This window comes from Pan troglodytes, chromosome 3, assembly GCF_028858775.2.
Source record: "Pan troglodytes isolate AG18354 chromosome 3, NHGRI_mPanTro3-v2.0_pri, whole genome shotgun sequence".
NCBI classification, from domain to species: domain Eukaryota; kingdom Metazoa; phylum Chordata; class Mammalia; order Primates; family Hominidae; genus Pan; species Pan troglodytes.
In genome coordinates this window covers 24,995,821-25,139,999 of record NC_072401.2, presented here as the reverse complement: position 1 = coordinate 25,139,999, position 144,179 = coordinate 24,995,821, and the positions used below count along the sequence as shown (strand labels likewise).

Genomic DNA, 144,179 nt, shown 5'->3' with positions numbered 1-144,179 from the left:
CTATTTACTTTTTCAATACACTCTATTTTAGTAAATAGATTTATGTCACATCATTGAAGAACATTCAATGAGTGCCCGCCAGATGCATCGTATAGCACTTGAAAAATCAGCAATTGTTGAGATGTTGACATGTTTAAATTTGGCTCATATTACATGAAGCAAATGGGAGCGCATAACTTAGATTAGGAATTACATTCATGCTACATGGCTGTTGTTTCTTCTCCCTCTTCATCTTTTTCTTCTTATTTCAAGCTGCCAGATGGTGTGGATCAAATTATTCCAGAATGCAGAGAGCCTGGATTTCTGCAGATGAGCCTAACAGTCGGTGCCGACTTGTGCTTCTATCACTGCTGCTCACGGTGGTGTAATCGGCTCCCACCCCAGGAGCCCCCAGCCAGCCGTACAGCGGAGGCATAAGCGTGGTTCCAGCAACAATCCTCAGTACGCTTTGAGAATTCTGAAATAAAACTTGTATCTCTTTCATTTATTTTCTTAAACTCTTAAAATTTCAGTTTTTAAAAATGAACTGGCCAGGGCCGGGCATGGTGGCTCATGCCTGTAATCCCAGCACTTTGGGAGGCCGAGGCAGGTGGATCACCTGAGGTCAGGAGTTCAAGACCAGCCTGGCCAACATGGCGAAACCCCCTCTCTACTAAAAATACAAAAATTAGCCAGGTGTGGTGGTGCACATCTGTAATCCCAGCTACTCAGGAAGCTGAGGCACGAGAATCGCTTGAACCCGGGAGGCAGAGGTTGCAGTGAGCCGAGATTGGGCCACTGTACTCCAGCATGGGTGACAGAGTGAGACACTCTCAAAATAAATAAATAAATAAATAAATAATAAAATAAATTTAAAAAATGAACTGGACTGCTGGGATACTGTAAAATACAGTGAATAAATTCCAGTTTCAAGAGTCATATAGACAATGATTAGATAGCCCATTTTTTCTGAGCATTTTCTATCTATTAACTTATTTCACCTTCATAGCAATGTCTCCATTTTACAGAGGAGAAAATAGAAGCACCAAAGAGAAGAAGGGCATCTTGCCTAAGGTTACCCAACTCATAAGAGAAACAGCCAGGATTTTAACCCTGGCAGTTTGGGTTAGGCTTTCAATAGTTTCCATCTGCTAAGTGGTCAATTAATATATTTATCATCCAGTAACCTCATTAAAAGACAGGAATAAGAACATCATCTTCAATATAGGGTTGCTATGAGATGATAAGAAGATGCAAGGAATGCATTTGGCTCTCAGCCAGGCACACAGTGAGCACTCAGAATGTATTAATATTTGCCCCTACTCAATTGCAAGGGGCCTATCAAGGGAAGTGCATATATCCCTTCAATATCTCACTATTGAATCTGATTTGGAAACTTCATCTTTGAGGTGTTCACCACTTTGTTCCTCCATAATGTTTAACCAACAAGGATTCCAACTATCTGGAGAGCAAGTGGGTTTGCTGTGTGTATGTGTGTCCACGCCTTCAGGAACACCACCGGGTGCCTCCCGGCTGCACTCATTCACCTGGTATTCCACAGCCTGGGAGTTCCATGCTCATGTCCACTTCCAAGGTACAGAAGAGAGGACATGCTTTGAGCAGAGACCACAGCAGGGACAAAGGCAAGCTAAACATTTGGCTTCATGTTTTCAGCACCAAGTTTCAACTCATATGTTGCTGGTGAGAAGCTATAAATTGGTGTAGGCTTTATAAAGAATTGGCAATGTCTATCAAAATTTTAAACATGCATATCTCATGACTCTGGAAGAAATTATATCAAATGTATAAGAGCACTGATAAACTGTTTCAAGGGCACTGTTTCAAGGGCACTGATAAACACAGATGAAAATCTATCTAGATGCCCATAAGTTATGGGATATCTATATAATGAAATAGAATGTTGCAAGAAATAATAAGATATTAGTAGCTCACTATACTGATAAGGAACACCACAAAGATATATAATTAAGTGAAAAAGCAAGATGTAGAACGTTATCACTTGTGTAAAAACTGTATCTATATATACACATATATACTACACATACACATATACACATATGAATATATGTGTTTGTATATATATACATGTATACCTATGTATGTATACATAGGTATGTATATATAGATGGATAGATATAGATCTAGATCTAGATATAGATAGATATAGATAGCCCTTTCTTAGTTTGGGTTCCTCCAGAATCACACTCTGAGATGTTTGCTTGCAATCCCAGGAAATTCCGATAGGAGAGTGGAGAAGTAAGGCAAGGAAGAAAAGGTAGTCAATTGAGGGAAAATATCAAGAATGTTACCACTGAGAGCAACTGGACGGCAATCCTGCAGGGTGAAACAAGCCAACAGTGTAGAACTCCCTTCAGAGTTATCTCACCTAAGATAAGCTGGGGTATTTATCCACCAACTTTCCACCTGTCTTTGGTCGTGGGCTACTTCCAGGAGCATTAACTCTTGGGCAATTTCCAGTTTGCCAAAGGTGCTCCCAGGGCCAGAACAAAAAGCCCCCAGGCAGAAAAATTTGGATAGTCACAAAAAGCAGCCTTTGGTGTGTCGAGGTGAGAGATATTAGGTGGGGCACTAACAGGCAGAGTATGTTTGGAAGGAGATGCACAAGGTAGTAGGGGTGGGGAAGAGGAAGGAGAGCTAGTAATAAGACTGAAAGAGAGGCATTTTCACTGTGACCTCTATTGTTCTTTTGGAATGTTGTGATGTGCATATATCACCCATTCTCAAAGTAAATAAAATAATATAGAGAAATTAAATTGAGCCCCTGCACAGATGCAAGAGGGGTGGGTGGCTAACAAGCATGGCTCCAGGGCACCCGGGCACTACTGACATTGTGGGCCAGATAATTCTGCCTTGTGCATTGTGGCATGTTTGGTGGCATCCCTGGCCTCTGCCCACTAAATGCCAGTGTACTCCCTCCCGAGTTGTGATCATCAAAAATGTTTCCAGACATTGCCAAATGTCCCCTGATATGGGTATGGCAGGGCAAAATCACTTCTTACCCTGTTGAGAATCTCTGCTCTAGGGAACCTGATGAGGTTAGTTATATCCCTCCAGTAAATGGAGGCACGAGGTGGTCTAATGCAGCATATCCAGAGCTCTGCATGAAGCCTGTGTACATGGAGGGACCACCCAGTTTATCCCATAAAAGGAGTGGAGAAGCTGTTGGTGGCTCTCTCCCCTGCCCTTCGCTATGGGCTCCCCCTCCAAGTACATACCACCCCTCACCTCCCATGCACATGATCAACACAACCGACAGGACACTTGGAGGCAGCAGGTCTTGCTCACATAGACACCATGCAGGTATTTCAAGACACTGTGGTATAATCTGCTGCCCAACAGCGTTTGGGGAAGCTTTGTGTCTGACCTTGGACACAGCCGAATCAAATATGGCTCCTGCCTGAAGTAGCTCCCAGCTTCAGGGAGAAGCCAAGCGTGAAAGATGAGCCTTCACAGCAAAGGGCTAGTCAGGCACTAAGAGGCTGGGCCCTTTCTCCTCCACCCTCCTTCCCTTTCTTTGCTCCCCTCTCCATTCTGTCTGCCCTTGGGAGCACTTCTCACTCTCCCAAATTATGCCTTTCATTTTATTTACTTGTTTGTTATTTGCCAGCCTCTACTAGAAGTAGCTCAGATGGAAATTGGGATGGGTTCAGTCCTGTTCTCGCTGTTACCACAGCATCAAGAACAGCAATTGGCACAGAGGAGGTGGTCAATAAATGCCTATTCATTGAATGGATGAATGAATATTCTGGAATATTGGAGAAGGAGGAGTGAAAACATAAATGAGGATGAGGGAAAAGAGAAAGAACAAGGCAGGAACCAGGACAGGAGACACCTGGAAGTCTCCAGGCATAGCTTCTACTGCTGAGAACTGGAATAAGATGAAAGCTACTCCCCAACAAGGAGAGGGGCTACCTTCCCACCATCTCTTCCTCACCTCTTGCCAGTTGCCTTCCAGAAGCTAGAGCTGGACTGCCATTTCCAGGGTGTAACACCATCAGAAGCTGGTGGTATCTCTGAAATGAACTGACTTCAGATGGATTTGCATGGCTTTGTGCCCCACTTACCAGGTCCTTGCACCATCTGCCATTTTTGCAAACAGGCAGTGGGGAAAAAAGGAGTCTTTGTTTCATCGGAATGAAAGCCAGCTTTTCCTGAGGCTGTGTAGAATAGTTGTGATTGTTTGGATCACTGTTGAGCAATGCTCATGCTCCCTCCTTCTGTGGGCCAAGTATATCTCCCTGCTCCACAGATGTTGGGCTCAGCATCATAGCTTCTTTTGACCAATGGAATGCTAGCAGACACAATATGACTAGAGACCTTAAATGCACTCACCGATGAGGGCTTGGTTCTTACATTCTGGTATTCTCCCAAGGGAAGAGCATACCCTGCACAGCTACTGCCCTTTCAGAGTGAAAACACATGGAGTGGACTTGAACCCAACTCCCAGCCTAGACCCTATCCCACAGGAATCACAGCTTGAAGCAGAGGCATGCAACTGAGCCCAACCGGGATCACCCATACCACAGTCATCCTACAGAACCATAAGCATGAGAGTAAATTCTGGTTGTAAGCCACTGAGTTTCGACGTGGATTGTCAAGCAGCATTATGTGGCAATAGAGGATTGACTCCATATTATTCATATTATTAGCAATGCCTGGTCCAAAGTCAGGCATGAGCTGTAATAACGGCTCTTTCTCTATAGCTACACAGCTTTGGGCAAGTTAGCTAAACTTTTGAGCCTCAGTTTCTTAAACTATATATAAAAAAGTAATAATAGCATGACTTTCAGCACCGTTGTCAGGATTAAATGTGATCATCTATATAAAATGCTTAGCATAGCATCTGGCCCAGAGTAAAGATTCTATAAATCAGAGATCACAAATTGGAAGTGTGTCTTCAAAAAATTCAATTAATTGTCTCTATTGGGATCAATTACCAACTGCCAACTGGGAAATTCTGTATTTTAAAAAATCCAGATTTATATCTTCTCTTGAAAAATCAGAAAATCTTGTGACACCGAGCCAGCATTCCTACACAGCAACAATGGATAGAGCTGAGGGTAGCATATCACTGTGTGTAGAGTAGAAAACCTGACCACAGGGGCTTAAATAAGTAAGGGGTTAATTTTCTTCATGCAGCTAGATGTCCAGGGCTGGCAGTGAGGCTGAGCAATGCCAGCAGGGACCTAGGCTCCTCAGCCTTGCTGCTCTGCTATCTTTAAGCATGAAGTGTTTGGTCCTCATGATCTCAAGATGGCTCCTGCACAGCAAGCTATGGCATCTGTGTTTCAGGCAGGAAAAGAAGGAGGGAATGGTAAAGGAGCAAAGGACAAAATCTCTCCTAGCAAGACTTTGCTTTTTTATACAAGAAAGGAAGACTTTCCAGGGACTTCCACTTATGTCTTACAGGTTAGAAGTGAGGCAGCCTGGGCAACATGGTGAAACCCCTTCTCTACAAAAAAATTAAAAAATTAGCCAGGCCTGGTGACATGCACCTGTAATCTCACTCAGGAGGCTGAGGTGGAAGGATCGCTTGAGCTTGGGAGGCAGAGGTTGCAGTGAGCTGAGGTCGCACCACTGCACTCCAGCCTGGGAAACATAGCGAGACCTGGACACACACACACACACACACACACACACACACACACACACACAAAAGAAATAAGGGCGGGAGGAGGGAGAGCATCAGGAAAAATAGCTAATGCATACTGGGCTTAGTACTTAGGTGATGGATGGATAGGTGCAGCAAACCACCATGGCACATGTTTACCTACGCAATAAACCTGCACATCCTTCACATGTGCCCCAGAACGCAATAAAATAATAAAATAAAATAAAATAAAATGAAACAAAATAAAATAAAATAAAATAAAATAAAATAAGGAAAGAAAAAACAGAAGAACAAAAAAGAAAGAAGGAGTTAGAAAGGTGTTGAGTAACTCAAGCTAGAGTCTCTCAGTTCAGCAACTCTCCCCAGCCATTTACCTTCCCTCCATGGCCCCTGAGTTTGCCTGTGTTTGCAGCTCCTGCCATATGTGGTATCTGTTTTGATTACTCTCAGCTGAATCGGGCACAGTTTTGGAGTGCACTCTTCAGTCTCTCCCTTCTGGCTTAGCCCTTCTAAGCTCATGAGAGAACTGAATGTCCAAGGTCCCCCACACCCCAGCTACTTTGCCACATTCTTTGCCTTTAGCCTCTCGTCTAGGGCAGGGGCAATAGACAGTGTGCTCAAAGAAGAAATGGGAAGTTTCTGGACCACCTCTTAAAGATAGCTTTGAGCATACTAGCCATATTCTTGATGCAGCCTTGGCTAAAACTGAGAAAATACTTTTCCCTTCCACTCTCTTTGTCCTATTTTTTTTCCTTTAGATGGACATTGATAGTTTCATGCCATTTTTCAAGGCAGGCGACTGAAGTTCCAGGAGGTGACCTCTATTTACTACAATAAAATTAGTGATTTATAGAAAGTCAGAATTCTGCAATCCCCCAAACTCCCCTTTTATCCCTAACTACTGTGTCAACAAAGCACCCAGCATCCAGCCTGCTTCAAAGGTCTGAACTGTGTAGCAAAATAAATCATTTTAAAAATCCCAATAGTAGTGTATGGTGTGAGCATTCTTAACTTGAATTGAGTAAGGAGGAAGAGAGCAGATGCAGCCAACCTTGGCTGTGGTTTATTACTCAAGTTGATGTGGGGCAGAGAAGATTGGATATTTAATGTCAATGATACCGTGAGAGGGGTTGAAAAATTCCAAGTTCCACTAGAAAATAACAAGGTAAAATTTAGGTCCCATAAGCCCTAGCCTATTTTTTCTTTCCTCCCCCTCCCCGACTGTCACTCTCCCAGTTTTTTTACCTTCTTCCTTTCCTCTCTTCCTCCCTCCCTGCCCGCTGGTCTATTTCTGAGTCCACTGTTGAAGGCCTAGCAAATTTTTTAGTAGGGCCCTAATTTAAGTTCCTCATTGACATTCTAATATATGCAGAATGCCGATCCCAAACTCACTTATTCAAATGCACTGGATGTTGTGCTTTACATCACAATGTTCAAACCTAAATCTCTGGAGTGCACAGAGCTGCCCAGGGTCTGTGTGTGTGTAGGGGGGGGACGGGGGGCGGGGAAGTGGGGTTTGCCTTGTTTTGACAAATTTGCGCATTAAAGGTGGTCACTGCTCCAGGCAGCTCAGGAATCCTGGAGAGGAAAGTCCTGTCCACGAGATAGGGAAGTAAGCTTGACGAGTCTGGCTGTTCAGTTACATCAGCTCACTGCAGTTTAGCAAATTAGTTTTGAGCTCCTATTACATTTAGGCGCAGTGCTTGGTGCTGGGGATACAAAGACTCACAAGGTATCATCCTCCCCTCAAGAACTCACCACCTAGAGGTGGGGATGGACCCCAAATAAATGATATGCCCTTCCAGAGGAGCTCTACATCTCCTAAGACCTGTGCTCCTTGAACTTTAATGTGCACACAAATTCCCTGTGGTTCCAGTGAAATGTCAGTTTAGATTCATTAGGTGAGGGTGGGCTCTGAGATTCTGCAGGTCTGATGAGCTCCTGGGTGATGCCCAGGCTGCTGGCCAGGGGCCACACTTTGCCCATTCTAAGGTTGGGTGTCCGCTGTGAAGAGGCAGCCTAGAGGGCTGCTGAGTAAGAAAAGCCCCAGGGGCCAGGCATGGTGGCTCACACCTGTAATCCCAGCACTTTGGAAGGCCAAGGCTGGCAGATCACTTGAGGTCAGGAGTTCAAGACTAGCCTGACCAACATGGTGGAACCCTGTCTCTACTAAAAATACAAAAATTAGCCGGGCGTGGTGGCGCATGCCTGTAATCTCAGCTACTCAGGAGGCTGAGGCAGGATTCAATCACTCGAACCTGGGAGGCGGAGGCTGCAGTGAGCTGAGATTGCTGTACTCCAGCCTGGGCGGCAGAGCCAGACTCAGTCTCCAGAAAAAGAAAGAAAAAAAAAAAAAGCCCCAAGGAGCAAGCAGGGGCTGTGTCTTCAGAAGCTAGTGCACTTAAGAAATGTGTGCCTCCACTCAGAGTAAGGAGTGCAAACTCCTTTTCCAGGCTTTACCCATCTTAGTAAGGCCACCTGTCTCAGTGTCTGTGGAGTGTGAACCAGAGCAACTCCATCTTGAATAGGAGCTGGGTAAAACGAGGCTAAGGCCTACTGGGCTGCATTCCCAGATGGTTAAGGGATTCTAAGTTACGAGATGAGACAGGAGATACAAGACACAGGTCATAAAGACCTTGGTAATAAAACAAGTTGCAGTAAGAAGCCACTGAAAACCCATCAAAACCAAGATGGTCATGAGAGTGACCGCTGGTCATCCTCACTACTACACTTCCACCAGCGCCATGACAGTTTATGGATGCCATGGCAACGTCAGGAACTTGCCCTATATAGTCTACAAAGGGGAGGCATGAATAATCCACTCATTGTTTAGCATATGATGGAAAAATAACCATAAAAATAGACAACCAGCAGCCGTCTGGGTGTTCTGTCTATAAAGCAGCCATTATTTTATTCCTTTATTTTCTTAATAAACTTGCTTTCACTTTTTTGTATGGACTCACCCTGAATTCTTTCTTGCACAAGATCCAAGAACCCTCTTTTGGGGTCTGGATCGGAACCCCTTTCCCGTAACAATGGCATTGCCATAAACCAAAGGAGCATTTTTCGGCTGTAGCCTGAGTGATTTGACTGTTTCCAGAGGCAAATATTTGAAAATGAAACAGCAAACCAGTGCCTAGGGTTAGGGGAGAGTCAGTGCATTCTAATTATTAGGTCACCCTTCATTTCTCTTTTCTGTCTTCATTGGAAAAAGAAGGCCAGGTGCAGTGGCTCACGCCTATAATCCTACCACTTTGGGAGACCAAGGTCGGAAGATCACTTGAGCCCAGGAATTTGAAACCAACCTGGGCAGTACAGTGAGACCTTGTTTTACTTAAAAGAGAGAGAGAGAGAGAGAGAGAAAGGAAAAAGGAGTTTTTTTAGTGCCCTGCAAATTCTGGAAGTCTCCATGGAGGCTCTTTTCTCCCTTGCTCCTTGTCTCTTAAAGGTTACTGTAGACGCTAGAGCCTGTTTTGTCCTTCTGAATCTCGATTTAGAAAACTTTTCCTTCTCATTTCTTGTAAAGGATCGTGTCAGGGACCCACCATGTGGAAAATCTTTGGAAGATCAATGAGTTCCCAGTCCACAAAGCTCCAAATGTGTGCTATTGTATCAGCTATCTATTGCCATAGCTGAGGCTGTGTAACAAACAAGACCTCATAAGCAGTATACTTATTGCTCATGCATCTGGTGGTGGTCAGCTTGCAAATTCTGCTGGTTTCACTCACATATCTGAAGGTCATCCAGTTGTCAGAAGATCTAGGCTGGTCCTGGCTAGTCAACTGGAGAGACTGGGGCGCTGCTCTGGGTACTGTCTTCCAGCAGGCTCTCCCAGGCATGTTTTCATAGCAATGGTGGAGGCTCAGGAGTGCAAGCAGACACGTAGTGCTTTTTTCCAAGCTTACACTTGCATTATGTCTGCTAAAATCCCATTAGTCAAAGAAAGTCACATGGCTTGGCAGAGTCAGAGTTGGGAGTGTACTGCAAAGTTACATCAGTAAAGGGCATGGATATGGGGAGGAGAGAAAAACTAGAGCCATGAATGCAATCCATCTACCACATCTTTCACATGCAACAGTGTAACTTTACACTTGTAGTTAAGCTGATCCAAGCAATATCTTTGCATACAGCAAACAGCTACCCTTCTCTGCTCCCAGAAAGACAACAGCTGCAGAAAGTCAAGAGCAAACAAAGGCATCTGAGAGGAGGGAGAGCAACAGTATTTACTGACAATGCTCTATTCATAATCCACATTTAATTCAAACTCAAAAGGATGCATTTACAATCTGCCAGGTTTTAATATCCCCACCCTTTAAGTGGCATCTATGCAGCAGTAGAAATAGCAAGCTTTCTGCCTCCTTCAAAAGCAAGGGCCTGAGCTCACAAGGTAAACAAAGGGTAATGAAACAGCAAATGGCAGAGTGTCAAGTTGTTGGAAGGTGTCTAGCGGAATGCCATGGGGACACGGTTTCATTCTGGTCTCATTTAACATCTTCATTAATGATCTGGAAGAGGGAGTAAACAGCACATTAATTATAATCACAAGTGATGCTAAATTAGGATTTCTTGCCTGCATCAAAAGAAGGGACTCTGAAAGGACCAAGTGGGAGATGGAATTCCAGCTTAAGAAAGGGAACTAGCACCAAGGAAAACCTATCACAGCATGGCTGGGCGCAGGAGCTCACACCTGTAATCCCAGCACTTTGGGAGGCCGAAGCAGGTGGATCAATTGAGGTCAGGAGTTTGAGACCAGCCTGGCCAACACAGTGAAAACCTGTCTCTACCAAAAAATACAAAAATTAGCTGGACATAGTGGCGCATGCCTGTAGTCCCAGCTACTTGGGAGGCTGAGGTGGGAGGATCACTTTAGCCTGGGAGGTGGAGATTGCAGTGAACCGAGATTGTGTGCCACTGCACTCCAGCCTGGGCGACAGAATGAGACCCTGAAAAAAAATAAAGAGAGAGAGAGAAAGAAAGAAGGAAAGAAAGAAAGAAAGAAAGAAGGAAAGAAAGAAAGGAAGGAAGGAAAAAGAAAGAAAGAAGGAAAGAGAAAAAGAAAAACGGAGACAGAAAGAGAAAAATATCACAGCACATGCAGCAAAGGAAAAAGTCACTTGTAAGCAATGAGGCCAAAGGGCAAGGAAGCTGCCTGAAATTCTTTCTGGGAAAACCCAGGGTATTTGCAAATAAACCTTTTGGTTTCAACCTTGTTTTCCCTTGGAAAAACCTTGTTTTTAAGGGAAAAGTTTACAGCAAGCAGGTGGTATCAAGAAGTTACAGGTAGACATTCAGCCGGCTGTTTGGGGTGATGAACTTTCCATTCCAGAACCATAGCCCAATTTGTCTGTAACTTTGCAGAAAAGGCCCGGGCACTGGTGAACACTGCTGTGACTTATGCAAAGCCTGGATTGGCCACATTTTGGTACTACGCCAAGGTTGAGCTGGTTCCTCCCACCCCTGTTGAGATTCCCTAGAGCTAGTCAGAGCCTGAAAACAATAGTCAGTAGTGCTCAGACTGGTAGCTTCAAACAGCTCACAGTTAAGGAAGCTGTGCTGAATTGTTTGGTGGTCGCTGAGGTGTGGATGTGGTTTTGTGTCTAGCCAAGTGAGGCATGAATGGTTATAATGTTTAAAGACCAATCTTTTTTTTTTTTTTTTTTTTTTTGACGGAGTCACTCTGTTGCCCAGGCTGGAGTGCAGTGTTGCGATCTTGGCTCATTGCAACCTCTGCCTCCCGGGTTCAAGCGATTATCCTGCCTCAGCCTCCCGAGCAGCTGGGACTACAGGCATGCGTGACCACGCCCAGCCAATTTTTGTATTTTCAGTGGAGACTAGGTTTCACCATACTGGCCAGGCTGATCTTGAACTCCTGACCTCGTGATCCACCCACCTCAGCCTCTCAAAGTGCTGGGATTACAGGTGTGAGCCACCACACCTGGCTGAAAACCAGTCTTTAACATCTGATTATATGTGATTTATTATTTGAGCGTTCTTTGACCATGTGTGATCAGACAGCTATCTGAATAAAATAAGATTTGTCCAAAAAAAAAAAAAAAAAGTATAAAGGGCCAGGCGCCGTGGCTCACGCCTATAATCCCAGCACTTTGGGAGGCCTAGGCGGACAGATCATGAGGTCAGGAGATCGAGACCATCCTGGCTAACACAGTGAAACCCTGTCTTTACTAAAAATATAAAAAAATTGGCCGGGCGTGGTGGCGGGTGCCTGTAGTCCCAGCTACTCGGGAGGCTGAGGCAGGAGGATGGCGTGAACCTGGGAGGCAGAGTTTGCATTGAGTGGAGATCGCACCACTGTGCTCCAATCTGGGTGACAGAGCAAGACTCCATCTCAAAAAAAAAAAAAAAAAAAAAAAGTAATAAGTAAGCGTAAGCTGCAGCAGGAGAAGGGGAGAAATACAATGTAATTTGAAGTATAAGCCGGGGAGCAGGAGACGCTTGACATTTTTTCCTTCATATTTCCCTTCTCCCATGGGGACATAAGACCACGAGGGCGGAGATTTGTGTCGATTTGTTTTCTGCTACATCTGAAGCACCTTGAATTATGCCTGGCCCATAGGAGTTACTTAATAAATATTTGTTGAATGAGTGATAATGGAGTGTGACTTCTGAAGAAGGAATCAAAAGCAGCTTTCTAGCCAGGTATAGAGGTGTGAGCCTGTGGTCCCAGCTACTCAGGAGGCTGAGGTGGGAAGATGGCCTCGAGCCCAGGAGTTCGAGTCCAGCCTGGTCCACATAGTGATACCCTGTCTCAAAACAAAACAAACAAAAACAAGATATTTCTCTTCATAAGGTGCAAACCAGTCAGAAGGTTGACTAAAAACCAAAGAAACAAAACAAAAACTGGGGGTGAGGAAAAAACACAGAAAATGAAAACCAGGCTGGGCGTGGTGGCTCACCCCCATAATCCCAGCACTTTGGGAGGCCGAGGGGGGTGGATCACCTGAGGCCAGGAGTTCCAGACCAGTCTGGCCAACATTGTGAAACTCCATCCCTACTAAAAATACAAAAATTAGCTGGGCGTGGTGGTGCATGTCTGTAGTCCCAGCTACTCGGGAGGCTGATGAAGGAGGATTGCTTGAACCTAGGAGACGGAGGTTGCAGTGAGATGAGAACTCTGCACTCCAGCCTGGACAACAGAGCTAGACTCCATCTCAAAAAAAAAAAGAAAGAAAAAAAGAAAACCAATAAAATAAAACTCCCCAGAGAGCAGAGGCCCTATTGGTTTTATTACAGTGCAAACAGTTGTAGCAGTCATGGTGCTTAAAGATGCCTGGTACTGTTCTAAATACGTTGCTTGTATTATTCTACTTTATCATCACAATAAAACTATGAGGTATGTTCTATCATTCCCTCATTTTATATTTGAGGTACAGAAAGGTTAAGTCAGTTTTTCCAAGATTCTATAGTGAGAGTGATGGAATTTAGAGAATTGAGAGGAAATCAACAAGCACAGTCAAAACAGCACAGGCAACTCCTCCCAGCCTTCCCTTCAGTGAGACACGCCCCAGTGAGAACATGACACTGAAGAATTAACACTGCCCTTCGCCCTGACTGTGGCTAGGAGAAACCATCTGCAGTCTTCCTTTTTATTCTTTCATCCACCCCTCTCCTTTTTTTTTTTTTTGGAGACAGAGTCTTGCTCTGTCGCTCAAGCTGGAGTGCAGTGGCGTGATCTTGGCTCACTGCAACCTCTGCCTCATGGGTTCAAGAGATTCTCCTGCCTCAGCCCCCTGAATACTTGGGATTACAGGCACGTGCCACCACACCCAGCTAATTTCTATATTTTTTTTTAGAGACAGGGTTTCACCATGTTGACCAGTCTGGTCTCAAACTCCTGGCCTCAGGTGACCCACCCGCCTTGGCCTCCCAAAGTGCTGGGATTACAGGCGAGAGCCATTGTGCCCAGCCTCATCTCTTTTTCACGTAAGTAAAAATCTGGAAATGTATGTTTTGCATGTGCATCCTTCATTATGTTCTGTATATTACCGCATACCTCTGTCATTTGAATGTATTCAGAGTTGAATACATCAAACCACATATATTGTACTTCACAAGTGATTTAAGGAACTTTCAAGGAAAACGTTTTATAAGAATCATTTTTTTGTCCCATAGTTTGACTTTAGAACAAAAATTTCATTGTCCTGTTTCCTCCTCCCATGAAACCACTCTCTGTTGCTTGGTGGGAAGGACTGAAGCTAAAGCGGAGAAAAGCTGTGGTTGGAGAGAAAATCCTGGAAGCATCAGGGAACTGTGGTTCCTGAAGCTGGTCCTCTGATTCTAAGTTTCTTGCACAAATTACTAGCTTTTTTTTTTTTGGCCTGTTAAGGTTTAGCTTCTGTCTTTTAACAACCAAAAACAAACAAACAAACAAAAAACAACTTTAATAATGTAATCAGCTTAGGGTCTGTTTAATTTTAAACAATCTATGCTTTGGTTTTGGGATTCTAATGCTGATATTAATGGGGGATCAATTTAGAAGTATTCCGGGGACAATAGGAAACCATTGTTTCACCAACATGGTGAAACCCCGTCTCTACTAAAAATACAAAAAATGAGCCAGGTGTGGTGGCATGTGCCTGTAATCCCAGCTACTCAGGAGGCTGAGGCAGGAGAATCACTTGAACCCGAGAGATGGACCAGGTTGCAGTGAGCCGAGATGGCGCCACTGCGCTGCAGCCTGGGCGACAGAGCGAGACTCCATCTCGAGAAAAAAAAAAAAAAAAAAAAAAAAAAGTTGCTCTCCAGAAATCCAGGTACCAACAGAAAAGCATTTTCCAAAGTTTGCTCCTGTTACAATAAGGTGACCATCAAATTTATCCTCCAAACTGATATACTTTGGGGAACAAAGGAGAATGCCTTTAGCAATTATGCAAGGACAAAGGACAAAACAGGACTGGTAGTCCTATGTAAAATGCGCCTCAGCAAAGGGGCTCCTAGGCCCAATAAGTTGGGAAGTCTACACATTATTCTTCCTTCGTTGAGAGTCGGAACACCCATTCTATTAAGGGCCCTGAGTCCTATAGTAAAAAACTGTACTAAATGTCATCTAAACCAGCATTTCCCTAATGGATTTTATTATGAAATCTTTATTTTCAGTAACAATTACTAGCATCCAGAGACTCCCTGTTTCGAAGAATATACTTCAGAAAATGTTGGCCTTGAAATGGACACTGGGGAATACTAGATGGGGGAGGAAGGGACGGAGGGGAAGGGGTAAGAACTGAAAACCTAAGTGTTGCCTTTAACTATGTAACAAACCTGAACATCCTGCACATGTACCCTGGAACTTAAAATAATTTTTTTTTAAAAAAAGGCAAAACAGCCGGGAGCGGTGGCTCACGCCTGTAATCTCAGCACTTTGGGAGGCTGAGGTGGGCAGATCACGAGGTCAGGAGATGGAGACCATCCTGACTAACACAGTGAAATCCCGTCTCTACTAAAAATACAAAAAAATTAGCCGGGTGCGGTGGCGGGCACCTGTAGTCCCAGCTACTCAGGAGGCTGAGGCAGGAGAATGGCGTGAACCCGGGAGGCGGAGCTTGCAGTGAGCCGAGATGGCGCCACTGCACTCCAACTTGGGCGACAAAGCGAGACTCCGTCTCAAAAAAAAAAAAAAAAAAAAAAAAAGGCAAAACAAACAAACAGAAAGAAAACCTAATTGTTGGGTATTATGCTCAGTACTTGGGTGATGAGATTATTTGTACCCTAAACCTTAGCAACACACAATATACCCAGTTAATAAACCTGCACATGTACCCCGTGAATCCAACATAAGAGTTGAAAAAAAAAACAAAAAACAAATGTGAACCTTGAACCTGTCTTATTCAGACACAGCGTAACTTGCTACCTGCATTAATGACTTGAATGGAAGGCCGCCACAACAAAAAAATTTTCGCAGCAAGCTCCTACTTGATTGGAAGTTCTACTACTATTTCCTCCTTTAGAGACCTTTGAAAGAATATGCACATTATAACGGGGTTAGGCATTATGTCATCTGGAAGGAATAACTCATTAGCTAGCTAACATTAGCAGTAATTAGTTTATCTAAATAGCCATTTACCACCCAAGGATTCTGAGTGGAGAACAGGTCCCCCAGGAATTGCCTTCATAAGAAGAGTGGGGGCTGGGCACGATGGCTCGTGCCTGTAATAGCAGCACTTTGGGAGGTCAGGAGTTCGAGACCAGCCTGATCCAACATGGTGACACCCTGTCTCTACTAAAAATACAAAAATTAGCCGGGTGTAGTTGTGGGTGCCTGTAATCCCAGATACTTGGGAGGCTGAGGCAGGAGAATCGCTTGAACCTGGGAGACAGAGATTGCAGTGAGCCAAGATTGCGCCACTGCCCTCCAGCCTGGGCAAGAGAGAGAGACTCTGTCTCAAAAAAACTAACTAACTAAATAAATAAAAATAAGAGTGGGGAATAAAGAGTATGGAGTATGGGACATTGGCCTGGCCTGTGCAGTATCTTAGTGGTGAGTTCTCGATTAATATGGTTCCCAGACTTTACTCCTTTGAGGTTCACTTCTCTTTGCCTGCTGCCTCATATCTCTACTTCTAAAAGATGTTGCCTCCCAGATAAACTAAAATTACTCACTAGGAGCTTTCATGGCCTGACTGTCATCTATTCTCTGGCCTGCCCTTTACCCTTCTCATTCTGAGAATATTTCTTCCCAACTCCAAACATGAGGCCCTGGCAAGGGGTTCCATGACCTTCTAACATTCAACTTTTGAACGTAGTGATTAGTCTAGGGATGCGTCGCTGGATGAAGTTGGACCAATCGGAGACATTCCCTGACATTTTTGACATTTGGATCAGGGTGAGTGAATCTCAGTCTCCCTTAGGTCACCAAAGCCATTAGATATGGGTATGAGAGCTGCCAGCAGCTATGTTTCCAGGAGAAAGCTGGCTGCTAAAGTTTGTATGTATCCCCCAAAGTTCATGTGTTGGAACTTGGTCCCCAGTGTGGTGGTACTGAGAGGTAGGACCTCTAACAGGTGATTAGGTAGAGCCCTCATGAATGATTAATGCTGTTGTAGAAGGAATGGGTTCTGCATAATAGTACAAATTTGGCTCCCTTTTTTCTCCCTTTCTGGCCCTCTCTTGCCCTTCTACTGTGTGATGCCTTCTAGCATGAGAAAATGCAACAAGAAGGCCCTCACCAGATGCAGCCCCTCGATCTTGGACTTCCCAGCCTCCAGAACTATGAGCCAAATACATTTCTTTTTCTTTTCCTTTCTTTCTTTTCTGAGACTGAGTCTTGCTCTGTCACCCAGGCTGGAGTGCAGCGGCACAATATCAGCTCACTGCAACCTCCACCTCCTGGGTTCAAGTGATTCCTCTGCCTCAGCCTCCCGAGTACCTGGGACTATGGGCACCCGCCACCACTCCAGGCTAATTTTTGTATTTTTGGTAGAGAGGGGATTTCACCATGCTGGTCAGGCTGGTCTCGAAATCCTGACCTCAGGTGATCTGCCTGCCTCGGCCTCCCAAAGTGCTAGGATTAGAGGCGGAGCCACTGCGCCCAGCCATATGAGCCAAATAAATTAATGTTCATTATAAATTACCCAGTTTGTGGTATTCTGTTGTAGCAGCAAAGAACAAACTGAAACACTAGTCTTAGAGCAGGCTTTCTCAACTACTATTGACATTTTTAGTGAGATAATTCTTTGTTTTGGGAGGCTGTTCTATACATTGTGGGATAATTAGCAGCAGTTTTGGCCTCTACCCACTGAATGTCAGTAAGCACCTTTCCCCAAGTTGTGACAATCAAAAATGTCCCCCAAATATTGCCAAATGTCCCATGGGAGGTAAAATAGCTCTCCCTCTCTGGTTGAGAACCACTGGCCTGCAGCATGGAGCCCACACTCGGAGAAGAGCACAGGTGAGAAATGGGGAATAAGAGAATGCCCTGGTGACATTTAGGGCCCTGGCTTCAGCTGTCCCTGAGACTCAGCACACCCCACTTATTTCTGTGGATTGATTTCATGAGCCAATTAACTCCAATTTTTCCCCTAAGCTAGCTCAAGTTGAATTTCTCTAGTTGCACACAAGAGTGTTAATCTATATTTTCTATTAGGATTTTTGACAAACTGAAAATAGCTCACTTCCTTGTTCTCCTCCTGTGCCCACCCCCTCCAAGTCCATGATTATATTCAAAGACCTTATGAGTCAGAGCTCTCTACTCCTGTACTAGACAGAGAAGTTGGAGGTATGAATGAGGGCAGAGGGAGTAAAAATGAGCCCACCATCCCCACCTCCTCCAATGCATACAATAAAAACAGTTCCTCTCCTCTCCCCAGGAAGTAGCAGAAATTTGTTCACCAAAAGATAAGCTGTTTTGGGGTTGTTTTTTGTGCGTGTGGTTGCGGGGAGACATGGAGACAGTAGAAACAGGGGAAGGTATTTTTTTCTTCAATAGTGGTAATAGGCTAAGCAAAAAAAAAACAAAAACAGAATAGAAAGTTTGTGTCTCAATGTCAGAAGAAGGCTTTTCCCAGAGAAACACATCTATATTAGGGAATTTCCTGGGTGTCAAAGCCAGTAACTACACCTCTGTATCTGAGGAGAGGCTGTAACCTGTCCTGACAGCCCAGCTCAGAGCTACACAGACATTGCCTTCTTGGGCCACCAGGCCTTGGACCATTCTCTACAACCTCCATGCCTGCCCCAGGATTGAGCTCAGTGACCTTCCCCCATCAAAGTATCCAGGCCCCATGCAAAGGGAGCTTCCCTAGGCCCAGCTTCAGCACACAATTGGAGATTAGAACTAGGTGCCTGGAACTGGGTAGGGCTGGCACTCAGGCAAGAAAGCACCAGGAATGTTGGAATACTTTTACACTGCTGAGTGAGCAGATGCTATCCTGAGCCCACTGGGTGTGCCTTTGCAAACTCAGCCCCTCCCTTGGAACCCCCGGAATTAAAGGGTTAATGCTGCACAATGGGCAGCCCCAGAGCCCCATGGATTGATTTCATGGGCAAGCCCTGTTCTTTTCCGGTTAGTTAGTACTGGTGCCTTCCTGGTTGTTAAATATTTTGAATTACACACCTGCAAAGGGAAAACAGACCTGGGGAAAAGGGATGAGAGGGTGGCAAAGACTGCACTTATTTTTACAACACTGCTTTGGAATGATCCTGCATTGCCATTTATTCCTTATGGATGCATTTTTTTCGGAAAGCATTTTGGACTTGCCCCCAGTGACGGAGTAGCCTTGGCTCCCGTCAAAGACGAGGGCACTCGCAGTCCAGCAGGGGAGAGAAGACATATGTGTGAGAGCTACGGGTGACGGAGAAGGTGCTCTGGCTGGAAGGCTGGGACTCAGCTGACAGATACCTTCATTTCCCGTGGAGGTCACGCTGCATCTCTGCAGTTTTCCAGAGAGTTCGGATAAATTGGCAGTGTGCATCCATGCTCTGTTTTGGTCCCTCCTGAGGGGCACACAATTGCTAAGTCTGCTGGTATGTATTCCACTTTTTCCTACCACAGACAAAATGCACCCGCCACCCTGGCCACATCCAGGCTTTGCTGTGACCCACTGAGCCACCAAAAGACACGTGTGTACCACGACACTGATGTGATTAAATGGGAGATAAATTTAGAGCAGAGAAGGGTTCTGTAGCAATTTCCTTAGATTACTTATAGTCTTTCTAATTTAGGCAAAGCAGAGATGCTCCAGCATTCCTCCTTAATTCAACTTATACTCAGGTCAAAGGGTATTTAAAACCAACCCTTTAAAAATGACTGCTGTTGAGAAAGCAAAGGAAACAGCTGTGGATAATGGTGAGCAAAGTTCATTCTGGTCAAAATACAAGAAAGATCCCAAAATGACCCCTTTAATAAATACCCGCTCTCTTTCTTCCTGAATTTATTTGTCCTTCCATGGTACGGTCCCATCCCTCTGCCATCCTGTGCCCCATTACAGCAGGATCTTAATGCTCCTGCAACAGTCAGCTATTAGCTGATAAGGCTTAACAACTCCCAGTAGGGATTTGCATTTTAATAGAGAATTATTGAAGACCAAAAAGCTTTCAGGGTCCGAAAGAACAAAGCACAGAATTAGAGGCTGCGAGGTGGATATTCTAGGGGGCAGAAAATTGTCCAGATTATTCTCAAGTTGTACCACATTTACTTTGTCCCCTCCGCAAGGGCCACTAAGTCTCTGAATCCTCTTCTGATGTTCTCCCCTCCCTTCCCTTCCCACCCCATCTCCACAACCACATTAGCTGGCAGTGGCTTGTTTTGTGGGGGTCCCTGAGGGAGAGAACAGCCGTTTGTTTAGTGAAAATTCTAATGAGTCATTCTGGTCATGGAAAATGAGCCTACAGGTGTGGAAAGCCTGTCTGGATGGAAGGCAATAGAAAAGTGAATTGCTTGGCTTAGGAAAATATTATGAAGGGAGGGTGGTTGGATTGAGAACTGTCAGCTAAAATTGTGACAGTTCAGAAGAGATGAGAGAAAAAAAGGACAAGAATATGGAGAATATGGGGATAGATTATGGTTTTATATGGAAGACTGGCCAGTAAGAAATTCCTGGTACCGGAAAGGCCAACAGAGTTTTAGAATAGGGATGTTTAATGTTTAATTTTAAATTGGGACATATGTGCTATGCTTAGTTAATAGCAACGCCCCATACCCTCAAAATTTCAGTAATTAGGCCGGACATGGTGGCTCATGCCTGTAATCCCAGCACTTTAGGAGGCTGAGGCAGGCGGATCACTTGAGGTCATGAGTTCAAGACCAGCTGGGCCAATATGGTGAAACCCCGTCTCTACTAAAAATACAAAAATTAGGGTGTGTTGGCAGGCTCCTGTAATCCCAGCTACTTGGGAGACTGAGGTGGGAGAATCACTTGAACTCAGGAGGTGGAGGTTGCAGTGAGCCAAGATGGTGCCACTGTACCCCAGCCTGGGTGACAGAGTGAGACTCTGTCTCAAAAAAAAAAAAAAAAAATTCAGTAATTAAAAACTTCTTCAGTTAATAAGAAGAGAGATATCTGCTGGGCAAATCTTTAATGTTAAAGGTTAGATTTCAGTGGCTAAAAGCCTGTGAAATGTTTAAAATCTATAACCACTAACTCTATTTCTGGGAGTCAATCTTAAAAGGAATTATCTGAAATTAAAATAAAATGTTATTATGCAAATATAGTATCATTTGCACAAAGAAAATTTAGAAACAATGTCCAAAAGTGTTCAAAAGAGCTTCTACCTAGAACACTCACCAGCCTCCCTCTATCTGTCAATATCTTAGCCATCCTTCAAGGTTTCTTAGTTTGATTTCCTATAAAAGCAGATCCTGAATCAAGGGCTTGGGTGCAGGTGGCTTATTTGAAGGAGGAAGACAATAAAGTGTGTGTTAATTAGCAGGTTACCGCCCAGAGTAATCTGGGGCTCAATCCCTACAGGGATCTTCCAAGGAACTTTGTAAAATGTGTCACAGAATTGCTCCACTGTGGAATGGGGAGGCTGGGGTACTGATTCACCAGCTCCTATTCCCCTTAAGTGGAGGGTTACCACTGGGCACTTTAAGTCTGACACAGGCAGGCTGCCCTGTGAGTAGACTCAGCAAACCTCGATGGCACTGGGGAGAAAGCCCCAGGCAGAAGAGCAGAGAGTCCCTTGAAATAAGCAGCAGTCAGGCCGGGCGCGGAGGCTCACTCCTGTAATCCCAGCACTTTGGGAGGCCCAGGTGCTTGGATCATCTGAGGTCAGGAGTTCGAGACCAGCCTGGCCAACATGGTGAAACTCGGTCTCTACTAAAAATACAAAAATTACTTAGGCGTGGTTGCGGGCACCTGTAATCCCAGCTACTCAGGAGGCTGAGGCAGGAGAATCACTTGAATCCAGAAGGCGGGGGTTTGCAGTGAGCTGAGATCACGCCACTGCACTCTAGCCTGGGTGACAGAGTGAGACTCGGTCTCATAAATAAATAAATAAATAAATAAATAATAAAATGAAATGAGCAGTGTGCAGCATGCGGGAACCACCCACTACAGCTACCAGTGATCTCAGAGGTGGTCCTGGCATGATGCAGGACATCAACAGCATCTCTAGAGTGCTAAGGTTCAAATTTGTCCCCATTCTTCTTCCACAAAAGGTAGTCTTTTATAAAAGCACCAGTGTCTCCCTTTGCCAACAATTCTATGGTCTTTTGTCTATTAATATACATTGCCATTACTTTCTACATGAGCTTAGATATCTCTTTATGCCTCAGTTTCCTTATCTGTGAAATGGGAGCGATAATAGTACCCATGGTGGATTGCAAAACATGGCTGCAATTCTTCATCCTTCCGATATCCAGGCCCTTTACAGCATAATTTTGCATCTCCTCTCATCAAAAAGCAAAGTATATTGCCCCATTTCCTGAACCTGGGTTACCCTTTTAAATGTGCTTAGGCCAAATACAAATGTTCAGCAGAAATGGCAGTGTGCCCATTTTGAGTCTCGGCCTCAAGAGGCTTGTGTGCTTTGTGCCCTTAAGGATCCTGCCTCTGCCAAAAGAATAAGCCAGAGCTAGCCTGCTGGAGGAGAAGACATCTCCTAAAACAGAGGCAAACTGTTTCATCTGAGACCCTCCTAGCACCAGCCAGCCCCCAGCTGCCCAGATGCGCAAGAGAACGCAGCTGAGGTGCCTCAGCCCACAGCCAGCTGCCCCAGAAGCAGAAGCTGCCAGCCAGCGCATAGACTTGTGAGCAAAAATAAATGTTGTGTGCCACTGAAGTTTTATGGTTGTTACACAGCATTATTATGATACTAGATAACTGATACAGCCTCAATTTCACTGGGGATTAAAGAAGCATAGAAACACATTCAGGACTTGGCACGGTACCAGGACTGTGATACATTTTCCTTAAATGGTAACTATTACTGTTATAGTCATTATGGCATTATCATAGTGTGCCATGTATTCAGATTATTTATATATATGTCGATTTCTCCTACTAAACTAGGGGCTCCTGGATGATAGAAAACCAGATCCAATTCATCCTTAATGGCACATTTCCCTATATTCAGGAGCCCATCATTTATGAAGGAGACAGACATGTACATAAAGTCTGTTGTGAGCACGGGAGATAGCAAACGTCCAAAAGTGCTGAACACAGAACTAGCACACAGAAGATGCCCAATAATGATAAAACAAATAAAACCAAAGCACCCTGCACGTCAGGGCATTTGCATGGGAGGTAAGATTGATAAGGGCAAGGCTGGCCTTCATGTTTGCCACACAGAGCACAGTCAAGGGAGTGAATGATGGGCTTATTTGGCATTTTTATAACCATAGCTGTTGCTCATGTTTCCAGGCTCCCTCTCCCTCCAGAGACCAACAACCATTGCATGATGCAAAAACTAATTAGAGCAAGTGTGGAGCCCAGAATAAGCAGCCTATTAAGGAAATTTGAGTCAAATGAATGCAAAAGGACATCTATTGTAAATATACCCTTAACCAGTATTTATTTTTTGTTCTCTCCCAACTTCCCTAAAGGGAGTTTATTGTTTGAGAAAAGTCATAGTAAAAATCAGAAGGCTTTTACCATACACCTCCTGGTCCCCAGAGAGGTCCTCTCTGGGGCCAGCAGGCTGCATGGAGCAAGCTCCCGGCAGAAACACTCAGGCAGCATGTGCTGAGCCTGGGCAGCAAGGTTAACAGAGACTCAGACAAATTCATCTTCATTTCATGTTTTCGACAGCCTCTTAACTGAGGTCAACTCCAAGGCAAACCAAGTGATTTTTTTAGAGGCAGGGAGAGGTGATAGAGAGCACGTGGACTAACTTGGATTCCATTCCCAACTCCACGACCCACCAGCTGGAGGACCTTGACCTAGTTACTTAATTTCTCTGAGTCTCAATTCCCTCATCTGTAGAATAGGGATAATAAGAAGTCACCTTGTCAGGCTAGGATGAAGATAAAAAAGAGATGTCAAGTGTCTGGCTTATAATGGCCTGAGTTTTTTATTCCAACTTTGCCCCTTGCTGTCTATACGTAACCTCTCTGTGCCTCAAATTCTGTAAAATCTGTAAAGTAGGAAAAATCACTAGCCTTAAGGCTGTCATGAGTATTAAATGAGTCAGCATATATAAAGTCCTTCGAACAGTATCTGGCACACAGCAGGCACTTCGTAAGTGTTGCTATTGCAGTTATTCAAACAGAATTAATAGAAATCTCTGATGACCAGAGACCTCCTAATCAACTCATTTGAGTCCAGATATCAGCTGCAATACATCAGCTCATATGCACAAATGGTAAGAGTGGATTTAAGCAAATCGTAATTCAGTGAGTCATGATTCCAGTTTATAAGCAGAGAAGCACAATTCAATTTTATAGGCAGCTGGGCTGCTAATTAAGAAGAAGCCCTTAATTACAGCATCTGATGTAGAAGCCCTGTCTCATGCTTACTGGCCTTGTTTTTCCTCACTTCTCCCTCAGTCTATCACCCATCTATTTACCTGCTTATTATTTATTTCTCTATCTCCACAGAGGGTATATATGTCTGCTGTCCAGAAACCTAAAAGTGAAACTGCTTCTTGGCACCAGAACTCACACATCTCTGCTGGAAGTAAAAACAGTACTCAGTTCCCCAGGGTGGTGATTTCTGAGGACGATAGGGGAGCCACAGGAGTTTGGGTGGGGGCAAAGAAGATGGTCCATAGAATTTACTTCCAGGAAATGAAAGCCTATGTTCATACAGAAATCTGTATGCAGATATTTATTATAGTGACTTTATTCATAATCGCCAAAAACTTGAAACAACCCAAATGCCTTTCTACTGGTGAATGGATAAACAAAATGTGGTACATTCATACAATGAAATACTATTCAGCAATTTAAAAAAAAACAACTACTAGTACCAGTATACCATCAATACGTCTATATTATTCCATTCTTGCATTGCTATAAAGAACTACCTGAAGGCCGGGTGAGGTGGCTCATGCCAGTAATCCCAGCACTTTGGGAGGCCAAGGCAGATGGATCACCAGAGGTCAGGAGTTCGAGACCAGCCTGACCAATATGGTGAAACCCCGTCTCTACTAAAAATACAAAAATTAGCTGGGAGTGGTGGTGGGCACCTGTAGTCCCAGCTACTCGGGAGGCTGAGACAGGAGGATTGCTTGAACCTGGGAGGCGGAGATTGCAGTGAGCCAAGATCATGCCACTGCACTCTAGCCTGGGCGACAGAACAAGACTCCGTCTCAAAAAAAAAAAAAAGGTTTCATTGGCTCACAGTTATACAGGAAGGCTATACAGGAAGCATGGCTGGGGAGGACTCAGGAAACTTACCATCATGATGGAAGGCGAAAGGGAACCAAGTACGTACATCTTCACATGGTGGAGCAGGAGAGAAAGAGAGGGAAGGGGGAGGTGCTACACACTTTTAAACAACCAGATCTCGTGAGAACTCACTCACTATCATGAGAACAGGAAAGGGGAAATCCGCTCCCGTGATCCAATCACCTCCCTCCAGGCCCCTTCCCCAACACTGGGAATTACAATTCAACATGATATTTGTGCAGAGACACAAATCCAAACCATATCAACATCTCAAATGTATTAGTTAAGTAAAAAAAAAGCCAGACTCAAAATATTGTCTGACTACATATTGTATGATTCCTATTAGTATGACTTCCCAGAAAAAGGCAAAGCTATAGGTACAGAAAAACAGATCAGTGGTTGCCAGGGCCTGTTGTTGGCAGAAGGGGACTGGCTACAAAAAGCCTTAGGGAATTTGGGGAAGGAATGGAAATGTTTCATCTCCTCATTATGGTGGTGGTTACACAACACATGTGTTTGGAAAGACTCATAAACTCTACACTAAAATAAATAAATTTTATAGTGTGTGAATTATACCTCAGTAAACCTAACTTTAAAATAAAATGATCCATAGGAACCATGGAGCAGCAATAAAAGAACTTTGGCACGTCCCAAAGTCAAACAAATAACCTCTATTTTTTTCTGACTTTTATTTTTACTTTATGTATTTCTTGAGATCTTTGTTAGCCATTAAAATATGCATATTTTAAAGTAGAGGGCAATTAATCTCATCAAATATAGTAGCACTAGTATAGGAAAATATTTCTTTTTCCAAGTAAAATCACTGTTGCAGAGAGAATCAGATATGAATTCCATTGGGCAAAACACATTAACAGCCTTTATCCATGTCAGATGATGCATAGGAGGGAATGCATTGTTTCAGACTCTGGAGAAGGGGAGATAAGGGCTGTTGCCCAGCCTATTCATGACTGACCTCAATGCACAATGACCTCAACACATAGGAAAGCTGGTCCTACATAACTAAGGCAAAGTTGAATAGAGATAAATGCCAGGTGGGTGCTCTCAGAAGAATAACTTTGGCCAAGTAAAATAAGTCCAGCATGGATAACAGTGTAAGAATTTACATTCAGAATACTCTCTGACTTCTCAGGGTATAGCTTTGCAGAAAGAGACCTGGTTTTCATAGTTCATCACAGATGTAGAAGAGTGTGCACTGATTGTTGTGAGCATTTTCCTACTGAAAACACACTTCACTGATGAGTCATTAGTGTCAGCTATTCAAAGAATGCGAGCTCCAAAACGTGTCGGTTGATAAATAAGTAACCCAGGGCTGGGTGCATGCAGAGAATGAGACCAGTGATATGGCCAGAGAGTATTGAGTATTTGCTGAGACCAGATGTGTATGATATCACCTCATCCCACCACAACCTATGAGGAAGATGTTGGTATCACCACTTTATAGACAGGAGACGAAAACTTAGAAAGATGAGACCACTTGCTCTTGACCATTTTATATTTTCAAATGCAAATGTTCTATGTTTCTACCACAAGTGGAAACAGTGATTCTGAATTAAATTTAGACAGGGGGTGGGGGAGGCAAGAGGAGAGAAAATAAAATCATAAAGACATGAACAGTGGTGTGCTGGTAAGTGCCTAACATCCAGCTCTGGGACAGGGGTGCTAATTTATACCATAAATAGTCTGCTATGACCAAGTTCAAGCTATCCTCACGAAGTCAACCAGCTTGCAAACTTCCTGACAATTTAACAATTGGCTCTCCTGAGAGTTGTTTGTAGGGAAGTTTTTGGTAAAAAATACAATTCAGAGAAAGGCTTACGAGAACCCTGTGTAAAGTAGAAGGCAGGCCATCCACACTACAACAAAACTTTGGGACCTTGAAATTTGGGTTCATGATCTCACAACTGAGAAGAGTCCCTCCACACTCTTGGAGCTAGCTGTGCACCCATTGGAATCTTTTTTTTTTTTTTTTGAGGCAGAGTATCGCTCTGTCCCCCAGGCTGGAGTGCAGTGGTGCATCTCGGCTCACTGCAAGCTCCGCCTCTCGGGTTCACACCATTCTCCTGCCTCAGCCTCCCGAGTAGCTGGGACTACAGGCGCCCGCCACCGCGCCCGGCTAATTTTTTGTATTTTTAGTAGAGATGGGGCTTCACTGTGTTAGCCAGGATGGTCTCGATCTCCTGACCTCATGATCCGCCTGCCTCGGTCTCCAGAAGAGCTGGGATTACAGGCGTGAGCCACTGCACCCGGCCGGAATCTTTAAGGTAAAACAAACCGGGGAAATTTCTCCCAAGAAGAGGATGGCATCCTTGATGTGAACTGCTTTTCCCAAGTTCACAAATTAAGACCTCTGCCATGATGAAACTCTTATCTTTGAATATTTTTCCTTGCTTATGCCTCTATGAACAATAGAAGTGGAAAAGGGGTCTGTTGTGTGCACTAATGGAGTAGACTTCTATTTGTGAAGGAGTTTGCAGCCAGCCTTATACATGGATAAACTTCTACTTTGACAGATAAAAGATGAAGGCCCAATGTAGGTGAGAAATTTTAATGGTATATGTGTTGCCTCATAATCAGTCAAAAACAAAACATTGGTTCACTCCTCTTAACCCACATCATGGGTTAAAGAGAACATTGCCAGAAGGTCTTCATTCTTCTAAAAGGGATTCATTTGTTAGGTCCTTTTTCCATGGTTTAAGTAAAAGAAGCAATGATTAGAAATGTATCCCTCATGATAGGTTCTATAGCAAATTCTAGTTTAAAGGCTACAGTTACACAACAGACTTTAAATTCTCTTGTGAAAGTTATGCTAAACAATAGAATTGGCTAAACAGAAATGTATCTGTGCAGCTGCTGGCACTTGTGGCCTATGGGGAAATACATCAAATGAAGATTATATAAATTCAGTGATAGGGGATTGACGAAGAAATTGCTTAGTCGAGTGAGTAAACTCTTTATCTAGCTCATTCTTTGATCTGTTTGATTTTAGGAGGTTTGATTTATGGAGACCTTGTGTAAGGAACATACTCCAAACTCTTGGTATTATCCTCCCAATAGTCATAATAATAGTCTCCCTGGCATGCTGTATTCCCTCAAAGGTTTTAAATACTTGCATGCAGCCACCTCTAGAATGTCATATGGTCTCTCTTCAACTGGAATAACAGGAGCTGAATGAAATGTGCAACCATGAGGACATCATAACCTATGAATGATATGCTGAGACCGGAAACCCAAAAAGATGGTAACAGAGAGTGGCGCTAAGGCCCTAAGTTTTGGTTACACTCTCATCTAAGTGAGAGCCTGACCAAAAACAGGGAATTTTTTTAAACACAATTATGGGAGGCCATTGTTTTGGACTAAACTCATGCACTAGTCCCCCACAAACCAAACCAAACAAAACCAAAATGGAGTTGCTTGTGCTAAGACTTTAAGGAAACACATAGATTCTAGAACAGACCAGGTTTTGTTTTTTTCTCCTGCAAGTCTCTATAACAAACATTTCTGACAGCATAGGTATCCACCCTCTGAAGTTCCCATTAAATCTTTTAACCAAATTCATTTCCTCTCACCTAGAGACTGTCAAGCTTTAGATGATCAGGCAACAAAGGTTCCAGCCAGTTCCAGGTGAAGACACCACCCCTGGACATCAAGAAGCTACCCTGCCTCCACTAGACAGAACAGGGTGAGAGTTCCGTGATCCCCAAGAGGTAGGGACTACGCCCCAAGGCAGCATGAAGCAGTTACAGAAAAAAAAAGAGACCATCTGTCTCTCTACCTTCCATAAAGATTTATGGGGATCACATCTCTGAGCGGGGAGATAAGGCAGGAAAATAGGGTCTGCCTTGGAGGCAGGGAACATAAGGCCGATTCACACTTCAGCTATAACAGGAAATATCCTCCCCACAGGGCGTATGCCATAAATGACTTTGTAACTTTACTTCATCCTCTCCGTTTACATAAGGAGAACCCGAAGTAAGCAGTGGAATCCTCTAGGGGGTATTTGAACTCCCAAAAATTCTGTAATGGGGCCTTTGAGCTCCTATACCCGGGCCCGCTCCCACACTGTGGAGTGTACACTATCTTTTTCTATAAAACCATTCCCTCCTTGCTTTGTTTGTGCGTTTTGACCAATTCTTTGTTTAAGATGCCAAGAACCCGGACACCCTCCACCGGAAACAGGTACAGCAGAATGACTGAAAGAGGGAAGAGAGCTGAAGGGTGTGGAGGGATAATGGAGGAAGAAAGAATGCAGGTGACAGATTTGAGACCTGCTGATGAAAATGGAGGCTCCATTGAGAGTTCAGAAAAACCAAAGAACCCCAGGTCACCCCCTGTGTCTCATGGCCCCTGAAGTTTAAGGCTATGGGTGGGTCTGGGGACGGAACAGAAGCCTCTGCTTAAGGAAAGGCCAATAACACAATAATCACTGGTCGGGGTTTAGAAAAGTGATCCGTGGAACAGGAAACAGACTGAATCACTGAGAAGGGAAATGGTGATTTCTGGTGACCACATTGTCAAACTTACTCTGATGTCCAAGCATAAAGAAGCAACCATCTAGCCATCTGAGCCCCTCCGATAGTAAATAGCACCCCGTGTCCTCCATGTCAGCCTGGCTCCGCACCACCAGCAAAGGGAAGCCTCCAGCGTCACATGCTGCTTATAGATCTTACTCCTGAGTGCCTGATGCCAGCATTTTCTCCTGTCACATAGTTTTTGACACTTGCTGCTTAGCTTCTGACCTTATTTCTCTTTCTCCTATTTGCAGCCTCATCATCAAGCCTGAAGGGCACACAGTCCTTCCTCTATAAATTTGGCTTTCCTTTGAATTCTCCCCACTCCCACACTCATGGCAGTTTTTAAACAAAGCTGCAAATTCCTTGACACTCCTTCCTTCTAGAGGTGCCACTATGCAATTCTGAGATTGGGTCATAAATGGCCATTCAGCCCTGAGCTGCTCTGTTAGGAAACTAATTACCCTGAGGCCACCATGATGGAAAATCCACAAGTTGGCTCTGGGGGTGGTTGTGGGGGGGAAGTTCCAGCTGATCCCAGCTTTTCTTTCAACTTGCCAAGGTACCACATATGACTAAAGCGATCTTGGACCCTCCTAGACAGCTCAGCCTCCATCTGAACACAGCAAATGACTTCAGTAGATGCTATATGGAGCTCTTCTACTGACCTCTGCCTAAAATCCTTACACACAAAGTCCTGAGATAAAATAAAATGGTTGCTGATTAAAGTCAGTAAGTTTTGGGGGGTAGTTTGTTATACAGCAATGGATAACACAGCACTCTTCTCACAGGCTGCTCTTTTGAAAAGCCTGTGGGCTGACAGTGGATCTAGTCCTAACCCCAGAACTGCTAAGGTCCTTTGATGAGCACAATGAAACATTGGTTTATTTAATCCCATCGTATAAACCAAGAACAATTTTACTAGCCTATATACTACAAGTGTGCAATAAAGAATCACAACCTTCAACACACATTTTCTTGAAATATCAGTCTCCGGACCTAAGGACCATCAGCCGTTTCTAAGATGACCTGTTAATATTTGTTTGCTACTTGTTCACTCACTTGTTTATGAACTACTCCCTATCACAGAGGTAGGAGCAGGTTCCCAAGATTCATAGACAATTTAAATGAGAAGATTTTATTCATTTATGTATAAGTGTTCCCCCTTGCATTTGAGGAAAACATTCTTCCAACTGAGCAGCAAAACACCTCCATCACAATTCACGGAACAAGGAAGAATAAATTGGGAACTATCCCTTCAAACCTGTCATTCCAACTGAATTACTTGAACATGTATTGTCAGTTACCTGTCTAACTTATAGCTTGCCTTTACTCATTCATGCCACTTTATTTACTGAGCATGTAAATATACCAAGTGCCTTACTGGATTCTAGAACCACAGAGATGAGGGAGAAACAATAGTGGAACTGAGGAGCTTATAGTCTTGCAAAGGAAACAAACACATAGCAAGTATGTTAATTTTGTGATTGTAAATGCAAACATTCGTTAAATCTTGATATTTCTGGGATTGGAGTGTGTCTTCGCAATGTCAAATCTTACTTTCATACCAGTTGCATAAAAATACAGCTGCACAGAAATACATCATACAGCCCCCTTTTCTCACCTCAGCAAATTATTTGCATTGGTAACAGTATTTTAACTAAACTTTGGATCACTAATTTGTTGCTTAAAATGTCTTCCAGAAGATTATGTTATGATGAAACATTAAAACAAAAACATATGTGCATACAGAAAAAAATACCTCTCTTCAATAGGCAATGCAATTAAAGGGGGTCTCTCATGAATAGCTAATAGAGCTTTCAAACCAGGGAGAGACAGGTGTAACCGATGCGCGCGCCACAAAGGGTTATCACTCAGGCTCTAGAAGTCTCTCTGTTCAAAGCTTCCTGTTTCTTAAAGAGCAGCCATTTAACTTCTAGCAATATGTCATTTGCTACTCATGATCTTATCATGGTGGATATATGTCATTATAGAGTTTTTCAAACCCATAAAATGTAGAACACCACGAGTGAACCCTAATGTAAATTATGGGTGGGCTGGGCACCGTGGCTCACGCCTGTAATCTCAACACTTTGGGAGGCCGAGGCGGGCAGATCATGAGGTCAAGAGATTGAGACCATCCTGGCCAACATGGTGAAATCCCGTCTCTACTAAAAATACAAAAATTAGCTGGGCGTGGTGGCATGGGCCTGGAGTCCCAGCTACTCCGGAGGCTGAGGCAGGAGAATCGCTTGAACCCAGGAGGTGGAGGTTGCAGTGAGCCGAGACTGCGTCACTGCACTCCAGCCTGGCAACAGAGTGAGACTCCATCTCAAAACAACAACAAACAAATAAAAAACTATGCGTGATAATGATGTGTCAATGTAGGTTCATCAGGTGTAAGATGTACACCAGTGGTCCCCAACCTTAGTAGTTTCGGGATGAAACCATTCCACCTCAGATCCTCAGGCATAAATTAGAGTCTCATAAGCAGAGCGCAATCTAGATCCCTCGCATGCGCAGTTCACCATAGGGTTCGTGCTCCTACGAGAGTCTACTGCTGCTGCCCGTCTGACAGGAGGCAGAGCTCCGGCAGTAATGTTCACTTGCGCTCACCTCCTGTTGTGCAGCCCAGCTCCTAACAGGCCACAGCCAGGTACGGGTCCACGGCCACGGGGTTGGGGACCCCTGATGTATACCACTGGTGAGGGATGCTGGTAATGGGGGAGGCTATGCATGTACGAGGGCAAAGAGCATATGGGGTATCTCTGCACCTTCCTCTCAATTTTGCTGTGAAAATAAAAGTGCTGTAACAAATTAAGGTCTTAAAAATATATATATTATTCATCTTTATTACTGATGCCTTTGATAACCCCTTAAATTTTGTAACCAAGGCCAATGCCTCAGCAACTGCAACCCAGTCCCAGCCCTGTGTCTCATCACATGCTGCCAAATCATCAAAGGGTTTTGCTTCCAGTGACTCTTACGTAAATACAAGCATTATTTTACAATGTTTTTAAATTTAATTACAAAAATACTGCATGCTCATAAAAAATAAAAAGTAGAAAACAGCAGATGGCATGCGATGGCTCACACCTGTAATCCCAGTACTTTGGGAGGCCGAGGTGGGCAGATCTCTTGAGGTCAGGAGTTCGACACCAGCCTGGCCAACATGGTGAAACCCTGTCTGTACTGAAAATACAAAAATTGGCCAGGTGTGGTGGCATGCACCTGTAATCCTAGCTACTCAGGAGGCTGAGGCAGGAGAATCATTTGAACCCGGGATGCGGAAGTCTTAGTGAGCCAAGATTGCACCACTGCACCCCAGCCTGGGTGACAGAGCGAGACTCCATCTCAAAAAAAATAAAAAATAAAAAAAAGGGAAAACAGCATAAAGTAAAAAGTAAGTTTCTTATATTGTGCTCCTCTCAATCCCATTTCCAGAATAAATTGTTTATTTATTCGGTTAATAAATTACATATCCATCCAGGTAGTTTTTTATATAAATATATGCAAAGTATGCATGTGATACATACCCTTTAAAAAACAAACACGATAATTTATACCACTGTTCTGAACCTGATGGGTTTTTTTTTTTTTTCCGTTTAAGGACATAATAGATACTTTTCCATATCCTTCTCTTCTAGCTTGTTCTGTCTGAGCTGCTGCATAGAAATCCATTGCAATGTGTCTTAGTTCATTCAGGCTGCTATAATACCATAAACTGGCAAATAACAGAATTGCATTTCCTACTGTTCTGGAGGCTGGGAACGCCAAGATCAAGGTGCTGGCAGTTTTGGTGTCTGGTAAAGGGCCACTTCCTGGTTCATAGATGATGCTTTCTAGCTGTGTCCTCACATCATGAAAGGATCTAATTAGCTCCCTTTAGCCTCTTTTATTAGGACACTAATCCCACTTCTAAGAATTCTTTCCTCATGACTTACTAATTTCCGAAAAGGCCTCACCTCCTAATATCATTGCCTTGGGGGTTTCAGTTTCAATATACGAATTTTGAGGGACATCAATATTCAGACCAGAGGATAAGCCATATCATAATTTAATCCATTCCCTGTTGATAGACATCCAGGTTGTTTCTAGCATTTGTTGTTTCAAACAATGTTACAACAACAAAAATCCCCAGTCGTATTTTTGCTTGTTTGTTCTAATTTAAATTTTTGATTAATATTGCCAAATTGCTTTTCCAAATATTTTATGTATTTTTTTCACCCTCCATCAACACTTTAGTGAGTATCTACTTCCCCTCTCCATGGTGAAGGCTGTATGTCATTACATTTATATAAGTGCTAATCTGATAGGTAATTTTATTGTTTTATTTTGATTTTTTAATTATCTTTTTATAGATTCGTTAGCCACTCACTGCTCTGCCATGAATTTTGTGTTCATATCCTTTGTCCATATTTCTACTGGGTCACTGATCTTTTCCATGCAGATTGGTAAGAACTCCTTTCATATTAAAGAGATTAGTCCTTTTTGTGTCACATATTGCAAACAATTTTCTTCTGTTTCTTGTTTATCTTCTGATTTTGTCTACGCACGGTTTTTTTTGCTTGTTTTTTGGGAGCTTTTTTTTTTCTTTATGGAAGTTTCAGGTTTTTCTGTTTTCTGTTTTTTGTTTTTGAGATGAAGTTTCACTCTCGTTGCCCAGGCTTAAGTGCAGTGGTGCAGTCTCAGCTCACTGCAACCTCTGCCTCCCAGGTTCAAGCAATTCTCCAGCCTCAGCCTCCTAAGTAGCTGGGATTACAGGCATGCACCACCAAACCCAGCTAATTTTTCATATTTTTAGTAGAGACAGGGTTTCACCATGTTGGCCAGGCTGATTTCGAACTCCTGACCTCAGGTGATCCACCCGCCTCGGCCTTCCAACGTGCTAGGATTACAGGTGTGAGCCACTGTGCCCAGCCACAGTTTCAGGGTTTTTTAAAAAAAATTTTAAATAATCAGCATTATCATTAGTAGTGTCTCAATTTCATGTCATTATTTAGTATGCCCTTCCCCATTCAAACTTCTAAAATCCAATTCTAGGATTGTTGTTGCTGTTATGGCATTTCTTTGGGAGGTCGAGCCATTTAATTTCCTTTGGTTGAAAGAAGCGATGTAGAGATCCAGGTGACCTTTGTCAAATGGCTTTCTATTTTCACAACGTACCTTATTGATGAAGTATGAAAAAGGGTGAAAAGGCCATCTTTTACCACCATTTGAGAAGCCAGCTTTATCTTAAAATAATGTTCATATGTACTTTTGTTTCTTTCTGAATTTTCCATTCAGTTTATTTAATAGAATCTTTCTGTCTCCATACTGGTCTACAGCATGTTAATTACTGTAATATAATGATACATTTAAACATTTGATAGAGATATTTCCCCTCATGGTTGCTTTTTATCTGAAGATTTTTTTTTCTGGCTCTTCATCCATGTTTGCTTTTCTATATGAACTTCAGAACAGCTTCATCAAGTTTTTAAAAGCCCTGTATTCTGACTGGCCTTATATAGAATTCATAAATTAATTTCAGGAGAATTTATATTGTTAATATCTTTAAAATAATACTTATAACTTTTTAATTCATAGAAAAAGGAATGCACGTCTGTCGATGGTATTAAAGTCTTCTTGAGCAAAATAATATTGCATCACGTGGCATGTCTTTGGAAGTTTAAGGAGGGAGATCTTTTCCATATTCTGTAATTACTGCTTACATTTGTTTTAACATAAACTCATTCATTCTATAAGCAGTGTTGGAGCATCTACTGCATGTAGTAGGCATCATGTTAGACCATGAAAAAAAGAATGAAGCGACTACATGGTCCCTGATCTGCCACCTCCTGATAAAGATGATCATTTCTACTAGGGAAGACAGTCATAAAAAATTTCAGTGTAATGTAATGACTGCTATAACAGGGACAATACAGTGTGAGATTGTAGAATCATACAGATTGGAATTCCTTGTAGAATTCTGGAATATAGAATAATGGGGTTTGAAGAGGAGCTTATTTTCCTAAGGATTTGTCCAGTGCTTTCAAGACATGACATGTCCACTAGATTTTGAGGAAAAGTGGACGTTGGCCAGTAAGAGTATTGTCCATTCATGTATGTGCTAGAATCATGATGTTACTAAAAAAAAATCGTTTTATTTTATTTATTTATTTTTCCAAGACGGACTCTTGCTCTGTTACCCAGGCTGGAGTGCAGTGGCCTGATCTTGGCTCACCGCAACCTCCACCTCCTGGGTTCAAGCAATTCTTCTGCCTCCCGAGTAGCTGGGATTACAGGCATCCACCACCACACCCGGCTAATTTTTGTATTTTTAGTAGAGACGGGGTTTCACCATGTTGGTCAGGCTGATCTCAAACTCCTGACCTCGTGATCCGCCTGCCTCGGCCTCCCAAAGTGCTGGGATTACAGGCGTGAGCCACAACGCCCAGCCAAAAAATTGTTTTAATTGAAAATAACATCTTATGAGCTGGCACAGTGGCTCATGCATGTAGTCCCAGCTACTTGGGTGGCTGAGGTGAAGGATCACTTGAGCCCAGAGGTTCTAGTCTCCAGTGAGCTATGATCATGCCACTAGCCTGGCCCACAGTGCAAGACCCCTTTAAAAAAATAAATAACATCTTATTGCAAAAGTATTCATTAATAATTGAATATTATATATAGGCAACTTTTCATACACATATGAGTGAATTTTTTAGATAGTATAGATATGAATTTTTTTTTTTTTTTTTGAGACGGAGTCTTGCTTTGTCGCCCAGGCTGGAGTGCAATGGTGCAATCTCGGCTCACTGCAACCTCCGCCTCCCAGGTTCAAGTGACTCTACTGCCTCGGCCTCCCTAGTAGCTGGGATTACAGGTGTCCGCCACTATGCCTGGCTAATTTTTGTATTTTTAGTAGAGACCGGGTTTCACCATGCTAGTCAGGCCGGTCTCAAACTCGTGAGCTCAGGTGATCCACCCGCCTCAGCCTCCCAAAGTGCTGGGATTACAGGCATGAGACACCGCACCCAGTCAGATATGAATTTTTAACTGTTATACTTTCCCAGCCAACTTTATTGATTTCCATGGTACAAAAGTTCAAAAATGTTAGTTAAGTCCGTCACTTCCAGTTTAATTTCTCTTATTGTTTCAATCTTTCAAGTGCCACCATCTCTACAAAGATCTAGTAAATGGGATCCCATTTTGGCCACCACATTTCAGTTGTCATGTGGAACATCTCAATAGGATCCAAAAATAATGAGAAATGAAAAGTAAGTTTCCATTTTTTCACAAGTAAAAGTTAAAATAGAACAGACCAAAGACAGAACTTATGTATTATCCCCAAGAATAATACAGAGGATAATGAGCAATGATTTTCCTTGTTCAATAATTTTGATTAAGAGAAAATGTGTTTACTGCAAAGTTGAAGAGTTTGGAGGAACATAAGGAAAAACTTATTTACTATCAGGGTGTTAGAACAATGAGATAAACTCCGAAATAAGAAAAGAATCTCCTGCCCCATAGGTTTTCCAAAGATAATGGAAACCATTTATCCTTAAAGGTTTATATCAATAATTTACAAACTAGAGTTCTTATTTGGAGTAACTTGTGGAAGGTGAGAGAAAGGGATAGGACTGTTAGCAGCAGACTAGGGCTAGGGTCTATTGGTGAAACCTTAGATTTGGAAAAACTGGTTTATCCTGTCCTGTGTTGACAGGTGGGTGCTGACTCAGATGATAACTCAAGGTTTCTTCTCAACATTGTTTGATAGCTGTCAAAGTGCAAGTCACATTCTTAGAAATAATAATATTAGTCACAGCTCTGTATCAATACATGTTTGACTGTGGAAAATGGGCTCACAATGAACGCTTTTCCCTCCGATTCAACATAGGCACAAAATTACTTTATAGTAAAGAACCAAAAGCATTGATTCTTTAAGCATAAAATTTTTTTTTTAAGCAAGGAATATGAATGCGTGTTTTTCTGTGGCTTAGAAATGCTATGCTGGGACTGGGAGCAGTGGCTCCTGCCTATAATCTCAGCATTTTAGGAGGCCAAGGCAGGCAGATCACTTGAGGACAGGAGTTCAAGACCAGCCTGGCCAAGATGGCAAAACCCCGTCTCTACTAAAAATACAAAAATTAGCTGGGCACGATGGAGCCCATATGTAATCCCAGCTACTTGGGAGGCTGAGGTTGCAGTGAGCTGAGATCAAGCCATGGTACTCCAGCCTGGGCAACAGAGTGAGACTGTCTCAAGAAAAAAAGAAAAAGAAATGCTATGCTGGTAGGAAAGTTAGATAAAAATAGTTTAGCACACTCCTAAATTAACCAAATTTCTTTTTGTAGGGCAGGCATATTCAGCATATACATCGACGGTCAAAATCTGGTCTTCAGTGACTTTGAAAACAGACATAAAAATGCATATTTTACATTTTAAAAAGTCTTTAATTGACTACTAGAGCCATGGTAAAAAGATTAGAAATTTTTTCAGCTGCATAAGATTTTCAATGAGTTCCCTAAGGATGTGGGTGGATATCTTTGATTTTAAGATTGAGTCGATTAGTGGGAAGGAAATGTCGTGTCAGGCATTAGAACCTCATTTTTATTATCTAGCATTTATGCAATTCATTTCCTCTCTGAATTGAAAAATACTTTATAATATCATGGTTAATGTAGGCAGTGTTATTCTCAAGGGGCTGGAGCTGGAGATATTAGAGAAGTGCAGCTAGTGGCCAAGCCAGGATTCGTAAGTTCATCAGATTTACCCAGACTCGGAAAGACTGACTCACACCAACAAACTCAGTTCTCTGAGGTCAAGGCTGCATGATAATAGTCGAGTGAGACACGCATCTGCCTTTCCTTCCTCACCCAATCCTATGAAATCATGGAATTTTTTTTTTTTTTTTGGTGGAGAGGTATAGTCATTTATTATTATTTATTTCATTCTATTCTATTAATTGACAAATAATAGTTGTAATATTCAAGGAGTATGTAGTAATGTTTCAATATATATATAATGTATGGCGATCACATCAAGGTAGTTAACATGTCCATCACCTCAAACATTTGTCATTTCTTCGTGTGAGAATGTTCAATATCCTCTTTCTAGCTCTTTGAAACTATATACCATATTATTGTTAACTATAGTCATCGTGCAGTATTATAGAACACTAGAACTTGTTCCTCTTAGCTGTAATGTTGTACCTTTTAACAAATTAAAAAAACAAATCTATAACAGTGTGAGGAAATAATAAAAAGCTTCATTAATGAACCAGAAACTTGGAATTATTCCTAAAGAGAGAAAGCAACAGGGATCATATTTAAGAGAAAAAACAATTCTAAAGAACATCATAGCTTAAAACAAATATAAGAGAGGAATTGTAGGGGAGTGGGGGAACTGGTTTAGGGAAGCATCACACTCAGAGCCAATGCAATGCACAAATTCATTTTTTTATTCAACAAATATTTGTTAAGCATCTTTTATGTGCCAGGCACCGTTCTAGGCATTCAGGTAACATGAGTGAACAAAACAGGATTCTTGCCCTCTTGGAGCTCATGTCCTAATGAGATAAGACAGAAAACAGAAGATAAACTTAATATAATAAACACCTTTGTATGCCAGAAAGGGATGTGAGTGCAATGGAAAATGATAAAGTGGGTCAGGGCAAGGAGATTTGTTGTACCAGGGAAGGAAGGAGGATACTGAATAAGGTGGTCAGGGTAGGCCCTGTTGAGAAGGAGAGAGTTAGCCAAACAGATTATTAGGGAAAGGGTATTCTAAGCAGAAAGTAGCGAGTGTGAAAGCACCAGGGTGGGAGGGAGTATGCCCAGCATGTTCAAGGGACTTCAGGGAAGCCAGAATGGTTGTGGGAGAGTAAGTTAGAAGAGTGGAAGGAGATGAGATGGAGAAGTCACAGGACCCTGTTTTTTTGTTTGTTTGTTTGTTTGTTTGTTTTTAACAGCGTTTTGCTCTTGTTGTCCAGGCTGGAGTGCAATGGTTCAATCTCGGCCCACTGCAACCTTGGCCTCCAGGGTTCAAGCGATTCTCCTGCCTCAGCCTCCCGAGTAGCTGGGATTACAGGTGCCCACCACCACGCCCAGCTAATTTTGTATTTTTAGTAGACACGAGGTTTCTCCATGTTGGTCAGGCTGGTCTCAAACTCCCAACCTCAGGTGATCCACCTGCCTCGACCCCTCAAAGTGTTGGGATTACAGGCATGAGCCACCGCGCCTGGTCTAGGACATTGGTTTTCACTCTAAATAAAATGGGGCAATGTCAGGAGAGGTGTGTAGGGAAAGGCGGGGAAGTGCAGGGCTTTGAGCAAAGGAGGGATATGATCTAATGTATCTATGAAAAGGCTTGATTCTGGGTGCCTTATTGAGAATAACTTTAGGAGGAGTGAGAATAGAGCCACGGAGATCAGTGATCTAGGCAAGAGAGGATAGATGGTGACCATGATGGAAGCAGTCGAGATGATTAAAGCTGTCCATTCTGAATGTATTTTGAAGGTAGAAGGAGCAGGATTTCCCTGATGCATTGAGTATAGGGTGTGAGAGAAGGAGGAAAGTCACAGATGATCCATGTTTTCTGGCCTGAGCAACTAGTTGGATGAAGTGCCCTCAACTAAGATAGCGCAGCTGCAGGTTCCTGCATGAGCTGCGCTCATGTCATGTAAGGTCATGTAAGGTTTGGTGGGATTTGGGACGGAGGAACGTGGTCAAGAGTTCCATTTTGGACATGTTGAGTCCAAGATGTCAATTACACATTCAAGCAGAAATGGTAGTAGACAGTTACCCGGAGTCTGGAGTTGGGAAGAGAGGTCTGGGCTGGAGATACATGTTTGGGAATTGTTGGCGTATGTATCTTGTTCAAAGCCATGAGACGAGGTGAGATTATCACATGGGAGAATATAGATAAGAAGGAGAAAAATCACATTAATTGATTAAAAGAGAAAAATCAGAGTATCATCTCAACAGATGCCAAAAAAGATGTGATAAACCTCAAACACTGGTTATTGATTAATAAGCAACAACAGTCCAGGCACAGTGGCTCACGCCTGTAATTCCAGCACTTTGTGAGGCTGAGGTGGGTGGATCACGAGGTCGGGAGATCGAGACCATCCTGGCCAACACAGTGAAACCGCGTCTCTACTAAAAATACAAAAGATTAGCCGGGCATGCCTGTAGTACCAGCTACTAGGGAGGCTGAGGCAGGAGAATCACCTGAACCCAGGAAGCAGAGGTTGCAGTGAGCCGAGATCAAACCATTGCACTCCAGCCTGGGTGACAGAGTGAGACTCCATCTCAAAAAAAAAAAAAAAAAAAAGAAAGAAAGAAACAACAACAAAAAGAAAGATAAAGAAACTTTTAAGGAAAAAAGGAAGACCTGAATAGATATTGAAATATATCACCTCCTTAGATGGAATACGCATATTTTTTTTTCCTTTTTTCCCTCAAATTACAAAGCAATACAGGCTTATTGAAGAAGTAAAATGGTACAATGATGTGCAAAGAAAAAGTTAATCATCATTTCATCCTCACCTCAATCCCCTTTGAGTTAACACACATTAACACCCTGGCATTTATTCCTTCACATCTTTTTTCATAGCTAATTCAATATTACAAGCATTTATGGAGACCACAACTATAGAAGTTTGTTTGTATGTGTTTGCTTTGACAAAATAGCATCATACTTACACATTACTACCTTTTTAAAATTTAACACCGTATCATGTGCCTCTCTACAAATATGCAGATATGGATTCAACTCTAACTTTTTCTCCTCGCATGTATATTATATCATATATATACACACACATTATACGTGTGTATTATATTTTAGGTATATATGCATATAATGTATTATATACATATTAGTATGTAAATATATTAACAGAATATCATTATGGTAGCTAAAAAAATTAGATCCAATTTTTCTTCTACCCTTCTCCTTTCAGATTTTACCCAAATCTCACACCCTCACACCCAACTCGACAAAATTCCTGTTAACAATCCAATGTAGAGCATTCCAAACTTTTTTCCCAAACTCATGTAATTATAAGTAGAAGTTTGTACACAAATATACATGTTTACACATACATACACACACACACACACACACTCATCCATACACAGTCATGTGCTGCATAACCACATTTCGGTCAATGACAAACCACATATACAACACTGGCCCCAAAGAAACAAAGAATTATAATACCATATTTTTGCTGTACGTTTTGTATGCTTAGGTACACAGTTGTGTTACAATTGTCTATAGTTTTCAGTACAATAACATGTTATACAAGTTTGTAGCCTAGGAGCCACAGATCACACCGTATAGCCTAAGTGTGCAGTAGTAGCCTCTACCACCTAGGTTGATGTAAGTACACTCTATGATATTCACGTAACAACAAAATTGCTTAACAATGCATTTTGAGAAAGCATCCCCATCCTTAAGTGATGCATGACTGAATACTGTTTATTACTGGAAACCATAATATACACCATTCTTGGCATCTTGCCTTTCTCACTCAACACCTTGTAGCAATCCTTCTAATTCATATGCAGTAGTTCTAATTCCTTCTTCTTAGTAACTGCATAGTATTTTTTGTTTTTTGAGACAGGGTCCCACTCAGTTACCCAGGCTGTAGTGCAATGATGTGTTCATGGCTCTCTGCAGCCCCAACCTCCTGGGCTCAAGTGATCCTCCCACCTCAGCCTCCCTAGTAGCTGGAACTATAGGCATGCACCACCATGCCTAGCTAATTTTTATATTTTTGGTAGAGATGAGGTCTTGCTATGTTGCCCAGGCTGGTTTTGAACCTCTGGGCTCAAATGATCCACCTACCTCAGCCTCCCAAAGAGCTGGGTTTCCAGGCATGAGCCACCACACCCGGCCAACTGCATAGTATTTTATGATGCAAATACACACACATTTATTCAGCCATTCCCTTATGGATGTATATTCACTTTGTTTTTAGATTTTTGTTACTGTAATTCTGCTATAAACAACTTTACATATAGCTCTCCATATTGATTATTTTATTTTTACTGACTACAATCCCAGGAGTGCAATCATTGGGTTAAAGGGTATGAGGATTCTTTATTTTAATGGATGCTGCTTGGCATTTGTTTTTCTCAAAATGTGACAATTCACATTTTCACAAGTAATGCATGAGATTGGAATAGATAATATCATTCTTTTTAACTTCTGCCAATCTGTTGCATGTAGAGTAATATCTCATTATTATTTTAATTTGCAATTCCCTGGCTGCCACTGAGTTGGGTACCTTTTCATATGTTTACCAGCCATTTGGATTTGCTATTCGGTTTATTTCCTTTTTCATACTTATTGCCCTTTTTAAAAATTGGAATGGTTTATCTTTTTCTTATCAATTTGCAAGAATTTGTTATATATAAGAAATATTAACCCAATATCTGTTATCTACATTGTACATATTTTTCTAAATGCATTTTGACTCTTGACTTTGTTTGGGTACCTTTCACCATATAAAGGTTTGAAATTTTTATGTAATCAAATATGTCTATCTTTTATACTTTCCAGGTTTCTGGTTTTAGTTTAAAAGATGTTCTCTGTCCCCTAGATTTGCATGTAGTCACCTAAATATTTTTTTAAACTTATTGTTTACATTTATGTTTTTAATCCATTTGGAATTTATTTTTGGATTTGTTGTGAAATTGAGATACAAGTTCATTTTGCTCCAGATGAATAGGCAGTTATGCCAGCAATACTTATTAAGTAAGCCATTCTTTCCCACAGAATTGAAATACTACCTTTGTCACATATTAAATTATGATATATACTGAGATCTATTTTTGGATCCACTCTTCTGTTTCACTGATTTGTCTACTCTTATGCCAATACCACGTTGATTGTATTCCAGTGATTTTTATTACAGTGGCTTTCAGTTGAAGGCAAGTCTCTCATTATTTATCTTCTGCATACTTTCTTTGTTATTCAGGCACTTACATTTCCATGTGGCTTTTAAAATAATTTTATCCAACGCATTCTACCCCCCAAAAAGAGAACTATTAGGATAATACATGGAATTTTGCTATATTTATTTAGGGGAATATTATTAGTTTTTTAATCTGTAAAAATTTTAGTCTTTCTTTCTTAACATTTATTATATCTTAAAAATTAGCAATAATTTCTTGATATGATTAAATATCTAGTCACTGCTTAAATTTCCCCAATTGTCTCAGGATAGTTTAATTTATTTTTTAGACTTAGGATCTAAATAGGCTATAAATTGCAGTTGGTAGTGATAGGTGTTTAAATCTTTTTTAATCTGTTGACACCTCCTTCGTTATGTGTTTTCTTGCAATTTACTGAAGAAAACAGGTTGTCCAGCAGCATTTTCCTAACCTGAATTTTGATAATTGTACCTCTGTGGTGTCATTTAATGTATTCTTTTGTCTCCTGTAGTTCCTGGATGTTGGTGGTTAGATCTAGAGCTTTGATCAGACTCAGGTTCAATTTTCAGGCAAATATTTGTCATAGAAGGTGACATGGAAAGTCTGATCATCTCTCTTTGTTGTTTAGCACACCTATATCCACTGATTTGTCAAGACTTGCACAGTGGTGATATTTTGACTCCATCATTCCTTCTCATTGTTAATGAAGCAGCTTTAGAAGTTTCTTACACAATGGTGCAGTGTCCTCTTCAATCATCTTGTACCTAGAGGTGCAGGTTATGCAGGGAAATGAGATAAGGAACTGATTGCAGATGAGCTGGTTTCGCAGAATCCTATAACACTGACTACTGTGTTTTATTGGTTTGTTTCATTATAAACTAGTGGATATCAACATACATATTTGCTTTTTGTCTATGATAGTTATTATTTTTTGTTTCACTGGTCTATGGGAGAAAATTTCTTCAGATTGGATCTTGGAATTTTTGGACACACCCCTGGGACTTCTGGGGTCAAACCAGAGAAAAGAAAGCTCAGGTACTTAGGGTAGGCTGTGTGTTTCCTGCCCTAGACCTGTCAAGGCTGTAATGCAAGGGACCCTGCTGTCTTCCAGGGAATATGGTATTTGGGAACACCATTTATGCATTTGGTGTTATGGGCTTAGTTATTGTTTCTGAGCTTTTTCAGTAGACAGAATAGAAAATGGTATTTGTTTGTAAGATTACATATGTCATGACTTCATACTAATAGTTGCAGTTCAACTACAAGGTTTTTGTCTAACCCATTGATATCTTTTCTCCCACATTGAAAAATTACAGAATGACCTGTTAACTTTAAGCCTCTCTGTATACACTACAGTCTCAAAATAATGGTTTTCACGCTACTTCTGAAACATGAGATTTCTGAGCAGCTTAAGATATTTTTTGCAATTCTTTTCGCCCTTAGGGAATATCCCACTAGGGATGGGCTATCAAATTACTGTGCTTTCAAGCTGCTCTAAATAGGTTCTCTCTGTGTGACTGTGCCACCAACCTAATTCCAGTTGTGTTGGGTTCATTTGCTTTATTTTACTTTCCATTTTAAGGGATTGCTTTTTTTTTTTTTTTTTTTTTTTGAGACGGCTTCTTACTCTGTCGCCCAGGCTGGAGTGCAGTGGTGCCATCTCGGCTCACTGCAAGCTCCGCCTCCCGGGTTCATGCCATTCTCCTGCCTCAGCCTCCTGAGTAGCTGGGACTACAGGTGCCCGCCACCACGCCTGGCTAATCTTTTGTATTTTTAGTAGAAATGGGGTTTCACACTGTTAGCCAGGATCGTCTTGATCTGACCTCGTGATCCGCCCGCCTCGGCCTCCCAAAGTGCTGGGATTACAGGCGTGAGCCACTGTGCCTGGCCTATTTTTTATACTAACTTTTCCCATCCAAGGACAAGGTATATGAAAATGTAAGCCTATCAGTCATGTTTCATGTTAGTATATAATTTAATTCAATTTCAATCCAAATCCTAACAGGACTTTTTAAGGAAATTTAGTAAGCTGGCTAGACAATCACGGGAAAGAGAAATGGACTCAGATGGCCAAGAAAATTTTGAAATAATAAGAAAAATGAGGGAAGACTTTCCCTACCAGATATTGAAGCATATCCTGAGAGTCCATAATGTAGGAAAACTTTACTAACATGTTATAAGACATCTGCTCCTGGCTATGAGGAAGCAATAGACCCCAGATTCAGCCTCCTCCCTAAACAACCATATTACTAGACAAAATATATGAAATAACAATTTTCAGGCATTGGACAACGGGCAACGTAGAGAAGGAAAAGAAATAAGGGGAACTCTAATGTTGCCAGCTTACTGCCAGGAGAGAATTTCTCAGCTGTAGCTCATGGAAGGAGCACCCAGAGTACAGAGTCTGAAGAGGTCAAAGGAGCTAGGATTTGTGGGACAGGGCCAAAGAGTAATGAGCCACACTGGGAGGACCCTAAAGATCTGCAAAGCGCTCCCCTTGAGAGTTTAGCTTAGTATCAATCAGTTTATGTGTGCCTTAGTCAGCTTGGGCTGCTGTAATATACACTGGGAGGCTTAAACAACAAACATTTATTTCCCACAATTCTAGAGGCTGGAAGTTTGAGATCAGGGTGCTGGCATGGTCAGGATCTTGATGAGGGCCCTCTTCCTGGTTATGTCCTCACATGGCCTTCCTTGTTACTTGCATATAGAGAGACAGAAGTAACAATTCCTCTCTTTTTATAAAGGCATTAATTTCATGATGAGGGCCCCACTCTCACAACCTAATCTAACCCTAATTACCTCCCAAAGGCCTAATCAATGAATACCATTACATTAAGGTTTAGGTTTTCACTATATGAATTTTGAGGGGGACACAAGCATTCAGTCCATAGCAATATGTATGAGAAAATTAGATGAAGTGTGGGGAAGACCACCAGAATGGATCAGGTAGAACAATAGCCAGAACCAGCCCTAGGCTAAAGATTGCTCTGGATCCAACTAACAAAGCATAAAGGCAAGCTTTGAAAGGATTGAATTCATTCAACATGCCAGGATAGGTGTTTTCTGCCATCATCTTGACACAGAAGCATTGATTTTGACAACTACCTCCACATGACAGTACCTTTGTGGGAGTCTGAGAGTTCAGCAGAGAAGTTCTAGTACACTGTGGAGCAAAAAGTCTGAGAATAGATGCATTGAAGAGGGTAAGAAGAACAATTTCACTATAACTGTGTCACCTTTCCCCCAAGACAGCACAGTTCAGTGCCAAGAGAGACTCCTTCAGCCTGCAATTTCTTCCATAGGGGAAAGTGAATGCATAGCAAGCAAGTACCTGGCTTATCCAGTCATGAAGAGTGCTACTTGAGAGGTCCACCTCTTTCTTAACTCACACAGAATACTGAGGTGACTGGCACAACCAAAAAGTTCAGAAAGTTGGGAGCAAGGAAGAGAGCTGGGGAGTCACATTAACCCAGGCTCAGAACTCAATAAAGGGCCATGGATCTTACTAACTGCTTTGTTTTGCAGATTCCATCATGAAGCCCTCCTATGAGTTACTGGAAACTTTGTTCACAGAATCTCTCAGCTTGCTCACAGGCACCCTAAATGCTTTGCATGTCCCACCCTTCTCCACCCCATGGCCCCTATGCATGTCACCACAAATGCAAGTACAAGCCTCTGCAGATGGCTCATGAGCATGTGCAGAAAGCCATCCTTACTCTGTGCGATTGGGACAAGGCACATAAACTTGACCATTTCAGGGAACAGCCTTTAAAAACAAAAAAAGATCAAGAGAAGGCATACAGTCTTAGGAATCTCCCCCTCCGCAAGTGGTAACAAGAGGTGTGAATCAGACACATTAATAGGAAAGGACTGAGAAAACCTCAGAATCCCTAGTCAGGCCGAATAGTGCAGGTATTTCTCTCCCAAAGTTAGTCAGCAGAGACTGGAGAGGGTGATTGCTTCTTCAAATGAAAAACAAAAACAAAACAAAACAAAACAACAATGCAAGCTCCCCATGTAATTGAAAAATCAAGGAAACATGATACTAAGGGCAGAGACCACCCCTCATATTGTCTTATGCCCAATTTCTGCCTCCAAAGAAAGAAGTCTTCCTGAAGACTCAGCTGCCTTGGGCAAAAACTATATAATAGTACTACAAAAACAGTAACCTGGTAAACTTCAAACCACACTAAAAGAAATCCGTTTAGTAAATTTCCAAAGTTGCAAACTGTGTGGACCCACCGGGAGTCCCATCTGGACTGGACAGCCCCCACTGGATTATACCAGATATGTCGGCATAAAGCCTATGCCAAAGAAAGAAGAAGTAAAAACTAAAAGGCAGAAATGAAATCCACAGGCAGACAGCCTGGCACCATGCCCTGGGCCTAGTAGTTAAAGATCGACCCCTGATCTAACCAGTTATGTTATCTATAGATTCCAGACATTGTGTGGAAAAGCACTGTGAAAATCCCTGTCCTGTTCTGTTCCTTTCTGATTACCGGTGCATGTAGCCCCCAGTCACATACCCCCTGCTTGCTCAATCAATCACAACCCTCTCATACGGACTCCCTTAGAGTTGTAAGCCCTTAAAAGGGACAGGAATTGCTCACTTGGGGAGCTCGGCTTTTGAGATGCAAGTCTGCCCAAGTTCCTGGCCGAATGAAGCAGCTTCCTTCTTCAACCCGGTGTCTGAGGAGTTTTGTTTGCAGCTCATCCTGCTACAATACTACTAAAGGAATATAATAATTTTCCAATAGCTAACTCAAAGCAATAGAGATCTATGAATTACCTGATAAAGAATTCAAAGCAACTGTTTGAAGGAAATTCAGCTAGCTACAAAGAAAACATACACAACTCAACAAAATTGGAAAACAATACATGAACAAAACAGGAAGTTCAACAAAGAGATGGAAATCAAAAGAGTACCAAACAGAAATTCTGGAGCAGAAGAATGTAACGAATAAAGTGACAAATACCGTAAATTATGTCAATGGCAGTCCTAAGCAAAATAAATAATCTGTGAACTCAAAGACAGATTATTTGAAATTTTCCAGTTAGAGGAAAAGAATTGAAAAAGAATGAAAAGGAATGAAGAAAGAATTTATAGGACACAATCAAGAAAACTAACATATGCATTATGAGAGTTTTAGAAGAAAAAAGAAAGGAGCAGAAAGATTATTTTAAGAAATAATAGCAGAACACTTCCCAAATCTAGAGAGAGATATGATCATCCAGGTAAAAGCTACACTCATTTTTAATATTGTGGTCTTTTAACTTTCATACTAGAGTCACAAGTGATTTACACACTGCCATAATAATATTAGAATATTCCAATTTGACTGTATACTTACCTTTACTGGTGAGTTTTATACTATAAGATGTTTTTGAGTTACTAATCAGCATCCTTTCAACTCAACTTGAAGAACTCCATTTAGCATTTCTTGTAAGACAGGTCTAGTGATGATAAACTCCCTCGGTTTTTATTGTCTAAGAAAGTTTTTATCTCCCTTTCATTCCTGAGGGATATCTTTGCTGGGCAAAGCATTCTTCTTTGCCAGTTTTACCTATTAAAAAGCTTTAATAACTTTTTAATAGGTAAACAATATAAAAACATGTAAGTTGTGACATTAAAAAAAAGTGGAGGGGGAATCCAAATTGTAGAGTTTTTATATGTTATTGCAGTTGTTTCTATCAGCTTAAAACATACTGTTATAACTATAAGATATGTTATGTCAATTTCGTGGTAACCACAAAGCAGAAATCTATAGCAGATACACAAAAAGATAAACAGAAAGGAATCAAAACACCATTACAGAAAATTATCAAATCACAAAGGAAGATAGCAAGAGAGGAAGAAAGATACAAAGAAATTACAAAACAGCCAGAAAATAATTAACGAAATGGTAATAGTAAGTCTTTACCTATCAATAAGTACTTGAAATGTAAATAAATTATATTTCTCAATCAAAAAACATAGAATGGCTGAATGGATAAAAATACAACACTCAGCTATATGCTGCTTACAAGAGCCTCATCATAGCTTTAAGGACATACATACACTGAAACTGTGAAGGACAGTAAAAAAATATTCCATGCAAATGGGAACCAAAAGAGAACAGCGTTGATGCTATACTTGTATCAGACAAAACAGACTTTTAGTCAAAAACTGATAAATAACTCAGTAAAGTTGCAGGATACAAAATCAACATACAAAAATCAGTAGCATATTCATATACTGACAATAAAAGATCAAAAAAGAGATAAAGTCCTTAAAATGTCCTATTAGAAAAAGAGATATTAAGAAAACAATCCCATTTATAATAGTAACAAAAAGGACAAAATAATTAAGTACAAATTTAACCAAGGAAGTGAACTGTTTATACTACTGAACCGTTTATGAAAACATTAAAACACTAGTGAAAGAAATTGAAGACAAATAAATGAAAATATATCCCATATCAATGAATTGGAAGAATTAATATTATTAAAATACCCATAGTCCCCAAAGCAATTATATTAGTCATTTTCTCACTGCTATAAAGAACTACCTAAGATTGGATAATTTATAAAGAAAAGAGGTTTAATTGACTCACAGTTCTGCATGACTGCGGAGGCCTCAGGAAATTTAAAATCATGGTGGAAGGGAAAGGGGAAGCAAGGCATGTCTTACATGGTAGCAGGAGAGAGACTGAGCAAGGGGAGAAGTGCCACACTTTTAAACCATCAGATCTTGTGAGAACTCACTATCTACAGAACAGCATGGGGGAAACTGCCCCCATGATCAAATCACCAACCACCAGGTCCCTCCCTAACACATGTGGAATACAATTCGAGATGAGATTTGGGTGGGGACACAGAGTCAAATCATATCAGCAATCTACAGATTCAGTGCAATTCCTATCAAAATTCCAAAGGTACTTTTCACAGAAAAAGAAAAAATGATCCTAAAATTAATATGGAATGGGAAAAGATCCTGAGTAGCTCAAGCAATCTTGAGCAAGAACAGAGCTGGATGCATCACACTTCTTGATTTCAAAGCTATCTTAATCAAAACAATATGATTCTGGCATAAAATCATATATCAATAGAACAGAGAGCCCAAAAATAAACCCACACATATACAGTCAACTGTTTGACAAAGGTGCTGAGAATATGCAATGGACAAAGGATAGTCCCTTCAATAAACGGTGTTGAGAAACTGGATATCCACATGCAGAAGAATGAAATTAGCCCTTTATCTAACACAAAAATGAAGTAAAAATATATTAAAGACTTAAACCTAACACCTGAAGCCATAAAACTCCTGGAAGAAAACACAGGAAAAAGTTCCATGACATTTATCTTGGCAATTTTTGTTGAATATCAGGATACCAAAAGCAAAGGAAACAAAAGCAAAAACAGAAATAAGTAAGTGAAACTACATCAAACTAAAAAGTTTCTGTATAAGGTTCTGCAAATGAAATAATCAAAAAATGAAAAGACAACCTCCAAAATAAGAGAAAATATTTGCAAACCATATATACCAGGTATCTCCAACCCCACAGTACAGGTCTGTGGCCTGTTAAGAACCAGGCCACACAGCAGGAGGTGAGCGGCAGGTGGATTAGCTTTACTGCCTGAGCTCCACCTCCTCTCAGATCAGTAGTGGCATTAGATTCTCATAGGAGTGCAAACCCTATTGTGAACTGTGAACATGCAAGGGATCTAAGTTGCATGCTCCTTATGAAAATCTAATGCCTAATAATCTGAGGTGGAACAGTTTCATCCTGAAAAATTTTGAGAAAAAGTTTTCATGGCCCAGTCCATGAAAAAATGGTCTTCCACAAAACTGATCCCTGGTGCCAAAAAGGTTGGGGACTGCTGATGTATATGACAAGTGGTTACTATCCAAAAAATATAAGGAACTCATACAACTCATTAGCAAAAACCAAAAACAAACCCAAATAATTCAATTTTAAAATGAATAAATGATCTTAAGAGATATTTTTCCAAAGAAGACATATCAATGGCCAACAGGTATATGAAAAGGTATTCAACATCACTAATAATCAGAAAACTCAAATACAAAAACTTAAGATATTACCTCACACCTGTTAGTATGGCTATTCCCAAAAAGACAAAAGATAACAAGTGTTGGTGAGGATACAGACAAAAGGGAACCTTTGTCGGCTGATGGTGGAAATGTAAGTTAGTAGAGCCATTATGGAAAAGAATGTGGTGTTTTCTCAAACAATTAAAAATAGAACTACCATATGATCTAGCAATCTCTTTTCTGGGTATACAGCCAAGGAAATAAAATACTCCAATGTTAGCTGCAGCACTATTTATAATAGCCAAGACACAGAATCAACCTAAGTGTCCATCAACAGTTGAATGGATTAAAAAAATGTGGTGCACATATATGCAATGGAACATTATTCAACCTTAAAAAAGAAAGAACTCCTGTCACTTGCAACAAAATGGATGATACTGAGGGACATTATGTTAACTGAGATAAGCCAGGCACAGAAAAACAAATACTGCATCATCTGACTTATATATGGAATCTAAAAAAGTCAAACTCATAGAAGCAGACTGTAGAATGGTGGTTGCCAGGAGCTGTGGATGGGGGAAATGTGGGAGATGTTGGTCAAGGGGTACAATCATAAGTTATAAGATGAATAAATTCTGGAGACCTAATGTACAGTATGGTGACTGTAGTTAATAATAATATATCATATATTTGACATTTGCTAAGAGAGTACATCTCAAGTCTTCTACCACACACAGAACTATCTGAAGTGATCTATATATTAATTAGCTTGTGGTAATCCTTGCATCATATATACATATATCAAAACATTATGCTGTGCACTTTAAATACATACAATTTTTATTTATATATCACACCTCCACAAAACTGGAAAATAAAATTGCCAGGCATGAAAGATGCAGAATAATATAACTCATAATGAGGATTTAAATAATCAAGCTGTAAATGGACCTGGAAATGACACAGATGATTAAATTAGTAGGCAATGATACTAAAGTATTACAGTAATCACAAATATGTCCAGGAAGGTAGGAAGAAAGCATGAACCGTTAAGGAGAGACATAGAAGTTGTAGAAAAGACTCAAATCAGACTTCTAAGGGCTTGGAGACTGGGCCATTCAGTGCATCAGACTTTGGTGCATTGGTTTTTTAGAAATTGGCTTTTAGAGAACTCATCAAGAACTGTAGCTTGGGCTGGTTGCAGTGGCTCACACCTGTAATCCTAGCACTTTGGGAGGCAGAGGTAGGCAGATCACTTGAGGTCAGGAATTCGAGACCACCCTGGCCAACATGGCAAAATGCCATCTTTGCTAAAAACACAAAAAATTAGCCAGGCATGGTGACACACGCCTGTAATCCCAGTTACTCAGGAGGCAGGCAGGAGAATTGCTTGAACCGGGGAAGTGGAGGTTGCAGTGAGCTGAAATCATGCCACTGCACTCTAGCCTGGGTGACAGAGTGAGACCCTGTCTTAAAAAAAAGAAAAAGAAGAACTATAGCTTGGACCTGAGACTGATAGTGGGGCTAATATTTCTTCCCTCTTGTGGGAACAGGAGGTGGGAATAAGATAGATGCTCTACTTTGCCAAGCTTACCCTGAGAAGTAGGAAAAAGACAATGGACTCCATTTGTGGCTGTGCAGATCCAACAGAACAAGAGCCAGAAGACCAGGCCACAGAGAGACTCATTAATCCTATCCAACTGAGAAACATGGACCGATGAATGTCAGGCTCTCACTGAGTTTGCAGAAATAGTGATATCTTCCTTCCTGGTACTTCCCGCAAGAGGAAGTTGTGTCTGCAAAGTGCATAAAGCTGGGAATGGAAAGAGAAGCTGTCCCATACACTTAAGAAGGCATTTTGCTGAGAATTCAAATGTGGATATCATACAGTCCCTCTTCTGTCTCTCACAGTCTAATGGGCTTGCCTTCCTCATTTTCTGTTCCTTTCTGTTTTCTTTGTAGATTTCCATTCTTCTTACTTTTCTCCCAGTTAACCTAGCACCTGTATGGCACTGGTAACAAGATGCTTCCCTGAGTTTCCTACTGCACACTATACACAACTATCATCAGAGGGGAAGAAATGGACACAAATTACCAGAGCCTGGAGCAGGACCTCCCTTAGACCCAGGTGACCAGGGCTCCTGCCATGAGATCTGGGCTGTAGGGCTCCACTACAGCTCTCCTCAGGCCTGAAGCTCTACTCACTCACATGGCAAGGTGTCTTTAGGGCCAAGGAAATGTGGCCACTTGGAGTCTCTGCCTGTAGGATCCTGAACCACAACCATTACAATTGTGCTGGCGTGTCCATACAGGGAAGTATGCACAGGCCTTGAGCATTCATTTATATCCTTCCCCAGATCCCTCAAATATTAGCAGTAGACCTGTCTGGCAATCCACAGGTGGCCTAAGAGTGTTCCATATTAATACACATCCCTTCTTACTAAGGGAGCCCAATCTTATTTTTCACCAATGTGAACACTGTCTTTAGGGCCTGGACTGTGTATCAGAACCCACGGTTTAAACTGATGCTCTGTGTCATGTCTCTGCCTCCCTTGAAATAATTGTCTATGTGTACAGTTGTGCACCTCATAACATTTGGCTAAACAATGGATGGCATATACAAGGGAGGTCTTGTAAGATTATACTATCATAACTTGAGTGTACCTTTTCTATGTTTAGATTTGTTTATATACACAAATCCTTACCATTGTGTTACAGTTGCCTACGTTATTCAGTACAGCAACATGCTGTGTAGGTCTGTAGCTTAGAAGCAATAAGCCCTACCCTATAGCCTAGGTGTGCACTAGGCTATACGTCTAGGTTTGTGTAAGTACATTCAATGATGGTCACACAAGGAAATCACCCAACAATATATTTCTTAGAAAGTATCCTCATTGTTAAGTGACTCAACTGTTTTCGTTTCTAATTTACTCAACCCACTTCATTTGAGTTTTCAGTGCCATCACTCTTCTGAAACAGCTCATATAAAGATCACCCGTGGCCTCCATTTTTCCAAATCCATTTCTGTATTAGTTTTGTATTGTTGCTGTAACATATTACTACACATTAGCAGCTTACAATAATAAGAATTTAATAACTTACAGTTCTGTGAGGCAGAAGACTGAGAGGGGACTCACCAAGCTAAAACCAATGTGTCTGCAGAGCTTTGTTGCTTTCTGGAAATTCCAAGGAAGAATCTTGTTTTTTTGCTCATTCAGATTGTGGACAAAATTTGATTTCTTGTGGTTGTAGAACTGTTTCCTTGTTTGCTATCAGCTAAAGGTCATTCCCAGTTTCTAAAGGCCATACTCATTTCTTTGTTCATGGCTCCTTCCTTGATCTTCAAAGCCAGCAATGCCGGGTTGGGTCCATCTCTTGCTTTGAATCTTTCCCACCTCCTCATCAATCACATCTCTCTGACTGACTATTCTGCCTTCTTCCATTTTTCTAGGTCCATGTGATTACATTTGCCCACCAGCATAATCTGGGAAAACCTCTCTATCTTAGAGTTTGTGACATGTGACATCAATTTCTTTTTTTTTTTTTTTTTTTTTTTTGAGATGAAGTCTCACTCTGTTGCCCAGGCTGGAGCATGGTGACACAATCTCAGCTCACTGCAACCTCTGTCTCCTAGGCTCAAGTGATCCTCCCACCACAGCCTCCTGAGTAGCTGGGACTATAGGCATGCGCCACCACACCCAATTTTTTTTTTTTTTTTTTTTTTGTAGAGACAGAGTTTCACCATGTTGCCCAGGCTAGTCTCTAGCTCCTGGACTCAAGTGATCCTCCCAGAGTGCTGAGATTACAGGTGTGAGCCACTGCGTCGGCCCTGCGACATCAATTTCATCAATTTCATCTGCAATTATAATATAGTATTACAGGTAAAACACTAGGGAATGAAGATCATGGGCCAAAATCTTGCCTAACACACCTGCCTTCTTAGAAACATTTAAGACTTTTTTCTTGAGATATTAATTTTTCTTGACTTAAAGGACGTGGTTTGGATAGTTGATTCTTCTGTCATTTTTGCTGGTTTTGGTGGTTAATACTTCCCAGCTATCTGTAACGGCAAATGAAAGAATACAAGAACACCAGGGTTGGTTCTCACTCTACTTCTCTATGTGGATAAAGTCATCTCAGCTACTTCCATTTCTTAAATATATCTTTATGCTGATGACTCCCAAATTTACATTTCCAGCCCTAAGATCAAACACAGCTGAGTCCTTGATATCTACTTCTGGATGTCTAATAAGCATCTCAAATTCAGTATGACTGAAGTAGAGTCATGATTCATTCACTTCAACTCCACTCACCACAATCCTCCCCATCTCAGTAAGTAGTTACATGATCCACCCTGTTGATCAGACATCCTATATTCTTCTCCTTTCCTTCTATTCTCGAACCTTCTGCCGTGACAATACATTGCCATGTCCCATTGTCTCTTCCTCTAAAGTATATCCCAAGTGCAACCACATCTTACCTGTTTAATTGCCACCATCTTAGGTTTAGTCACTGATTTAGTCTACTCAGGCTGCTATAACAAAATATCATAGACTGAATAGCTTGTAAACAACAGAAATTTATTTCTCACGGTTCTGGAGGCTGAAAAGATTAAGATTAAGGCATTGGCAGATTCAATATCTGGTGAGAGCTTGCTTTCCGGTTTATAGATGATGCCTTCTTCCCATGTTGTCACATGGTAGAAAAGGTGATGAATCTCTCTCAGGCTTTTCTATAAGGGCATTCATGTAGCCTCCATCTGCATGACCTAATCACCTCCCGAAGGCCCCACCTCCTAACACTGTCGCGTTGGGGATTAGGTTTCAACAAAGGAATTTTGGGGGCACAGAAACATTCAGACCATAGTTATCACCATCATTTCTCATCTGGATACTTCAATAGTTTCCACTTTTTCCTTCTTTCCCCGTAGTTGACTCTCCAGTGGCAGCTGAAGTGACTTATGGAAAAGTAAAACAGATAATATTGCTCCCTTATTTTAAATCCTCCAATGGATTCCAATTGAAATTAGAATAAATCTGAAATCTTTACAATGATCCATGAAACCCAACACTATCTGGCTCCTGTCTCCCTCACTGACCTCCTCTCAGTTTACTTCGTCTTGTTCACTACCTCCATTCATTACAACCTCTTTCATATATTATTTCATAGGTAGAGATGGGGTTTTGCCATGTTGTCCAGGCTGGTCTTGAACTCCTGACCTTAAGTGATCCTCTCATCTTTGCCTCCCAAAGTGCTGGAATTACAGGAATAAGCCACTGTATCCCACCTATATTTTACACACTCACACTCCTTTCCCTCCTTTTACTTGCTTTTTTGTCTGCCTGGAGTTTCTTCCCCAGTTTTTTAAAAAACCTGATTTCATTTTGTCTTAGCTCAATGCCATCTTCTAAGAGAATCCTTCCCCAACCCACTTTTGATGTAGTCCTTCATACCTCCAGCACCTCCAATCACTTTCTATCATACTGCCCTATATTATTTTTATAGCCCTCATCAATCTATTAAATTACCCTATTTGTTTATTTACTTGCTTATTGTTTGTTACCCTCCACTAGAATTTAAATGCCATGAGCCCAGGAATCTTCTTTATCTTTTTTATCACTATAGCCTTAGCACCTCGAACTGTGCTTAATATATAATAGGTGCAAAGTAAGTATTTCTTGAATGAATGACTGAAAACAAGCCTTTCTTTTTTTTTACTTTTTTATTTTTGAAACAGAGTCTCACTCTGTCACCCAGGTTGGAGTGCAGTGGTGCAATTTCGGCTCACTGCAACCTCTGCCTCCGAGGTTCAAGCGATTCTCCTGCCTCAGCCTGCCAAGTAGCTGGGATTACAGGCATGCTTCACCATGCCTGGCTAAATTTTGTATTTTTGGTAGAGACAGTTTTGCCATGTTGGCCAGGCTGTCTCAAACTTCTGATCTCAAGTGATCCGCCTGCCCCTGCCTTCCAAATTGCTGGGATTACAGGTGTGAACCACCACGCCCAGCCAAAAACTTAAACCTTTCGAAGTCTCTGACAATTCATCTAGAATTTGTTAGGAGGTTATTCAAATTGAAAACGAAACCAACCCTAGTATTTTAAGTGGGCTTCTTGGGAAGCAGTCTTGGAAACTGAGATTAGCATGCAGAAAGTTTATTGTGAAAGACTCCTGGGATTCACACCAGTGGAGAAAAAGGCAATAAAGCGGTATTGGGCAGAGGATAAAGTTTGGGTGTGATGCAGAGTCTCACTTTGTCACGCCAGGAGTGCAATGGCGTGATCTTGGCTCACCGCAACCTCCACCTCGCAGGTTCAAGCGATTCTTCCGCCTTAGCCTCCTGAGTAGTTGGGATTACAGGCATGCGCCACCACGCCCAGCTAATTTTGTATTTTAAGTAGAGAGAGGGTTTCTTCCATGTTGGTCTGGCTGGTCTCAAACTCCCGACCTCAGGTGATCCGCCCGCCTCAGCCTCCCAAAATGCTGGGATTATAGGCGTGAGCCACTGCGCCTGGCCAATGAGGTTATTTTTTAAAAGCCTAAGCTGATTCCAAAGGGAACTCTGAAGCTGGGATATAGCCCTCTCAATTTGGCCCAGATTATGGTATACATTCCCATAATGATCAGTCATTAGACACAGGCTATCCTGGGGGAGGGAATGTGTCCTAGAGTGAGGTAGCTCTCCAGATGAGGAAATTCTTGGAGAGGCTGACAACTGAGGGCTGTCTGCTGACAGCACTCCTTGCAAATGCTGAGGAAATCAGTCCTTCATTCTTGAAGGAGGTCTGGGTGGCACGTTCCAGGATCTATTACAGTCCAATCTTTGCATTGCCTAGAGCCTCTTCTTCTTCTTCTTCTTCTTCTTCTTCTTCTTCTTCTTCTTCTTCTTCTTCTTGTTCTTCTTCTTCTTGTTCTTCTTCTTCTTCTTCTTCTTCTTCTTCTTCTTCTTCTTCTTCTTTTGAGACAGAGTTTCACTCTTGATGCCCAGGCTGGGCTGGAGTGCAATGGTGCCATCTCAGCTCACTGCAACCTCTGCCTCTCAGGTTCAAGTGATGTCTCAGCCTCCTGAGTAGCTGGGATTACAGGCACGTGCCACGACGGCCAACTAACTTTGTATTTTTAGTAGAGACGGGGTTTCACCATAGTCAGGCTGGTCTGGAACTCCTGACCTCAGGTGATCCACCTGCCTTGGCCTCCCAAAGTGCTGGGATTACAGGTGTGAGCCACCATGCCTGGCCTAGAGCCACTTCTTTGTATAAGTTTTAGGAACAGCTTCTCCAGAATTCTGGAGCACCTTTTCCCTGGGGAAAGCTAAGAGGATGAAGGTGAGTGGGATCATCCACAGATAGCACCACTACAGTAGATTTCAGTGCTGCAGTTAATACTCATTGTCTCCCTGAACTACCAGCTGTCTATTTGACCCTTAAGCCTGGCTAGCACCTCTGCTGTCCTGGTGGCTTGTATGTAAGTATGACCCAGACCATCAACTCCTAAGGATCTGAGTCCCTGGTCACCTATGTCTTTGTCAGGGTGGCACTGCTACACTTGTCTACTTACTATCAACATTGCTCAACAGAATACCAAGGTACTGAAATGGATCACCTGGTGGAAAACATATTTTTCCTTCTTGCCCTTATTGTGTAACAGCAGCCTTACCTCCTCCTGGTGATGAGGGCCATTTACTTCTGCCAGAATGGTAATTCTTCTTCTTATCCTGGCCTCTTGGTGTGAGAAACTTCAAGAACTCAGGTCGCAACCTTTGTGGATGTATTCCTTCTTAGGAACTCGGACTCTTAAGTGTTAAAAACTCAGAGTTTTGACCAGGCACAGTGGCTCATGCCTATAATCCCAGCACATTGGGAGGCTGAGGCGGGTAGATTACAAGGTCAAGAGATAGAGACCATCCTGACCAACATGGTGAAATCCCATTTCTACGAAAAATACAAAAATTATCTGGGCATAGTGGCATGCACCTGCAGTCCCAGCTACTCGGGAGGCTGAGGCAAGAGAATCACTTGAACCCAGGAGGTGGAGGTTGCAGTGAGCCAAGATTGCATCATTGCACTCCAACCTGGCAACAGAGCAGGACTGAGTCTCAAACAAACAAACAAACAAAAACAAACAAACAAACAAACAAAAAAAACTCCAAAAAACAAGCAAACAAAAATACAAACTCAGAGTTTCAAGAATGGAAAGCACAAATTCCCGAAATGAATCACTGGGAGTGAAGGAAAATAAGGGTACTCTCACTTTTACTTCTTGATTCCTAGACGTATGTGTTCTACCTACGGGGGAAATAGCACCATGTAAAGCTCATTCCTTCAGAAAGTGCACTGCATTCTGAGTGATGGCAAGCCATCTTCATAAGGCACTATCTCTGATCTGGTGTTTCTGTCAGGACCAGCTTCTTGCTATGTGATACGAACATTGAATCTCGTGGTCATGTGCCTGTTTCTGTGCTTCCTTTAATATTAAATGAATCCCTTTGTCTGACACAATAGTATGTGGGATCTCATATCGATGATAGAGGCTGGCTGCTACCAGTTGAATGACATGTAGTTTTTTTGGTTTGATTTTGTTTTTGTTTTGTTTTTAGTGCCTCTTACGTCATGGATGCTCTGATGGGCATTAACATCTGAATAAAGATCTTTAAACTTTGTGCTCACTTCCATAAGTTCATTTATTTCCACATGTTCATAGCCCTTGTTGCTCACCAATCTTCCAAGTGTTCACCTTCGAAGACCCTGGCCAAGATGTATCACACTGCCCATGAGTCCCTGTGTGTCTATCTAACTGCAGGCCACTTCTCTTTCCACACAAAATGGCTGACCACATGGACTTCCTGGAATACTACTCACTGGGAGGATTTCCCCTTGCCACTACCTTTCAAGACTATCCTGAGTGGGGCTTCCCCCACTCATTTGTACAGCCTGAGTTGTATCCTGAGTTGTACAGCCATCATCTATATCTAGCTTGCACCAACATACCAAGTTGAGCCATTTGTGAATCAAGCTCAGGCTTCTTCCTCTTACATCAACTAGTCATTATAGACCCGCATGCAGTCATGGATGTGAGCTGAGCAGTGATGTGGTGGTAAATATTTAGCAACTAGCTTTCTGAAAAGGAGAAGAAAAGACCCAATTTGTAGTATTAACTAATTTCCATGCTGTAAGTACTTACGGTGAATTTCAACCTACCGATGTGGCATCAATGGGCTTGCAAGATTCCTGAAAATTTAACAAGAAACTATTATGAGCTGGTACAAACTTGCTTCCACATATCCCCAGAGCTGGGGAAGACGTGCTGTGTAACAGTGGTAGATGACATGAGCTACCCGCATGCTACCTGCTCACTCGGCTTGCTTGTGCCCTCTGGTTTTATTGATGTTGAATCCTAAATGTTCCTCTTCCATCTAGATCCATCCTAATTTATCGCTTGGTGAGTGTGATGGAGCCTAGCTCATGAGAGGTAGTTTTGGTGTCTCCACAGTGAGGCACTTGTCTTTATTAGGGCCCAGTCTTATTCCAACATTTATTTTTTGGAAGGCGTATAATTCTCTGTTGCCATGGTATGGCTTTTGTGCAGGATCTATGTTGTGATTCTTCCATTAGGGCTTGTCATAAAATCCACATGTCATCTTTTCACAACACTGATATTCGTCATACCGTAGGGTCTGCTGGATTACGTGGTCCAAGAGGCCAGCTACTTGCCCTGAAGCATGGGACTTGATGTGGAATCCTTTCCTGCCATGGGCCCCATTGAAAAATAGCAACCATTGCCGGGCATGGTGGCTCACGCCTGTAATCCCAGCACTTTGGGAGGCCGAGGTGGGTGGATCACGAGGTCAGGAGATCTAGACCATCCTGGCTAACAGGGTGAAACCCTGTCTCTACTAAAAATACAAAAAATTAGCCAGGCATGGTGGTGGGCGCCTGTAGTCCCAGCTACTCAGGAGGCTGAGGCAGGAGAATGGCGTGAACCCGGGAGGCGGAGCTTGCAGTGAGCTGAGATCGAGCCACTGCACTACAGCCTGGGCGACAGAGCGAGACTCCATCTCAAAAAAAAAAGAAAAAAAGAAAAAGAAAAAAAGAAAAATAGCAACCATTGTGTCAACCAGTATGTGAGCTGGAAGTGTACTTCTGGGAATACCTTGCCTACAGAACCTGAAAAGGCCTACCTAGCATGCAATGTGCTTCCATTCTTGTGATGGGAACTACAAGATGCAGTCATTTCTCCTTCACTTAAGCGATGTCCTAGCATACCCCAGACCACCAGACTTTTCAAAATTTACCTACGCAGTGTGCTACTGAATCTTTAAGGTTTATTTCCCTCAAGAGTGCATGTGAATTATCAAGGCCTTCAACCTCCTAGCTACTCTTGTTTATTTGGTCCAACTAACATGATGTCATCAATTTCCTGGACCAGTGTGCTATTCTGCAGCACCTCCAGCTGGTCCATGTCTCTTCAGATTATGTTATGACAGAGGACAGCAGAGTTAACATAGCTCTGGGACAAAGCTGTAAAGGAAAATTGTTGTGCATTCCAAAGAAACATGGATCATTTCTGATTCTATTTTGTATAGGAATAGAGAAAGAATGGATTTGCCAAATCATTGGTCACATATCATGTACCTGAGTCCATGCTTATCTTTTCTAACAAAGATAGATCTGGAACAGAAACTGTAATTGGAGATACTGTTAAAATAATAGGTCAGGTCTGTGATAATCCACTGCCATTCTCCATGATCTGTCTGAATTTTGCAGAGGCCAGATGGTTAATCTAAATGGAGATACAATGGGAACAACAGCCTATTTGTCTTTTAGGTCTTTAAGGAGGCAAGCATTTTAATCTTTTTTCCCAAGATGCTTTATCATGGTAAAATATACACAAATAATAAAATGACCATTTTAACCATTTTTAGGTGTACAGTTCAGTGACATCGAGTACATTCACATTGTTGTGTAACCATCACCACCATCCATCTCCAAAACTTTTTCACTCTTCCCAAACTGAAAATCTGTGCCCATTAAATAATAACGCCCCATTCCCCCTTTCTCCTCAGCCCCTGGCAACCACCATTCTACTTTCTGCCTATGAATCTGACTACTTTAAGTAGTTCAATGAAGTGAACTCATACAATATTTGTTCTTTTGTGTGTAGTTTATTTCACTCAGCATAATGTTTTCAGGATTCATGTATGTTGTAGCACAAGCTTGATCAACCTGCAGTCCCTGGCCCACATGAGGCCCAGGACAGCTTTGAATGCGGCCCAATACAAATTCGTAAACTTTCTTAAAACATTACGAGATTTGTGCATGAACCTTTTTTTTTTTTTTCCAGCTCACCAGCTATCGTTAGTGTTAGTGCATTTTATGTGAGTCCCAAGGCAATTCTTCTTCCAATGCGGTCCAGGAAAGCCAAAAGATTGGACACTCCTGTTGCAGCATGTGTCAGAATTTCATTCCTTTCTAAGGCTAAATAATATTCCATTTATTCATATATGACATTTGGTTTATTCGTTCACCTGCCAATGGACATTTTGATTGTTTCCACCTTTTGGCTGCTGTAAATAATGCTGCTATAAACATTCTTGTACAAATATCTGGTTTTTGAGTCCTTGCTTTCAATTATCTTGCATATATACCCAAACATAGAATTTCTGGATCACATGGTGCTATGGTTTGAATGCCCCCTCCAAAATTCATATTGAAATTTAATTGCCATTGTAACAGTATTTGGAGGTGGAGCATTTAAGAGGTGTTTAGGTCACGAGGGCATTACTCTCATGAATAAACTAATGCTGTTATTGCCAAAGTGAGTTATTGTGGGAGTTCAGCCTCTTTTTCTCTCTGTCTCATGCCCTTGCTTCTGCCTTTAGTCTTCCAACTGACCCTTGCCAGATGATGATGCCATGTTCTTCAATTTTGCAGCCTCCAAAACTGTAAGTCAAATAAACTTCTGTTCTTTGTAAATTAACCAATCTGTGATATTCTGTTCTAGCAGCAGAAAATGGACTAAGACATAAGGTAATTCTATTTTTAATATTTGAGGAATCTCTATACTCTATATATTTCCACAGTGGCCAGACCAATTTACATTGCCCCCAGCAATGCACAGGTTTCCAATTTCTCTACACCCCTTGCAACAGTTGCTGATTTCTTTCTTAAAAGAATAATAGGCATCCTAATGGGTGTGAAGTGGTTTCTCATAGTGGTTTTGATTTGCATTTCCCTACTGATTAGTGATGTTGAGCATCTTTTTATGTATTTATGGGCCGTTTGGATATCTTCTCTGCAGAAATGTTTGTTCAAGTCCTTTGTCCATTTCTAAATCAGGTTTTTTGTTATTTTGTTGCTGAATTGTAGGGGTTCCCTATATATTCTGGATATTAATCCCCTATCAGAACTATGATTTGTGAATATTTACTCCCATTCTGTAGGCTGCCTTTTTACTCTGTAGAGAATGTCTTTTGATGAAGAGACTTTCATGAAGTACAGTTTGGGAAGTTTACAGACATTATTCCTTGAAATATTCTCGCTTCCCTTTTCTTGCTCTCTTCTCCTTCTGGAACTCCCATAATGTGTATATTGGTCCACTTGATGGTGTGGCAGGCAGACCAGGTTTCCATTAGCAGCAACAACAGTAAGTTTCCACTAACCCTTTACTAGAGTTTTGATGAATGCATAAATTAAACATTAAAGAACTAGAGAAACTGGTGCCTCAGTATGAGGCTGGAATGAGAAAACAAACCCATTAAGACCCTGCCTGGATTTTCTCAGACCCTAAATAATAATAATAGCATTCTTACACATACATCTCACATCAGGACTCACTTAAAATTAAGAAACTTTCCAAGACTCTAGAGAAAGCTTTCCAGACCCAAGACCCTAGTTAAAGATTAGATATAGATTGAATGAAACACTCCTGTTTGTAGGCGCAATTCCACACATAGTATGGAGGAAGTTAATATTAAGATAAGTTAATGTTTAACTTGTGCACTCATCAAAATTATAGTAAAGGTTGCTAATGGAAACCTAGCTCACCACAATCCCCACTGTCAATTTTTACATTTCTATCATGTTAGTTAATTTTCCCAAGCACTGATTTGTTAAAAGATTAGTACAAGAGTACAAACTATGATGTGGCAAACTAAGAGGAAGTGAGCAATGTATTCTCTCTGGCTACTTCCTGCTGGAGAGGGTCATCATCAGGGGGCACTGGAATGGAAGTTGTTTATTTGGCATTGGTAATGTTCTCAACTTTGGGGACTCAAAGGCAGTGCTTGTTGAAACATGATCTTATAAGCTCAAGGAATGTTTGGGAAGAGCATACAACAATAATATAGTCCACAGCATAGTGTTATACTTATGCCCAGGAGGATAGCTAAGACAACAACAATTTTCTGCCACAGGAAGGTGGCCCATCAAAGCAAGGTGCTGTCAATTCATTGAGAGACAGTGCAGGACTAGAGATTGCCTTGATCTGTTGGTGCATATCCTTTAAAGCTAAACCAATGTTTCCTGAGTTATCAGGAACATACATACAACATTCAGTTTTAACTGCAGCTCAAGGAGGAATCCATGATCATTTAAAATTTTCTTTATAGGTCATTCTGAAATATTTTTTCTAGTTACCCCAGTCATCTGCAACCCTGTCCATTGTTTAAGATCTATAAAGAAACCTAATCTTTTCATTGTATAGGGGAGGCCCACCAAAGCAGTGCCTTGGTGATAGAGAGGGGTAATAGACCACAGACCCAGCATGAGTCTTGCTGTAATCTATCTGCATAATCTTGTGCCCATTTGATATGGTTTGGCTCAATGTCCTCACCCAAATCTCATCTCCAGTTGAAATCACCATGTGTCAAGAGAGTGACCTGATGGGAGGTGATTAGATGATGGGGGTGATTTTCTCCATGCTGTTCTCATGATGGTGAGTGAGTTCTCACAAGAGCTGATGGTTTTAAAGTGTGGGAATTGCTCGCTCTCTTTCTCCTGCCACCTTGTGAAGAACGCGCTTGCTTCCCCTTCACCTTCTGCCATGATTGTAAGTTTCCCGAGGCCTCCCCAGCCATACAGAACTGTGAGTCAATTAAACATCTTTCCTTTTACCTAGTCTCAGGTAGTATCTTTAAAGCAGTGTGAATCTGAACTAATACACCATCATAGGAAAAGCTTAGGAGTATAGAAAGAAACAACAAAAGATGTAGTAAGAAAAAATATTATTTAAAAAATCCTATCTTTTTTGTACAGAAATCTTAGGCCTTCGAGGGGTTCTGCCTCCTATTTGGCTATTTTGGGACCTCTGTTATGAACATTTCTTTTGGCAGGAACTTCTTTACAATGTGTAGTGGACCCATGGCTTGATGCCCGCCAGTTTCAGTGCTGAAACTGGCAGTCAGCAGCACCAGTAGGGCCCTTTCCATTTCTCCTGTAGCTGCTGAGTTGGGCCCGTTCCCATCTACTCTTTAGCAGTATTCGATCACGGGACTGGAATGAGTGGCATGGCTCTGCTGAGTTCACAATGCAGTTGTTGAAAGCAAGCTTATGCAAAACGTTACGAATTTGTCCCAAGTGAGTAACACAATGTTTAATAGTTGACTTCTTATTAAGGGGCACCCTAGTAACCCAAGATGGATTAGCAGTAAAGGGTCTCTCATATATCATTTCACAGGACTTAACCTAATCCCACATCTGGGGAGGTCATTCTTACCCAGAGCAATGCAATGCCAAGTACCTGAATTCATTTTGGTTGAGTTTCCTGGCACAGTTTGGCAATAACTGTTTTTAGTGCTGGATTTTCCTTTCAGTCTGTCCAGAAGACTGTGGTCTCCATGCTGAGTATAGTTTGCAATTTATTCCAAGTGCCTTGTTTACCTGGAACAACTGCAGGCTCTTGTAAGGGCAATCAGTTCTGCCTTCTGTGCAGAGGTTCCTAGTGGTAAAGTCCTGGCTTCTGTGACCTCCGAAAAGGTTACCATTACATATATAGCATTTCTTTTTCTGTCGGTTACCAGGCTGCTCCCATCCATGAACAATGTCCAGTATGCATATGGCAGGGCTGTGTCCTTTAAATTAGGGTGACTGGAAAACACCTTAGTCAATAATTGGCAAACATTATGCATAAGTTCTTTTGGCTCTTCGGTAGAGGGAAGTAAAGTAGCTGGGTTCAAGGCTCTGGTAACCTGCAATTTTACTGTGGGTTCATCTAGGAGTGTGGCCTGGTATTTGCTCAATCTGCCCACTGTCAGCCAGTAGCCTCCCTTTTGTTCTAGTAACACTAGTACTTGGTGAGGCACGTAGACAGTAACAGGCTGTCCCAAAGTCAACTTTTCAGCCTCCTTTAATAGTAGGCAGGTGGCAGTGACCGCCCTTGAACAGGAGACAGCCTTTGGTCACATTATCCAGTTGTTTAGGAAAGTAAGCCTAGTGGCTGCAAGATTTCTCCTAATTTCTGTGTAAGGATCCCCAGTGCTAGACCCAGTCTCTCATGCATGTACAATTGAAAGGGCTTATGAGGATTTGGGAGCCCCAGGAATAGGGTGGAGGTTAACTTACATTTCATTTGTCCAAATGAGTGCTGGTGTTTTGCTCCCAATCGAAGGCATCATTGTTAGGTCCCTTAACAGACTGTATAGTGGCTTCACTGGTAGTTCATAGTTAGGAATCCAGATCTAACAAAACCCTGCCATGCCTAAAAGTCCTCTCAACTACCTTCTGGTAGTGGGTGCTGCAATGGAAGCAATTGCATTTTGTCTTTCCACTGTTAGAGCTCTAGCTCCCTCCTGCAAGAGAAAATCTAAGTATGCCACAGTTTGTTGGCATATTTAAGCTTTTTAACTTGAAACCTTATACCCACGGGTGGCTAGGTGGTTCAGAGTTTTAATGGTTTTATTCCGACATTCCCATTCAGAGAGGCTAGGTATTAGTAAATCACCCACATATTGTAACAATACCCTGTTTTCCAATTTTAAACTCTTTAAATTTCAAGCCAAGGCTTCCCCAAATATATGTGGAGAGTTTTTAAATCCTAATGGGAGTGCAGTCCAATGATACTGAAACCACGTTGCGGCTTCAAGATCTATCCATTCAAAGGCAAACAACAGCTGACTTTCTGTGTCTATGGGTATGCAAAAGAAAGCATCTTTTAAATCCAATACTGTCAGCCATTTATAATCTCCAGGAAGAGAAATGAACGTAGTATATGGGTTAGCTACAGTGGGATGTATGTCCTCTACAATATCTCAATTAGGGTCCCTGTGGGGAATTGCCGCCCCCGGATCTGCGTTTTCTGAATTTTCATGATGAAGTCATTGCGCCTCTTCCTTCACTTTATTGAAAACCAGCTGCTGCTCATCTGCAGTGAGCATAATGCTTAGGAGAGCCTGCACATCTGCCCAGGTGGGCACTGTGTAGCAAATACAGTGGTATTATAGGCCCAATAATGTTGGCTGGAGCTCCTTGTTAATTGACTCCTACTGAATATTGTTACAGTGGGAACGTCCCTGCTCCAGACTCAGTGACTCCGTGGCCAAAATTAGTACCTTGCCTAGTCCTAGAGGGAGACAGTAGCCCTGCTGCCTTCCTGTACTCTAGGGGTAGCATTCCCTCTCTTTCCTGAGCTGCGGCAGTAGCCACTATGGGGTTTAGGGTATTCATTAACTATTCATTAAATTGGGTTTCAAAGGCTTTCTCTTCCTCCCCTTGTGAGTCAGGACAGACTTGGCAGTGCATTGCCAAGTTAGCTTATTTCCTTTTTCCTTAGCAACATTAATGCCCAGACATAAGGTATTTCACCTCATTTACCTGACCTCTGGCAGAACAATTCTAATTGATAAATGGTATGAAAATTTAAAGATCCAAAAACTGGCTACCATTTCTCACACCCCAAAACATACATTGGCCAAGATGTGTTACAACAGAAGATTAACTCTTCTTGTCATTAGCAGATAACCAACGTGTTTCCAATCTGACAAAGCTCTTCCCAGAGGACTATTTGTAGGGATAGATGCACTGTTGCCCATACTGACTACTCTAAACTTAATATCAGACCAACAGAACAAATGAATTTTCACAAACAAATGCAAATGGGTCCTCTAACTTTGTAAAGTGGGTGTATTAATCAGGGTTCTCTAGAGGGACAGAACTCATGGAATATATAAATGGGAGTTTATTAAGTATTAACTCACACGATCACAAGCTCCCACAATAGGCCGTCTGCAGGCTGAGGAGCAAGGAGAGCCAGTCCGAGTTCCAAAACTGAAGAACTTAAAGTCCAATGTTCAAGGGCAGAAAGGATCCAGCACAGGACAAAGATGTAGGCTGGGAGGCTAGGCCAGTTTCTCTTTTCACATTTTTCTGCCTGCTTGTATTCTAGCCACGCTGGCAGCTGTTTAGATTGTGCCCACCCAGATTAAGGGTGGGTCTGCCTTTCCCAGCCCACTGACTCAAATGCTAATCTCCTTTGGCAACATCCTCATAGACACACACAGAATCAATACTTTGTATCCTTCAATCCAATCAAGTTGATACTCAGTATTAACCGTGACCGGGTATACAAAGGAGTCCTATTGTTTCCTCAACAGTACTGAAAAAAATGGCTACATGAGCTCTAATAGAGAAAACAATAGACTCCCAGCTTTCCAGCAGGTTTTACTTAACGCTTTGAGCAGCTCCATTCCCAGCCTCTGTTTTTCCCCAGTAATAGAGAGACAGGAGGTCTTTGCATCCGGGAAGGTCCTTGGGAGACTCCCCAGGACAAACCATACCTGGCAGCTGTTGGGAGTCTCCCGATGACTGTCGACTTAGAAGCCACTGGCCACTGAGCACAGATCCATCCCTGAGGAGTCACCAGATTTGTTCCTGGACAGAACAAGGTCTGGCTGCTCATTTCTGTGATCCAATAACAAGATGCAGACAGACTGGGAAAGAAGGGAGTTTATTTCTGCAACCAGTTACAGAGAGAAGGTCGAAGTAACTCACCAGACCAACTCAAAGTTACAAGTTTTTTTCTAGTGCTGATATACATTTTAAGCTCCATGCTACATGTAGAATTGCATCTACAAGCAGGAGTGTTTCATTCACTCTATATCTAATCTTTAACTAGGGTCTAGGGTCTGGAAAGCTTTCTCTGGAGTCTTGGAAAGTTTCTTAATCAGTTTTTTTAAATTTATTTTTTATTTTTATTTTCTTGAGATGGCGTTATGCTCTTGTCTCTCAGACTAGAGTGCAATGGTGCGATCTCAGCTCACCACAACCTCTGCCTCCCGGGTTCAAGTGATTCTCCTGCCTCAGCCTCTCAAGTAGCTGGGATTACAGGTATGTGCCACTGAGAGGTGACAACGTGCTAGCAGCCCTCACTTGCTCTCGGTGCCTCCTTGGCCTCGGCGTCCCCCCTGGCCGTGCTTGAGGAGCCCTTCAGCCCGCCACTGCACTGTGGGAGCCCCATTCTGGGCTTCGCCAAGGCCGGAGCCGGCTCCCTCTGCTTGGAGGAGGTGTGGAGGTAGAGGCGTGGGCGGGAACAGGGGCTGCGCACTGGGCTCGCAGGCCAGCGCGAGTTCCTTGTAGGTGAGGGCTCAGCAGGCCCCATACTTGGAGCGGCCGGCCGGCGTCGCTGGCCCCAGGCAGTGAGGGGCTTAGCACCTGGGCCAGTACCTGTGGAGGGTGTGCCAGGTACCCCAGCACTGCCAGCCCTCCCAGGCCACGCTTGAATTCTCACCAGGCCTCAGCCTTCTCCCTGCGGGGCAGGGCTCAGGACCTAGGCGAAGCCAGCTGGGCTCCTGGGACTTGGAGAACTTTTACTTCTAGCTGGAGGATTGTATATGCACCAGTCAGCACTCTGAGTCTAGTTCGGGGTTTGTGGATGCACCAATCAGTACTCTGTATCTAGCAGGGACTTGGAGAACTTTTATGTCTAGCTAGAGGATTGTAAATGCACCAATCAGCACTCAGTGTCTAGCTCGGGGATTGTAAATGCACCAATCAGAACTCTGTCAAAAACGGACCAATCAGCTCTCTGTAAAACAGACCAATCAGCTCTCTGTAAAATGGACCAATCAGCAGGATGTGAGTGGTGGTGGGGGGTGGGGGGTGGTCAGATAAGGGAATAAAAGCAGGCTGCCCAAGCCAGCAGTGGCAGCCAGCTTGGGTCCTCTTCCACTCTGCGGAAGCTTTGTTCTTTAGCCCTTTGCAATAAATCTTGCTGCTCCTCAGTTTTTGGGTTCATGCTGCCTTTATGAGCTGTAACATTCACTGCGAAGGTCTGTAGCTTCACTCCTGAAGCCAGTGAGACCACGAACCCACCGGAAGGAACGAACAACTGCTGACGGGCCGCCTTTAAGTGCTGTAACACTCACCGTGAAGGTCTGCAGCTTCATTCATGAAGTCAGCAAGACCATGAACCCACTGGAAGGAAGAAACTCCAGACACATCTGAACAAACAAACTCCGGACACACCATCTTTAAGAGCTGTAATCTCACCCTGAAGGTCTGCGCCATTATTCTTGAAGTCAGCGAGACCAAGAACCCACCAATTGCGGACACACCACCACACCCAGCTAATTTTTGTATTTTTGGTAGAGATGGGGTGTCTGTACTACAACGGGGCTGGTCTTGAATTTCTGACCTCAGGTGATCTGCCCGCCTTGGCCTACCAAAGTCCTAGGACTACGGGCATGAGCCACCATGCCCAGCTGAAAGTTTCTTAATCTTAAATGGGCTCTGGTATGAGGTGTAGGTGTAAGAATGCTTTTATTGTTCGATCAGACTTTAGGGTTTGAGAAAACCCAGGCGGGATCTTAATGGGTTTGTTTTCTCATTCCAGCCCTCATACTCAGGCACCAGTTTCTCCAGTTCTTTAATGTTTAACTTATGACTTCATCATAATTATAGTAAAGGGTTAGTGGAAACTGTTCTGGTTGCTAATGGAAACCTGGCCTGCTACAATGGTGTCCCATAAGTCTCTTAGGAGCTGTTTACTTTTCTTAAATTATTTTTCTTTCTATTTCTCAGATTCAATAATTTCCATTATTTTGTCTTCAAATTTGTTAATTCATTCTTCTACTTGATCGAATCTCCCTTTGAATACTTCCAGTGAAGTTTTCATTTTAGTTACTGCGTTTTTCAGCTCCAGACTTTGTTTTAGGTTTCTTTTTAGCTCTTCTACCTTTTTATTGGTATTTCCGTTTTGTTCGTACACCACTTTTGACTTTCTTCATCTTTTTTTGGTTCTTCTGGCATCTTTAAGACAGTTTAGTAGATCCGCTATCAAGTCTCTTTCAGGGACAGTTTTCTGTTTACTGTTTTTCCTTTGACTAGGCCATATTTTCCTGTTTCCTTATGTGCTTTATGATTTTTTTTGTCATTGAAAACCAAACATTTGAGTACAATAATGTGATAACTCTGGAAATAAGATTCTCCTTCTTCCCAAGGTTTGCTGGTTTTGTTATTGTTTTTGTTCATTTATTTTTAATTGTTGTAGTTTGTCTCTGGGCCAAGAGCCAGACTGAGGTGTAAACTTAAGGTCTTCCCAGGTTTTTCCTGGGCCTTACTGTGGTCATGTTTAGTCACTTTATAAGTTTTCCTATATGTGTTGTTTTTAATGTCATTGTTCTTTATCTCTGGGTCCAGAAAAGAGAAAAAGAAAAAAATGAAGCAGGGAGCGAAAGGTGCTGGCTTTTTAAATCCCCCAAAGTCACTTGAGCTGGAGCAGTTTGCAACAACTGAGGGTAGGTGCAACAATAATGGCCACTCACCCCTTTGTATCTCTCTGATCTTTTGTGTTCAGAAGTGACATTCAGGGCCAGGCGTGGTGGCTGACGCATGTAATCCTGGCACTTTCTAGATGTATCACTTGAGGCCAGCAGTTCAAGACCAGCCTGGGCCAACATGGTGAAACCCCATCTCTACTAAAAATACAAAAATCAGCCAGGTGTGGTGGCAGGTGCCTGTAATCCCAGGTACGCGGGAGGCTGAGGCAGGAGAATCGCTTGAACCCAGGAGGCAGAGGCTGCAGTGAGTTGAGATTGCACCAATGCAGTCCAGCCTGGATGAGAGAGTGAGACTCTGTTAAAAAAAAAAAAAAAAATCAGCGATCAAGCACAGAGTACTGATATTTGAAGGACAGAGTCCTTTTTGCTCAACCCCCCAAAATGTTTGTAAGCTGCTTCAGGAACCTATGCACTGCTGCCTGCCTTGTAGAAGTGTGGTGAGGGATAGGTAGCTGCTACCATGCTAAGTGCTGAAATGGACAGAAATTAACCACAACTTACATTCCAAACCTTCCTCTAGAAGTTGCAAGCCTTCTATATAGACTCCAGAAGGAGTTAAGTAAGACAGATTCTGCCAGTGCAATTATTGCCTGCATGGAGAGACAGATTATTCCTGCTTCCTGCTCCACCATCTTCCCCAACCTGACCTCCTAGAGTTTTCAGTATCTATTTTAACCTAATCTATGTCCATCCTCAAATAACATTATACTGCTCCAGGTGTAGTGTAGGTAACTTACAACAGAATAACTCCACTTCATCCCATCCCTCATTACATTGGTGCCATTCATTTCACTTGTCTCTATGCTCTAATCTCCCAAGACATTGTTAGTCTTACTTTAAACAGTTATCTGTCAGATCAATTAAGAATGAAAAAAATAAAAGATTTTATTTTACGTTCATTTATTCCTTCTTCAATGCTCTCCCTTTATGTAGGTCTAAGTTTCTGACTTATATCATTTCTTTTTCCTTGAAGAACTTATTTTAATATTTTTTGCATGCAGTTCTGCTTGCAATGAATTCTCTCATTTTTTGTAGACTAAAAATTTATTTCTCTTTCACTTTTAAAGGATAATTTTTCTGTACCTGAAATTATAGCTTGATGCATTTTAAATAGTTTACTCCATTCTTTTCTTGCTTGGTTGGTTTCTTTTTTTTTTCTTTTCTTTTCTTTCTTTTTTTTTTTTCCAGATAGAAACTGGGTCTTGCTATGTTGCCCAAGCTGCTCTTGAACTACCGTGGAGGGCCCAAGTGGTCCCCAACCCTCGGCCTCCAAAAGTGCTGGAATTATAGGCATGAGTCACTATGCCTGGCAGTTTTCTGATGAGAAGTCCACTGTGATTATTATCATTGTTCCTATGTAGGTAAAAAAATTTTTTCTTTCACTTCTTTAAATATTTTCTCTTTGCTTTGTTGCAGTTTGAGTATGATATGCCTAGTTGTATGCGTTTTGGTATTTATCCTGTTTGATCCATCCTCAGCTTCCTGGATTGTGGTTGTATGTCTGTCATTAATTTTGAAAAATTTTTTACCATTATTATTTCAAATATTTCTTCTGATCTTTTTTGTCTGTCTTCTTCTTCTGGTACCAATTACACATAGTTACACTTTTGAAATGTCCCAAAGTTCTTGTGTGTTCTGTTCTGGTCTCAATTATTTTTTCTGTTTGCATATCAGTTTGGGAAGTTTCTGTTGAACTATTTTCAAGCTCATGGGTTCTTTCCTTGGTCATGTCCAATCTATTAATGAGCCCATCACAGGCAATCTTCATTTATGTTATAATATTTTTTATTCCTAGCATTTCTTTTTTATTTTTTCATCTATCTTATATTACCTATTTGCTCTTGCATGCTGTCTACTTTTTTCATCAGAGTCCTTTACACATTAATCATAGTTATTTTAAATTTCCTGTCTGATAACTCCAAAATGTATGTCGTATCTCAGCCTGATTTGAATGCTTCCTTTGTCTCTTCAGACTATGTTTTCTCTTGTCTTTTAGTATGCCTTGCAATTTTCTGTTGAAATCTACTGTGATGCATTGGGTAATAGGAACCAAAGTAAATAGGCATTTAGTGTGAGGTTTTATGTTAATCTGGCTAGAAGTTGAACTGTGTTTAATGTTTGCTATAGCTAGAGGGGCTACAGGTTTCAAATTCCATTAGTGTTCTCTAGTCTCCCCTGTTGACTTTGGGATTCTCTAAGAATGAAGCGTTAGTTAGAGTCTGTGTCTTGGACCTTTTCCAGCTGTAATGCACTGCTGTTATACTAGAGTTATGTTGGTGTGGTAGGAAGGAGTGGGAAGGGAAAGTGTTTTGTAATTTTTTTTTTTTTTTTTTTTTTGAGACAGGGTCTCACTGTCACCCAGGCTGGAGTGCCGCGGTGCAATCTCAGCTGACTGCATCCTCTGCATCCCAGGCTTAAGCAATTCTCCTGCCTCAGTGCTCACATCCACCCCTGCTTCTCTGCTGAGTAGCTGGAGCTATAGGCGCCTGCCACCATGCTGGCTAATTTTTGTATTTTTCATAGAGATAGGGTTTCACCATGTTGCCCAGGCTGCTCTTGAACTCCTGGGCTCAAGTGATCTGCCCACCTTGGCTTTCCAAAGTGCTGGAATTACAGGTGTGAGGCACTGTGCCTGGCCTCTTTTGTAATCCTGTAATTAAATCTTAGTCTTTTAATAGGCCTATGTCCCTGAGCTGTGACCTTTACAAATGTTTGTTAGCTTTTTAAAATTTCCTTAGGTAGACAATAAGGCTAGTGGGCTGGGTGCAGGTGAAATGCCCATTTCCAAGTTGGGATAAGGCTCCCATAAAGTCTTTTCCCTGAAAAGTAGGACTTCTATAGGGACAATGTTCTGGGCATGCTTTACCATGGTTACTCTTCTCTTTCTCTGCCTGAGCCACGGGGACATCTTTCTTAGCTTTTCATTGTGCAAACTGAGTGGGTTTCTGGAGGAAAACCCATTAAAGTCTGGGGGTCTCCCTAACATTAAAATACCCAGGAGTTTCTCATCATCGACAGTTCATACTCAGACTCTAGAAATTTGTCAAAGTAACCACTTAAGTGTTTCTACCAATTTATGGTTCTGGTTGCTTCTGCTCAAAGTAAGCAGACCTCTGCTGTGACTCTTTGAACTTGCACGTCTCTTCAGATTTCAGCATGGCAGTTTACCCTGCAACCTGGTTCTCTAATGGCTCTAAGAAAAGCCATTGGTTTTCAGTTTGTTCAGCTTTTCTTCTTGTAAGAAAGGGAGCAGTAACTTCCAAGCTCTTTACACGCCAGAGCTGAAACTGGTAATTCCACCCTGGGCTGTTTTTTATTTAGTATCTTGGCTGAGTTTTCAGGGGATGGGAAGTGTGTGCAACTTCCTAAACTTCCACTTGGAATTCCCCAGTATGATAGCTCTTACCCCTTACAGATCCAGAATTTAATATGGGGGTTGCACAAACTACTAATGATGTTTATTCTATGTGTATGTTTGTATACTGGGGGCATAGCAAGTAGTTTGAGAATGCTGTAGACTTACCATGAGCTGGACCTGGGCCAGACATCCAGTCTCGATTTCCATATATCTCCATGCTAAGAAAGGGCCAATAATGAAACTCTGAGTCTCTTGGTATCAATGTAATTTTACACACTGTGTCCATGATGTCCTTGAAATCGTTAGATATTCCCTTTTCTCCAGTGTATGGCTACCTAAGTAAATGGCTGTAGATCACTTGAGGGAAGGACTTGGGGAATTATTACTGTGTACACTTGTGCTGGTGCTGCAGAGTTCTTTCTTCTAGGGACATGCCCTCTCCCTCCAATTAAATATATTCTAGGTCCAAAAACTGGTTCAAGTCCAGAAACTGGGCAAGTGATCATGACTTTGTATCAGAGCATCAGCCTTTAACTTCTTGATCATCCATTGTTGGCTTAATTTGGTTGTTCAGATTGAAGACTTTCTTTGATGGTTGCCCATTTCTTTTGCTCCAGATGGCTTATTTGTCATCTCCAAAACATCTGTGGGTAAAGCCCCCTGGACTGCCGCTCTTGCCTTGCAGTGTCCATTTGGCTGTTGAAGTTTGAGTGCCATCATGTCACTTCAGTGTTACGAGGTTCCATCATTTCTACTGTTCTCAGTGAACCCAGTTCTGAAATGGTATCTTCTGTCTTCACCCTGGACTACAGGGAGAACCACTGCTGAGTCTTAGAGTGATGCTGATTCCTCTCTAACCAGATAATGCCTTATTGACTTGGTAAGTGGTGTATTCTCTGAACGTTCCTTTGAAATATATTCATCTATTGGGTTTTCCATTTTTATATAAGTATATTCACTCTAGCAAGCTCACTTCTTTGAGCCATTTAGTCCCTCCTTACAATGTAAACCAAAGCAGTTTTGGCATCTCTATGTAACCAGGTGTACTGTGAGCCATTGATTTCTCTGTGCTTCTAGATGACATCCTAAGTGTGTTCACACTATCACCCAGGATCCTTGCATGAGTGTTAAATCTTGTATGCTAGGAGAGTATTACCAACTTGATAAATTCTCCCTTATCTGACTGTATGCTCCACCTCCCCACCCTGACATTCATAACCTTCAGAATTTGGTCCTTGGCCAGACGTGGTGGCTCACGCCTGTAATCTCAGCACTTTGGGAGGCTGAGGTGGGCAGATCACCTGAGGTTGGGAGTTCAAGACCAGCCTGACCAACATGGAGAAACCCCATCTCTACTAAAAATACAAAATTAGCTGGGCGTGGTGGCACATGCCTGTAATCCCAGCTACTCAGGAGGCTGAGGCAGGAGAATCACTTGAATCCAGGAGGTGGAGGTTGCAGTGAGCCAAGATCGCGCCATTGCACTCCGGTCTGGGCAACAAGAGCGAAACTCTATCTCAAAAAAAAAAAAAAAAAAAAAAGAATTTGGTCCTGTGCCAACTCTCCTGGTTCCTGCTGGTACCTGTTGGCTGGGTCCTACAGCTTCTTTGAGTAGGATTGTATGCCAATATTATGTGTCCTCTGATGTATTAGTCTGTTCCCACGCTGCTAATAAAGACATACCCAAGACTTGGTAATTTATAAAGGAAAGAGGTTTAATGGACTCACAGTTCCACATGGCTGGGGAGGCCTCACAATCATGGCAGAAGGCAAAGGAGGAGCAAAGGCACATCTTACATGGTGGCAGGCAAGAGAGCATGTGCAGGGGAACTCCCCTTTATAAAACCATCAGATCTCCTGAGACTTACTCACTATCAGTAGAACAGAATGGGAAAGACTCATCCCCATGATTCAATTACCCCCCGACCAGGTTTCTCCCAAGACACGTGGAAATTATGGGAACACCAATTCAAGATGAGATTTGGGTTAGGACACAGCCACACCGTATCAGATGTTCTTGGAATATCATATGTAGTGATATGACCTTGTATCATGTGATACTTATATACTTTTTTCTGCCTTCCCACTGTAAGAAATGGCAGTCAAAGGAACTTTACTCACAGAAGTTTTGGAGACAATAAATTAAATAAGGCATCTGGAGGAAAATAAATGGACAAACGTCAAAGGAAGTTCTCAATCTGAACAACCAAATTAAGCCAAAGATGGATGCTTATGATATACTTATATCATATGTAGTGATGTCCCTGGAATATCATATGCAGTGACTTCCTGGTTTATGTATCCTGAAAAGGGTGGTAGATGTTATTCTGCAGAGAGGAAACCTCTGCATCATTTTACAAGAGAGGAACACGAGCTTTTAATACAGAAAAGTAGAGTACTTTGGCAGACTCAGTGGGTTGAGGGGAATCTAGGGATTAAAAATTTTTCAAGTACATCAACCCAAATGTCCCCACCCATGTGTCAGAGTCCCACTATTTCCCATCCAGGGTCCTAACCTTGGTATATCACAATTGCCTAAGTGGAGAGTTTAATCTTCTTTGGAAGTTTCCACTTAATTTTCTGCTACTATTATGTTTAAGTCCTGGAACTGCCTTTCAGTTTTCTCTGCCTTTCCACTGCAAGAAATGAAAACCTTTTTATATGCTCCCTCATAGGATTTCTGGTTTTCATGCTTAGTTTTGAATTGCAGATAAATAACTTCCAGCCTTTCATTATCTCTCCCCAAAATATTAATTCTACTTAGCAATAGCCATCAAATTCTAGGGAGCTTATAGTTACTAGTTCCCCCATATGTGAGAACCGCATGCCTTTTGCAGTACACCACATGCTTTTTTCCCAGTAAGCTACAGGTGAAAGTTTTAACAATTGCCCTGCTTCCTTGTGTCCTACCTCCACCACAGATTCACTGCCAGCCAGCAATGGGTGACCAACTCCAAAATCCAATCATAATGTCTGCTTTCTTTCTGGCACCACTTCTGGCACCAAATCTTTTAGGTCGGCTTCCATGAAAACTAGACTCTGAGGCAAAGATTAGCATTCAGAATGTTTATTAAGAAGTACATTTAGGATCAATATCAGTGGAAAGAAAAGATAAAAGTAGAATCAGATAAGGAAAAGTTGACTGTGATGCTGTTGCATGACAATGAATTTGACTGGCCTTTATCCCTGGTTCACGGGATTGGTTCATTTTAAATCCTTGGGGTCTCCCAAGTTGTAAGAGTATCTTTGTTGCTCTCTTTAGTGAATATGCAGTGACTTCCTGGTTTATGTGTCCTGGTTTATATATTCCCTTTATTCTCTTTATGTATTCCCTTTATTCTCTTTAGGTTTATGTATTCCCTTTATTCCCTAAAGAGTTACTCTCTTTATGTTGGGCCCTTGGACGACATCTGAATTAGTGCTAAGGAGATAACTCAGGATGGGAACTGGTCATCCCAGAAAGACCAACCATGTGATTAAAGGGTTGAAACTTTGAGCCACATGTTATCAGCCCAATCTCTTGACCTTTAAGCAGGGAAAGGAGGCTGGAAATTGAGTTGAATCATGGAGCCAATGATTCAGTCAATCAATCATGGCTACATAATGAAACCCCAATAAAAACTGCAGACACTGAAGCTCAGTGGAACATCCTAGTTTGTGAGGACATGGATGTGAGGGAGGGTCACATGTTCTAATTCCATGGGGAGAGGACACAGAGGCTCTGATTTGTTTCCTTTATAATAAAACAGCAACCATAAGTATAGTGCTTTCCTGAGTTTTATAAGTTATTCTAATAAATTATCAAATATGATGGAATTGTGAGAAACTCTGAATTTGTAGCCAGTTGGGCCGGAGTGCTGGTGGCCTGCAGACCCCTGAACTTATGGATGGTGTCTGGAGTGGGGACATCTTCAGTCTTGCTTGGGACTGTGGCCTTAACTTGTGGGATTGGAGGTAACTCTGGATTGTTACTGGCCAAATTGCATTGGGGTACATCAGATGCCATTATAACAAAGGCTTCAGCTGATCCCACAGAGGGTTCAGATGCTCTGAAGCTCACAGTTGTCCTAAGTTGGTAGACAGGCCAGGCCTTTATACCTGTAGAATGTATTCAGGCTGCCCCTGGGCATGGCAGCTTTCTTTAGCCATGGAAGTTTCTGAAGAGGGCTGACACGAGGATTGTGTGCAGGTGGCAAGCACTCCCAGAGCTGAGGGATGTCTCATTATGAAAGTGAGATTTTGATGGCAAGCCATAGCACCACTATAGTTTGTAACTATTTCTGTCTCTTACTAGAGAGAGGATAAGGTGATTAAAAATAGTACTGAAAATTCTTTCAAATTTGTAAGCATTTTGTTGCTAAAGAGGATTCAAAGAGGGAGACTGGTGGATTGATCCTGGCAAATCCTCATGAGTGATCATGTTGTTTTCCCACTTAAATCTCATTTCTGTTTTCCTCTTGTTTTAGGAAGGATAAAGGCTTACCTCCTCAGCAGGACTCCTCAGATGGGGCATGATATGCCCTGTTCTTGCATCTGCAGGATCACAGATGACAAATTCCTCATCTCAACACATCCATGTTGTTTTCTCTGTCTGTGGGTCGCGCCTGACTTTTTAAAGCTTCAGGGCCTTTGCACAGGCTGTTTCCTCTGCTTGGAATGCTTTCTGCCCTCTCTGCCTGGACAATTTGCATTCTTTTTTTTTTTTTTTTTTTTTTTTTTTGAGATGGAGTTTTGCTCCTGTTGCCCAGGCTGGAGGGCAATGGTGTGACCTTGGCTCACCGCAACCTCCGCCTCCTGGGTTCAAGCAATTCTCCCACCTTAGCCTCCCGAGTAGCTGGGATTACAGGTATGCGCCACTATGCCTGGCTAATTTTGTATTTTTAGTAGAGATGGGGTTTCTCCATGTTGGTCAGGCTGGTCTTGAGCTTCTGACCTCAGGTGATCTGCCTGCCTTGGCCTCCCAAAGTGCTGGGATTGCATTTATTTTTAAGGTTTTTGTCGAAATGTTTCTTTCTCAGAGAGGCATTCCCTAATCCTCAATGTAGATCAAGGCCACTTGTTACATGCTCTCACAATGCCTGTCGTCTGTAGCTGGCCTTTTCAGCACTTATCATCGTGATAACAACATAGTTATTTATGTGTTTAGCTGTTCAGTGCCTGTCTCTCTCCCTCTGCCACGTTTTATGAAGGCAAGAACTATGGCTATTTTCTTCTTTCCTCTTTCCCCAGCACTTAACTCAATGCCTGACATGGGAGCTTAATACATATTTGTTGATTGAATAAATAAATGGTAATAGTGATACTGTACAATGGTCAATAGTGCGGCTCTAGAGTTGGACTGGGTTCAAATAATCCAAATCCCCACTTGTCCACTGAGAGTTCTGTAAACTAGCTCTCTACATGGACAATGCAGAAGTTTTATCAGTTCATGTTCATCTTGTCAGACTGGGAGAACTTATCCTCAGTAACTACACCTTAGACGAATAAAGTGGAACGAGAATATCTATTTATCAGCCGCAGCAGAACATAGCAATTAAGCACACACACTGTCTGGGCTGAATCTCAGAACTGTCATCTTGGCCAAAATACTTGCCTCTTTGAGTAACAGTTTCCTCAGCTGTAAATAAGAGTAATTCATTGGACTAAACTTGAAGTTGCTGTAAGTCTCAAATAGGCTCAAATGTGTAAGGAACAGCATCTGGCTCATAGTGCTTTGTATGTGTTTGCTATTAGCAATTATTTTTTATTAATTTAGGTTGACTTGAGACCCTGCAGCTGGTTAGCTGCATAAGACATTTCCTCCAGGTGAGAAAGTCCATGTCATAGGCCAGAGGGTTGTCTAGTAGAAAAAGAGTAACAGTAAGGGAAATAGGATATTATCTGGAAATATTTCCAGCCAAGTTGTGGAGGGCCTGGTGGGTGCCTTTTGTCTACTCCAGGGATAATGATGTCTGAAAATCCAGGGTGGATCATTTAGACCTAGAATTCTACCTTTCTTCCCAAGGAGTGTGCACATCCTGGCAGCCTCTGGCCACTTGTTCCCCTTATTCTAGATTCCAGAGAGGTCACTATCCTTTGATAAGTAGGGCCTTTCTCTTTCCTTCTTTCCTTCCTTTCTTCCTTTCTTCTTTCCTTCCTTTCTGTCTTTCTCTCTTTCTTTCTTTCTGATGGCGTCTTGCTCTGTTGCCCAGGCTGGAGTGCAGTGGCACAATCTTGGCTCACTGCGACCTCAACCTCCCGGGTTCAAGTGATTCTCCTGCCTCAGCCTCCTGAGTAGCTGGGATTACAGGCATGTGCCACTATGCCTGGCTCATTTTTGTATTTTTAGTAGAGACGGGGTTTCACCATGTTGGTCAGCCTGGTCTCGAACTCCTGACCTCATGATCCATCTGCCTCGGCCTCCCAAAGTGCTGGAATTACAGGTGTGAACCGCTGTGCCTGCCCAGGGCCTTTCTTTAATTGTTCAGGTCACAACACAACTGATGAGGTTATGGTTTTCTTTAGCTGTAACCTAGGCCCAAGGGAAAAGTCTCATCACCTTGATTTCAGTTCCTCTTTCATCATTTATGAGAGGCTGACATCTGAGTGGAGCACTTCTGCAGGTAGAATTCTAACTTTTTTCCCTGATTATTTCTCCAAAATTTTAGAGCACTTTATAGCAGTCATCAAACTGGAAACCTGAAGACTGAGATTTTAATACTTCAAGTGAAATCTGTATTTTATTCTGACTTCGATACCAACTGATTGTGTGAACTTCAATAAGAACTAGGGGTTCAGTTTCCCTCATTTGTAAAATTAAGCAAAAAGAGAAAAATCAGATGGAATCCAGTGATTATACATCATGATCTGAAAAAAGTCAACACAATTGTCCCTCAGTATCCACTGGGGATTGGTTCCAGGAGAAACTGCCGACACTAAAGTCCGTGGAGGTTCAAGTGTCTGATATAAAATAGTACAGTATTTGCATATAACCTATGCACATTCTTCTGTATACTTAATCATCACTAGATCACTTATAATACCTAATACAATGTAATTGCTATGGAAATAGCTGTTATACTGTATTGTTTAAGAAATAAGAGCAAGAAAAAGTCTGTACATGTTCAATACAGATGCAACCATCCATTTTTAAAGAAAAATATATTTTTGATTTGCAGTTGATTGAATCCAGGGATAAGGAACCCACAGATAATAGAAGGCCAACTCATCATTTTAATTTCAGTTTTTTCCTATACATATGTAATTATGATAAAGTGTAACTTATAAATTAGGCACAGTAAGATATTAACAACTAATAATAAAACATTTATAACAACATACAGACAGTCCTGACTTACAATTGTTTGACCAGATTTTTTGACTTCACGATGGGTTTATCGGTAAATTAACTGCATGTTCAACTTACAACATTTTCAATTTACGATGGCTTTGCGATGGCCATCACCCCATCATAAGTCAAGGAGAATCTATACTGTAATAGAAGCTATGTGAATGTGGTCTTTCTCTCAGAATATCTTACTGTACTGTGAAAGCAAAACCAGGGACAAAGTAGGGACTATGGTACATTTAGGATAGAAAGTTGTACTGAATATTTCACAAGTGAAAAATATACTCATTTTTCTTTGTGTTGACTTTCCAATGTGGATTTGGTACAAAAAAATAAAAACCCTCCTTACCAATTGCTGGCTGGGTGCAGTGGCTCACGCCTGTAATCCCAGCACTTTGGGAGGCCGAGGTGGGCAGATCACTTGAGGTCCGGAGTTCAAGATCAGCCTGGCCAGCATGGCGACACCTCGTCTCTACGTCTCTACTAAAAATACCAAAATTAGCCGGGCGCGTAGCCGGGCGCGGTGGTGGGCGCTTATAATCCCAGCTAGGAGGGAGGCTGAGGCAGGAGAATGGCTTAAACCCGGGAGGCGGAGGTTGCAGTGAGCTGAGATTGCGCCACTGTCCTCCAGCCTGGGCGACAGAGCAAGACTGTCTCAAAACAAACACACAAACCCCTCATCAGTTGCAATATTTAAGTTGCATTTAATCCTAGCAATTGCAGTCCTGAGACTTGGATAAGAACCAGAGTATGGTCTTCCAGGGCAGCCAAACCAAGCCATTCCATGAACAACAGAGATCACCCTGCTGCAGATGGTCCACAGATCTTTTCTTGTGCATTTCTTCTGGGAACAAATGCAACTGAGGAAGCAGAGATATTCTAGGGGGAGAGATCCACAAAAATCCTTAAAGTCATCTTGCCCCACCTCCTTGTTATGGCTTTAGGTACAGCCCTTATGGCTAGGAGATGTAACCTTCCTCAGCCTTTGCGTCTACGACTACAAAATAACAACTACCTTGCAGGGTGTTATTTAACACTGCGAAAGTGCATTAATAGGCACAGAAAGAAAAACAAAAAACAAAAAAGCAAATTGTGCCCTCACTGCGAATTCTCTGTATTCTAGTTAAAAACATCTATAGCTTGGGTGCATGGTGTCCGTGCTGGGCAAGAAAAGGGCAAAATAGATCATGACAAGCCTTAACATTTTCTCACTGCAGTTTCCTCACTGCAATTGATTTTTTTTTCTTTCAAGTCGGAGTCTTGTTCTGTCGTCCAGGCTGGAGTGCACTGGTGTGATCTCGTCTCACCGCAACCTCCGCCTCCCAGGTTCAAGCGATTCTCCTGCCTCAGCCTACCGAGTAGCTGGGATTACAGGCGTACGCCACCACGCCCAGCTAATTTTTGTATTTTTAGTAGAGACGGGGTTTCACCGTGTTGGCCAGGCTGGTCTCGAACTCCTGACCTCGTGATCCACCCGCCTCGGTCTCCCAAAGCGTTGGGATTACAGGCGTGAACCATCGCGCGGCCCCTCACTGCAACTGAGGGTAGCGCAGTGGCCGCGAGTTCCAGATCTGGAGTTACTAAATAGCTGGGTTCCAATCCCGGCTCTGCCACTTATTAGCTGTACGATCTTCATTCGTTTCTCAACCTCTCTGGGTCTGAGATTCCCTTAAAGCCGGGGTAATAGAAATGAATAGGATTTCCTAACTAGGACTAGACTTTCTCAATTTCTTGACTCAGAGGGGCAAGAATAGCCTGAAATGGAAAGTGAAGGCCTTCAGGTTCTTCCTAACAGCCGCTCCGAGGAGGGGAAAGCTACAGGAAGAGGGAGGAGACCCAAGAAAGGTCGGACCAATGAGGCAGCGGGCGGGACAGGAGTTCCCGCCTTTGGGCGTCGTGCGCGCGCACCTCGCTCACACGCACACTCGCACGCACGCACGCTGCGGAAGCGCGCGCGCGCGCAGGCCCAGCCCTCGCCGCCGCCGCCATTTTAGCTGCTGGTTCCGGCCGCACCGTGTGGGCTGTAGTAGCGGGAGGGGTGGGGGTCCTCCAGAGTTAAGTGGCTGTCCTCGACTGTGCCCATACAGCAGCCAGCTTTCTTCCTTAATAACTGCCCGTTCGAAGAGTGCGAGGATGTCCAAGCGGCACCGGTTGGACCTAGGGGAGGATTACCCCTCTGGCAAGAAGCGTGCGGGGACCGATGGGTAAGCCAGGCCGGGGGCGCGAGGCGGCAGCTCGGGCTTTGTTGGGGTCCTGGCAGGGAGCGGGCCGGGGCTGGCCTGGCCGAGCGGGTCCTGGAGCCGGAGCCTTTGTTTCCCTCTGGGCTGGGTTCACTAGCGGCGGGTAGGAGAAGCGCGGCGCCCGTTCGGCCCGGCAAGGGCGCGGGGGGTTGCGTGCGACGGGGCCGCTGCCCAGCCCAGTCCGGAGGGTGGAGAGGCCTGCAGTGGCCATGAGGGCGCCTCCTCCCCCAGGCCGAACCGAGCGGGAGTCACTTGCGAGGGCGTCGGGCGGGAGTGAACCGCGGACCTCGTGGCCTCGGTTCCCGAGGAAGGCCTGGAGCCGGAGGAGAGGGTGGGGGAGGGCGCGGCGGGAGTATTCGCTTCCAAGGGCAGCAGGCACTTCCCAGGCAGAGGGGCCGTGGGGAGGGCCTGAGTGGGGGCGCGGCCAGGCACTCCAGACGGGAAAGGCGGAGGGCGGAAAGTGAGAGCAGCGCGTGGATCCTAATGTAGGCTGGGATGGGGGTGGCGGGAGTTGAGAGAAGCCAGCAAATAGGGAGTTCTCGGGGGAGGTGGGAGTAGAGGACCTGCCGGGAGAAAGGAAAACGTGGAGTAATATACCTGATGGGCTGGAAGGCTGGTGTTTTGGGGCGACTGAGTTTATAGTTTGGCGGGAGAGAGCGTGCCTCGGTCCATTCAAACACTTCAAAGTAGATACTAGCAAACTTCCGCTCTCTGCCTACGCTCCCGCCATCTCCTGTATTTCCTGCTTTGGTTAAAACTGGTTACTGAACATCGTCCCATGGGGAGGGATTAGAAGGCATTGTTTTTTTTTTTATCATTTATTTTCTATGCATGTCCCACTTTTCTGTATAAGTAGCTTTTGAAATACAGGGATCATGTTCAAAACGTGTTTTTAGTATTTATGGTGAAACACCGCCCATGTGGAGGTTGAGAGTTGAAATACTTACACAAACTCATGGTGTTCCAGATTCCTTTTCTTAAAGGTACAGAGGAATTTAGCAGTTAATTTAAGCAATTTCGTGGAAATCATTTCTTGTCCCGTGTGTGTTTTCATTGATGAAGTACAAAGACCTGTTTGGATAATTCAGGCAAAACCCACAAAAGCCCGAGTAGCCAAATACTTTGCATAATTGTATCATTTTATTGTGTACTTGTGATACAGAATCACTGTGTCAAGTCACCTGTATAGCTGTTTTGAATTTTTCAGCTAAAGTTCTTCATTGAAATTGATTTCCAGGGATATGTTTAGTGTCATTGTAGAGTATAAGCCAGGATAGGGTGTACTTCTTGAGGCTTTGCCATATGTTGAATTATTCAATAGAAAGCAAAAGCATGTCACATGTTAATTTTGTGAGTTCTTTAGTTTACGATATTAGGCATTGTAAAAAAGACAATGACATTGTAAGACAGACTCTCTTTAGGCTATCACCCTCCCCCACCATTACGCCCCACAAAACGTTAATGCCTCTGAGCTGTATGTCACAGACTCTCAGAGCTGGAAGCAACTTAAAAAAGACTATACTCGGCTCCAATCAAGGAATGAGAAACGGAGAACAGAGTTAAGGTAGCTTGTGCAAGTTTACAGCAGGATCTGGAACCCTGCCTTTATCATTTTCACTCAGCAGCACACAGTTCAGTACTGTAGTTAAGAGTCATTACAGCCTATTTTAATGACATTTATAATGCGTTGGTAAAGTAGGGAACACTTAGTTCTTGATTTCTCTAAGGCAAAAATAAATTGCTGTCATCTGGAACTGATGTCTCTCACAGGAGGTCAGATTGGAACAAAATATTCTGGGAGGGAATGAATGAATTCATTTGTATTTGTGCATATGTGCACCATTTAAAATGTTCCCCTTGGGATTAGTGGTCCCACCATATGTATGTGCGATTGTTTACTTTCTCTTGCAAAAACAGATATCCTTAGTAAAAAGGTTGACTTTTGGAGTCTAATGGTAGCTTTATGATTCCCTTGTATATTATTTAGAATTTGCCTATGGATAAAGGAGAGTTCATCTTTGGAATAATGCCCAAGTTATAAGAAATTGTAGAGGGAAGTTTTTATACTCATTTCTATGTCATTTGAGTGCCATTTATCATTGAACTGGTTTTATTTAACAGTGGACTTAAGATGTTTATCGGCCTCAGAATTTTTTCATACTCGATAATTTTAAGTCACTTGTTGACTGCCATGCAATCCTGCAGATTTTTTTTTTCCCTGATAGCAAGTGGTTTTATTGGCGAGCATAAGCTTGTCAGTCTTACAAACTCTACTGCCAGATAGGGTTTCTGCAGTACTGAGAAGGGAAGGTAATTCAGTGGGATATTTCACTTATATTAATGCTCCCAAACTATATAAGGCTTTATTTACTCCTGGCATATTTTAACTTTGAAATCAGGTGAAGTTATTATAGTTTTCTGTTGCATATTCTGGCCTCATTTCTTCTTTTTGTCAACCCACAGAATCTTCACTATACAATTACCGAAAGTAATAATTTTCCATACTTACCGTTGAAGTATGGAAAAAAGTTTTCGATGTTAGGGGCGTTTTTCATTTTGATGTTGTTTTTTGATATTACCACCTGATAAGAGTTTTTTCTGTTAATTATGGGAAAGTAAAGCTAATGTATTAATAGTGTGATAACATTTGTGGAGCATGCACATTTTTACTACAATCCTGTATGGTAGATGAGGTTAAATGAACTTGCCACAGGGAACATAAGAAATGTTTATACTCAAAGGTTTAAAAAGAAGGCATTCCCTAAAATCTTCATCTCCATCTTTGGATAACAGTTTTTGGTGAACATTTTTTAAGATCTCTGCATATTGACTCAAAAATATGAACTATAAAATTTAATATCAATGGGATCAACGCGTGTTATTTTGTACTTTGATTTTTTTTTTCCACTCAGAAATGTCATTAACTGTAGGTACACATTACGCTTTTAAATTGGCTGCCATAGGCCGGGCCCAATGGCTCACGCCTGTAATCCCAGCACTTTGGGAGGCCAAGGCGGGTGGATCACGAGGTCAGGAGATCAAGACCATCCTGGCTAACACGGTGAAACCCTGTCTCTACTAAAAATACAAAAAATAGCCGGGTGTGGTGGCGGGCACCTGTAGTCCCAGCTACTCGGGAGGCTGAGGAAGAATGGTATGAACCCGGGAGGCGGAGCTTGCAGTGAGCCGAGATTGTGCCACTGCACTCCAGCCTGGGCAACAGAGCGAGACTCCATCTCAAAAAAAAAAAAAATAAAAATAAAAAATAAATTGATTGACTGCCATAGTACTCCAGTTGTAAAGGTATGACATCACTTATTTAACCAATATCCTGTTCATTGATATTTAGGTAGTTTTCCACTTGTTGCTATTTTATAAATGAGAAGTTTGATGAACATCCTTATACATACGTATTTGCACACATCCTTGAGAGGTTCCTGGAAATAAGATTGACGGATAAAAAGCAGTGCTTATTGCCTGGTGTGGTGGCTCACACCTGTAATCACAGCACTTTGGGAGGCCTAGGCGAATGGATCACCTGAGGTCAGGAGTTGAAGACCAGCCTGGCCAACGTAATAAAACCTATTTTTGTCTCTGTTAAAAATACAAAAATACACTGGGCGTAGTGGCGCACTGCTGTAATACCCAGCTACTTACTCCGGAGGCTGAGGCAGGAGAATTGCTTGAACCTGGGAGGCAGAGGTTGCAGTGAGTCGAGATTGCACCACTACACTCCAGCCTGGGTAACAGAGGGAGACTGTCTTTAAAAAAAAAAAAAAAAAAAAAGTCAATGCTTATTTAAAATATCATGATTTTGATGACCAGTTAATGTCTTCCTTAGCAGTACTTCAGTGCCTGTTATTATTCCATGTAGAATTTTTTTATTTTTTAGAGACAGGGTCTTCCTCTGTTTCCCAGGCTGGAGAGCACTGGTGTGATCATGGCTCACTGCAGTCTCAAATTCCAGGGCTCAAGTGATCTTCCCGTCTCAGCCTCCCAGGTAGCTGGGACTACAGGCGTGCCACCCCACCTAGCTAAGTTTAAAGTTTTTTTGTAGAGATGGGGTCTCACTGTATTGCTCAGGCTGGTCTCAAACTTTTGGCCTCCGGTGATCCTCCCACTTGGGCCTCCCAAAGCACTGGGATTACATGCGTGAGTCACTAGGTCTTACCCTCCATGTAGAATTTTAACATGGTATTAGAACTTAAAAAGATCTTTAATAATAACCAATATTGGTGGGACGCGGTGGCTCATGCCAGTAATCCCAGCACTTTGGGAGGCCGAGGCAGTCAGATCATGAGGTCAAGAGATTGAACCATCCTGGCCAACATGGTGAAACCTCGTCTCTACTAAAAATACAAAATTAACTGGGTGTGGCAGCATGTGCCTGTAGTCCCACCTACTCTGGAGGCTGAGGCAGGAGAATCACTTGAAACAGGGAGGCAGAGGTTGCAGTGAGCTGAGATTGCACCACTGCACTCCAGCCTGGTGACAGAGCAAGACTCCGTCTCAAAATAATAGTAATAATAACAACAACAACCGATATTGGGCATTTGCAATGTGCCAGACAACACTTAAAGCACATCACATATATTAACTCATTTAATCCTATCTATACTCTACAAAACATATTGATAGCCACATCTTATAGGTGAGGGAAGAAATAACTGTGATCCTATAGTTGGCTTAAGTCTTGAGCCAAGATTGAACTGAGACACAGTACAGAGCAGTATGTTCAACAACTGTGTCATGTCATACCTCCCTCCCTGCTCGTGTTGTGGCTGTGTCTGAAGCACTAACTTGATACCAGTTTTTAAAAACCCTTATACTTCAACTAGTAAACTTTTAAGAACAAAACTCCTTTATAATAAAAAGTATCTTTTAAAAAAGAAAACACGCACGTGCACAATAGTTGACAAATATTTATGAAGTGGACGGTTTGATTTTCCCCTTTTACTCACCTTTCATTTGTACTCCCTCTCTCATCGAAGGAAGGTAGTTTGAGCCATAAGCAACATTTCCAGGTGTCTGAATTTGCCTCCTGCATCCTCCCTGTTTTCTTACTTTAATCTGAGACTAAAAGTATCTGAAAATGCTCTTCATTTTGCAGATCAGTAAATTGAGGCGGTGTCTTGCAACGGTGATTCCAGCATTCCTTTTATCTTAATACCACAGCTGTCGCCATTGCTTGATCAGGAGCTAACCTTTTATCTTTAGAATGTATTTTATACATCCTTTGTTTGGTTTGGTAATGAAGCATCTGATGAAGTGGGCCCCTGAAAAAATCTTTGTTAGTATAGGTATTACTTTAACAAACTAAGGCAATATATAATACATGATTTACTTTGTCACCCCTCTTCCCCCAAATTTTGTAACTCTTGACCATGTCTTAATTGCCTGGTACTATGCTAGAAGTATAGAAATCATTAAACTAGGCTGGGCATGGTAGCTCATCGGTAATCCCAGCACTTTGGGAGGCTGAAGCAAGAGATTGCTTGATCCCAGGAGTTGAAAACCATCCTGGGCAACATGGTGAGACCCTTATCTCTACAAAAATAAGAAATTAGCGAGGCGTGGTGGTGCATGCCTGTAGTCCCAGTTACTCAGGAGGCTGAGGTGAGAGGACCACTTGAACCCAGAAGTTTGATATTGCAGTGAGCCATGATCCAGTGAGCCACTGCACTCCAACCCGGGTAATGGAGCAAGATCCTATCTCAAAAAAAAGGAAGTTGTTTCAATTATATTTTTTGTCATCTCCTCCTTCCCCCATGGTTGAGTGAATACTAAAACATGAATCCTTTTTGTTCAGACCAGATGTTCTTTAAGAGTTCTTTTCTAGCTGTATGATCCATGATCTTTAAGGTGTCAAGTATTTGAACCATTTGTGAGTACAGTGCTTCTTACTTTGCTGGGCACATTTCTGTGTACTCTTATTACAAACTACACCTCGTTGGCATTTTGGAGCAATGTAAACACTTAATTAACAGTCACCTTAGGCCAGAAGCAGGAGAAGCAAAGATAGTTGATGGCATATTTCAGAAGATAGGTCCAGACTCTCAAGTATTGAATTGTGAGACTTCATTTTATGTTTATTAAGTTATCCTTTGACTTTTCTTTCCCATTGATTTTCTTTCTGTTTATGCCAGGTGAAATGAGAGGCTTCATACAGTTCTGGCTTGTATGCTTTGTGATTTTTATAGAAGGTGAACATTGGGATGGAAGAGGGGAAAATCACTTTTCATGTTTATATATGCATATATATGGCTTTTCCCCTTTTTGAGTAAATTTGTACATGTCACACAACTGCACTTGGAGCACAGGGAATTTGTACTTTTGTGTGTTGTGGGTAAGGAACAATGACATGTTTAGGGGCTTGTGTCATAGCTCCGTCATGTCTCATTATTTCAAGTCTGGGTTTAAAGATCTTGAGGCAAATTTCTCTGCTGATGGACTTGGTCTGAAGTAAACTGGATTAGTAAAATGAACAAGCATAGATTATTTTATTTTATTCCCACCACCAGTCTCCCAGAGGCTGCTTTCAGCCACAACGCATATGAACAACCTGCAGCCATTCTGCTTGTGAAGTTCTTAGCATAGATACTTTTAAAATGACTTATTAAGGTCAATCTCTAGTAACTGGAAGTAGATACCAGCATTGACTACTTAAAATTGACCCAAGTTTAATAGAGTGGCTACCTGCATAATTTTAACATGTTAAACAACTTAATAGTGTTTAGTGAAGCTTATTTTTAATTTGGCTATGTTTCATTTTATGGTAGACCAAGGTACATAGATTTATAGAGTGCTTTCAGTGTTTTGCTGTTGCTGTTTAGGTTAAAATGCAAGAGTAAACAAGCAAGAAGGAATAAAAGTTTTAATTTCAGTTTTTTTTATAAAGCAATATACATTTACTGAACAAAATTGGGAAAGTGCTGGAAAGTATAACTAAGAAAACAAATTCTGCAGTCCTGTAATTCGTATTTGTATTAGTTGAGATATTGACAGGTATAACATTGTACTATGCCCTTTTCACTTTGCATTACAACCAAACATCGTCCTATGGCAAAGAAAGGAATATTAAAGTAATTTATTAGAAGTGGATTATAAAAGTATTGAGCAAAACCCACCACTGTTGACTGTAATGATGTGAGGTGGAGTTGTCTTTATCTCCAGTAGCAGTGTTTGTGCTAACTTCTGAATATACTTTTAGTGCAAAAAATACCTCTTCACAAATTGAAGGAGAATTTGAGAAAGATTGAGATGCCATCTTCTTTTACTCAATTTGGACCTATCCTTTCTTCATCCTACCCTCAGTATCTGATTTCTGTTGTCTAAGTAGGAGGGGTTTTACTTGCAGCAGACTGAGTTCTTGTGTTACCTCACCTAATGTTAAAAGTTAAGGAAGGTGAGGCATCAGCAAGGAAGGGAAAGATGTTTGTGGTGGAGAATGGGAAACCCTTGATTGTAGGGTATTTTTTATTATTTCTGATAGTTACATAATCCATTGGACTTTTTATTCATTTGAATGTTGGACATTTACTCTCTTTGTGATTGTAACGCTACCGTGAACATTCTGCATAAAATTCAGAATCTGAATTCTAAATTTTTGTTTTTAGGAAGGATCGAGATCGAGACCGGGATCGTGAAGATCGGTCTAAAGATCGAGACCGAGAACGTGATAGAGGAGATAGAGAGCGAGAGAGGGAGAAAGAGAAGGAGAAGGAGTTGCGAGCTTCAACGAATGCTATGCTTATCAGTGCTGGATTACCACCTTTGAAAGCTTCCCATTCAGCTCACTCAACCCACTCAGCACATTCAACGCATTCAACACATTCTGCTCATTCAACGCATGCCGGACATGCAGGTCACACGTCACTTCCACAGTGCATTAATCCGTTCACCAATTTACCCCATACTCCTCGATACTATGATATTCTAAAGAAACGTCTTCAGCTCCCTGTTTGGGAATACAAGGATAGGTTTACAGATATTCTGGTTAGACATCAGTCCTTTGTACTGGTTGGTGAGACTGGGTCTGGTAAAACAACACAGGTGAGTTATTGTATACCATGGTACATAATTCATTTATGTTTAAGTTTACCAAATGTTGCATATTTGATTCTGGTGGTCATTTCCCTTGTCTGTCCTATAGAACATCTTGAAGAATAGCTGATTTGATGTTTAATTGGCACTCTGAATTTCAGAGTGGAAATCCTATAGAGAATACCTCTCCCCTGAATCTAGGGGAAAATAGTGGTGCTCGCTTTTCAAATTTTGTTACCTTATGTATGGCAGAGTGATGCTCTCCCACCCATTTTGACTCCAGGACAGTACAGATTTAGGGACCCACAGTTTGTTTTCTGGTGCTTGGGTGGAGAAATCACTGGGGTAGATTTTTGTCGTTTGTATTTAATATGGTATTTTGAACCATGCAAAAAATGAAATGCCAAAGTAATATAAAGTCTATACCGGTGACTTTTGTCCGTCTAGTCGTCCTCCCTCCCATAGAACTGTTACTAGTGTGTTATTTGTAATATAGCTAGGATATTTTTTAAACATGGATGGGCTATTATTAACTAGACCCCTGTTGATAGACATTTAGACTGTTTCCCATGGTTGTTTTGCATGGGGCAAGTGTTTCTGTAGGAAGCAGAAATTGCTGGGTCAGAAGATCATTTGTAATTGTGATACAGAAAGCTGGATAGCCTTCCAGAGGGAGCGTATCAATTTACCTTTCCGTGAGCATGTAGGAGAACACGTGGGAAACTATTAAAACGTGAATTTTTACAAATCCAATAGGTGAAAAATTGCATTCTAATGTACTTTTTAATTTGCATTTTCTTGCTGTGGGTGAGAAGTAACTGTCTTTATACACTTAAGCCTGAACCATCAATTAAAAATTTCTGGTTTCAAAAGTAGCAGTCCCTGATCATTGTAGAAACTTTGAAAAATTCAGGAAAGTATTGAAGTGAATTTAATAATTACCTGTCTTACCATGCAGAGATTGAACATACCGCATACACAATTTATCTTTTTCTAAAGTTACATGTGCATGGAGACATTTTGAAGGTACTGTAGCAACCAAAATAGGAAGCTTTTATTATAGACTGAGCCTTAGTACCATTCTTCTTTTCTTTTCTTTTTTTTTTTTTTTTAATTTTTGTGTTGTTGAGACAGTCTCTTTCACCCATGCTGGAGTGCAGTGGTATGAACACAGCGTCAACCTCCTGAGCTGAAACGATCCTCCTGCCTCAGCCTCCCAAGTAGCTGGGATCACAGGCATATGCCACCAGTGCCTGGCTAATTTTTAAATAAAATTTTTGTAGAGTTGAGGTTTTGAACTCCTGAGCTCAAGCAATCCTCCTGCCTTAGCCTTGCCAATTTTTCTTTTTTAATGAAGGAAAACTTAGAATTGATGTTAGGGTATTCAAAAATCACCTTACGGAAATTTAAAGAATTTTCAAACTACAAGAAAGACTGTAACTCTGAACTTACTATTTAATTGATATTTGGGTAAAGCCAGACACTGTATACTTTACATGTATTAGCTCATTTACATTTTTCTATAACCCTGCAGGAAGATATTCATCACCACTTTACAGATGAGCAAAATGAGGTTTAAGTTTATGAGAAACTTAGGTTTAGTGGATTGTCCTGGGTTACATGGATTATGGATTTTGGTGGGCTCCACATTTAAAACTTTGTACCTTTTGTCTTTATATCTAAAGTTTTATATTTCATACTGCTATTCTGTGGTCTGATATGGGTAGCCTCATTTCAGAGATGAGTTTATTAATGGTTAGTGTAGAAGGAGGTCAGGTCAACTCAAGATGAGGTTTGTGATTATTTGGATTAATATTTAACTTTTAGAGGGGTAATTAAGATACTTGGATACTGAGGATTGCAGCACATCTGGGGGATTTGAAGGGAAACCAAACAGTTTAAAAAGTGAATTTCATTCAAATGTTTCCTAGCATGCTCTTATTAAACTTTGACTCAAACCATTAAAGCCAGTCTTTTTTTGGTGATTTGTTCTTGTCAGAAAAATTCTCTAAACAAAATCTAAAGTAATGACTTCAACTTTTTTTTAATTATTATTATTTTGAGACAAAGTCTCGCTCTGTCACCCAAGCTGGAGTGCAGTGGTATGATCTTGGCTTTCTGCAACCTCCTCCTCCTGGGTTCAAGTGATTCTCCTGCCTCAGCCTCCTGAGTAGCTGGGACTACAAGCGCGCACCACCATGCCTGGCTATTTTTTTTTTTTTTTTTTTTGTATTTTTAATAGAGACAGGGTTTCACCCTGTTGGCCAGGCTGGTCTCTAAATCCTGACCTCAAGTTATTGGCCTGTCTGGGCCTCCCAAAGTGCTGGGATTACAGGCCCAAGCCACTGTACCGGGCCATGACTTTAGCTTTTGACAGACCTACAATAAAGACATTTCACATTGCTGCTTAGTAGACAGCTTTTGACAGACCTACAATAAAGACATTTCACATAACTGCACATGAGGAAGGAATTGAAGCTAGGTCAACCAAAGGGACAGTGTGAGCAAGGACACATGTTCAGCTAAGGGAATGCAGGTATGCTCTGGCTAGAATACAGAGGGTTTGGGAAGGTGGAGGTGGGGCAGGTGAGACTGGAACTGTAAGTTGAGCCTTAATATATCTTGTATAGACTGGAAGCCATCAGAGCTCTTGAATTGAAGAGGAATGATGAGGATTTTTTTTAAAAAAAAAGTCCTGTCTAGTGAACATATTGATGATACACCATGTAAGAGCTCATAACAAAAGTTTCGATTCTGTGAAGGGCCTTGGGAATAGAAAATAAAGAATGGATTGGAGTCAGGATATTAGGAATTACAAGTATTTTGGAGGAAGGTGAGAAATGGTTTTGCTTTTGAATGTGTGAATTTGGGATACCAACTAGGTGGAAATGACCGTTAGCTCTAAGATGGAAGCTAGAGTTAGGATTGGCATTGATGTATTATAGGTAGTATTAGAAGTTAGAACATATAAGACCTCACAGGATATTATGTAAAACAAGAAGACTAGAACACCGAGGATCAGTTTTAAGATGCCCTCAAGTGGAGGAAGCAAAGAGCTGAAAAGGAGGAATGGCTTTAGAATAACTTAGACCTGGCTGGGTACAGTGGCCCATGCCTGTAATCCTGGCACTTTGGGATGCTGAGGCGGGCAGATTACCTGAGGTCAGGAGTTTGAGACCAGCCTGGCCAATATGGTGAAACCCCATCTCTACTAAAAATACAGAAATCAGCTGGGTGTGGTGGCGCACACCTGTAATCCCAGCTACTTGGGAGGCTGAGGCAGGAGAATCACTTGAACCCTGGAGGTGGAGGTTGCAGTAAGCCTAGATTGCGCCCCTGCACTCCAGCCTGGGCAACAGAGTGAAACTCTGTCTTAAAAGAAAAAAACAAAAAAACAGATCCCTGGCTTGAATACACCAGTAGCCTACATATTTCAGGACCTTTTTCTTTTCCTAATGCTGTTTTCCTTAGAAATGTGAACATATGCATTAACTGACTGGTTCTCCAACTATTGCCTGGGAGTTCTTGAAAGTCCTTGAAACCATTTCAGGGATCCTAGAATTTGTAAAAATACAAGGAAATGCACTCTTCTAGCTAAGTTTTTTTGTTTGAAAAGTAGTCATTTTTATAGAAAGCGTTATTTTGTGTTAAAACAGAATTTTTATTGTTAGGAATTAATATTTTAGCAATTTTTCAGTTTTAATTTCTTAACAGTAAATTTATTAGTAGCTTGGCATCCTCGGTCATTTTCAGAGTGAGTGCACAGGGGTCCTGAGAGCTGCTAATTGACTTGTTGGTCTTGTTTTTAAAGTGGAGGTAAGCTGTTGATTTTAGCGGAGTGAATTAAAAAATATGAACATTCTTGGCCAGGCATGGTGGCTCACGCCTGTAATCCCAGCACTTTGGAAGGCCGAGGCGGGTGCATCACCTGGGGTCAGGAGTTCGACACCAGCTTGCCCAACGTGGTGAAACCCTGTCTCTACTAAAAATACAAAAAATTAGCCAGGCGTGGTGGCACGTGCCTGTAGTCCCAGCTACTTGGGAGGCTGAAGCAGGAGAATCGCTTGAACCTTGGTGGTTACAGTGAGCCAAGATTATGCCACTGCACTCCAGCCTGGTCAACAGAGTGAGATTCCATCTCAAAAAACAAACAAAAAAACAAAAGATCTGAACATTCTTGCCTTGAGAATTTTGAATTAATTTTAAATATCTTTGGTTCACCAGTGAGTGAATTTCACTTTCTAGATCTTTGAAAGTACATTTTGCCTTTGTAAAAGGGTTGCCGAATTGAGGATATATCAGTAAGTAAGGCTTTATAGCCTGACTAGAAAACCACTTAAACCTAGGTCTGTGGATTTACAGAACCCGATAGATACTACTTCTTTAGTTATTTTTGTTCATTTAAAGTGTTTTAAAGATATATATGATTTTAGAGAATCAGCATAATTACCCTCCCTTTCAGATATTTGTTAGTGACAAGTTACCCCCAATTGCAGAAGCAACCTAACTAAAATGTAATAATAGTGCAGCCACCAATATTCCTTATCAGTTTTACTGTACTGATACTGTGCAGAAAACTCCATGTTTCCTGTAGCATTAGAGTTTGATAGGCATTTGGAAGCTTTGATGTAAACCAGTTATGCTCTTCTAGCAGTGGATTTCCATATAATATGGTGAGCACTTACATTTTTCCCATGGTTCTTTTCCAGTTAAGTGACTGGAAAACTGTAAAACTGGGGAATCCATTAGCTTATATTGATAATGGAACTGGGGGAAAATGTACTGCCGTCATGGCAACCAATTTAACTTGTGCTTTGGGGTCCCCCAACCCTTTGGCTGCCCTTAACGAAGTGGTGCTGCTCTAGGTCCTGTTAAATTTGAGACTGGCAGTTCTTAAAATTGATTTTAAGATGGTACCTAAGGTGCTAACATTGTGCATACTGCTCTTGAGGGGGAAAGGATAGGATTACAAAAGAGTTGGGTGCTAAGAGTTAGGTTCTGCTGGCTTATAAACCAAATTTGAATTGAATTAAATAAAAGTACAGCTTCAGAGTTACAAGGGGGTATGATTTCTACTTGATTTTGCAACTCAAATTATGTAAGAATTTAAAAGTTACACTTTCTTAGAAACGTTTGTTATAAAGTAGAATTTGTTGTAAGTTGGATTTTTTAAAATTGCATAGAGAAATACTTCATGATGGGATAGTCACACTGTCGAGTGTATTCCTGATTGTGTCTACCCAACTTGGGTGTGTGTCATATCAGTATTACACATAACTGTTCTTTGGTTTAGAGAGCTTGTGTTGTTACAAGTTTTGAATCACAAGTCTTTTAGTCATTTGCCTAATTGGATTTGGTTTTAAATCATTAGAATGAGATAAAGTGCTTTATGTTACATATACTTGATATGCAGGCAGAATAGAATTAATTTAAATGTGAAATTATTTGATAGATTCCACAGTGGTGTGTGGAGTACATGCGATCATTACCAGGACCCAAGAGAGGAGTTGCCTGTACCCAACCCAGGAGAGTGGCTGCAATGAGTGTGGCTCAGAGAGTTGCTGATGAGATGGATGTGATGTTGGGCCAGGAAGTTGGTTACTCCATTCGATTTGAAGACTGCAGTAGTGCAAAAACCATTCTTAAGTAAGTACTATATCTTTAATGACGCTTTTAGTCCTCTGCTTGCCATTTTCTGCTATTAGATAGAAGACTTTGCTAGTGCAGGCTTATATCATCCAAATTTAGAATTATCCAAAGTAGGCCTTCTTAGACTTACCACATGACCTTAGTTTAATTATATATTATTGGTAATCTATAGTTACTTGGTAGAAATTGAAGTTCAAAGGTCAGATTTTAGTTACTTGGTTCTGCATTTTAGGTGAAATGTTACTGATACTGTAAAATGTGTGGTTTTAGTAGACACAATGGTGTATGACTTAATTGTGAAAGAAAAGGAAAGTGATATGTCTTACTTAGTAAAAGATAACTACTTTTAGAAAGAAGAATGTATAGGATGGAATGTGATTTATTTAGGGGAGAGGGGACTTTTAATGTTAATTATGCAGCTATTACCGTGCATCTGTTATAAGCTAAAAAGAGGAATCTTTTGTTCTGTAATACACTTAGAGCTGCCTCTAGGTCCTTGTTCCTCTATAGCTATGGTGCAGATAATTGACTACTGTATTGAGCTTTCTAATGTTTTAACTCTACCAACTTTTTATTGTCTTATACTTGCATTCTGCATAAGTTATGATATATGCTACCTGATGATGATTCTTTCTCAAGTCTTCCCTCTGGTTGCTTCTGCTTATTCTGTATTTATGTGATATTTAAGTCCTTTTAAATGTGACTTGTTTGAGTGGGGCTCAGTGGCATATGCCTGTTTATTCCCAGCCACTTCGTAGGCTGAAGCAGGATTATTGCTTGAGGCCAGGAGTTCAAGGCTACAGTGTGCTCTGATCATGCCTGTGATAGCTACTGCATTTGAACCTGAGCAACATAGCAAGACCACATTTCTTTTAAAAAAAAAGAAAAATCATATCTATGTGATCTTCTCCCTGAGGTTTTTAAAAACCATTTTGGAGCGTTGTGTAGGCAGTGATATGAGTCTTTGTTGTCAGAGAGATATATAGTGTTAATGGGATAAATGAAACGAGTCTCTCTTTTTTTTTTTTTTTTTTTTTTTTTTGAGATGGAGTCTCACTCTGTTGCCCAGGCTGGAGTGCAGTGGCGCCATCTCGGCTCTCTGCAACCTCCACCTCCCGGGTTCAAGCGATTCTCCTGCCTCAGCCTCTCAGGTAGCTGGGACCATAGGTGTGCGCCACCATGCCTGGCTAACTTTTTGTATCTTTAGTAGAGTTGTGGTTTCACTATGTTGGCCAGGCTGGTCTCTAACTCCTGACCTCATGATCCGCCCGCCTCAGCCTCCCACAGTGCTGGGATTACAGGCGTGAGCCACTACACCCAGCTGCAGAAATTGAATAGAATAATGAACTGCATGTGTTTATCATCGACTTTTAACTATTTCAATCTTATTTATTTCATATCCAATCTTATTTATTTCCCTGTCCCATGTTATTTCGAAGCAGTCTTAGATACCAAATAATTATATATATAAATATTTCAGTGTGTATCTCTGAGATAGTTTCTTAAAATAGAGCTATCATAACTTAAAACAATTTATTGGATCAAAATATCCAGTTTTCATTCAACATTTGTGTCAGTTTTTTCTAATTCTTTGATTTATCTCATTTTATTAGAACTTTTTATTCAGCGTGATATTTAATAGCAGTTGAACTTTAAAATATTTAAATAAGCTTATCCTTACGACTTTATGGGGCATATTTTTGGCTTAAACCTTAATCTTCACTGAATAAATTCTTGTAGTTGTTCAGTGATACGTTATTGATCACTGGTAATTACAGTATAATTGACAATAATTGCATAAGCAAAATCATAGCTCATTATGTTGTATTACTTTAAAATGCAGATAATGTCAAGGACTTGAGGATAATAAGGGGGAGATTTTACTCATCTTTAGGAGGAATATCATTCTGACTTGATTCACATTGCATTGAATTTTTCTTGGTAAGCCACAGTTGAGTTGAGAACAGAATTTGGAAATTGGGATACAAGAAAGTTATGCAATATTGGTGCTGTGTGTATGTGTAGTAGGAAGTGGGTGGAGGATAGGCTTTCAAAAGATGAGTACCTCTGAAAGATTTTGGTTCACTTCATAGGGAATGACAAGTAACAGATTTTATAGTTCAAATGAAGTATTTTTGGCATTGTGATTTTTTTAATGGAGCATTTTCTAGAGGTTATAACTACTTGTAAAAGCTTACTTAAGACAGGGTAAGCTTATTGGGGTTTCTTCTAGGAGTTAACCTGGTGTTGCCTTTAAGTAATATAAGTAAAGGAGTGTATTATTACAATAAGTTAGCTTAAAATTTAAAAATTTCAAATGTAACTTTGCTATTTGATAGGAAGAACTTAACTAATGGGAATGCTTCATTAAATGTAGCTCTTATCATATATAGATATAAAATGCTTATATATCCATTGTGTAGCCAGGGCGAACTTTAATTTTCACTCTAGGATGGTAAAGAGGCTAACTTAGGCAGATTCTGTTTGAGGAGCACAGAATTTAACCATAGTTTGAGAGCATTTTAGCTAAATAAAGTATCTTTAAATTGTCCGCATATAGATTAAGGGTCTATAAGATAGTTTCTTCAGTGTTTGGGATACCTATTCATAAATTTTAAGTTATAGATCTGACACTGTGCTCTTTTCGGAAGATTGGATCTGGTATAACTTAGTGCACACTCTGTTAGTCTAGCCTTAAATGGCTACCCCATCCCAGTGGACAAGTAAGTTTACAAAGCTGCCGCTCCTAAATGGTTTTTATATTTCCTTTTTTATGTGTTTGCTTGTCCACATCCTTTTCTTCTGAAGCATTCTTTTTGCAACATACTTACTTTCCTGTTTTCTTGGAGTGGAAATTATGAAGAAAAAACCCAAAGAGATACCTAAAGAGCTTACCAGTCAGGGAACAATATATTGCTGTATTTGTGACTAGTCAGTGTAAAATACCTTGATTCATTTTGATGTAAGGAAGGAGAGGTTGTTGGCTTCTGGTGTAGCCCTTTTGCAGTGGATTTTAAGAAGCATTTGTCTGTGGTTGTAACTTTTTTTTTTTTTTTTTTTGAGATGGAGTCTTGCTCTGTCGCCCAGGCTGGAGTGCAGTGGCACGATCTCGGCTCACTGCAACCTCCACCTCCCGGGTTCAAGCCATTCTCCTGCCTCAGCCTCCCAAGTAGCTGAGATTACAGGCACCCGCCACCACGCCCAGCTAATTTTTGTATTTTTAGTAGAGACGGGGTTTCACCACATTGGCCAGGCTGGTCTCAAACTCCTGACCTTGTGATCCGCCCGCCTCGGCCTCCCAAAGTGCTGGGATTACAGGCAGCCGCCACCACGCCCAGCCTGGTTGTAACATATTTTAATTCAGGAAATCACCTTCAGTTTTTTGAAGGAGCTGATAATTTTTTAGGGAAGAAAACAATTTGATAATCTTGTAAGTGTAGAAAAACGTAATAATTGAAGTTGTTAATTTGGTAGGTAATTTTACTGTTATTTTAGGTGATACGCTTCCTTTTTATTTTTTCGTAAGCTATAAAATTAGAGATTTTTGTGTTGAAGGAATCTAATAATTTGTACACATGATGATTAGTCATTCAGTCAGCCAATAATTAAGTACCTTCTATGTGTTGGGTAGTACTAGGTATAATGAAAAGTAAATCTAGTCCCTGTTCTTGTTAAAGCAAATAAAAATGTAAATAAAAAGTTTGACATTGTGATTAACCTTCTGAAGTAGAATATGGGTGTTTATATGAAAGAATGATTTGAGAATAAGTTTAGGTGGGAAGATGTTGGATTTATTTATTTATTTTTGAGATAGAGTCTTGTCTCATCTGTCACTCAGGCTGGAGTGCAGTGGTGCCATCTCGGCTCACTGCAACCTCCACCCGCCGGGTTCAAGCGATTCTCATGCCTCACCCTCCCGAGTAGCTGAGATTACAGGCGTGTGCCACCATGCCCAGCTCCTTTTTGTATTTTTAGTAGAGACAGAGTTTCACCGTGTTGGCCAGGCTGGTCTCAAACTCCTGACCTCAAGTGATCCACCCACCTCAGCCTCCCAAAGTGCTGGGATTACAGGCGTGAGCCACTGCTCCCGGCCAAGAAGTTGGAATTTAAGTCAAGGGTTGAATTTAAAGTAGTGGTTAGCCAGAACAGGGGTTATGGGATAGGGAATTACAGGGCATTGCCATAGCGGATTCTTTGGTGCCTCTGGAAACAGCTGACTGAAGCACTAACTGTATAAAGACTACCTATGCAGATTCCAGAGTGGGTTTCCAACAAGACAACTTTGTTTAAAAATACCTTGAGGCCAGGAGCAGAGGCTCACACATGTAGTCCCAACACTTTGGGAGGCTGAGGCAGGAGGATCACTTGAGTCCAGGGTGGGTAACATAGTGAGACCCTGGCTCTCCAAAAAGATTTATATATAAAAAAATGAGCCAGGTGTGGTGGTATGTACCTGTAGTCCCAGCTACTTGGATGAGGTGAGTGGATCACTTGGACCCAAGAGTTTGAGACTGAGGTGAGCTAGGATTGTGTCACTGTGCTCCAGCCTGGGTGACAGAGCAAGACTCCATCTCTCTTAAAAAAAAAAAAAAAAAAAAAAATGGTGGTTTGTGAAGAGAATCAAAAGGAAATAGATCCTAGAGCATAGCCTCTAGTGTCAGTGTCTGAGTTGTCCTAGCTCTGCCCACGTATTAGCTGTGACATTAACTATGTGTGAAGTAGCCTTCATGTGCTTATTTCTTTTTCAAAAGATGGAGCTGGTACTAACTACCTGATAGGGTTGTTCTGAGATCAGATATGGTTGTCTGTGTACAACTCTTCGTCATTTATGGCACTCTGTTTAGGGGTGCATCAGTCAGCATTGCTGATTCTTGCTCCTGTTGGTGATGATGGTAGATATCCAGTTGGAGAAATTATTGGATCTTTTTAACCAGTTAACCCAGTTAGAGAGGGACTCAATAAAACCAATTTAATAAAGTTCCTTTTGGCACAATAATTGAATTACAATTGGGGATGTAAACTTAAACCTTGACGTGACTTGTCACCGGAATGAATCAATTCAAGTATTCTTTTAGGGCTGGAGGTAAAGGTGAAACAGATGTGGCACTTTAAGGACCATTAATTATACAAACAATTATAAACTAATTTATTGAACATCTGTTACGTGGCAGTCTTGGTTCTAGTTCATCTGTAGCACGTAAGTTAGGTAAGGGTAATTTTATTGGACTCTTAAAAAGAGGTGGGAATAAAGGATAAATGTAGTTATTTAACACTGAGGCAGTTTCTGCCAGAGGACTAAAAAGTTACTGTGGTCACCCTAGAAGTAGAATTCTATTGGCTTTTGCTAATTCCTAGAAAGCTAACTTGGTTTGCTGAGGCTCTACATGTTTTGTTAAATTTGACCTTTGTACTTAAGTATTTGTGAGGATTAGACAGAGAAGGCTCTCTTTGTTTATACAGTGCCAATATCTTAAAAAATATTAAGTAGAACCTACACCCTACACATTCATTCTAGCTTTCTGTGAGTTCTGTTGAGGATGAAAGAATATTCCCTTTAAAACTTGTGAAAATTTGAGGAATAGGCAATATATTTTTATTTAGTTGTCTTTATTTTCCATTGTTAACTTAGGCATTTTTTCGTGATTAGGTATCTAACTCTGAAATACATACCAAATGTATTTTAGCTGTTTACACTAACAAAGCTGTGTGGTTTGATTGTGGTCTTAAACATTTCAGCTCTCTTTAAGAGTCCAGGGTTTGATGTTTCCTTTTTGCCCTGTTTGATGTATTGAACATTGAAACACTGTAGATTCTAAATTATTCAAAATATGTTCCCTTTCCTTGTGAGCATTTACATCTAGTAGTTTGTTGTCATTGTAACCAGTATTTTGCTATATGTAGTGCTATTGTGATTACAGTGAGTTAGTGTTGCTCATGTTGTGTAATATGGTTGCTAAGAACATACCAGATTGAACTAGAGCCTGTCTTTGTTTATTCCTTCACCAATAAAAGAAACATTATGTAAGGACTCTGCTAATATCACTGGCTCTTCACTGACTTGGTTGGGGAGGGGTAAACTGTCAAGCCAATAAAAGGTGATTTGAATGTATAGAGATTTCACAGAGGAGGAGGTATTTCATCTGAGTTGAGAAGGACGGAGAGACTTTGATAGGCAGATGGACTAGCCAGTAGCAAATAGTATCAATCATTTCCTGATACTATAGGTAGATGAGCTGGTTTCTATTAAGGTTGAAGTTCTCACACTGTCTTAATTGATAGCACACTTAATATCTCAATAATTTCTTCGTAGTACCCCAGACCTAAAGAAATATTTCAGAATTCCATTTACTAAGTAGTTGGGTCCTAATAACCTAAGTATTTATGTTTCTTTTAAAAAATACTACACATACGTTGAAAGAAAAATTATTTCATTCATAAATAACCACCATTATTTACTAAGTGTGTTAATGCTATTTGATCACTCACAGTTTCTCAAACCTTGATAACAGATTGAACACCACCTCTTTTATTTCCTGTTCTATACTGATGTTTGCCTCATGCTTTTTTTTTTTTTTTGAGACGGAGTCTTGCTCTGTCCCCTAGGCTGGAGTGCAGTGGTGCAGTCTTGGCTCACTGCAAGCTCCGCCTCCCAGGTTCACACCATTCTCCTGCCTCAGCCTCCCAAGTGGCTGGGACTACAGCTGCCCACCACCACGCCCGGCTAATTTTTTTTTGTATTTTTAGTAGAAACGGGTTTCACTGTGTTAGCCAGGATGGTCTTGATCTCCTGACCTCGTGATCCACCCACCTCGGCCTCCCAAAGTGCTGGGATTACAGGCACGAGCCACCGCGCCCAGCCTTGCCTCATACTTTTTGAAACAGCAACTATCAAAAGTCTAGCTTCCACAAATACGACATCAAAAGGATTTATGGTCTACTTTTGAAACTCTCAGCTACCTTAAACTTGTAGTTCCTGGGATGTCCTACATGTTGAACATGGAAAATAGTAAAAAAATTATGTTTTAAATCATTAAAATGAGAACATATATATTCTAGGTGATCATTTAATGCATTTACAGATGGAGTCAACAACTTACTGTACCATTTGAGTGATCTGTTTATACCCAAAAAAAGTAGTTTAATCTTCTTTTGGCTGCATGGACATTAAGGTTGTAAACAAGTCCAGGTGCAGTGGCTTATGCCTGTAATCCCAATACTTTGGGAGGCTGAGGAAGGAGGATTGCATGAGTCCAAGAGTTCCGGGATGTAGTGTGCTAGTTTGGCATCCATATGGTAACTCCTTGGAGAGCGGGGGACTATCAGGTTGCCCCAGGAGGTGTGAACCGGCCCAGGTTGGAAAATGAGCAGGTCAAAGCTGATCAGTGGTGGGATTGTATCTGTGAGTAGCCACTGCCTTCCAGCCTGGGCAACATAGCAAGGCCTTGTCTCTTTAAAATATATACATATATATATATGTATTTCTTATATATAGATTATATATATTTCTTTATATGTATAGAAAGATAAACCTGAAAGATCAGTTGTAAATAGAAAAATTATACCTGGACATTTAAATATAAGACCTATAGGTTCATTTATTGTTAACATTAATCAACACCATTTTGTTGAGTATGGGTCATTTGTTTGGAATTCCATTTAATTCTAAAGCTGGAATTTAAACTCAAACATTTAGAAAATACACTAGTTGTTTTTCTGGAATTTAAGACAGTTCAGTCTTTTGGAATGCTTGGTTTCTAGGCTCTTTTAAATCTTTCAGAATTGTCTCACAGATTTGATAGTTCTGTGTGTGTGACAGATTCATCTTGTTCTAAACTTCTGAAACATATGACTTGGTGTTATATGACTCTTTTCTATGCTTGGGTTTTATCATTTCATGTCAACTGTAATTCTCTTGACCCAACTGATGGAGACAGGATTATGTATATATTACACTATGTTTCATAAAGTGTATGGCTATCCCAAGGATTTATGAGTTACATGGAGGCTAGTTAAGAGTGTGGTATAGAACCGTTTATTGAATATTTCCCAAGTGCCAGGCAGTTAGTGTACTGAGGACTTTATATATGTACATTGTTTTATTTTAAACAATTTTTACCCTGTTCACATTTGTACAAGGGGACCATTACAGAAGAAATTGTCCAAGATCAGACAATAATAGGAAAACAGGGACTTAAACCCAGTTTTGTCTTGCAGCAAGTATGTATTCTTAACCTCTGTGTGTTTTATTTCCTTCATCATTGTTCCTCATCGCTCCATGTAATTCTCTGAGTGTATTGTAAAGCTTTCCTAGGTAATATGGAGAACAGTAAATCTAATTACTCAGATTAAGCAGTGCCATTCATTTATAATAGATGCCTTTTTCAGGTTGCTTTATTTATGCTTTTTTAACTTTTAGGTTCAAGGGTATGTGTGCAGGTTTGCTGTATAGGTAAATTGCATGTTGTAGGAGTTTGGTGTACAGATTTTTTTTTTTTTTTTTTTTTTTGAGACAGTGTCTCACTCTTCCAGGCTGGAGTGCAGTGACGCAATCTCAGCTCGCTGCAGCCTGTGCCTCCTGGGTTGAAGCGATTCGATTCTCTTGCCTCAGCCTCCCAAGTAGCTGGGGCTACAGGCGCACGCCACCACGCCTGGCGAATTTTTGTATTTTTTGGTAGAGATGGGATTTCCACATGTTGGCCAGGCTGGTCTTGAACTTTGACCTCAAGTGATTCACCTGCTTCGGCCTCCCAAAGTGCTGGGATTACAGGCTGGTGTACAGATTACTTTGTCACTCGGGTAATAAGCATAGTTACCTGACAGGTAGTTTTTCTGATTCTCTTTCTCTTCCCACCCTCCATCCTCTGGTTTGTTGTTCCTTTCTTTGTGTGCATATTTACTGAAAGTTGAGCTCCCAACTGAGAACATGAGGTATTTGGTTTTCTGTTCTTGTGTTAGTTTGCTTAGGATAATGGCCTTTAGCTTCATATATGTTGTCACAAGAACATGATCTCTTTTTTATGGCTGCATTGTATTCCATTGTATATATGTGCTACTTTTAAAAATGAATTCTACTTTTGATGGACATTTAAGTTGATTCTATGTCTTTGCTATTGTGGATAGTACTGCAGTGAATATACACAGGCCCGTGTCATTATGGTAGAAGGGTTTATATTCTGTATACCCAATAATGGGATTGCTGGATCAACTGGTAATTCTATTATAAATCTTTGAGAAGTTGCCAAACTGCTTTCCACAATGGCTGAACTAATACAATCCCACCAGCAGTGGATAAGCATTCCCTTTTCTCTACAACCTTGTTATTTTTTGACTTTTTAGTAGCCATGCTGACTGGTATAAGATGGTATCTCATTGTGGTTTTAAGTTGCTTTATTTTTAATTGCTGCATAGCATTTGTGATTGTACCTTAGTTTACTTAACAAATTCTATTGATGGAACCTCATTTGCAGTTTTTGCTATTAGAAACATTTGCTGTCCTCCGTATCCTCTTACAAACTTGTACACACATTTTTTTCACGCATACACATCGGTGAAATAAATTCCCTACAAGTGAAATTGTTCGGGTCATAGAGTATACTTGATCAGCTTTTGGCAGATTGCCCTCCATAGAGATTTTTATATACTCTGACCAGTAAGGAATCAGTAAATGAGCATCTGTTTCTTTACCCTTGCCAACTCAGCATTATGAAACTTTTTATCTTTGTCAATCTTGTTAAGTGAAAAATGGGATTACTTTATGGTTTTAATTTGCATTTATTTTCTGTGAAATTGAACATTTTTGTATATTAGTCATTTGTATTTCTTTTTGGAATCTGAGACTGGTGCTTTTTTCATCTTCTCAGGATTTCTACCTAGTTGATAGCTGTTTTTAAGGTGCTATTTTAAAATGCATCTTAGTTTCAGAGAATTTAAATTTGACCAAATATGCGGTATTATAAAATTGATAGAATTAGATGTTTCATCATATGCTTTGCCCATATTTCTATAGTGGGTTGGCCTTTTTCTTATTGATTTGTAGGAGCTTATAACAGAATTAGCACTTTGGATATAAGTTGCAATTTTTGCCCAGTTTGTCATACATTTCTTTGCTTTATGACACTTCATGCTACATAGAGACTTGAATTTTGTACACGTATTGAATTAACCACTTTTATGATGTCCAGGTTTTGCATCATACCCTGCCCAGTGTTGGTTTAAATAATTTAATCCATGTATTTTACTATTTTGTTTTTGTTTTAAACATTTAACCAAGCTGGAGTTTTACTGGGGAGGGATCATAAGCTTTGAGGTAGGGATTTCTGGTTTTCATTTTATAAAAACGATTTTTTGCCTTTCTTAGGCTTAGTTTGTAATTTTTTGGAATGTTTCATAAAATATATATACATATATATAAATACAAAAATATAAATAAGTAATATATTTGCAGGATGTAATGTTTTACCATGGTTTGTTCAAATCAGAATTAGTGATGTGTTAGGTGTCATCATCTTGCTGAGATCATAGTTGGCAGTTGGCTTGTAGTTATACTACGCCATCTACATGTGCCTGTTGCAAAAAAATACTTAAGCTAGATTGATACTGTTCAGTACATTGGGTTTTTGGTATATTTTATTAAGCAGTCACAGTTGAAAAGCTGAACTGTTACTTACTCCAAGGATGTTTTTGCTACTTTAGACTTCTTTAGGTAATCTGCTTCTTGTTTAATTTGATTAATTTAGACTAGTGTGTCTTAAACTTTAGCAATCATCAGAATCACTTGAAAACTTGTTAGAGCAGATTGCTATGCCTCACCTTCAAAATTTCTGATTAAGTAGATCTGAGATGAGACTCAAGTTTTGTAGTTCTTACTAGTTCCCAGGTGATGCTAATAAATTTTTAAGAGCATCTCTGCCCTAAAACAGTTGGAAAACACTGTAGATAGTAAGGCACCCAGTAAAGTGTGGAGTTTGGCTATCCTGTGGCACTTGTATTAATTCATCATTGAAACTTCAAACTTAAAATTTTACTATTGTGACTCATTCCTTAGCCTGGATAAATATTTCATTACTACTAAGAAAGTTAGTAAAACTTGACTCTTACATAAAGGAAAATGGACTGTAGTTTTTATCTCCAGTGCCTGATTCTGCCTTTCCTGAGTTCTGTGTCAAGTTAGTTTTTTGTTGTTAAGCAAAGGGTTTCATACATTTAACAGTATAGCAAATCATCAAGTACTGTTTCTTTTTTTTTTTTTTTTTTTTTTAGTGGCTTAAAATTAACAAATTCATTCTCTCACAATTCTGAAGGTCAGAAGTTCAAAAACAGTATGTTGGCAGGTTAGTTCCAACTGGAGGCTCTAAGTGGCAATAGTCTTTCAGGATTCTCTCCTAGCTTTTGGTGGTGGCTAACAGTCCTTAGCATTCCTTGGCTTGTAGCTTTGTAACCACAGTCTCTGCCTTCATCTTCACGTGGCTTTCCTTTTGTGTTCAAATCTCCCTCTCTTTACATTTTGTAAGGATACTGGTCATTGGATTTAGGGCCCACTCTTAAATTCAGGGCGATCTTGTCTGAAATTTATAACTTAATTACTTCTGCAAAGACCCTATTTCTGAGTAATGTCACGTTGATAGGTACCAGAGGTTAGGACCTGGGCATATCTTTCGAATAGCTTTTTGCTATGAAATTTGTACGTACAATGGGTTCCTTTATCTGGGACTTTGTGAAGAGTCTGTTAATGTAGGAGAGACTTAGGACTGGGAATCAGTACAGTGATACCTAGTCTTAGTAACTGGTTTTGAGAGTCTGGAAAAGTTGACTACGGTTTTTTCGTTTTCTTCACTGGAAAAGAAGTAAATTTGACTGTATCCTTGAGACCTTTGAAATTTTGAAATTTCATTTTTCTTGAAATTATTCATTGTACAAACAGCAGTATCCCATATTAACTGGTGATGCAAGAAGTAATTAAGTGCAGCACCTCATGGAATGGGATCACTGGGTGATGATCAGTATTGAGGAACCATTGGGAATTGTCTGGATGGTAGAAGTTTTGGCCATTTAACTAAGTACTTGCAATATGCATAGTTAATAAAGCACAATAAAATATTTCCATTAATCTAATTTATAATATTTATAGTCTGCCATCTGTAACATTTCTTCCCTTAGAAAAATAAAAAGGAATGTCTGTTGTTAGCTCTGCTCCATATTGTGATTGATTAAAGCTTGAGGAATGTGAGGAGAAAAAAGATCAAAATAAAGAAGGTGACTTTGAAAACTAGTTTTAAGAAGTTTTCAACTTAAAGTCATATTTTATCATTTCTGTGACTTTTTTCTCAAGTTTTTATTGTCTGAAGTTACAATGTGTCTCACAATCTACTGAGGTCTTGTAGTTGGTGGCAGTTTGGTTATTATTGCCTGTGAATGCTTGAACTTGATCTAGCTGTACATATTTTCACCTCAAATAATGTGAATTGTTGGGTCTGTATATACTGAGAGTATTTGCTAATTTAAATGCCTTCAGAAATATTAAATATTACACTATGATTCCATGTTGAAATGAGTACTGAGTATCAAGAGGCTGGGAAATGGAGCAATAGGTTGTAAATATGCTAGTATTTGAGCAAATGTCGGAAGAGTAACCAATCCATTTTTTTTTTTTTTGCCTTGCAAATCAACAGACCGCTCTATTGAAGCTAAGAGAGGTAACTCACAAATAGAGGAAGCTGTATGTTATGTTCTGCTACTGAGATCATGTACAAGAGTATTGCCTCTCTCGTGTCTGTGATATATCGGAAGACAGGAAAAATTACCAAACGTCCTCAGATCAAAGAAATTTCAAAGCAGCTACGGGCTATAGTGTTGCTGATTCTTGCACTATGCTTTACTGTCTTTAAGGCACTGAGTCATAATTTAATTGGCAGTGTTTTTTCTTTCCTGGTCTTACATAAAATAACCTTATAGCTAATGCTGTTTGTCCCTCCCAGGAATGTGGTAGTTTATTTTTAAAAATATGACCAAGGACAAGAAGCATAAAGCATATAAATGAGTTAAGATGGATTTGTTTGCCAAAAGTTTATGAAATTTAGAATTAAGTTTAGGTGAAATAAAGAGAATTCACTTCTCTTTGTTGTACACTATCAATTTGCTGAACTTAATGCTCCAGCAGATGGCATGAGCTAAAAATATCCAGTTGGTCCATGAAAGATTAGGTTAGACTAATCATAAAAAGAGCCAAAATGGTGAATTCATAAATGATGGCTTCAGATTTTTTAATACCACTTTTAAATCCGTAAATAAAATAATGGGTTTTTATCTAACTGGATGAGCTGTGACTTAAGCATCTAAAGGCATCCTGTGTTTTGTCCAGGTGCCAAAAGGAAGATAGTTGTTTTTCATAGTGACATCAGTAACCAGTGTGGAATGGACAGGAGATAGCTGACCCCTGCAAAGTTATACAATCTTGACCCTTGATCTCATTGCCTTCATTCTTACGTGGCACCTCTCTTGTGATAACTGGAGTCCATATTAGCAGCCTTCACTTGAGCCATCCCTAACTAAGCCTGGTTTCCGTTTTTGGTTCATTGATCAATCTGACGTCATTTGTTTTTTATCTTCCATTTATGTATCAGCATTTGTTTAGTGTTGATGCTGCCCCTCAGTCCCACTTCTTTTATTAATGAATTCCTTTTGTGCTTTAAGATTATTTCTTTGGGGTGGGAGGACTCACGCTTTCAGCCCTTTTGAACCAAGAGCCTGTTGTTAGCTTATTAAGTAAGGAATTGTTAAGGCTTAACAAAAAATGTTTATTTGCATGTGGTAACATTTTAGTAGTGTGACATGAAGCAACTTAAAATGGTTTATTAGATTTTGCGTGTTGAATATTTGTATGTTTTTAAAAGGTTTAAGAAATTGAAAATGACGAATTTTGCCTTGGCATTCATGTGAAACCATGTGATCATTATGTTCCATAATTGGTCATATCATGTCTTCCCAGTACATTTCAGTATTACATTTTTCAAGAATTGATGAAGCATATCTTGTTTCATTGTATACTCTTAAAAGATTTTCTTGAAACTTAATTTTGCAATTGATCATGAAACAGTAGCACATTTGTTTGGGGCAGAAGTTTATTTTTAATTTACCTTATGTCTTTGCATTTCATTTTTGTCACGAAGTTTGGTTTTAAAATGACCTAACGGAACCTTTAACCAACATGTTCTTTGGAATATAGGTATATGACTGATGGGATGTTACTTCGTGAAGCTATGAATGATCCCCTCCTGGAGCGTTATGGTGTAATAATTCTTGATGAGGCTCATGAGAGGACACTGGCTACAGATATTCTAATGGGTGTTCTGAAGGAAGTTGTAAGACAGAGATCAGATTTAAAGGTGAAGTAATTTCTTCTCTCCATTTAACTATATATGTGTGTATGTGGGCATAAAAATGGGGAATACATACTGATCAATAACCAACTGTAAGAAATCACCTGTAAAAGAAGGAACTAGTAAGTACCTTCTTGTTTTGTTTCTGCTTTGCTGTGCCTTCATTTTAGACTTTATTTCTCCCCCTTTATAGTAATGCATTTTTAAGCCAAATCTTCTCAATTTGTAACCCACCTAGTTCTTTTATAATCTAATAACATATATGTGTAACTGTGCTACTCACTCTACCCTTCATTAAGTACAGAGGCTTATTTTACTTAAGGATCAAATCTTTCTCCCTCAGATCCATGTCCTTGTCTCATCACAAACACCCATTGTAACTTATAATGCTGGAGAGTGGGAATAACTATACACAGGACAGGCAGCTCCTTAGAAATGTAGTCACTTACCCTCGTGTATTACTTCTTTCCTCCATACCACATGTACCTTGGCCCCTGTTACTGTATTGATTAAGGACCTAAAACTATTTTCTGACATTTTTGTCCCCCAAAGTCTATGATGTTCCCTTTTTTGCTGTGTTGTGTGTGTATACTATTCATTGGAATGTAGACTCATCCCTTGTTGATACGAGTGTTATAGAAGGGTTCATAGCCTGGTGACAGAGCGAGACTCTTAGCAGAAACAAACAAACAAACAAGGGTTCAGCACTGGCAAGAAAGATTCTGGGTCTTTAGAAAAAAAACTGAGGCCTGAGCATGTTTTTGTTTATACAAATTAGATCAATGCTTTAAAAAATATATTTAAAGAATAATGTGAGTACTATCATTATTTATTAAATTTATTGTGCTACCAAGGTTTTAGTGAGAACCTGAAAGTAGAAATTAAGAACTCTTATGAAACTTTTTATGGAGGAACCTTTTTATATCTGGTCCACTTATTTTTTTTTGCATTTTCTTTCTGTCTTTTCCTATTTGCAAAGTTTTGTTTTAATAATGGTAGCAATAATTATACTGCATATTAATGTTTTCTTTTACCAGTCTGAATTACATATAATTTTATAAAATCTGATTTTAAGGTATTTTATGAGGAAATGCTGTAGTTTGCATTTATTTTTTTTCTAAATTTTTAAAAATGTAAATAACTTTTACTGTAGTTCAGCCATTATGTATTTGATTTTTCATTTACAGTTTATTTGAAGGTTTTCATGGGCATTTTTATAGCTGATATATGTAGAATAGTAAATATTGCTATACTGTAAGACCATGTAAGAATCCTTGAAGACAGCTTCAAACAATTTACTGTTTTCTTTCAGGTTATAGTTATGAGCGCTACTCTAGATGCAGGAAAATTCCAGATTTACTTTGATAACTGTCCTCTCCTAACTATTCCTGGGCGTACACATCCTGTTGAGATCTTCTATACTCCAGAACCAGAGAGAGATTATCTTGAAGCAGCAATTCGAACAGTTATCCAGATTCATATGTGTGAAGAGGAAGAGGGAGATCTTCTTCTTTTCTTAACTGGTCAAGAGGTATTGTTTTAATTTTCTTCATTATTTAGCTTTTGACATACTGTTTCTAATACGCAGCAACTTTAATCATAAGAACATGTTAATCATATTTTTTATTTCAATGTTCTTCAACCTGATTGTATTAATATGTAAAATATATAACCCTTTTATCTGCGCACTGTAGGAATACTTTTGTATACCACTAGAGTTTGTGTTATAATTATTTTAAGAGTGTTAAATGCTTTTGGAATTTCAAGATTTTGCAATTGTAGTTTAAGAGATCCCTGGGATATAAGTGCTATTATGCTGAAGCATGAATGTGCATCACAGCTGCTTTGAAATCAGGTTATCTTCATCAGTATTTAGCTTGTGAGTGAACTTGGGTGCCTATTCATCATCAAAACACTTCAGTTTGGTTTTGTCTTCCCATATGCTCATGAAGGTTGGGAAGGATTACTAAAAGTTCTTAGTTAGAATTTACTTCATTTAAAATTTTATTCTCAGATGTAGCATTTCTTTTTTTTTTCGAGACGGAGTCTTGCTCTGTCGCCCAGGCTGTAGTGCAGTGGCGCAGTCTTGGCTCACTGCAAGCTCCGCCTTCTGGGTTCACGCCATTCTCCTGCCTCAGCCTCCCAAGTAGCTGGGACTACAGGTGCCCGCCACCACACCCGGCTAATTTTTTGTATTTTTAGTAGAGACAGAGTTTCACCATTTTAGCCAGGACGGTCTCAATCTCCTGACCTCGTGATCCACTCTCCTCGGCCTCCCAAAGTGCTGGGATTACAGGCGTGAGCCATCGCACCCGGCCAGATGTAGCGTTTCTAAGCTTCTTTTCAATAGGGTGTATATTATAGGTGTGCTGTGGAATACCTGAGTGGCTAAATAAATTCAGAAGCTATTTGGATAATACAAAGTTTTAAAAAGCCTTTTACGAAAGGGTTTTTCTTTTTCTTTTTGGGGGTGGGGAGGGAAGACAGAGTCGCGCTCTGTCAACCAGGCTGGAGTGCAGTGGCATGATTATCGGCTCACTGCAACCTCTGCCTCCCGGGTTCAAGCGATTCTCTTGCCTCAGCCTCCCAAGTAGCTGGGATCACAGGTGCCCACCATCACACCTGGCTAATTTTTTTTAATTTTTAGTAGAGACGGGGTTTCACTATGTTGGCCAGGCTAGTCTCGAACTCCTGAGCTCAGGTGATCTGCCCTTCTCGGGTTCCCAAAGTGCTGGGATTATAGGCGCGAGCCACCACACCTGGCCCCAAAATGCTTTTTTGATGGCATATAAACAGCATTTGTGCTGTAATGTAGTATTGAGGCTGTTGGGATAATCGTTTTGTCCTCTTGTGTCTGGTCTCTAGTTTCTCATTTCCTCCAAAGTGCATAGTATATTTTTATTTTTATTTATTTTGTTTTATTATTTATTTATTTGAGATGGAGTTTTGCTCTTGTTGCCCAGGCTGGAGTGCAGTGGTGCGATCTCGGCTCACCGCAACCTCTGCCTCCCAGGTTCAAGTGATTCTCCTGCCTCAGCCTTCCGAGTAGCTGGGATTACAGGCATGCGCCACCATGCCCAACTAATTGGTATTTTTGGTAGAGATGGGGTTTCTCCGTGTTGGTCAGGCTGGTCTCGAACTCCCAACTTCAGGTGATCCACCCGCCTTGGCCTCCCAAAGTGCTGGGATTACAGGAGTGGGCCACTGCACCTGGCCATATTTTTATTTTTTAAATCACTATTTTAAATTGTCATCATTCTCAGATAACATAAGCGTATTGAGATTCTATCAGAAATATCAAATGGCCTCATGGTTAAGGACCCGAAAGGTTTTTCTCTGAGACAACTTTGTGCGGTATTTTCTGTGAATCCCACAGCTGGGGAAAGGAAGGGAGTAAGCCGAAGGGTTTTCAGATGTATGCTAGAGTGTCTTTCATGAAATAAAATGCCGCTCTAGTTGTCAGCTGTTTTTTTGCATACCATTGCTTCTTTAAATTATCTTTAGATTCCCAGTCTTGAATTTGAAGAGTTTTGGGGAGAAGGTAGCAGAAAACCTAACGTTTTGTTTACATTTCATTTGTTGTATTTAGTAGTAGAGCTGGTCTAAAGTAAATATTACCTTCTCATTTTTGTGAACCTTCGTTATTTTTACTTGGTAAGTTAAATGCAACTGCGAAATCAGTACTCCTTTCTTCATAAATTTGAATAGCCTCCATGAAATTGAGTAATCTCATAAAAATTTAAAACTGGTTTTTAAGAACGTATTCTGACCACTAAATAAAAGTGCTTCTGTAGTCACATGAGTTAATTTGGGAGGGAGAGAGAACAGTTTAAAGTGTTGCCTAGATTGTAATTAGATAAGAGTGATTGTAATTAAATAATTTTATTTTTAATTTTGCTTAGTAAAATTTTTTTTCAACATGCAGTGAGTTAATTGGTAAGGTCCAGATTAATTTACTAACATATTGCTGCTTTTGGAGTTAAAAATCTTTCCTCAAATCAAAAACTCCTGAACTGTCTGTCTTTATTCTCAGTATTGCTAATGATTAAGCAGATGGCTGCTGTTGAAACTTCTTTTCCTCCACTACCTGTTTCTGTTTATATTCTGATGAATGCAGATAAGTTTTGTGGCATTCTCAGCTGATAGTGTTGACTTCTTGGAAGTTTGGCAAACCTCAGGGAAAATTTTTATTGCAAGTTTTAAAGCTGTTTAGGACTTTATCTAAAAACTTAAGTGTTACGGGATTTCTTCCACATTTTAGAGATGCCTTTATATCCTACATAGTCATCATTTTGTTTTAGCTCCATGCATACTTAGCAGATTGGGTAGTCTAATCTCCAGTAAAGTTGGAATTGTCATTTTAAAATACTGGAATCACAAAGCAAATGTCTAATTTAAGCACTTAATTTTTAATGTGTGAAATCTGGATATTTTGTGATTTCTGAGCATTTATTTTTCATTTATGTACAGTAAAATTAACAAAATTGCAGATACTCTTATATGTTGGAATCCTAGTTTTATATTATGTTCAAATGTTTTTTAAGTTGGAGAGCACTTAATTTTTTATTTGCATGCCAGCAGGGGGCATTCTAATCTAGATACACAACATTTTAAAGCAGTATTTTCAAAAATATTTGTTCGCTTTGTTATATTTTTTATTTAGATGAATAGCATCTACTTTCATTTTCTTTTAGAAACTTGAGATTTCAAAGGAGGATCTAGTAACATTGAATCTTTAATAGTTTTCTGTGTTACAATTTTTGAGACAGATAACCTTTAAAAAAAACTGATGTGTTTGAAATAAGTGAAAAGTAATTTATTTGTTCTTACTGTGTTTAAGAACGTTGTGTTTTTTGATATAGAAACACAGTTGGACATTAAAAAAATATAAAGTAAATGTCCTAAAATTCTTCCTCACCGTTTAGTATCATTGTCCTTTGAAAAAAACACGCACTTTGTTGACAAGGGTAGCTTCTGATTGGGTCATTTATTGGACAGGCTGCCTAGTGTATAATAAGCGTTTTACATACTTCTGGGTTTAATTGAATTAATACTTCAATAAAATTTAGAATACATTTGTCCGCAGTGCTGCCTTCCATTTTTAAGTTCCTTTGCCTCTCCCAGAGCTGTCATACATAATCTGTCTATCTCTTTTTTTCCGTCTTGATATTCATTATGTCTCCTCTTGAATGCACATGTGTTAGAATATAGTCATGTGCCACATAACAACGTTTTGGTCAAGACAAACTTCTCAGATAGCTGTGGTGCTGCTCCCGTAAGATTATAGTGGAGCTGAATGTAACCTTGCAGCATCACAGCACAACACATTACTCACTGCTTTGTGATGATGCTAGTTCAAACAAACCTACTTTGCTGCCAGTTGTTTTAAAAGTACTATATAGTATGTACAATTATGTCCAGTACACAATAATAATGATAATAGGACATTGTTAGTGGTTTTTGTATTTACTATACTACATGTTTTATCATTATTTTAGAGTGTTCTCCTTCGACTTAAAAATGTTAACTGTAAAACAGGCTTAGGCAGGTCCTTCAGGAGGTGTTCTAGGAGAAGGCATTGTTATCACAGGAGATGACAGCTCCATGTGTGTTACTGGCCTTTGAAGACCTTCCAGTGGGTTAATACGTTAAGGTGGAAGATAGTGATATTGATGATCCTGACCCTGTGGGGGCCTAGGTTAAGTGTGTGTTTGTGTCTTTTAACCAAAAAGTTTAATAAGTTGAAAAAGTAAAAAATTTTAAATTAGAATGAAGCTTATAGAATAAGGATATAAAGAGAAAATACTTTTGCACAGCCATACGGTGTGTTTGTGTTTTAAGCTAAGTGTTACTACAAAAGAGTCAGAGTTAAAATTTAAAAGTTTATAAAGTTAAAAAGTTGTAGTAAGCTAAGGTTAATTTAATGAAGAAAGAAAAATATATCAAAAAATACATTTTTAAATAAATTTTGTATCGCCAAAATGTACAGTGTTTATGAAGTCTACAGTTCTGTACAGAATGTCCTAGGCCATCACATTCACTAAGTACTCACTCACAGCAACTTTCAGTCCTGCAGACTTCTTTCATGGCAGATGCCCTATATGAGTGTACTGATTTTTACCGTTTTTTTTTTTTTTTTTTTTTTTTTTTTTGAGACGGAGTTTCCCTCTTGTTGCCCAGGCTGGAGTGCAATGGCGCAATCTCGGCTTATTGCAGCCTCCTGCGTCCCGGGTTCAAGCGATTCTCCCGCCTCAGCCTCCCGAGTAGCTGGGATTACAGGCATGTGCCACCACGCCCAGCTAATTTTGTATTTTTAGTAGAGACGGGGTTTCTCCATGTTGGTCAGGGTGGTCTCGAACTCCCAACCTCAGGTGATCCGCCCGCCTCGGCCTCCCAAAGTGCTGGGATTACAGGTGTGAGCCACTGTGCCTGGCGGTTTTTATCTTTTATACCATATTTTTGCCATGCCTTCTGTTTAGATGAACAAACACTTCCCATTATGTGACAGTTGCCTACTGTTACTCACTTCAATAACATGCTCCTCAGGTTTGTAGCCTAGGGAGCAACAGGCTATACAGTTTAGGTTCGTGAATACACTAGAACGTTTACACAACAACAGAATCGCCTAACAAATTTCTCAGAACATATTCCTGTCAGTAAGCAACGTGTGACTAGTTTTCTGAGAAAAAAATTTGTAGCTGCTCTAAGACATTTGGGTTAGCCTAGTTCTTAAATATCTGTGTTGATACTGTAAAGGTGTTTGTTCTCATTAGGCACAATGAAGCAAATCTTCCATATAATTGCATTAGTGATACGTGACATTAAAGCCTAATTGGCTTATTTAAAATGTCTAGCACATCAATTTCTTTTAGATTGTGAAAATTGAAAAGGTCATGAGTGCATTTAAATATTCCTGAGTGAGAAATTTCAATTTTAGTACAATTTGTTGAGAATTAATTAGGAAATCTGACTCTAAGAAAAGGGGTGTGGAATGCAAATAAGGCAGTTATATATTCATTTGAATACAAAAATGAAAGTTTCTTGGATTGTTTTGGAAATCCCATTGAAATTTGCAAAATTAGTTTTGGTTACTAAATTGAAAACAGAGTATCCATGAAGTGAAAGAAGATGGCATACATAAAACAGACTGCATAGAACTAGGATTATAATAAATACTTTAAAATGTTTCAGTATTCGTTTTTAGACTCACTTTTATTTTGTAGGAAATTGATGAAGCCTGTAAGAGAATAAAGCGTGAAGTTGATGATTTGGGCCCTGAAGTTGGCGACATTAAAATCATTCCATTGTATTCTACACTTCCACCTCAGCAGCAGCAACGCATTTTTGAGCCTCCACCTCCCAAAAAACAGAATGGAGCAATTGGAAGAAAGGTAACATTAGAAATGTTCTTTATAAATATTTCACTAATAATGATTTTAGAGATATAAACTTTATTCAGTTATAAAGGACTAAGTTATGGGTGATTGTGATCTAGGTTTTATACAACAAAATAATATCCATTTGTAGGGTTCTGCATATCTCTTGACCCTAAAGTAAGAATGAGTACTGCTTCTTCTAGGTAGTGCCTCCTTAGCAAATGGAAGACTAGTTAGGATGGGTTAAGAAAGGATGTTGGCCAAGTACTGTCTTTTCTCCTATTAAATCACTTGTTATAAAGTAAGCACTTTTTCTTTGGTGCCTTGGCCTTCTGCCCATAATTTTGTTTAAGGCTTCCCAAATGTAATGTCTATAGGTGTGAAATGTTGACCCTGTGCAGACCTCTAATAACAGTAGCACTGATCTGGCCGGGCGTGGCGGCTCAGGCCTGTAATCCCAGCACTTTGGGAGGCCGAAGTGGGTGGATCACGAGGTCAGGAGTTTGAGACCAGCCTGACCAACATGGTGAAACCCTGTCTGTATTGAAAATACAAAAAAATTAGCTGGGCGTGGTAGCGCGTGCCTGTAATTCCAGCTACTCAGGAGGCAGAGGCAGGAGAATCGCTTGAACCCTAGAGGCGGAGGTTGCAGTGAGCTGAGACCGCAACACTGCACTCCAGCCTGGGCGACAGCGCGACTCCATCTCAAAAAAAAAAAAAAAAGTAGCACTGATCACACTGCATAAGTATGTGAGTTCCTGGAATGCAGAAGCTTCATCTAGATCCTGTCAAACGGACAGGAGCAAGATTATTTCAGCCCTATTTCGGAGATACTTTGTTGAGGGGCTGAGAAGACATCTTTGATTCCCCATCAGCAGATACATAGTCCCCATCAGCAGATATATATATATATAGAGAGAGAGAGAGAGAGAGAGAGAGAGAGAGAGACAGACAGACAGACATATATGTCTTAAATATTTATATAATAAGTTAATGCATCCTCCAGGCAAAGCTTTAATTTTTTTTTTTTTTAAACAACATGGGGTCTCACTATGTTGCCAGGGCTGGTCTTAAACTCCTGGGTTCAATCAGTCCCCCCTCCTGGGCCTCCCAAAGTGCTAGGACTACAGGCATTAGCCACTACGCCCAGCCCTCAGCCTGCCTAGTTTTCATTTGTCTTGAAATCATGTGTACTTTGTATATCTGTATTTGTTTTATTTTTAAAACGTTGTGTTTGTTTACCATTGAGTGAAACTGATGTACAACAAAGATGTCCTGTTTGTGCATCCTTTTGTGTACTTCTCGTTTCATTGAGTTCTTCTTTGAGATATATGGGCCCATATTTACTGCAGTTACACATCTGAGCTCTTGCTGTCATTGAAGTAAATTAAAGTTTTTGTTTCTGTTTTGCTTTTTGTGTTTTAAATCCTTAGGATGCTGAGGAGAATTTTGTCTTACTGAAAAGAGTGACTCAGCAGTGGCTGGATATGTGATGATGGCCACAGCTGGTGATGGGCTCACTCTGAGGACTGATCATGAGCTTATAATTCAAAACTAGGGGGCTATATTGCCACTTTGCCATCCAGTGGTGGTGTTTCAGCCAAAACTGTAGGACCTCTTGCTGGGAAATCATGTTATCCTTGCCTTGAGTCAATTTCATCTTAGAGGTTGAGAAAAGCACTGATGTAGCTTCCCTGGACAGGCCTAGGGAGAGTAAAGGAAGACTTCCTTGGCAGTTGCTGCATCATTTTCATTATGAGGAAGAACATTCTGAGGTGCAGCATGTTAAGCACAAATTTAAAGTTTTCATACAAGCCTGGCTTATAGAGGAGGGATCTATACAAGTTTTACTGTTCATATGTAATTTTAAACTTACTGTTTGCGTCTAATTGTGAAAAAATATTTGATTTTTTTGTTAAACTGTTCTAATATAAGGATAGTAGCTAGCATAAAGCAAATATATAAAAGTATTGGAAGTTTTTGAACAAATATAATACTTAATACAAATTTTAATTTCCATCAAATTAATTGTGATTCTGTATAACTTTATATTTGAGTCCCTTTTATAAGGCAGTGCCATTTCTTATTTCTCTATTAGTTTATGAAAAATAGATTTTATAACTTGATTGTGGTACTAATAAAACAAACAGCCTTTTAAACATGTTACAGCACTAATGGTGAACGATTTCAAGTTTTTAGCAATCAAGAAAGGTTGAGAATGCAACATATATTTATATGAGGGTAAATATTTTTACCTCTTGATAATTTTTGAAGTTTATTCAAGTATTTGACTAAGTTAAAAGTTATAGTAATTCTTTACATGCATTCAAGTTTACTCTTCAGTAGATAACTTCTGCATTTTTTGACTGAGACTTAAAATTGCTATTTTGTGGATTTGGTTGTTAATAAAATACAACTATAATTATTTTTTAAATATTTAGTGTTCATTAATTTTGTTCATACAAATAGCTGACTTTTCTATAGTTGATCCTACATTTCGCTGATTAATATGGTTCAGAGCATACATTGCTCAGTGAAAAAGAGAAATGGCCCTTGTGGAGATGGTCCTATAGTTTTAAAGAAAGACTTAATGATCCAGGATCTGAAGATAGCTTACTGTGGTGCTGCTGGGATGTTTATAAGCAAACAAGTTGATGTCCTTGTGTTGGAGACCACCACAGAGTTCCCTGGGGACTAAAAGTCCAAATTAGTTTAAATGCATTATTGTGTCCAGACAGTATTCAGGTAGGGCAAATGAAGTACTGCGAGTTCTACTTTGAAGTGGAGTTATTGGGGGCGGAGTGGGGGGAAGTGGTTCTATTAGAAAAAAAGTGAGTTCTATTAGAAGGCAGGTTATTGAGAGAGGAAAATTTACTCTTAGCATGTCCTGACAGTGATGCCAAGCTTTTCACCATAGGGTCTGTTCCATATTAGTCAATGCGGTTTGAACACTTTTTAAGGCTCTTTGAACGCTTACTGCAGTGTTGCAGTCTAGAAAGCATGTAACAATTATATTGATTCTTACTGGTCATAATGTAAATCCCTCGACAAATTCAAGGTCATTTTGTCTCCTGATGGGTTCCTGGTTGTATGTTGTGCCATTTACAATTAGAACATGGTTAGGGCTTGCCTCACTCAACTGCTGAAGTACCAAAGAAGCTTTTATCTTGTCATTTATTAGTTCGCTTTTGCATTGTGTGTGTGTGTATTTAGCCTTAGCTATTTTTAGTCCTTGAGAAAGGCCTAAAACTTGTGCTTTTTTGTAAGGACTCAATTTAACACTTGTATTTTAGGGTTTGACTTTTGGCTGGCAATAGGCTCTTATTAATATCAATAATGATGAGGGTTTGCCAAGTTGGCATAAATCATTTGATTCTTAAACACTTGCAGAATCATGTATCCGCGTCTTGTTAAGTATTACAGAATTTAATACACTCACCCAGACAAAAAACATACACACAGGATGAAATTATTTTGTGGAGAAAAATTAACTGCTTTTTATAATGGTAACTAAAGAGTTGGTCACATGAGAAATTTTATCACATTGTATTATGTTATAGAAGAAATATGTGAAATGTATTTTTTCCCAGAACAACTTTTTTAAAAGTGATCTTCTTCATAAATATTTTCAGAACTATGGTTTTCACCCCAGAATTCCAGACAGCCAGAAGACGTCTTCTGTATTTACAGGCATGTAGTTGGTTCTGTATAGATTTGAGATAGGGTCTCAGTCTGTTGCCTAGGGTGGAGTTCTGTGCCATGATCATAGCTCACTGCAACCTGAACCTCCTGGACTCAAGCAGTCCTCCCACCTTAGCCTCCTAGGTAGCTGGGACTACAAGCATGTGCCACCATGCCTGGCTAATTTCTTTTAATTTTTTGTAGAGGTGGGGTTTTACTGTGTTGTCCAGGCTTGTCTCAAACTCCTGGACTCAAATAATCCTCCTTGGCCTTTTTAAGTGCTGGGATTACAGATGTGAGCCACCATGCCTGGCCTATTCTGTATAGTTTATAGAGCATTTCCACATCCTTACATAATTTATTCCCTACAACCCTGTGTTATGTAGACTAAGTAATATGCAAGTTATAAAAGGAATACAAGCTTGGGGGTGTTAAAACCTTTCCAGTTACTTTAGCCACTCAGGTTTGATTGCTAGGTCTGCCAGTTACCTCTAAATTCATCGCTTCTTTAACTACAAAGAAACTGACTTTCTAGAAGAATATTAAATGCCGGTTATGCTTATTCAAGTTTCACCTGTTAACCTTATGTATGTCGTTGTTTGCTTCAGTTCTAGTTGCTGATTATTTATCTAAATGTCCTGAAGAATGTATTTCAGCAACATCATCAAACCACTTGTGGTTTCTTATTCCTTTGCTAGTTGTCAGTCTTTTCAACTGACAAAAGGAAACATTTTGGTTTTTGACTTGTAAATTATTCTGAAATACCCTCTTGGTAGATTGCTATTATGTTTTTAAATCCCTGAGGTTTCCTGTTAGTATTTTGGGAAGTCTACTACTTAGTAAATATGAAATCAGAAAATGAAAGTGTTAATATTAAGTAAAATAGTTAATGCAGCAAAAGCCTATGATTTTTTAAAGCTATTTGATTTATAAAATTAAGTGTTTTTAAAATAAAATAGGGATAAATATAAATCTTTTCATTTTTTGTATGTGCCCATAGGCATTTCTCCCACATGTGTTTTTTTAAGATGAAACTTTAGTGCTAGTGCTGTTTCCTTCTCTCATGAGTAGGTCTTAACCTTACCGTCAAGGACTGTCCTAAATGCTATTATTTTTCAGTAAAGCTTTTCTTGTCTTTGCTATGGAAGTAAACCTTTTTAAATTTCACAGTGTGTCTTTGGTGCCACTCACACTTTCTATCCATGTCTAATCATCCCTTACAAATGGTAAAAGCAGACTCTGTTTGATTCATCTTCTGTATCAATTGCTTGCATATACAGACATCTTCAACTTAATATCAGTAACCTGTTCCTGAAAATCATGTCCTGAGTTAAAATACTAATGAGGAATCCCCATTTCCCATTGTTTAAAAAAAAATTATATGTAACATGTATTTCCCAAGTCCTTAACTAATTTTCTAAAACATATGTAATATATAGTAAAACATGCACGTATACAAAACAAGCTATCATATTAGTATGTAAATGCTTTAAACATTTTCTGTCAATAAAGAATTATAGTTCTTAACAGTTGCTTTGTATGTAGTAACGTATTACATGTCATCCCGTTGAGACCATGCACTTACTGAAATATTTACATTTGATTCTGCTGATCTGTCCGTTCTTATTGGATTATAACTTGAGGTTTTTTCCATGTGGCATTTTGTTTAAAATGTTGAGTTGAATTTTGGTGATATAAATAACGAAGTTTTCATTTGTAAATATTGCCCAAAAACATTGAAATATACACTTGTGGAAATTTGAATACTAATTATAAGGGCTGTTTTATCAGACATTTTGTAAGGCACGTTATATTGCTTCATCAGTATTTTTCTTTTTATGCTGTCCATTAATTTGATTAAGCAAAATGTAATGTGGTTGAGTGATAACCTGCAGTAATAGCTTTGTTGAGAAAGAAGTTGCTGTTGTGGTGTAAACAAAATTTTGGTTCCTTAAATTTTAATTTACCTTTTTAAAGCATTGGCCATTGAAGATCAAATGATATTTCTAGTTTATTTGCTGGTTTGAAATTCCTTGTGTTAGTGAAAGTTAGTGGCTGATCTTTAACAGTCCTGTTAATTTTATTTGATATGTAATATAATTTATATACTCTATTTCTTAACAGGTAGTTGTGTCAACTAACATAGCAGAGACATCTTTGACAATAGATGGTGTAGTGTTTGTGATTGATCCTGGATTTGCGAAACAGAAGGTACATATTTAGTGGATACTTTATAAATTAGAGTTGGTTTAACAGTACTTACAACCAATTCATTTAATGGCTAAAATTTACCTTTCAGAATTATTTTCCTATCTTTTTTTTCATTTGCAAATTTCTGCTGTATGAACCCTTTATGTTTTGGCTGGCTCTCAGAAATTAAGACAGTGTTTAATATGTAATTCTAGGCTTTTTTTTCTTTTAGAGTTGCTTTGGTTTCTTTGTTTCAGTGTAGTGACGGTGGGTGTTTTGGCTTGTATATTCATTTAACAGTATGGGTTTAGTAATAAAGTACAGGATTTCTATCCCTGCAGTTCAGTCACTTCTCCAACATTATTAGAGTTACTGCTGTCAACTAGGCACACTATTTGAAAACAGTACTATGTTACTCCTCTAGTTCAACAGTGCTGTATACTAAATGAAGTGAAATGCAGGTGAAGTGGCTATTCAATAAATACGTTTTATTTTTCAAATATCTTTTGGATAAATTGATTACATTTTGTTATTGATGGAAATTTTTTCATTAAACAGTAACAGTAATAGTACTCAGACCGTCGAGTTTTGAAAGTGAAGGTTTCTTTTCGGGCAGAATCCTTGACTGCCCAGCATATAAAAAGCAAGGAACAAGGTCAGCCTGATAGAACTGAAATTAGGAGGAGTAAGGATTATATAAGCTGTCTGTGTGTTTGACAAGAAGTTTTTCATGTTAGAGTCTTTCAGATGATCGAATTAGAATGTCTGAAAGAACTTTAAGGTTCAGGATGTTGGGTTGTCTATTGTAGCAGCATGATTTATGGCTATCGATATTTCTTTATTTATTTTGGAATTAACTGTGGGCTTTGGATACTTCTGTTGCATCACAAGTTTGTGTTTGACTGAAGAAAGACTCTTGTGTTATTTCAATTCCAATAGGTCTACAATCCTCGAATCAGAGTTGAGTCCCTTTTGGTGACAGCTATTAGTAAAGCTTCAGCTCAGCAAAGGGCTGGTCGAGCTGGACGTACCAGACCTGGAAAATGCTTCAGACTTTACACAGAGAAAGCTTATAAAACAGAAATGCAGGTATGGGGTATTGTCGTTTCCTGCCGATATGTTTAAAATGTTAAGTTGAATTATCTTACCAGAAGAACATTGCCTTATTTACTTAATCTTGCCTTTTAGGATTAAAAGCTCCTTAGCTTTTCCAGGAGTGAAATGTATGGTGTAATTAACTTAGATAGTCGTACACCCCCTTATTCCAGGCTGATACATTCCAAGACCCTCCCCCTCCCACGCCTAAAAACTGGAATATGCTGAACCTTACTTACATATACTATGTATAAATATCTTTCTTTACAATTTCACTGATAGAAGATGCATTCTTTCTTTAGATGTGATTTTTTTTTCTTTTGTTACTAGGTTTCAACTTTTTTTCTTTCCTTACTAACTTTCAGCGTTTCACTTAAAGGAAGCACTTCAGGGCCTCTCATTGGCATATCCAAATTGCCAGCATCAATATTCTTGGTGCTTTGGGGCCATTAAGTAAAAGGTTACTTGAGCACAAGCACTGTGATACTGCAAAAGTTGATCTAATAACAGATGGTTGCTAAGTGACAAATGGGCGTATAGTGTATATAGTATACTACTAAGAATGGTGCACAATTTAAACTTGATGAATTTTTTCTGGAATCTTTAAAATTTTTTCTGTTGACACTGCTTAACCGAAACCATGGAAATTGCGAGTTCAGATGAGTGAAGACTACTATACGAATTTCTTTCTGCAGTTGCGAGTTTTATGGACAGTAGCAAACACTGAATACTATAAAGATAGTTGGAGAAAAATGGTTTCTCTCTAGTCTAGCCTACAAGTATTTATCTCTACTGAGACAGTGTAGAAGTAATGCCAAAACAAATAGCTCAGGAGGCAGCAGATTTTTGTTTTCTGGAACGAGGAGACTGAGGCATTTTTAACATAACCAATAAATGTTTTTGTTTTTTGCTAGGATAACACCTATCCTGAGATTTTGCGTTCTAATTTAGGATCAGTTGTGTTACAATTGAAGAAACTTGGTATTGATGATTTGGTACATTTTGATTTTATGGATCCACCAGGTATGACTTATCAAAACACATTTTTATCAGATCTTTTAACCAAAATTGACTCTTAGTGTTTTTCTCCATCCTATTTAATATATGTATTAAATACATTTTGCTTTTTCCATCCAGTATGCATCAAGATTAAGTCTTACATGATAGCATTAAAACTAAAAAAAATGACAGTTATATGAGCACATTTTTTTTTTTCTTCAAAAGTTATTATGGGGGGGTTTGGGTAAATTGAATTATCCTCTGGGCATGAAAATGTGAGAATTCCTAAGTTTTCTTTGGGGAAAAACAGTTTGATAAACACATTGATGAATTAGCAATTATTTAATGTATTTCGGAAGAAGACAGTTTTGCCTACAGGAAAATTTTGCAATGTTTTTATGATTCATTGTTTGCTAGATCTATGTAATTGAATTGGATGACAGTTTGAGTTTGAGTTTGGTCCACTGCAAAATGAAAAATGAGATTGCTTATAATAGTTTGTACTTTGTCACATTTTTGCTTGCTTAAGGCACCGTGTCTAATAGATTGTCTTTTACCACTAGCTCCTGAAACTCTGATGAGAGCCCTGGAACTTTTGAATTACCTGGCTGCTTTAAATGATGATGGAGATCTGACTGAATTGGGATCCATGATGGCAGAGTTTCCTCTAGATCCACAGCTCGCAAAAATGGTTATTGCAAGTTGTGACTACAACTGTTCTAATGAGGTCCTATCTATTACTGCTATGTTGTCAGGTAATAGAGGGAAAGGAACAAAAAAAAGCCCAGCTCTTCAAAGTTTGGGTGGACTTCACTTTTGTTTTTGTTTTTTAATTTTTAGTATGATAGTGGATTTTATAGATGGTTTTAAGGAATTAATTTTGTTTTCTAAATACCTTGTAAATAGCTTCGTAATGACATAGTGCTTACAAAAGTAAAGTAAGTCATTGTGCACAAAAGATAGTAAAGCATTGGCTCTCTTGAGTGCTAATAAAAATTGCAGTAAGTTTGAGCACAGTTGTAACTGAATTCTTTGGTTAAAGGTCCATCACTGCTATCTTTGTGGTTTTTTTGTTTTTTGTTTTTTACTGCAAGTACAGGAAGAACTTTGCTCTAGTACTTAGCTCTATTAAATGTGCCTGTGACAAACTTAAAGCTATACATTAAGTTGAGCCTTTTCTATATATGTACTCCAATGGCACCCGAACAAACATGAATTTCAAACTTCATATCAAGTAAATAGAAATAGTAATGTATAATTTTAGGCTTAAAATCTAATCTGATAATGGTATTCTTTTACAATGGTAGAAAAACTTGGTAAAAGAAACATACCTAATATATAAAATTGCTAATTTTGTAAAATTGGACCATTAAGCTAAGGAAATAACGCTGTTTTTAGTAACAATAAAATGTAATCCACAAATGAATAGTAACTTGGAAATTAGATTTTCCCTAAAGGAGAAGAAATATTGTTAAGAAACAAATGAATGGCTATTCTTACAGCTAAAAATAGAAAATAAGTTCTTACTGACGATCAAAATATTCTCTGCTACTAGTTTTAGCACGGGAGAGAACTGACTCCCTATTGCTGAGTGGTTTATTGAACTTAATGCTGCAAATATTTCAAAATATTCTGTGGAATTAAAGGATAAATTGAAAAAAATTTAAATGTAAAATTATGGCTTAGTTTAGACGTATGGTATATTCTAATGGTGTGAATTTTTTATTTAAGAAGTAGCTAAAATGTTTTCTTGCAGAGTTATGACTGATCAGACTCAGAGCAGATGGGCAGGGCAGTATTGAGTCACTTTAATTAAATTGTAGCTTCATTTGCGGAGGTGGTGGTAGGTTGTTGTCTGCCTTTCTTATATGTTGTTTTATAGATTCTCCCAGTTGTACTTCTCCCAAGATTTTAGTTTTTAGAGAAAGTGTGGGGCAAGAACTAATGGATTGTGTACTTACTTGTCTATCTGCCTAGTTTTTATTTCTCTAGGTTCTCTTATCAGATATACTTACATGATTACTGATGTTTGAGTTTAGAATATTAGCTCTTTAAGAAGTTTGTTGTTGTGATGCAGTTTTAATCTTCCAACTACATCTCAGTTTTATTTGTAATTAAAAAAAACCTTATTTTTATTCATTACAAATAGAAACCTTTAGTTTGTCAGGAGAATGAGCATTTATGTGCAGCAATGTAAATGGACTGTTTTTAAATGGTCCATTTATAGGAAAAGTGTTGAAATAAGAGGCAAGTAAGAAGTCAGGGAATAAAAAATAGTTTGCTGAGCTTGTAATGCTTTGTTTGACATTAAAATATTTTTTGAAGTTTTGAGGTCCTGATACTAACAGTGCAAATCTAGAGGCCTTTGAGAGCACTACTTATTTATTCCCACTTAACTCTAGTGGCTAGTTCACATTAAAATTCACAGCTGTGAGAAGTTTGTGTGCTTTTATGAATTACCTTGCTTCAATTAAATTAAGCAAGAGTTTTAATATTTATTATGATCATGTTTTGTTGTCACTATTTGGCTATTTTGGCATCTTTTTAAAGGGGAAACTGTATGGGAAAGAGTAATATGATACTGTATTTTATCTTGTTGTTGATTATTCCCATTATCTTCTATCCGAACCGATAATTTATGAATTTTTTCATTGACAAGGTTTTAAGAGCTTTTAAAATGTGTTGAAAAAGTCCCAAGCTGTTAAGTATTTTTATTTTCATACTGCTTTTATGACTATGGAATTGCTAAACTGAATTAAGGAAAGTTGTATTTCAAAAAATGTAGTACATGCTTTGTAACAATTTAAAGTTTTATGTGAATTAATACTGAGGCTCTAAACAAATAACTGTAGTTACATATCTTGATGACCCTTGATATGATTGTTTCAGACTAATTGTCAACTTTTGAAATATTGGACTTTGCTTTTATATTGAGGTTTTGATTCAAATAAGTCTGTTTTTTTTTCTTTTTTAAATTTGGGACTTTATTTTCTAATCCTTTTGTTAAAATGCTGAAACACTAGGCTGAATATCCCAGCCTTTTTGAATTTTCTTAATTCAAAGGCGGTTTAACCTTCCACCACTACTGCTATCATCCAAACCCAAGAATTCTTGATATTTTTATGTTTACATATGCTTCTGCTCACCGGTGCTAATAGTGATACCCACCAGTTGGTAATAGCCACAGTATTAGGGAAAAAATTCTGATAGAAACATGGCAGTAGACTGGTTTCAAAGTTGTTGTTAGCTCTGCAGTGGGCAAGCATAGCTTCCTAACTTTCACAGCCATTCAGTAGATTTAGTGGATGCCCTTTTGAAAAATTACAGTTAGCTAAAAGGCAATTGACACCATTATTCTGGTTATTGGTAGAGCTATCAGCACTGGTTTTTTTAAATAAGTTGAGCTTTTTAGTATCCTGATGGCCTTCAGAATAGCTGTTTTGATGCCTACTTTTAGATCTAGTTAAAATAATCAGGTACTCTGTAGCTTTGAAACCCTCTTGTCTTACAGATGTGGTTAGGTGTTGATGTACCAAATCAAGGTAGTAAACAATCCAAGATGCAGTTGGAGGCCATCCTGCCCTGCCCTATGCTCTGTGAACTGACCTAGCTAGGCCTTGTTCCTCTATCTGTGAATGCGTGACTCATCGATATGGGCGTTTGTGTTGGGCCCATACCAACCTTGTTTAGTCCCACAGTGTTTTGTTCGCCCCACGGAGGCCAAGAAAGCCGCAGATGAGGCCAAGATGAGATTTGCCCACATAGATGGAGATCATCTGACACTGCTGAACGTCTACCATGCTTTTAAACAAAGTAAGTATAAATTTGGAGACACTCTTGTCTAAATGTCACTTGCAGTGTATAAGATGTTTCTTCGTCCCACTTTGATTTATTATCCGTGACAACTGATATTAGAAACCCAGAGGTACTTTTGAAAAACTCCTGATGAGCATTTAAAATAGAAATTGCCAATCTTTTTCAAAGTTGTTTATGTTTATAATCAGGGGATAAAGCACCAGTTGTGGAAAACCTGAAAAATAACAGTGATATAAATGACAGACTTGTATAACATTTATCACTAACATACACGTTTTTATATACTTTTATTTCTGTGCATTTTACATTTTTAAGAATAGTTTTATATTGTTTATACAATCATTACTCTAACATTTTTACTAATAAAGAACTTTTTACACCAAAATAAAACTAATAGAAAAAAATGGACAAGTATGAATGATGGTTCTTAGGCTACCAGTGGTCTCTAAACATGATATGGAAAAGTTCAGCTCTACTGTTAGCCCAAGAAGTGCATTATTATTTTGGCATTATTATTGATAATGAAAGGCATTACCATTTTCTCACATAAAATTTGCAGATATTGAAGAAAAATATTCCTTAGCTGTATGGGAGTGGGGTTAGTTGTGGTCTTTATGAAAAGTTGATTTTATGTTACCAGGAACTTTAGCAACTGTATACTCTTTGACCCAGAAATAATTTAGAAAGTTATTTTTTGGTATTCTGTGGACACTGATTTGATTAAATAATTTCACCAGAATTATTTATGGTGGTAAAAAAAAAATTGGCTACCTAAATGCCCACCAGTGGAAAAATTGTGAGTTATGCTGTAGACATATGAAGTAATTGTTCTAGCTTTAAATCATCTTATCATAGAATATTTAGTGACCTGAAAAACATTTGTCAGTGACTTGTAAATGAGGAAACATAATAACAATGAAGTTATTGCTAGCTGCTGCTGTTGGAATGTACCATTTACAAAAATTGAGAGGAAACCTTAATAAATTTAAAGGAGAAAAAAAGTGCAGAAATTGCAACTGGATCTGACATTTTTTTAAACTGATAGCCCTACATCATCACCCTGTGCCAAAAATGTGGAATTCTGTCACTAAGTTTGTAGTTTCTTCTCATGAGAAATTGGTTTCCTAATTTATAAAGTTGACGTTCCAATTTTGTATGTCTGGTTTTATTTGTAACTCATTTTTATTATCTCATAAAAATCTCAGTTATACTCTTAAAATGGGGAGCCTGTTGACTTTGGCACATCTCTGTAGGGGTGATGGTGAATTTATTTGTCTTGGGGTCCAGAAGTGCTAGAGGGCCAGTGTGTGCACCAGACGTAGTATCTAACTTGATTTACATCTGTTCCTTACTCCAGAACCCTGATATGAGTTGAATAGAATTGATGACTAGCAGCGAGAAAGAATGGAGCCCTTCTCTGCCCAGGCCCAGAAAACTTGGGGGCAGATATGAGAGTTAAGGGAAATGTGGTTATGAAACCACAGGCTGAAGACCAGCACATGGTTTACCTTAGAACAGTTATTTAATCTTTCTTGTATCCAAATACTGGTATTACCTAGCGTTAAAGACTTACCCCTGATAAGACAGATCTACTCAAAAAACCTACTGTATTCCTCTTCTATGCGAAACATGCTGGGTGACCAAGAGATACATAACCTATTAAAGCCTTGAGAAGGAACAGATTCACGGTCAGAGGGGATGTAGTAAGTTAAAATGGTGTTATCCACTCACTAGATGTATGATCTATTTCTGATAAATACATCAAAATACTACTTTCTACATCAAAATACAACTAATAAAATAGAAAAACGGACAAGTATGAATGATGGTTCTCAGGCTACAAGTGGCCTGTAAACAAGAGGTGGAAAAGTTCAAGTCTATTGTTTGCCCAAGAAATGCATTATTAGTGAGAGGTACTATGATCTCTCACTGCCAAAGGGATGATTAGTCATTGGTGGTTTTTAGGGGTTTGCAGTATGTGATGACTTGACATTTGGTAGAACTGTCCTTATTAGTTAAAGGTGAGGATTTAGCCTTTAATCACTGATTGCCACCTTTTCAAATAAGAGAAGCTCTTAAAAAAAAAAAAAGCAAAAAACTTTGCCAGATCCCCACGTGTTATTATTTCGACATATCCATATATATATGGATATATTATTTCGATATATCCATATATATATGGATATGAAAATATTTGGAATATTTTCACGAAAGCTTTTTAAATGGTTGTATGTTATTAATTGAAACATTGAGTATATTTGAAAAAAGCATGTTTCAGATACTGGTCAAGGTGTTTTGCATTAGAGACAATAGTTGATTACATAGTGAAGCTAAAATGTCATGTCAATTAAAATGTTGTCTTAATACTATTTATGTAAATAACCCTTTGAAATTGAAAACTAGATTCAAGTTATTTTGCAGTACCTTAATCTGTCTGGGGAGGGGAGATTTCTCTCTAAAAATCAGACAAATGGTTTGGCTTTAGATCTTAGGGGTGGTTTACTGTATTGGTGAGAGATAAACAGCTAGAATTATATTAATGTTCCCAGTTTTAGATTTAATTTTCCCATTTACCCAATTATTTCTCTCAAGTTTAGAAATACAGTAGAACCATCAGATGTTAGTTACTAGTCATTTGTTCTTAACAAATAACTTAGATTTGCAATTTTTCCATCTGTAGTACATGAATTCTAAAAATTGAGAACCACACAAAAAAGCTACATTTCAAGCCATAGTCTGCAAATCAACAACCTTTTCAAAAATTTGCCTTTTTATTGTCCAGCTTGGGCATTTTTCTGCCTTTCAGCTTGTTACAGAGCATCAGCATAAGTAAAATTACCTCTAAGGTGTGCTGTTTCAGTTCCCAAAGATATTCAGTGCTTTGGTTTAAATGTCAATGGCTTCAGATGGTTAACTTTTATTTCTCATTCCAGATAGATTAATTAATGGGTTAATCCATTAGTTAATTAATTAATTAACTAATATGTTATTGTATTCTTTAATTCAAAAATCTATTTCCTATCTCCACCTCACCCATCCTTAATTTCTGAAATGGGGATGCATTTTGTAATGGATAAAAATGTACTTATATATTTGTTATGTCTAAAAAACATTAAGGCAGAGTTATACACTATAACTGGTAGAATCCTAGAACCAAAGAGAAAAGAGTATGCTGAAGATAAGCATACATCACAGTAGCAAGAGAAGGATCAACAGCTTTAATTTTTGTTTTCTCTCTCCCATTTCACAATAACCCTCTTAGTTTTATTTATCAAAGTTCCTCTGAAATAAATAATGCAATTCTTTGCCATGACTGTCTTTGGCACATGAAAGATGTCACTGTAAAATTTCTTTCATGATGCTACAGGTTGAGCTCTTTAAGTGAGCAACACTAGGCTAGTTGGAAGCTTATCAAGGATTCGTCAGTGGAGAAATATCCTTTTGATAATACATGTAATAAAATTACTTGAAGTGCTTAGACTTAGGTCTTGTTTATTAAACATGAGTGGAGGTTTCGGGCATCCTTGTAAACTTCTGTTTCAGGACTTGCTCATAAATTGCTGAGAGACACGTGTGTCGCAATAAAACTTTGCCGTCTTTAAGTCTGAGATGCTCTGTGTCAGGCATAAAGAACAATACACAACAATTGTTTGCAGTTATCTTAATCTAAAGCTGTAGTTTCATTGAAAATGAACAGGCCATGACTTTTACCAAATACTTCCAGCCTTCCCTTATCTGATAGACCATCTTTTGGAAACAACCAGGTGGATGTTAATGGGAGAAATAATTCACTAAAAACAGTTAATTCAAAAGCATTGTTTTGGCATCCAAATCCAAAAGCCTTGTTACTGTTTCTAATGTTGAATCACACTACAGATCTTTGAGAAAGTTGGTAACATTGCAGTTCATTTAAAGAAAATGTTGTGGGTAAATCTCCTTTCTGGTTTATTTAGCTTATTCTTTATAACAATTTTTTTAATTAGAGAACATTCCTGTGTGGGTGATTCATGGTGCCTTCTTTTCTCTCCGCCTTCTACCTTTTTAGATCATGAATCGGTTCAGTGGTGTTATGACAACTTCATTAACTACAGGTCCCTGATGTCCGCAGACAATGTACGCCAGCAGCTATCTCGAATTATGGACAGATTTAATTTGCCTCGTCGAAGTACTGACTTTACAAGCAGGGACTATTATATTAATATAAGAAAAGCTTTGGTTACTGGGTATTTTATGCAGGTATGTAGATAATATGGGAATGAATAAGTATTCATATGACACTGATTTCTATTAACAGTCCTTTGAATCCACTCAAAAGCAAAAGTGAGTTTGTGCATGCTCATAAAAATTTATCTTAAATGTTGGTACATCCAGTTTCTTTGAGTGAATTAATATACTAAGAAATTTTAAGTATTTAATGAGTAACAAATTAATGTACTAAATGGCTAAGGTAGTCTAGTTATACGGGAATCATTTTTAGAATTATTTTATTAATAGAGCCTTTGTTATACAAAATGGAAACTTTGGCTACTTTCAGATGTGATTAGGCACCTGTTTCTTCAGGAATGTGAATATTGATCAGTGCATTAAAGTTTCTCTGAATCTAGGGCTTAATTGGAAATACATTGTCATAACAGAGTACTAAAAGGAAGCAATTGAGCGGATCCAAAAGTACATACAGTTGGCTTTAGTCTTTATCTAAAAACTAAGCACCTCCAAATTCAAATATTCAAATACGTGGATTTCATTTACAGTCCTCTACAGAGTGATCATTGGTAATTATGACCAAGACCCTTGCGTACTTGCAAAAGCCAAAAACATCTGTTGAGTAGCAATAAAGATGAAACATAATTTTAAAAGTTTTATTTAGTTTAAGTATGCTGTGTTAACGGCTATAAGAACAGAAGTAAAACTTGTCAAGTAAATACTGTGAACAGTTATTTTAAGGTGTTTATAAAATAAGAGAAACTTTGAGAAAAATGCAAGAAAATTTTGTGGTGATAAAATTGAAAACAAATCACCTGATTTGGGATAAGTCTCTTCTATCTCTTTTCTGTTTGTTCATTCTCTCTTTGGCTATGTCTGTTAAGCACGACGTGGCTTACCCTTAAGGCCAGATGGGCTCAGTAGCTAGAATATGAGCCTGAGGACACTCAGTTTCAGAATCAAAAATCAAAGGAGATTGGTGAGATGTCTGTATTTGAATCTAAGTAACACAATGTTTATTGTGGCATCTTATTATATAATAGGCTTATTAGAGTTTGGTGAATAATAGGTATGAGCATTCTTTCTTGAAACTTTTAACTATATTCTTAATATTTGATATGTACTGGCTTCTCTTTGACATGTTCTGTTCTTTTTTAGGGGGAGGGGATGGGGTAAGGGAGGCAATGTCTCACTCCCAGGCTGGAGTGCAGTGGTGCAATCACAGCTCACTGCAGCTTTTACCTCCCTGGGCTCTGGTGATCCTCCCACCTCAGACTCCTGAGTTCCTGGGACTACAGGCACGCACCACTATGCCTAGCTAATTTTTGCCTTTTTGTGTGTGTAGAAAGAGGGCCTCGCCATGTTGCCCAGGCTGATCTTGAATTTCTGGCTTCAAATGATCCTCCTACCTCGACCTCCCAAAGTGCTGAGATTACAGACGTGAGCCACCAGGCCTGGGTTGACATGTTCTTAAATTTGCTTTTTATATTTCAGAAAAAAACTGGCCGGGCGCTGTGGCTCACGCCTGTAATCCCAGCACTTTGGGAGGCCAAGGCGGGTGGATCACAAGGTCAGGAGATCGAGACCATCCTGGCTAACATGGTGAAACCCCGTCTCTACTAAAAATACAAAAAATTAGCCGGGCACGGTGGCGGGTGCCTGTAGTCCCAGCTACTCGGGAGGCTGAGGCAGGAGAATGGCGTGAACCTGGGAGGCAGAGCTTGCAGTGAGCCGAGGTAGCGCCACTGCACTCCAGCCTGGGCGACAGAGCGAGACTCCGTCTCAAAAAAAAAAAAAATTGATGAAATTATATTCAAGCATTATACTTCTTAATTATGTAGATTAAAATTTGTTACAAACAGCTAGGCATCACAGAGTGTGCTTGTAGTCCTAGCTACTAGAGAAGTTGAGTGGAGAGCAAGGAGCGTTGAAGCCAGCCCAGGCAACATAGCAAAACCCTATCTCTTTTTAAAAACAAACAAAAAATTTATTAGAAACAGCATGCATTATAGTACCTGACACCTAATAGGTGTTTAGTAAATATTTCGAATGAAATTGAGTTTCTTTTCTATTATTCATGCTCATTCTTTAAGCACAGAATATTAGAATTGGAAAGGGAGAACTGTCCATTTTGATGAGTATCACCAGTCAAGGTGTTACCAAAAAAAGAAATGAAAGAGAAGCACGTGCAAGCTCTTTTTTTTTTCCATTTTTATTTTCCTGTCTTTGTAGGTTACCTTTTTCTTTTCCTCTTTGCCCTCTTTAGTTTTCTACCTTATTTTTTATTCTATTTCTTTATTTTCTTTTTTGAGATGGAGCCTCTTGCTCTGTCGCCCAGGCTGGAGTGCAGTGACTTGATCTCAGCTCACTGCAACCTCTGCCTCCTGGGTTCAGGCGATTCTCCTGCCTCAGCCTCCTGAGTAGCTGGGATACAGACACCCGCCACCACGCTTGTCTAATTTTTGTACTTTTAGTAGAGATGAGATTTCACCGTGTTGGCCAGGCTGGTCTCGAACTCCTGACCTCAGGTGATCTGCCTGTCTCAGCCTCCCAAAGTGCTGGGATTACTGCACCTGGCTTTAGTTTTCTACCTTAGACATGAATGTTCTGGTAATTGTCTGCTCATAGTTGGCGCCCAGTGCTGAAGAGCCTGCTCTAGATGGTCTAAGGCAGGAAAGATCAGATAGTAAATGTTGGGCTCTGTGGACCCATGAGGTCCTTGTCAAAACTACTTAACACTGCCTGCTCTTGGAGCATAATAGGTATAGACAAATGGGCATGCCTGTGATCTAATAAAACTTTCCTTATGGATACTGAAGTTTGAATTTTACATGCTACTCATGCTTCACGGAATGTTTTTTGTATGATATTTTTTCTTTCTAATTAAAGATATATAAACCATTTTGGATTCACAGACCTTACAAATAGAGGCTGTGAGTTGGATTTGGCCCACAGGCAGCAGTTTGCTTATCTCTGCTTTTATCAGGCAGTGATAAATAAGTATAGCCATAGAATGAAAAGTAAAAGGGAGGCCTGCCTCTTCCTAATTATGTAGGTAGCTTTACAACTAGCATGTCAGAAGCATTGTGTTAATAATATACTGGGTTTTGGTTTCAGGTGGCACATTTAGAACGAACAGGGCATTACTTAACTGTGAAAGATAACCAGGTGGTTCAGTTGCATCCCTCCACTGTTCTTGACCACAAACCTGAATGGGTGCTTTATAATGAGTTTGTTCTAACAACAAAGAATTACATCCGGACATGTACAGATATCAAGCCAGAATGGTAAGTACACCTTTTGTTCTAACAGTTTTTTGTTAGTACTTTGCTCAAAATGGAACCTGACTGTTGCTAGAGTCATGGCCTTGCATTCACTCATTGAGAATTTATATTTCAGTGTGTAGGTATGAGGGAATTGACTGGATGGTGTGATTAATCTTTCACACCCTTCCTTTGTTAAGTGGACAGTGGGATTGTTGATATTTATGGGCAGGATTTGAAGCCAAATGTGAAGTTACATTTGAATAGCATGAAAAGTTTCTTCAGGGGCTGGGCATGGTGGCTCACACCTGTAATCCCAGGACTCTGGGAGGCCAGGATGGGAGGATCACTTGAAGCCAGGGGTTCAAGACCAGCCTGTGCAATATAGCCAGAATCCATCTCTACTAAAAGATATATAGGTGTGTACAAAAATTAGCTGGGCATGGTGGTGCTGCATGTCTATAGTCCCAGCTACTGGGGAAGCTGGGCAGGAGGATTGCTTGAGCCCAGGAGTTTGAGGTTGCAGTGAGCTATGATCATGCCACTGTACTCCAGCCTGGGTGACAGTGAGACCCTGTCTCTCAGACATACTTTTAAAAAAGGGGTTTTTTTTTTAATTTTTTTAATTTTTAGAGTTTCTTTGGAGCCATTCTCTTGCTGTTGTGATTAACTCAAGTCAGTACTGTTTCTTGCTTGCAGAAATCTTTTTTTTTGTTTTGTTTTGTTTTTTAACATTTTTTTTGTCCCATTACAATTAGCCCTCAACTATTTATTATTTATATATTGGTTTTTAGGAACTGTGCAGGCATAAAAATGATAGCTCTTTGTGTTTTAACATACTAGCTTCTACAAAATGTAGAGTAAGAACGGATTGTTTTATTTTAAGCAAAATAACCCTCACCTTCATGGTTTTTTGTTTTATTTATGCCAGAATCTATTCTATAACCTATGACAGGAAATGTCAGCCAAGAGTAGTGGGACTGAAGGCACATACTCTAGGTGCTGTCACCGCTTTATATTGTGCAGCTGCTTTCTTATACGGATTTGGGACTTTTGACACTTAAATTGTGTAGGACATTACCATTTTATCTTAAACGCTTTGTTGAGAAAAAAATTGTATAGCTAAACTTTATAAAAGATTTCAGTCAAGTGTATTTTGGGGGGGTATAGAGTTATAGTTATTAAAACATTGAAAATGAGAAGATCCAATCATTTGAATACCACGATGTTTCCTACACAGAACCTGTTATATATTACTATATCCTTGGAGTGGCAAATTAATAGTGTGCCAGAGTAAAGAAATCAGTGACTTTATCTGTTATCTTTACATTAATGTATCTTGAGGGGTTTGTTATTAAGTTTATTGTAAGTCCAACATCAGAAAATTCACATCTTACTAAATAAAATACTTAACACATTTCTAAAAATGCTGTTTGTAAGGATTAGTTATTTGTATTTTTCTGAGACTTGAATTCATAGATTTGCCTTGGTTCATCAGTATATTAATGAATAATGCCTATCCTATTAACAACTCCAGTACTTCAATTAAATGTTAATTTGGAAATTTTTCTGCCCACTTCTAAACAGGTTGGTGAAAATTGCCCCTCAATATTATGACATGAGCAATTTCCCACAGTGTGAAGCAAAGAGACAGTTGGACCGCATCATTGCCAAACTTCAATCCAAGGAATATTCACAGTACTGAATTCAGTGCTTAGAACTGAAGTTATTGAGAGGACAGCTTTAAAAGATGAATGAACTCAAAAGTTCGAGTTGTGCTCTTCACGTTGGTTCGATAATGGCCTTTATTTGAAAGCTTTTTAATTTTTCTTTACAGTAAATATTCCATTCTGATTTCATAAATTAAACATTTATGCCTCCCTTTTGTGTTGACACTGTAGCTCATACTGGAAAAGTCGATCAATGTTTTGCAGTTTATTGAAAGTAGTTCTATATATAACAATGTTATAAGCATTTCTTTAGAAATGGTTGAAAATGCTTCTAAAATGTGATTATCGACCATGGTATGCATGATCGTTGTAATTGTTGACATTCCTTTTAGAAGTTGTGAAATGTTACAACTTGTGCTTATGTAGACACAATCTTCTGTCTCAGTACAGAGGCACTGACTTCAATAAAGTCTATTTATACTAATTTTGGCCAAAGCCCTTTGGTATCTTTGTTCTAGTCTCTAAGTATAGTTGTTTTTCAAGTGTGGAGCTTTTTTATTATAATTATACTGTTACTACATATTTAGTATCTTTCTACCAGGAGTACTCCTTAGGAAAAGTAGCTGTTAAAGCAGTATTTTTAAGAGCATGGCTTAGCGCTTTGTTAGGTTAATCAGGATGTGATTGATCTAAAAGGGGTAAAATGTGTGTAGTGATCATTTGAAACTGGACCCCAAAAGAGAGAATAATGAAAGGAGAGCTCTCTACTTGTCTTTCTTAGAGTTCCTTTCATAAGGCTCATAATTTATTATCTTAACTACATTTTTGTCAGATGTTTTTATTATACTTCTAGCTTCTCAAACACGTTTATTAGTATTAGGTAAGAGGAAAGCATATTTTAGATCTCAGTTTAACAAAATTCTTAGTGATGGAAGTTTTATGCAGTATACAAAATAATTTGTATAGTGTGTTAAAATGTACATTTGACCTTCCATTTTCTATGACAGGCAGTAGACAAGTTGAAAACTTGGCTACATTCATTTTGAAATGAAAATTGAGGTGTTTTATGTGGCCCATAAAATGTTTTTTAATCAGTTATTTTCATATGAAGACTAAATACTGTACTCATTAGTCTGGACTTCCCTCTTCTTCACCTCCTACCTTTATAAGTTTTTAAGTGTTAAAGGAAATATATAAGTGTGTACCTGGCATTTAAATATACTTGGTAACTAGCATGTGACTTAGGGAGTTGGGCAAGTTAACTCTTTGAAGCTAACTAGTATGCTTTTTAGTGTAGGTAGGTGTTACTAAATGATGCCTAGTGGCTTGAAAAAGTTAATGTGCCTTCTATAAGTGCCTCATTTTGTTCCCATGGAATAATTTACATGGTGGAATAATACTTCAGGTTACATTTAAATATTGGTTAGATATTCATGCAACATTAAGCATTGGCAACATTGCCAGAATCTCTTAAAGTTATGTTGAAAAAGTCTAAGTACTTGGTCAGACTGTTCTCACTGAAATGGCAGCTCTCACCAGAGGAATATTTTGCTTGTTAATTTAAGCTGCAAGTGTAGTTTGTAAGTTGTTGTGTATCTTTATAATCTGACCATCCAATTTTAAGTAGGTCTCAGAGTGGTGTAACGTATTATTTAATCTTGGGCTGTGTAAAATGTGAAGTTAGACCATTAGGTTTTCTTACAGAGAAACTGTTACGTGTTAGAGTTTTCAGATATCTAGAATAAAGTTTGGTATTTGGCAGAGCTTCTAGGAATCATGGGTGTGCATTGAGAATGGCCACATAGAAAGAGCAAGTTGAGTTTTTATCATGATGTCTATCCCCCACCATCTCCAGTTGTTCTAGGCTGCCTACATCTGACCAAAGCTGAAAATTCTTTTTTTTTTTTTCTTTTTTAAAGACGGAATCTCGCTCTGCTGCCCAGCCTGGAGTGCAGTGGTGCAAACTCGGCTCACTGCAAGCTCTGCCTCCTGGGCTCATGCCGTTCTCCTGCCTCAGCCTCCCGAGTAGCTGGGACTACAGGCACCCACCACCACGCCTGGCTAATTTTTTTGTATTTTTAGTAGAGACGGGGTTTCACCATGTTAGCAAAGATGGTCTCGATCTCCTGACCTCGTGATCCGCCCGTCTCGGCCTCCCAAAGTCCTGGGATTACAGGCGTGAGCCACCTTGCCCAGCCTAAAGCTGAAGATTCTTACCATTGATGTTATTGACAAAGTTGTGGCTTTTAAAAATGGTCTTCTCTCAACCTCCTTATCTTACAAATTTGGCAGCTGAACAGCAAAGTTGTTAGTTTCCTTTGTTCACATAGAGCTATGACTATCAAATAATTTATTTGTGCTATACAACAAGAAAATTAAAAAGTTTTTTGGAGATTACCTGAAGAGGTCACCTTCCTTATCTCTCAACTTGGAATAGGTGAACTGCTTGTTGCATTATGGTATAAGGAAAGAAAGCCATCAGTAAGTAGAACCATTGACCCTGCAAATGTCAGGAAATTAACACAACTTGTGAGAAATGGGACAAAAGATGCCCTACAGTAAACCAATTTAGCTAGAATCCAAAAGCATTCTATACTCAAGTTTTTTATACGGCATATGACTTAATTCTAGAATTTTAGGTTTATAAGGTACTCGCATATGCTTAGAAGTAATTTTAATGGCTATCCTCCCTAACCAGATACATCAAGAAAAACAGTTCATTACCC

At 40.1% G+C, this 144,179-nt stretch overlaps 1 protein-coding gene across 1 annotated transcript; it reads left to right on the top strand.

Annotated features, from left to right (window-relative positions):
* The first annotated feature begins 84,384 nt into the window (after positions 1-84,384).
* On the top strand, positions 84,385-141,937 carry DHX15 (DEAH-box helicase 15). The gene is made up of 14 exons (XM_001164599.7): positions 84,385-85,057; positions 92,710-93,145; positions 98,589-98,782; positions 113,007-113,166; positions 114,473-114,691; positions 120,384-120,551; positions 126,342-126,428; positions 127,347-127,496; positions 128,417-128,525; positions 129,065-129,256; positions 132,192-132,314; positions 136,363-136,553; positions 139,638-139,807; positions 141,371-141,937. The coding sequence occupies exons 1-14, from the start codon at positions 84,708-84,710 to the stop codon at positions 141,486-141,488; spliced, it is 2,667 nt and encodes an 888-aa protein (XP_001164599.2). The 5' UTR covers positions 84,385-84,707; the 3' UTR covers positions 141,489-141,937.
* The last annotated feature ends 2,242 nt before the right edge of the window (positions 141,938-144,179 follow it).

Bases quoted from the DNA above. Each gene is read 5' to 3' on its own strand.
- DHX15 (XM_001164599.7), top strand. From the start codon at position 84,708: ATGAGGCAGCGGGCGGGACAGGAGTTCCCGCCTTTGGGCGTCGTGCGC. The intron at 126,429-127,346 runs GTACATATTTAG...CAATTCCAATAG, and splicing joins CTGGATTTGCGAAACAGAAG to GTCTACAATCCTCGAATCAG. The intron at 128,526-129,064 runs GTATGACTTATC...TTTTACCACTAG, and splicing joins TGATTTTATGGATCCACCAG to CTCCTGAAACTCTGATGAGA.